The 121,896-nt window shown below is 53.8% G+C and overlaps 1 protein-coding gene across 1 annotated transcript; it reads right to left on the reverse strand.

Moving 5' to 3' along the window:
* Positions 1-69,387: 69,387 nt before the first annotated feature.
* SRC (SRC proto-oncogene, non-receptor tyrosine kinase) lies at positions 69,388-120,604 on the reverse strand. The gene is made up of 14 exons (XM_047853035.1): positions 120,398-120,604; positions 102,807-102,877; positions 90,486-90,683; positions 89,392-89,649; positions 87,579-87,678; positions 80,214-80,312; positions 79,941-80,044; positions 77,967-78,116; positions 76,369-76,524; positions 74,753-74,932; positions 73,064-73,140; positions 72,192-72,345; positions 71,968-72,099; positions 69,388-71,673 (listed from the first exon to the last, which is right to left on the reverse strand). The coding sequence occupies exons 4-14, from the start codon at positions 89,639-89,641 to the stop codon at positions 71,465-71,467; spliced, it is 1,611 nt and encodes a 536-aa protein (XP_047708991.1). The 5' UTR covers positions 89,642-89,649; positions 90,486-90,683; positions 102,807-102,877; positions 120,398-120,604; the 3' UTR covers positions 69,388-71,464.
* Positions 120,605-121,896: the final 1,292 nt, after the last annotated feature.

Here is a 121,896-nt window from a genome sequence, read left to right on the forward strand (position 1 = left end):
AGGTAGGGCCCTTTTCTTAAAGTCGCTTTCTCTATGTGTTCTTAAAACCCACACCCTCTTCTCTTCAGGCCTAGAAGCAGTGATGGTTTCTAACTGTTGCTCATCCGTGGGCCCTTTGTCATCGTTGGAACCCTTAGCCCTGCCACACTCTGTGAATAGTCTTTCACTACATTGGTTTCACTTAAATCCTTTTGAGTGCACCTACCAAGACCCTGAATGAATGGTGAATTTGGTTTACTGGGACAGACATGTAGGAGGGTACACAATACTGAGTAAAGCCAGACCTGATCCCTGCCACATATGCTTCCCAATAATCCATCGAGGGAGCCAGATATTAATCAAGTAAATAAAGAAATCCATAATTTCAAACTCAGAGGGGTGCCACAGAAAAATCTTTCTAGATCAGAGAAGTAACATTTGATTAGAGGAGTGGAAGTTTACTAGGAATGAGGAAAGCATTGCACATAAGGAAACAGTGTGTGCAAAACTCCATGGTGGGAGGGTGGTGCATTCCAGAAACCAGAGGCCATCATGGCTATAGCACTTATTGGTAAGAATGATTTTGAAACAAGTGACAGAAAACTCAACTCAAGAACATTTAACAATAAGAGATTTATTGCCACGCATAATGAGAAGTTCCAAGGGAGGCAATTCGAATGAAATCAAGGACCCAGGATCTGTCCATCTCTCAGCACATGCACTTCTGTTCCCATGGTCACAAGATGGCTGTGGCTACTCCAGGCATTGTATTCACCATACTAATGTCCACAGATAGATGAAAGAAAGTGGTTCTTCCTTATACTTCTTTTTATTTTTTATTTATTTATTTTTAATATAATTTATTGTCAAACTGGCTAACATACTGTATACAGTGTGCTCTTGGTTTTGGGGGTAGATTCCCATGATTCATCGCTTACATACAACACCCAGTGCTCATCCCAACAAGTGCCCTTCTCCTCAATGCCCATCACCCATTTTCCCCTCTCCCCTGACCCCCTTCAACCCTCAGTTTGTTCTCTGTATTTAAGAGTCTCTTATGGTTTGCCTCCCTCCCTCTCTGTTTGTAACTACTTTTTCCCTTCCCTTCCCCCATGGTCTTTTGTTAAGTTTCTCAAGTTCCCCATATGAGTGAAAACATATGATATCTTTCTCTGACTGACCTATTTCACTTAGCACAATACCCTCCAGTTCCATCCATGTTGCTGCAAATGGCCAGGTTTCATTCTTTCTTATTGCCAAGTAGTATTCCATTGTATATATATAAACCACATCTTCTTTATCCATTCATCAATTGATGAACACTTAGGCTCTTTCCATAATTTGGCTATTATTGAAAGCACTGCTATAAACATTGGGGTACATGTGCCCTATGAATCAACACTCCTGTATCCTTTGGATAAATTCCTAGTAGTGCTATTGCTGGGTCATAGGGTAGTTCTATTTTTAATTTTTTGAGGAACCTCCACACTGTTTTCCAGAGCAGCTGCACCAGTTTGCATTCCCACCAACAGTGCAAGAGGGTTCCCGTTTCTCCACATCCTCGCCAGCATCTGTTGTTTCCTGAGTTGTTAATTTTAGCCACTCTGACTGGTGTGAGCTGGTATCTCAGTGTCATTTTGATTTGTATTTCCCTGCTGATGAGTGACGTTCAGCATCTTTTCATGTGTCTGTTGGCCATCTGGATGTCTTCGTTGGAAAAGTGTCTATTCGTGTGTTTTGCCCATTTCTTCCTTATACTTCTTTTTAAAGACCAAAAAACCTTTTCCAGAAAACCCCACCACCATCACCTCTCATTGGTTAGATTTACAATACCCACTCATAAACCAATCACTGTTGAGAGAAGTAGACCTGACCACTGTGACTGACATACATCACATGGAGAGTGGCTTCTGCTAGCAAGAACCAAGAAGAATGACTTGGGGTGGTGGGTGAGGTGGAGGGCATAATGTGTGATGAAGCTAGGGAAATCAAAGCTGATCTTTCTTTAAAAGCCATTGAATGGTGTCAATAGGAGGTGAGCATAAAGAAAAAGATGTGTATTCTGAAATGCCCACATGGGCTGCTATGGGAGCTGGATGATTGGAAGGAAAAGGAGATTTGGAGAGACCATTCAGCAGGTAACTACAGTGGACCAAGCAAGAGATGGTGACTTGGACTAAGCTGCTGCTGCTGCTGCTGCTGAGGCAAGGAAGCCCCACAATGGGATGTGGTGGGTGAAGAGGAGATTCTAGACTAACTGTTGAGTGTCTCCCACCAGAACAATGGTGTCATTTTCTCAAAATAGAAAACACCAGACAAGGACAAATTTGGGGAAGAAAAATTAAGAATTTTAATAAAGAGAGATAATCAAGTGGAAAAAGAAAGACAGGCCAGGAATTTCATTTGGCTCATGTTGTTGAGATATCAAATATTGGTAGATGGCTGGCCATCGCATTCTGGAGCTTGGAGTAGAGATCAGGACTGCAAATGCAAGAGCAGTCATTAAGGAGAAAGATTGACATGTTGGTCTGGAGCTCAAAGGTGGGTTGGACTGGACTGTCAGTTTGGGAATCAGCCTCAGGAGGCAAAGCTTTAGGGGTACAAGAAATCAAGGGAAAAGGTGCACAGTGAAAGAAAAGTCCAGAGACCCATGGACTTGGGAAGGGGAGTCTGAGAAAGAGAGGAAGACAAGGAAACAGGGGATCTCAGAAAGCCCATGAAGAAGGGTTCCCAGAGGTCAGGGTGGTCACTGATGGGCCAGATGCACAGAGGTCAGGGCAAGGGCGTCCCCCTGGCATGGTCTTTGAGGATCTTTGCCACAGCAACTCTGGGGGAGGGGGCAGTAGCCCACCTGGGTGGGGGATGATCCAGAGTCTGGCTGAGAAATCAAGAGGGAAAAGGGGGAGCTGGGGTGGGGGTGGAGGAGTGGAGAGCAGGGTCTGGAAAGATGCTCTTACCTGCTGACATTTGGTGGGAGAAGGGTTTGGGAGCCATGTTTGAAGAGCAGGGACAGGTCTTAGAGGGGGCCCTAGAGCAGTGGGATTAAGTGTAGAGGTGAAGAGATTAGCCGTGTTGGTGTAAAGGGGCCAAATTAAATCATGTACATTTTACCAGGTAGCCTGATCTCCATGTTCTTCTGGAGGCTTTTTCTCTGCCCTCTGGGTACCAACTACAGCTCTAATTAGCAGTGGTTTCATCCTGCCTCGTGTCTGGGGCCATGTCTTCCTCATTTTTTGTGCCTTTCGGCACCTAGCAACAGGCAGCAAGCTAGATAGAGGCAGAATAATTATTTTCTGCTTGAAATCCAGTGTCTGAGATGGAGATTCAGAAAATGTTCTATTGAGCACAAAAATGTTATGGGAACTCTGAAAGAGCAAGATTACAGGCAAAAGGGGCTATTTGGGTAGGTGGGGATGGAAGACCAGGGGACTAAAGAGTCACCAGGTTAGTTCAATGCCTGGAGACCAGGAGATGAGCTCAGGAGGGCTAGGACTCCTCCCAGCCTGGGCCCAGCCCTTCGTAGGAGGCAGCGCTGCCCACTGGCCTGGCTTCCCCCTGACTGGTTCATGGCCATTCTTTTCTGAAACCCCCATTGCCCTACCCAGCGGACACCCTTCTCTCCTTGAACTCAGCCTCATGGTAACAGCTGACACAGCTGACCACTCCCTCCTGAAAGCGCCTCTCCTTGCCTCCATGACACCACTGTGACACCAGATCTCCCAGTTAATTCCACCCTTGCTGGCCACTCCTCCTCAGCCTCCTCCACCCAGCATCTCAGTGTTGGGTTCCCTCAAGACTCATTTCTGGGCGCTTCCCATCCTCCCCTGTATTCTCGCCCTGAGTAGTCACTCGTGACTCTGCTTTGATGCCCCCACCTGCCCTCTCGGGACTGGCATGCCTAACTACCCAGCTGGCAGCTCTGCTAGGGTGTCTTTCATGGCACCCTCAAACTTGCTGCAGCCAACAGGACTGTTAGCTTCTCCCCAAAACTTCTGTCAAAGGCCCAACCTTCAACCCTGCCTCCCGAATCTGGCCTTCGAGAGTCATCTTTGGCTCTTCCCCGCCCTCCCCTCCCACCCAGTCCCAGCGAATCCTGGCATTTCAGTCCCCAAAATCCTCCCCAGTCTGAGTTCCCTCACCCTCTACTACCACCTGGCTTCCATCTCTCATCGTCTTTCGGCAATGGCCTGGCAGCACTCTTCCCCCTCAGTCCTCCGCTTATCACACAGAAGTAAAAGCAGACTTCTTGAAACCCAAGTAGGATCCTGTCATTATCCTGCCTACCACCAGCCTTCAGTGATTTCCATTGCCCTTAGAACAAAACCATCTTTCTCAAGGCCCACCTCAGCTGCCTGGTGATCTGTCAGCCCCCCTGGGAGAGGCTCCCCTGGGATGTTCCACCTCCCTGTCCTCTGGCCACAAGCGAATTCTTTCAGTTCCTCAAATGTTCCAGCTTGTTCCTCTCCTAGAGCCTTTACTCCTGTTGTTCCTCATTCTGGGAAGGCTTTCCCCTAACTCTCTCCTCTCAGCCTTTTGGGCTTACATGTCCCCTCAGAGAGGCCCTGTCCAGCCCCCCATCCATCCCTTTCTTAGCATTTTGTCCTTTCCCCTTGGGGCCTTCATAACAATTTCTTACTCTTAGTTACTCTTCTGGAAGCTCACCAAAGGTCATTTCTTAAGAGACCATCTCTGCCCACTCTGGTGTTCCCGAACCTCACACACATTTGTTGAGCAGAGAATAAAGCTGTGTTGATGTTCTTTACCTCATTTGGCCATCATAGCCCCATTCTACAGAAAAGAAAACTGAGGCCTCCAGACTTCAGGGCTGTGCCCACCATTCGCCTGTCCCTGTGGTGCACAATGATATAATTTGACTTCCAGGGGGTGGAAACAGCTAGAAAAATGGATATATGTGTGGAAAAAGTGGTGCCATGAGAAACCCACAGTGAGATGCCCAAAAGGAAATTTGATGTGGGCGTCAGACACTTGGGCAACTGAGCTGATGTGAAATAAAGATGTCCAGGGCTCTCACCCCAACAGATATTGCAGTATGATATAAAACAACGTAACATTTTTAAAAAAAAGAAAGACATCTCAGTGGAATAGACTAGAAAGCCCAGATGCTGATCCCTGGAATATCTCCCACTGTGACTTAGGAGAGCAGAGACATCACAAGCTAATGAGGAATGGAAAGATTTCTCATTAAGTGGGGCTAGAAAATAATTTTATCTGTCTGGGAAACAAAAAGTAATTTTTACCTCCCTTTATATTAACACCAAAATCAATGCCAGGTGATTAAGGAGTGCACTTGTCATGATGAGCACTGGATGTTGTATGGAAATGTAAAATCACTCTCTTGTACACCTGAAACTAATATCATACTGTATGTTAACTAGCTGGAATTTAAATAAAACCTTTCAAAAAAATCAATGGCAGGTGATTTAAAGAGTTAAATGCAAAAAAAAAAAAAAAAAGCATGCTGCTAACTAGAAACTAGAAAAAAATTGAAATGATTCATTATTCAAACTGTGATTAAGGCAAGGCATTGCAGCCTTCACAGCAATAGAGAGAATTATAATGGAAAATACAAATATAATTGACTATAGGAAATGTAAAGCTTTTCCGTGTTGAAAATTCTCATAAATAAAACATTTACAGAGGCAGTAAGAATTTTCATAATGAAATGTTGGGGCAATAAAAGGCGGTAAGAGTCCATTTATAAAAGATGAAGTTCAAAAGGCAAATACAGTTGCAAATATTGAACTTAGTCATAATAAAATACATGTAAATTAGGATGGGGAGACACCACTTTGGGCCCATCGAAGGAGTACTACAAAACAAGAGGCTTGCAGTGCTGGCTTGGTCCTGGTGGCCTGGGACCTCTTGTGCACAGCTGGCAGGGCTGTGAAGTAGCAAAACCTTTCTGGAAAGCAATTTGCTTGAGATGTGTGAAGAGCCTCGAAAAAGTTCACACTGTTTGACTCAGGGATTCCATTTGCAGGAAGCTCATTCCAAGAAAATGATCTAAAACATTGCCCCAAGACTGGTGCAGAAAGCTGGGCACTGTGGCTTTATTTGTAATAGCAAAGAAGAGAAAAGGGAAAGAAAGAAAGAAAGAAAGAAAGAAAGAAAGAAAGAAGAGAGAGAGAAAGAGAGAAAGAGAAAGGAAAGGAAGAAAGGAAAGAAAGGAAGAAAGGAAAGGAAAGGGAAAGGAAGGAAGGAAGAAAGGAAGGAAGGAAGAAAGAAAGAAAGAAAGAAAAAGAAATACTCAAGCCTCAGGAGAATGGTTAACCAAATTATGTTTCATTCATTAAGTGGATTATTAGACAGCCATTAAATGTAATAATTACAAAGAATGTTGACTAACAAGGGGAAATGCTTAGCATATAATCAGTGTAAGAGGGTGGTGCAAAATTATATATATAATAATAGTATTTTCTGTAAACAAATGCCTTAAAAAAGCCTATGAAGAAATGTACTCTTCCCATGCATTTTCACATAGCAAGGCTGTGGGTGCTGGGATTCTTGTCAAGATTTTTCTATTCCTCATTCTTTACTCTCCCAATTTTCTGTAATGTTCAGGTATTGCTGTGTTTATGGTAACATATTTCGAAAGTACAAAAGGGAACAAGAATAGTATAATGAGCACAGTATACAATATACTTGCCATCTAAGATCATGTATTACTTTCACAGTAGGAAAACCAAGAAAAAAGAAAAGTAATAGAGCCAGGTCTTAAGGGAACGGCACTTGCTTTGGGCAAGTTTAGAAGGCAGGGTGGAGAGATGGGGCTGGAAAGGAAAGAAAATGGTCCAAATGCTTGGATGGGCCCCTTCAAAGGGCTGAGATACGGAGACCTTCCTGCTCCTGGGGAGCAATGCTTTTCATCTGAGATGTCCTTCCTAGAATATGGCAGGGAAACCATCAGACATGGTTTTGATCCTGAACTCTGAGTTGTGTAGGTCAGTGCGTCTATTCCTGACCATGCTGTTGAATCACTGTTGCTTCCTCAGCTGCTACCTAGCAGGGCAAATACAGTCCTTTTCCTCCTATGGTGCTCTCACCACTTGTTTTTGTTCCTTAAAATGATCTCGGCTGTTCTTCCATCTCCTCTTCCATATGACCTTTAGAATCAGCTTATTAAGTTCCATTTAAAAATCATGGTGGGATTTTGATTAGGAAGACATTGAATTTGTACATTAATTTGGAGAGAATTGACATCTTTACAATATCGAATCTTCAGGACCCTAACATTGCAAGGGTGGTTGAGTCAGAGGCTCTGATTAATGAGACTGGGAAGGAAAAGTCGTCATAGAGACGGGTTAAAAACAAGGAGAGGGTGTTGTCATGGAAACCAAGAGAGCCGAGCGTTTCAAGAAGGCGAGAGTGATCAACAATATCAAACCCTGCAGAGAATTCCAATAAGACAGGGATGGAAAAACACCCACTGAAGTTGGTAATTAGGAGGTTATCGGAGCCCTCAGCGAGAGCGGTTTCTGGGGTGAGACGAAGCAGAACCCCAACTGCAGTGCCTGACGATGATAGATAGTCAGCAAAGACGCCCCTTTTACAGAAGTTTGGATAATTAAGTTTAGATAATTAGAAAAGTTTTGAGAAGGATTGTCTGCAAGCTAGAGAGTGAAGTGCAGAATCAAGAGAAAGTTTTCAACTCAATTCAACAGATAATCTTTGAGCATCTCCTATGTGCCAGCTAATCCTTTCGGGAGATGGTGAGAACAAGACGACACATCCCCTGCCCGCTGGGAGCTGATGGTCTAAACAGGGAAGCAGATATGAATTGGGCAACCACATAAATACATGGATAATTACAATCATAATCACAAAGGAGAGGTGCACGTGGCTAAAAGCAGCCAGGGGGCGGCCGTTGGGAAGGAGAGATCTGTTAGTATTTCCCAGAGGGGATCTGAAAGGTGAGCATCAACCAGGGAAAGAGCATTCCAGGCAGAGGGAGCAGCACAGGCAAAGGCCCTGCAGCGGGGAGGGGCAGGGCATGTTCTGGAAAGGGAAAGAAGGCCAATGAGGCTGGGCCGATGGAGGAGGGGCAGAGTCAGAAATGAGGTGAAGAGTTCAGCAGGGTGGGAAGGTTTGGGGCTGTCTTCCAAGAATGATAGGGGTTTAAATATGGCAGCAGCATGTTCCCATTTGCATGCTGAAAGTATGGCTCTGGCTGCTAGCGAGGACAAGATTGCAGGGATGCTGGAGGGTTGCAGGGAGACTGTCCTTCAGACCAGGGCTAGTGGTGGCTTGGGCTAGGATGCTGGTGGTGGAGTTGAAGACAACCAGAAGGATCCAGGAGCCATTGGGAGGTCAAGTCTCCAAGGCTAGAGGCTAGACTGTGGTTGGGGGTCAGTGCAAGTGAGCTGAGAGGCAAGACCCCAGGTGTCTGGCTGATATCTTTCTAGGACATGTGGGACCCTAGTGAAGGACTGGATTTTGGACAAGAAAAGTTGTCTGTTGAGTGTGTTGAGTGAAATGCCTTTGGACTTCCCGGTTCTGGAGCCCAGAGGAGAGCTCAGGCTGGAAATAGATGTTAGGGTGGCTTCAGGCACAGGCAGGGCTCAAAGAGGGGGTCTTGAAGCAGCTCAGGGGGTGAGTGTTATTAAGGAATAGAGTGTGGAGGGAATGAGCAGAGGGCAGGGGCTGAGTCCAGCAAGTAGGGGGCTGGGGACTATACGAAAAAGAGGCTGAGAAGGAAGGACCAGAGGGGGGAAGGCAAAAGGGGCATTCCCAAGGAGCCTAGGGAGGAGAGTTTCCAAAAAGACAGGGTGTCCACTGGTGGCTGTAGGTAAGGGGCCCAGGATTTTGGGGCGGGGGGGGGGGGAGTGAAGGCTGACTAGCTTCCCTGGACTTGGCCTTTGGGACACATTGCCAGTTTTTTGCAGGGGGGTAAGTCAGGAGTCAGGGTGGTCCAGGGCCTACCTGTGAAGGGAGGAGAGCGAGGAAAGGGTGCAGAATTTTTCATTTGGTTTTGGTCCTAGTAGAAGAGCCATAGTCACACATTAATTTTCCCAGGGGAAGGCACCTGTGGGATATGAGCCATTGCAGAACAAGGGCAATTAGCTAAATGAGGCCTCCAAGGAAATGAGGCCATGTGGGCGAAAGGGATCCATCTTGGGCAATAACATGCATCCAGCCTCCCAGGAGAGAATTCAATGCCGGGCCTTTTACCGAGTAAGCTATGTCCAAGTAACTTTCTTTCAGAAAATTTGTCTGTGACCTTTGTGACTTCACCGGGTCTTACTATAGCAGGAATTTCATCCTGCCCACGGTCAGGACTTTGGCTTGTTCATTTTGGAATCATCCCCAGGCTGGGGCAGCCAACCGGGTCCTGAATAAATATATTCTCTGACTTAAAATAAAATGTCAGAAATGGAAGGTCAAAATTCTTAGCCAAAAAGAGTTTGTAATCAATAGAACAATCAGACAAATACACTCTCTCTCTGTGTGTGTGTATGTGTGTGCGTGCATGCATGCTAAGTCCTGCCCGGGAGAACAAATGAGGACTGGGAGAGCTGGGGATGAGGATAGATTAGATGGTCAGCATTCTTGCCATGCAGGGCTGAAGGGATATGGCTAAAGGAAGTGTGCTGTTGACACGGAACCAGGACAACCCGCCCCAGCGTGAGCTCAGGTCTTTACACTGTGGGGTCACAGCCATTGTCTCATGTGATCATTTCAAAACCTGTGAGGCAGAGAGGGGTGGGCAGCCCATTTTACAGACAAGCAGAAAAGGAAGCTGAGCCCGCGTGGGGCACTGGCTGTGCCCCAGGGAAGACCCTGGAGTGTGTTAATGGCCTGCTCTCCCACCCGTGCCTCCAGTGACCCAGCCCCCCTATGCCCCACGATGAGCCCCCACAGGAGCTCCTGCCCCAGAATTGACAGCTGCAAGAAACCAAGGCCAGAATCAGAAGTAGAAGTTATGAAAGATAACAGCGCTGTGTGGGTCTTCAAGAGAAGACATTCATCAGAGGGCTTCCTGGAGCTCAGTCGAGGTCTGCCCAACCCTCCTGGACATCAAAATATAACTCAAAACCATACTATGAGGCCACAGTAGCCAGGAATGAGTCCAGGCCCCAGGACTCAGAAATGGCACATGGTCACAGGCAGGATATACATACTGCTCATGTGTACCAGAACCTTGCCTCTTCTGGTCCCATCCTCCTGTGCCAACAGCCACAGCCACTGTCCCCACGAGCTCTGCATGCTCCCCACCTTTTCCTGGCTTCTCTGGGCCTGCCAGCTCACTCGGCACCCCGCAGGCCCTCTGTAGGCACCCAGACACCCTCTGATACTCTCCAGCCCCCACAAGACCTCTGCAAGGTGTCAGCCTATGTCCTCTTTTGTGTAAACACCAAGTTGGACTACAGATTTGTGCTCTTGAGATCCCCTAAACTTGCCTGGGACCCCATCATATTGCCCCTTGGGACTCGGCTTAGGGACTGGGGCGTGATATTCTGCTGGGGACCCAGACAATGCCAAAGTTCCAGTCAATGCCCTTGGATTTCTCTTCTACCCACAGGTTGAGCATTTAGCTCCTTCATGAGGCCCAAGTTCTGACAGCACTGTGAATTCTTTCCAACCTATTGTCTTTGCATAAACTCTTTGCCCCTTCCATTAGCTTTGATTCCAAGCTTTGTGGCATCCAGAATCTTTCCTTTCTCAAGCCCCCATTCTTGCCCTGAAAGGCTATGGCTCTTGTTCCGCGGGCTTCCCTGTGGACAGAAGTCTTCATAATGGTTGTCTGTGCTATCGACTTACAGAAGCCCACACAAGGAGCTAAACGCCAGGGTAAGGACTCTATATGATGTCATTACCCAAAGAGCAGTGCATCCAGGAAGCTTGGACAGTGGGGGCAGGGAGGGAGGTGGAGGAAATTTCCACCCACACACAGTGTAAGAGAAAAATAGTACCGTACCCCACACAGTTAAAAAGGGGGCACCCTGAAGCAGTGAGGAAAGAAGGGATTAGTCAATAAAAGGTGCTGGAGGGATCACTAAGCTGTTTGGAAAAGCAAAATCCACTTCATTCTTCACTTCATGCCATACATCAACATCGAGTTCAGATGGATTAAAGATTTAAATTAAAAATCACGCATGAATAAAGTAGAAGTGAATATCCATCAGAAACTCTTGTCTGAATGTTACCTTCTCAGCTTAAAAGCAAGGGAAGTGTTCACAAAGAAAAGGAAAAGAAAATAGGTTTTAAATTTTAGACTTTTTGTGAAAACTGAAAACAACTTTGTGGATGTCACAAGGAGGGTTAATATCCTTGGTGTTTAAGAATCCATACAAATTGAGTTTTAAAAATTCAAATCGCTCCTGGATAAATGTGAAGGTATAGGAACACTCAATTAACAGAAGATTAATTTTTTATGGCTCATAGGTTGAACCTATTTTCCAATATCTAATTATTTTTTAAAAAGTAAATTAAAACAACAATGGGATAACACTTTCTGCCCAGTATAGAGTGAAGAAAAAAATTTTAATGAGAATACCCCATGCTGGTTAGGGTGTGATGAAACAGACAATACCGCTGATGGGAACGTAAATTACTACAGCCTTTGACCCAACAATTACACTTATGGCACTCCATCAAAAGGAAATAATCTCAAAAAGACAAAGATTTATGTACAAAGAGATATAGTGTGGCCTTGTTTATAGCAACAACAACAATAACAAACAACAACACATCGAAGCAACCAAACTAGCCAACTATTGGGAAAAACAGGTTATTTTATATCCACTCAAATGGACTATTATTCAGCAACTAATTGTAATTTTTAGAAAAAGCTCTGAAGAATTCTTATGATAGATATCAAAATGGGAACACAAGTGAGAAACCAGGGTGCAGATGGTATGCTGGATATTATCTCAGCTCTGGAAACAAACAAGAATATATATATATATATATATATATACACACACACATACATACATGTGTATATATATACACATACATACATTCTAAACAAAGAAACAAGAATAGGTATATATATATGTATATATATATATTCTTATTTCTTTGTTTAGATATTCTTGTTTCTAAATATATATTTATTTTGAGAGAGAGAGAGCAAGTGGGGGAGCAGCAGCAGAGAGAGAGAGAATCCCAAGCAGGCTCTGCACTGTCAGTAGCGCTAAGCCCCACGCGAGGCTGAAACCCACCAACTACAAGATCATGACCTGAGTCGAAGTCAGACGCTCAACTGACTGAGCCACCCAGGCACCCCAAGAACATTAAAAAAAGAAAAGGACAGAAGGGATTTGTGCTGGGACCCTGAACCTAAGGGTATGGACAGGGTTCAGGACAAATAAACTTTGATGAGGACAGGGGAGTGAATGGTCAAGTCCCAGAAGAAGCCCAAGTGAGGTCCTGGTTGTTATCTCAAATTCAAAGAATTTTATAGCTGGAGGAGAGAGAGAGGGAGAGGGTCAGACAGCTCTGGAGTTCGAAGAAAGAATTGCCTTGGGCATCGAGCCCGAGAAACTGCCATTTGTTCAGGGCAAAGAATGAAGTCGATAGCACAGACAACCATTATGAAGACTTCTGTCCACAGGGAAGCCCGCGGAACAAGAGCCATAGCCTTTCAGGGCAAGAATGGGGGCTTGAGAAAGGAAAGATTCTGGATGCCACAAAGCTTGGAATCAAAGCTAATGGAAGGGGCAAAGAGTTTATGCAAAGACAATAGATTGAAAAGAATTCACAGTGCTGTCAGAAGGTGGGCCTCTCATTAGGGAAATGCAAATTAAAACCACAGTGACATACCCTTACATACCTATCAGAATGTTTAAAATTAAAAAGACCCGACCAGACCAAGTGTTGGTGAGGCTTCGAAGCAACTGGAACTCTCACACGTGGCGGGTGAGAATATAAGATGGTACAAAACACTTTGCAAAATAATTTGGCAATCTCTTTAAAAAGTTAAATATACACCTATCGCATGATCCAATCATTCTTCTAAGATATTTACCCAAAATAATGAAAGTGTGCGTCCATACAAAGACTGGTACATGAACATTAATAGCAGTGTTACTTGTAATAAAATAAGTTTTGTTTCTACCCACTGGAAACAGCCCAAATATGCATCGAGAGGTGAATGGATAAATAAACTATGGTATACCCATACAATGGAATGCTGCTCGGCTATCAAAACACAACATGGATGAATCTCAAAATAATTATGCTGAATGAAAGAAGCCAGACAAAACTGTGTGGCTCCATTTATATAAAATTCTAGAGATTACAAATCAATGCATAGTGACGGAAAGCAGATCAGTGGTTGCCTGGGGAATGGAGGGAGAGGGGTAGGTAGAAAGGGAAGGGAAGGAAGAGATCACAAAAGGACACAAGAAATCTTTGCAGGTGATGGTATGTTGATTGTCTTGACTGGTGATGATTTCAAGCGTGTATATATATGTCAAAACTACCATATTGACTTTAAACATGTGCTGTTTATTTGTATGTCAAGGACAGCTCAATAAAGCTGTTACATAAGTAATTAACAAAATAGGAATTATATTGGTACAACTGGGTATCAGAGACTTTCCCTCATCTCTCATCTCTAAGTCCAGTTTCCCAGGAACCCAGAGGAGCCCCTGCCCTTCCTGAGACAGCTGTTTTTGCCTACGCTGTTTCAAACTTGGTTTCTGTTGTTTATGACCATAAATGTTCTGGGTTAGCATAGAGATAATACAATGCCTAGAGTGTTATCAGAACACAAGAAGGGGTTTGTAACCTCACCTTGGGGACTCAGAATTGGTCCAGGGGGTGGAAGTGGCACTCAGGAATAAGATGCCCAGAGAAGGTGACACTTCAGTTGATTTCTCAAGGAGTTGGGATCAAGGTAGAAGAGACCACAAAGGTTCCCAGGCAGAAGGAGCAGCATGAACAAAGCCAAGGAGGACAGGAGATAGGACATGAGGTATGTGCTTGGAGGGAGCTAGGTGTTCTGGAATTTGTGTTGAGTTAAGGGCTGGTGAGAAACAGACAGGAAAAGTCAGCAGAAAGCAGCTCATGCCTTGTTAGAGAGCCCACACTTAACCGTGGTGGTAATGGGGAGCCATAGAAAAGTTTTGAGCAGTCAAGTGCCACGGACAGATTTTTGTTTAATGGAGATCTCTCTGGGACTCGGAGAAGCAGGTGGACCAGGGAGGGGTCATTGCCACAGTTGAGAGTTGACTCAGTGTCACCCAGGTGCGGACACCTGGGGGTGATGACCAGCAGGAAGTCAGGGTCAGGAGTCTGGTTCTCAGAACGACATCTCCCTTGGAGACATAGAGCTGGGGTGGTCACCATGTCGATGGCCATGGCTTGGGAAGACCGAGAGGTTGGGAGAGCCCCGCCAAAGTCTGAGGACCTCCAACCCACCATTTCAGGGTCTGGCAGAGCCTGGGGCACCTACAAAAGCAGCAGAGAGAAGAAAATGTCAGTGCCACGCGGCCACGTGAGCAGAGCCCAGAGCAGGTTGTCATGGAAACTGAGCTAGTGAAGCGTTTCTAGGAGAGCAGGATCAGCAGGACCAAATGTAGCAGAAAATTCCAAAGCGACGAAGGCTGAAAATTTTCTTTTGATTTGGCAATTAGTAGAACATTGATGAGCTTAACGAGCAATTTCGGGAGATCGTGGACCAGCGAGGGGGTGGAGTTGGAGAGAGATTTAGGAGGTAAAATGGACCAGAGTTGGTGATGGGGTGCTTCTTGGAGGAGGAGGAAGAAGAGGAGGAGGAGGAGGAGGAGGAGGGCAGTGTTAAGCAAGACCCCCAGTTTTCTGCTGTTCCGGAGAAGGGACTGGATGACAGTGGGGAACGCTACAGAAAGATCGGGTTTGCAAGAGGACGACCAGGAGTTCTGTTTGGGATGTTTTTATCTAACAAACACATTTTTGCTTTGACACTGTGCCAGACATTGTTCTAAGAGCTTTACTTACATAAATTCATTTATATTTATAATTATCCCATAAGGGAGCTACTGCCTCATTTCTTGCCATTTGCACATAAAGAAACAACGAGAAACTTGCCCATAGCAAGGAAGGAGCAGAGTACAGATTTGAAGCCAGGCGAACCGGACAGGTTGGTATGAAGTCCCTGAGATAAACAAATGGGGGTGTCAGGGGGGCAGGTGGACCCAGGCTCCAGGGCTTGGGTGGAAGGTTCTAGCTGGAGGTGTAAGAGCAGTCACTGAGCAGGGAAGGACCCTGACTTACCTCACGCCAGTGAGGGGTTCATGCTGGGGGTCACCGGGTCCAGGTTGGGGCTGAAGTTTCAGGGATGAGTGACCCCATTGGAGTGGGTCCAGGCGAAGGCCCAGCACTCAGGGCCCACTAGGGAGACTGCAAAGACAGGGCCAGAAGGCAGATGTGTCACTCCAGGGGGAGGCCAGTGGCAGGCCTTGTTCAGAGAGGTCAGGGGAGGTGACTGGGCCATGGACGCCTTTGAGAATCTTTGCCAAAGCAGTCTTGGGGAAAGAAATAGGAACCCCAGAAAAGGAGGCATCCACGGGTCTAGCTATGAAGGACAAAGGGAAGAGGGGTGCTCCCAGGGGAGAGAGAATGGTCCAGAAAGGTCTTATTTTTTTAATGGAAACTTTTTTAATTAAAAAATTTTCATTAGAGGGGCACCTGGGTGGCTCAGATGGTTAAGCGTCCGACTTCAGCTCAGGTCATGATCTCACGGTCCATGGGTTTGAGCCCCATGTCCGGCTCTGTGCTAACAGCTGGAGACCTGAAGCCTGTTTCAGATTCTGTGTCTCCCCCTCTCTCTGCCCCTCCCTCCCTCTCCGCCCCTCTCTCGCTTGCACTCTTTCTCTCTCAAAAATAAATAAACAGTAAAAAAAATTTTTTTTCATTAGAAAATGCATTCAAATGGTCCAAAATTCAAAACCACCCAAAGAATGCCCAGTGAAAAGTCTCCCTCCCGCCCTTCTCCCCAGTCCCCTAGGTCCCCTTCTTGAAGGCAACCAGCATAGCCTCCCAGAGACAGAAGATATAAATTCACAATGTGGGATTCGGTAAATACACAGAAACTGAGCTTCAGGACATTGAAGCTCTTTGGGGAAGAACGCCTTGCTGGGCGAGTGATGGAAGAGAGGGACACACAGCTGGAGGTGCAGGGGTCCCGAGTGGCAGTGGGAAAATGAGTTTTGGGCAAGAACCCGTGTTTCATTGCATGGAACAAAATTATATCGTTCTCCTGCTCCCCAGTACCGTGAGCTCGGGGTTCTTCTGGGCCCTCTCGGCCCCAGGTCCCTGGTGGCAGCTTCCGTGCTCGGGACTCTGTGCTGCCCCACAGCTGGAACCAGTGGCCTCTGAGTCACCTTCTGCACCTGGCAAGTGCGTGAATCCCCGTGGCTGCTGAAGAACCCTTTCCCGACTCGAAAGGAAATGTCTGAAAGGCAGCTCAATCTTTTTATTTATTTAGTTATTTTTAATTATTGAAACCAACTGGAGGGTCAAAGAGACATGAGCAGAGCCTCTAGGGCTGAGGGAAGGGCGGCAGAGACTGGGGGCGGGGGGCGGGGGGCAGGGGTGGGGAGTGTGGGGGTAGGGCCAGAAGGTTCCTGAATCCCGGCTGCCTGTGGCATCATCAGGAAGTGAAGCTGCGTGGAGCACGGCCACCATTCCCAGGGCCGCTGGGGCCCCTCTCGCAGTTGGTAAGGGGAGTTCGTCCCTGCTTGCCTCTGAGAGGAAGGCCAAGGGGTTATGGGCCAGGCCCAGGGTCGCTGTGTTCCCCAGTGTCTTTCCCCGACCTCATTCTGTGACTCCAGGCAGATGGCCTTCCTCTCTGGGCCTGGGTCTCTCTGGCTGTAGAAATAGAGGGAGGGGGTCAGGGGAGAGCTTGCATGGGACGACCTATCCTTGCTCCCACCATTTTGCGCCTTGATCACGGTGGACTCTCAGGGTCTGTGGCCCTCCTTCCCTGTCTGTATTGATTCCCCTACAGCCACCCAAGGCCTAGTTCACCATCCGTGGGCCTGAAGGGACCCCACTGTCACACCAGCGTCATGGATCCTGAGCAGGGGGCTCATGAGGTCAGTGGCCACACCTGAAGACAAGCTTCTAGTAAGTTGGAGGAGTCGGGGCTGGGCCTGGGGTCCACCTGAGCCCCGGGTGGTCCATCCTCGGGGAGCCAGGTAGAGGTCACCAGGTCACAAGTCCACAGGTAGGCTATACACAGCCTCCCTCGCAGGGGGAGCTCTGGCCAGTACAGTCCCTACCGCCTTCACGACGCCTGGTCTCTTGTTCCTGCTGCTTTGGAAAGTGGCCTTCGAGAGCCTGGTTAAGTGCTATGGCCCCTGAGAAGGGGACACTTGGAAAACTGCTATGAGGCCCTAACACTCCTTACGTACATTTTAAATTGAAAGTTAATACGTATATGGGGTGAGTGCCTCCGGTTTTCCCCTACCCCCAGAGACCACCCATCACCTGGCTGTTATGAATCCTTGAGGTCTTACTGGGGCTGAGTGGAGGAGAGGGACAAGGGGTGCACAGAAGAATCTACCCATCAGATGTAGAGGTGTGGGATGGGGAGCAATGGGGTGCTTGTGCCCGGGCTCCTGCCTGGAACAGCTGGTGAGTGTTTGTAGCGTCCCTATGGGGGCAATCTGTAAAGAGCATTCTCGATGGGAGACAACTGGTTAGGTTTAGGACACACTGGGTCTGGGGATGCCCAAAGGACAGGGAGGAGGTTGCCTGGCACAGCAGACTGGCCAGGTACGTCTCACCAGCTACAAATGCACCTTCAACCTTCCCTGTCTCTCTAGAAGCTTCCCCCCTGCACGGTCCCAGCAACTATCCTGTACATTCTCCGTTCTCCACAAGACACTGACCTCCTCCCCACCCAGCCCCCTTCCCACCACATGTCCGGCCGCTGCTCCAGGGTGGGCACAATCTTGCCTTAGACCCCAGGGAAGCGGGAAATGTCCCTCCGCCCAATATCAGCAGGCCTGTATTTCCCAAAGCTCCAGCTCTGCCCCCCACCAACCTTCCCTGAGCTCAGCCCTCCCTCCTGGATCTCCAAGCCCTCGCGCCCTTGGCAAAGGACCCCAATCCCATCCAAATCTGCTCGAGACCATGCTCCTGGGCCCCATGCCCCACCAGCTCCTGCCTCTCTCGACATCGTGGCAAATTTCCCATTTGCTCCCCAGGCCCACGCCCACTGGGACCTTGAGACCATCCTCAGCCAGGTCCCCATAAACTCGATGCCACCTCCCAGCTCTGCCTTGTGTGTCTCAGTGCGGTTGGTACCATCGACAACTGCCCCATCTACGACCTCGTCTCCATCCCTGATGTCACCCTGTCCCGTTTCCCCTCCCCACTCCACCTCTCAGTTGCTCCCTCTCCAGGGCCCTGATGGGATTTCTCCTCAATCTGCCCTTAAATGCCCAAGTCCCTCAAGGTGCCCCAGAGGCCCCGCCTCTCCTCACTCACACCCTCTCCACCCTTTGCTGTAACTGCCATCTGTATGCTGTTGCCTCTGTCCCCAAAGGTCCAGCCCAGCACTGGACTCTATACCCATATGACAACACCCACCCGGCAGCTCACCATCTTACTTGAGCTAAAATGTGGAGGTGGTTTTCTCTCACCTCCCCAAGCAATTGGAACCAAGTCAAGAGTGTTCAGTTTTGCTGATACATTTCTGAGACCCACTCTCTCATTTGCATCCCCACTGCCTCCCTGGTCCGGGGGCTATTCTCACTCTGCCCGTGACTGGGATAACTTCTGACCTCTTCTGCCCAGGTCCACTCTTGCTGAAAACAATCTCCACTGCCTAGAACATTCAGTGGTTCCCCAAGCCCTTGGAAAAAAATCCATAATGCATAATTCTGCCCTCTGCCCTCTTTTCTAACCTCATCGCCTACCACTCTGTCCTCTGCTCACTACACTCCAACCACAAAAGTCCATTCGTCCCTCACACATCATGCACTCCCTGCCTCAGGTCCTTTGCACATGCAGTTGCTGCTGTTCAAACATACTTCCCACTTGCACATGACTCCCTCTGCTTCAGCTAGCTAATGCCTAACACAGCTTGGTCTTAGCCCAAACATCACTCCTGAGCGCAGTCTTCCCTGAAGACCATCATACTCTCATAGCAAGCACCTGCTCTGTCTCCCTTGTAACTTACTTTTTGTGAGATTACTTGTTAATATGGGTCTTTCGCCTGCAGAGGGGATGCTCCGTGAGGACAGGAACTGGGGCTGTTCCGTTCCCAGCATGGATTCTCACTAAATATTGGTGGATTGGCTAAAAGTATCCAAGCAGAGATGTTAACTGACAGAACCTGTGCACCAGGCACCAGGGATACGGGAGAAGATGCCGAAAGCCCTTTAGCAGGTAGAGGAGACAGACAACAGACAGGTGCACGGATGATTCCATCCTTGGCCTTCAGTGCTCATCAGTGTGATGGCAGGAATGCAGGGTGAGGGCGAAAGGCTCCAGGGTGACCAGAGCCTCTCTTTGCTGTGGGGTGGGGGCAGGACTAGGCTCCTTAGGTAGGATAGTCAGGGAAGGCCTCTCTGAGGAGGTGACGTCGTCCTACCAGAGACCTGAGTGACTTGAGAGAGCCATGTGAGGAGAGGGAAGGAAGAGAGCCACATGAGGAGGGGGAGGAGGCATGCCAGGCAGAGGGCAGATATTCATTTCCTGCTCTAACTAGCACCACAAATTTAAACAATGGAAATCCATTGGTGCACAGTTCTGGAGGCCAGAGGTCCAAAGTCAAGTGGTCAGCAGGGTTCATTCTTTCTGAAGGCTGTAGGGAGAATCTGTCCCAGGCCCCTCTCCTAATTTCCAGAGATTTGCTGGCAAGCTGTGGTGTTCCTCGGTCTGTAGACGCAATCCCCTGACCTTCACCTTCATCCTCCCGTGTTCTTCCCATGTGAGTGTGTGTCCAAATGTCTCCTTCTTGTGGGAGCACCAGTTATACTGGGTCAGGGGCCCACCCGATGCCAATACGACCTCATCCTAACTCATTACATCTGCAGTGACCCTATTGCCAAATAAGGCCACATTCAGAGCTACTGGGGTTGTGAGTGTAATATATGTATCTAGGGGGACACATTTAACCCATCACCGAGAGCCTCTAGAGGAAGGGCCTGGTAGGAGGAACGGCAGAGAGCGTGGCTGCAACAGAGAGCGAGGGGCAGGGAGCGGCTGGATGGAGGCAGGACAGGCAGGCACCTCACACAAGTCCTTGCTGGAGTTTATTCCAAGTGCAGTGGGGAATGCGGCGGGTCTGAGATATGACTCCCGTTTGCAAACATCCTTCTGGCTGCCATGTGGAGACTCATTGGCACAGAGTGAGTCTGGATGTGGGAGCCCTTTGAACCTGAGAGGTGAGGAGGCCCATCAAGAGTGCAGTGGGAGACCAGACAGTGTTCCAGAAAGGACAGGCTCCACACGTACACTGGATGAGCCAGAGGGCCAGCGGGATTTCTGGAGCCAGCAGCTCCAAGGACCGAGAAAGGCTGAGCCCTCTGTGCGCACCCAGGTCGGGAGGGGACTGAGAAGCGTCTGGTGTGGTCGGTAGCCAGGGGGCTTTGGTGGTCTGGTCTGCGGCTCAGAGACCAAACTGACCCCTGAGCTCCAGGCTGGGAAAGAAGGGACCATCCATGAAGCTGAGGACCTCCGAAGAGAGGAAGCCGGAGGCTAACTGGGCCTGGGGGGCAAGGAGAGAAGCCCCGCAAGGAGACTGGGACGGTCCAGATGGGGGGTGGGGGAGAACAGGAGAGGACAGGGCTGCCACGCGAGGAAGGAGGGCATTCCAGAAGGTGGAAGCTGTCACCCGTGGGCTGTGAGCACTAAGGTTGGATGGAGACGAGGACAGACTGGGCCCCTGGGCTTGGTGACTGGAAAGCTTTGGGGGCCCTCCACCAGAAGAGCTGGTGGAGAGGGAGGCTGGTGCACAGAGGCTGGAAAGCCACCCGAGAGGAGAAAGGAAGGAGAGAGAGGAGGGAGGCATCTGAGTATGTTAGTTCTCTGAGGGGAGGCAGCAGGGACAAGGAACAAGTACAAGGGCGACAACTAGTGACCAGATGAGGCCAAGGGTGCAGACGGACGCGCGGTAGGGTACACAGGGCTTAATTCCACCGCCTGCCTTTCCGGGGTAAACCGATCTCTCCTGTGTCCCCCCACCCCGCCCCGGGCGGGTGACAGCGATGCACGTAGGCACGAGTCTCGTGCTGCCTCCGGGCCGGGAGGGTGTATGGCCCATCTTCTGTTCCCTAGGCCACTTGCAATCGTAAGTAAGCCATACAGCGCACGAGCCTGAAGTGTCCAGCTCGGTGATTGTTTAATTACACCCACACCCAGGTAACCGGCCCCCAGATCAAGATACACAGCGATTTCATCCTCCTGGAAGGCTCTGTGGCACCCCCTCCCAGTTAGCACCCCCACCTGCCAGAAGCGATTACAACCCTGACGTCCGTCACCCACGAGGGGTTGTGCGCGTTCTTGAACGTCGCGTGAACGGAACCCGCGTGTTCCCTGTGTCTGGCTTCTTTCACGGAACGCACGTCGGTGAGATTCAGCCACATCACCGTGTGTACATTTACTGTGTTCTTCTTCATTGCCACGGAGTGTTCCTCTATCTGAATATGCCACCGACGGGTCTGTGTCTCCATTGTCGCATTAGCGGGCCTTTGAGTTGTTCCCGGTTTTCCACGGTGACAAAGCCCCGAACGTCTGCGCGCACGTGTAGGGCAGACCGTCGGACTACCTTCCGCCGAGGGCCTTCCCAGCAGTAACTGGGTCAGAGGGCAGGCGTAAGCTTCACTTTTACAGATGCTGCCAAACGGTTTTCCACACTGATCGTGCCAATTTACACCCAACAAGGTAGGTTTTATTAAAAGTTAGGCGTATTGGGGTGCCTGGGTAACTCAGTCGGTTAAGCGTCTGACTCTTGGTTTCCTGGGTTCAAGCCCCGCCTCGGGCTCTGTGCTGGCAGCATGGAGCCTGCTTGGGATTCTTTCCCTCCCTCTCTCTTTGCCTTTCCCCTGCTCGTGCTTTGTCTCTCTCAAAATAAATAAATAAATAAATAAACTCAAAAAAAATTTTTTTGAAAAGTCAGGTGTATTGAGGTATGATTTACATGCAATGGCATTCACTGTCTTTTGGGTACAGTTTTGACAAATGCATATTATTGCATAGTCCTTCACCATAATTGAGATAAAAAAACATTTCTTTTTTTTTAATGTTTTATTTATTTTTGAGAGAGAGAGAGAGAGAGGAAAGCATGGGGTGGGGCAGGAAGGAGAGGGAGACAGAGGCTCCAAAGCAGGCTCTGCGTGGACAGCAGTGAGCCTGATGTGGGGCTCGAACTCACGGACCGCAAGATCATGACCGGAGCCGAGTTCGGACGCTCAACCGACTGAGCCACCCAGGCGCCCCAAAAAACATTTCTATCCCTGCAGAACATTCACTCACGCACCACCGGCCGCCGGGAATCTGGTCTCTGTCCCTACACTTTTGGCTTTTCCAGAATGTCATAGAAATGGAATCACAGAGTATTTGGGGTCTGGCTTCTTTCACTTATGACAATGCATTTGAGATTCTCCCATGCTATTGTTTCAGTATTTGTCCCTTTTTATTGCCGAGAACTGTCCCACTCTGTGGATGTGCCACATTTTTTTTGTTGTAGCGTTTAATCTCTATTAGTTGAAGGACATGTGGGTTGTTTCCAGTTTGGGGCAATTTGTGGATAAAATTGTTCTAAACACCCAACAAAAGTTTTCGTTTCTCTAGTTAAATGCCCAAGACAGGGATTATATATTCTACAGTTTAACTCGACCCGGAACTGTCCATTTTTTTTTTTAATTTATTTTGAGAGAGAGAAAACACGAGAGCAGGGCAGGGGGAGAAAGAGAGGGAGGGAGGATCCCAAGCAGCCTCTGCACTATCAGCACAGAGCCTGACACGGGGCTTGAACTCATGAACCATGAGACCATGACCTGAGCCGAAACCAAGAATCGGACAGACACTTAACCGACTGAACCACCCAGGCGCCCCGAACTGTCAAACGGTTTTAAAGACTATGCCATTTCACACTCCCACCGGCCACGTGTGAGCATTCCCGTAGCTCTCATCCCTGACAGCACCCCATATTATTTTGTTTTGTTGTCATTATAGCCCCTCTGGTGAGTATGGAGTGGCTCAGGCACTATGCCCATGTTTTATCCGGTCGATGGAGGGTTTTGAGTAGAGGAAGGGCACAGTCAGATGTGTGCGTGGAGGGCTGGCTAGAGGGGACCAGAGTGGATGAGCCTGTGCCCTGGGGTCTGGGAGGAACCCGGTGCCTTGTGACAAGGCCACCCTAGGGGTGGCCCTGAGGTTCCAGAGAGTGAGAGAATATGAATAGGTTCCAAGGGGGTTCAGGAGGAGCTGCAGTCCGTGGTCGTTGTGTTCACTGCTGACTTAGGTCGGGGTCCAGAGAGGCAGTCCATGGGACCAGGATTTGGGTACAAGTGGTTGCTTTATAAAGGAAGTCATTCCAAGACAAACAGGCAAGGGAGTGGGGAAGCAGGACGGGAAAGAGGGAGAAGGCGGAGAGGTCCCACAGAGGGTAGCCCCAGCCTGAGCCCACAGGGAGCTCTGGAGGGTCAGGCGCCGCTGAGTTGTCCCTCCTGGAAGCCAGGAAGCTGGGCTTGCACACCCCTCCACCAGTCAGCATCGGCGAAGGGATCTAGGGGCGCATGGCGGGGTTGGAGGGGGATGCCATGGTTCCCCACGTACTTGTGGCTCTCAAAACCTGTGGGGAAAGAAGGTCCTGGAGCCTAAGGATAGTCCACCATAAAACAACTTCAGGTGCTCGTTGTAGGAAACTAGACAGAGCAAAGATGGGATCCGGGGAGCACAGGAAGCTGGTTAAAAGGGAGCTGACAGGATGCAGACAGAACACCGCATTGGCCACCACCAGGGCCGTATCCCCATGCCTAGAACGGTGCCTGACACCTAGTAGATGTTCAGTAAACCCTTGTTGACCGTGGGACTGGCAGAAGCCACCGAGACACGACGCTCAAGAGCCGTTCGGTAGGAAAGACGGAGTTTGGTTTGGGGCCTGATGCCTCCAGGGTGGTGATGGGTAACGGGTCTGGCACCCAGGAGGGGGGCCCCCGGAAGCGGGAGGAAAGGGAGGAGGGAGGAGGGGGGAGGGCAAGTCTTGGAGGCTCGGGGTCCAGGGAAGAGGAGCCACCGGAGGTGGGAAGAAGGTGCCCAGAGACGGGGAGGGAGCCCGGAGAAACATACTGGAGGAAGAAAGGTGGTCAGCGAGCCCCGACTCTGCCAAGCTGGAGCTACTGGCAGTGACCCTGATGTCTTTGGCCGGGGAGGCTGCGGTTGCCCAGAGGGCCTGGAATAAGACCAGAAGGGGCAGCCAGAGACGGGCCTGGGAAGGAGGGGGACTGTGGGCAGAAGGGGCCAGAGGAGAAAGGGAGGGTGTTTTAAGAAAGAAGAAACAGGCTGGGGAGGAGGGGGGGTGGTACCCACGTTGACAGGATCCAGGCCGAGTGGAAGATTAGATTTAAACAATACCCCAGTGTTGGGCTGAGCTGCCTGAGGTGAATTAATTAAGTCCTCAGCGGGTAACTCTATCCCCGTGTCCTGGGTGAACCTCATGGGGTCCCGAACCGTTCCCGGGGAGGGCGGGGTTGCATCCTGCCCCGGGGTCCCCAGCAGTCGTTCCACTTAACCGTGGCCGGTGTCGTAAGCCCCCAAGAGGGCGAGTGGGCAGGCGAGACTCTGAGAGCCTTTCGGAAGCCAGCTCGGGGGACGGAAAGCGAGGATGGGAGCAGGGATGGAGAGAGCTTGAGGTAGGAGCTTGGCCGGGGAGGAGAAGGGAGGGAGGTGGAGGCAGAGGTGGTGGATTGGGAGCGGTTGAGAATTGTTATGGGCAGAGAAAAAACAGCCAGCAGAGAGGGAGAAATCAGAGGAAGGAGGAGAAGCAGGGGGAGGGGGGTGAGGCCCACGAGGAGACGGGCAAGGGACAGCTGGCTGGCCTTAGACGTGAGAAGGTGCTGGCAGATCTCTCTGGAGCCGGGAGGGGGGCAGTGGCAGGAACCAGTGCCCCACAAAGGCCTCTGTTTTCTCTATTGAGCAGGGCCCAGGTTGCCTGCCTGGCCCAGGGGAACAGGGGGCGCGGGGGGGAGGGGGCTCGGGCAGAACCGCTGCTGCAGGAGGGAAAGGGAAAGGGTTTGGGGACCACTCAAGGGGCCGCCGAGCTGCATTTAAGACCCAGCTGAGGCTGAAGACAATTAGTCTGTGTTGGCGCGAATCAGCGTGGTGATGTGATTTTTGCCTGCCGCACTTGGCCCAGAGGCGGAATGGAGAAAACAGATGGTTTTCTTAGCTCCTGCTCATCTACCATCTCGCTTAGTCTGCCCAGCAAAGCCGGCCTCCTCGGACGTACAGATGAAGAAACTGAGGCCCAGGGAGGGGAGACCACACGCCCAGGTGTTGTAACAAGTAAGCGGCAGCTGGACTTTCTGCCTGGGGAACCCCAGTGGCCCTGCAAACTTCTGCCGGCACACCCTGTGAAAGGCATCATGGCAGCTCCCAGTCCTCCGCCCCAGATCCGTACGGAGCCCGCTGCCTTGTGTTCCCGGAACTGCTCGGTTCACCTACTCACTAAAACCTCACCAAGGGGGACCAGGAGGAAACGGAGGCTCAAATTTGGCACGTGACCGGTCCAGGGTCACACAGCATTGTTAAGATGTCAATTCTCCCCCAAAGTGATGTATAGACTCAACACAATTGCAGTCAAAATCCTAACTGGCTTTTGGTAGACGTCAACTAACTGACTCTAAAGTGGATGTAGAAATGCAAAGAACTAGAACAGCCAAGACAATTTTGAGAAAGAAGAACAAAGTAGGAGGACCTGCGCTATCTAATTTCAGGACTTGCTAAAACCTACAGTCATCAAGACACTGTGATATTGGCCTGTGGATAAATGGAACATAATATAGAGTCCAGAAATAGAACCACATATATATAGTCAATTGATTTTTGACAAGGGGTCTGAGGCAATTCAATAAGGAAAGGATAATTTTCCTCAAATGGTGTTGGAACAATTGGAAACCCATATGAAAAAAGTGAACCTCAGCTGTTACTTACCTCACACCATATCCAGAATATATAAAGAAGAGGTAAATACTGGGTTCAATACTCACACTTGTTTTAAGTGGCAACCATATGAACAGATACTTCACCACAGACGATACATGAAAGACAGATAAGCATATGGAGAGATGCTCAACATCATTAGCTATTTAGGAGATGCTAACTAAAACCATGGTGAGCTACCCCTATATACCCACTAGAACGGCTAAAATTAAAAAGACTGATAATATCAAATGTTGGCAATAATGTAGAGCAACTGGAACACTCAGACGTTGCTAGTGGGAGTATACAATGGTACGACCACTTTGGAAAACGTTTTGGCAGCTTCTTATAAAGTTAGACATTCACTAACCATTCAATCTAGCAATTTCTCTCCTATGTATTCACCCAAGATAAATGAAAGTGTATGTCCACGCAAAGACCAGCTCTCAAACATCATAACAGCTTTCTTCATAGTCGCCTAAAAATGGGGGGAAAAAAAACAAATGTTCACCAACATGCAACAGGGCAAATACACTTTTATGTATTTACACAATGGAATAGTACTGAGTCATAAAAAAGAACAATCTGTTGACACATGCAACAACATGGATAAAACCCCAAAAACATCATGCTGAGCAAAATTAGCGAGAAGCAAAACAATGTGTACTACATGATTTCATTTATATGAAACACAGGGGAATGCAAATGTAACCTATAATGATGGAAAAGAGATTACTGGTTACTTGAGGCAGGGAATATGGAAGATCGGTTGTAAAGAGACATTGAGGGAAGTTTCTGGGGAATGGAACGTTCTATATCTTGATTGTAGTGGTGGATACATTGCTGTAGAGTTTGTCAAAACTCATCGAAATGTACACTTAAAATGTGTGCATTTCACTCTATGTAAGTTGCACCATGATGATTTTAAAATATTATTAAATTTGTCATCATGAGAAAAATTAGAACATTGTGGACTTCCCTTATACTTACTTTATAGTTTATTGGCTGTTTTCATTTATTGTTGAGGTAGAAAAGCCATAATCTTGGAGCCTCTGAAGACCTTAATCCAGCCCTGGAGGGCCAGTCAGGCCAGATACCCAAGGGTCTTGAATGCCAAGTGTAGTGGTTTTAAGATATGTCTATAAATTCTTTTACACTCCTCCCTTCAAGAGGCAGAGCCTAATTCCCCTCTCCTGAATGTGGATTAGACTCAGTGACTTGCTTCTTACAATAGAATAAAGCATGGGGCACCTGGGTGGCTCGGTCGGTTAAGTGTCTGACTCCGGCTCAGGTCATGATCTCACAGTTTGTGAGTTTGAGCCCCACGTGGGGCTCTGTGCTGACAGCTCAGAGCCTGGAGCCTGCTTCAGATTCTGTGTCTCCCTCTCTGCCCCTCCCCTGCTCGCACTCTGTGTCTCTCACAAAAATAAACATTAAAAAAAAATTTAAAAAACCAATAGAATAAAGCAGAAATGATGTACAGGATTTTGAGGACTGGGTCATAAAAAGCATTGCCGCTCTTCTCCCCTCCCCCCCCTCTCTCCTTCTCTCTCCTCATTGCCTCTGGGGGAAACCAGCTGCCATGTCCTGAGACACTTCAGGAGCCCTCTGGAGAGCCCACATGGTGAGGAACTGGGGCCTCCTGCCAATAGTCATGTCAGTGCGCCATCTTGGAAGCAGATTCTCCAGCCCCAGCCAAACCTTCAGTTCACCAGAGTCCCAGCCGTTAGCTTGACCACACCTCCCGGGAGAACCTGAGCCAGAACCACTCAACCAGGCTGCTCCAGGATTTCTGACCCTCAGAAACTGTGTGAGAGAATAAATACTTGTTGTGTTGTGCTGCTCAGTTTGGAGGTAATTTGTTATGTAGTAAAAGATATTACACCAAATTAAGAAGTTTGGGATTTCTCCTTAGAGTCATAGAGAAGTTGGAAGGTGTTAGAGGAAGGGAATGACACGGAGGTGGCTGAACTTAGGAAGAAGTCTCTTGGTCCCAGAGTGGAGAAGGGATTGGAGTCATGGGGTCCAGAGAACATTCGACAGAGGCAGATGTCTGGAGCTGGATCTCTATGCCAGTGGCTGACTCAGGGAATTGCAGTCTGGGCAGAGGGAACAGCATGTGCCAAGGTAAGGAGGTCAAATGTTGCCAAGTGTCAGGGGCAATGGGTACATGTGGCAAATGAGATCGTTAGCCCAAGCGTGGATGGACAGTGAGACACTTAGGGCCTGGTCAGGCCTCCCCACCCCTTCCCACTCTAGCCTTGACCAGCACCAGCTGTGGCTCTAGGATGTGTTAGACACTTACAGAAACCCAGCTCAACTTAAATCCCCCGTGAGCCCCATAGGTGTGCTGGCCCCACCCTCACTGGGGATGCGGTAGTGAACACATAGACACAATTTCCTGCCCTCATCAAGTTTTCATGTTCGTGGAGAGAGACAGGTAATGAGAAGAATTTTTAAATAAATAAATCCTGCAGAGGGTTACGAAGGTAACAAGTTGGGGTGGTTGTGATTCTAAGTAAGGGGCCACCTACTTAGAATTCACTGAGAAGGTAACATGTGAGCAAGCTCGTGTGAAGTAAGCAAGTTAGCCACATGGATATCAGGGAAAACAGTATTCCCAGTAGAGGGAACAGCCAATGCAAAGGCCCTGACGTGAGTTAATCTTTGAGACGGAAATCAAAGTTCAGGTAGGCCGAAGGGGCTGTAAGTTGAGGGGCAGAGTACCTGAATGAAAAAAAAATATGTAGAAAAATTATTCCAGAAATCTAGAGGGGGGTGGTCCCCTTGAGTCATTAGTAAATGCAGAGTTGTGCGTGTATAGGGTGAAACCCACAAGGCCAGGCAAAGAAAGACTGGGGAGTTTTAAGCGGAACTATTCCCAGAGGAATTGTTCACACAGAGTGAGCATGCCTACAAGCATTGACCAGCGAGAGCTTGAGTCCTTGATGACAATCTGGGTCCCTCACTCATCTCTTAGTGTAAGAGATGGGACAAACTATCCCATGAGTGAAGATCACGGTGAACCCATCCTAAGAGAGCTTTAAAAATGAACCTCGGGGTGCCTGGGTGGGCCAGTTGGGTAAGCGTCCAACCTCGGCTCAGGACATGATCTTGCGGTTCATGAGTTTGAGCCTCGGGTCGGGCTCTGTGCTGACAGCTCAGAGCCTGCTTCAGATCCTCCGTCTCCCTGTCTCTCTGCTCCTCCCCCACTTGCGCTCTATCTCTCAAAAATAAATAAATGTTGAAAAAAAAGTTTTTAAATAAAGATGAACCTCAAAACGTTCAAGGTAGTTAGCAAGTAATTTACTTGTATGTCAATTCACCAGCAATAGCATCACATTCACAATATCCAGCACCCAATAAAAAATTCCTAGACAGGACAAAAGAAACAGAAAAATATGACCCATGACTAGAAGAAAATTTCGTAAACAAAAAGAGATCCAAAAGCAAGAGAGATGGCATAAGAAGAAGGCTAGAATGCCAAAGGGGCCTTTATGTCTGTGTATTTAAACGAAAAAGGTGGGGCGCCTGGGTGACTCCATTGGTTGGACGACCAACTTCAGCTCAGGTCATGATCTCACGGTTCGTGAGTTCGAGCCCCGCGTCAGGCTCTGTGCTGACAGCTCGGAGCCTGCAGCCTGCGTCAGATTCTGTGTCTCCCTCTCTCTCTCCCCCTCCCCTGCTCGCCCTGTGTCTCTCTGTCTCTCAATAATGAATAAACGTTTAAAAAAAATTTTTTTAATAAATAAAAGAAAAAGGCAATCTTTCTTCTAAGCAAAAGTAAACTCAGGCCAGAGCTCGTGACAAGAATAAGGGCTGGATTTGGGCCTCTACCACATCCTCAGCGGGGTACCCTCATGCGGGGTGAACCCTAAACAACCACGGGCAATGGCCCTGGAGCACTGTTCAAGGAGCACCAAGAAGTCTGGTGTGGCTGGAGCAGCACAAGCAAGGGGAAAGTCATAGGAGCTGAAGGCAGAGATGTAACAAGGAGATACACTAGGTAAGGCCCACCGGCCGTAGTGACGATATTAGCTTTTACTCTGAGTGCCACGGGAGCCCTGGGAAGGTTTGAGCAGATCCGTGGTCCCCCGGAAGTTAAAGGAGGATGTAGCAGGGCCATTCAGATATGACGCTGGGCCTTGGCCAGAGGCCTGGGCTGAAGGGATTGGGATTAGAGGGGTCTCAGAGCAGCCCCTAGGAGGCAGACTGGGCAGGGAGTAGCACAGATGGTGGTGGGCAACGGGGCAGGAGGAGGCAGGGATGACTGGGGCCCCCGGGGAACAGCCCCAGGCATGCAGTGGCTCTCAGTGGTAGCCATTTCAGGCCACGAGGAGGACGCGGTGGTTTTGAGGCCCCTGTGGACAGGTCCAGCCAACGCTGGCTCGGGGTCTATGGCTTGAGGGAAAGGAAACAAAAGAGGGGGTCTTGGCTGCAGAAGCAGTTGGGGGATGTCAGCACAGAGGGCAGGGGGTGAGCTCGTCTGGGGAGTGTGTGGGCAGTGAGAGGAGAGGAGGGAAAGGAAGAGAGATAGGACAGACAGACGCTGCCCACAGCTAACTCAGCAGGCTGTGGACAGATGGATGGATGGGCAGACAGACGAAGAGTCCAGGAGAGTGGGAGTGGCGGAGAAAGCGGGAGCCAGCCCTGGCCGTGCCTGGGAGAGACCCGGCCCACCTGCACGTGCACATGGGCATACACACCCCGGCACACGCACAGTAGGGCATAGAGAGAGCGAGAGAAAAGTCCACAAGCCCCGGAAGAGAAAAGGAGTGAGGGTTCAGCAGGCACGTGCATGCACGTGCGCACGCCCACACACGCCCACACACGCACACACACACACACACACACACACACAGTGGGAACGACACACAAACAGAAAATTCAATAGCACTCCTCTGGAGAGTGGGAAGAAGCATGGCTGAGCGAGATGCAGACAGAGAAAGCAAGAGGAGGGGAGGAGGGGAAAGGGGGCTCAGAGGGACAGACACCCAGACAGGCAGAGACACCGATACAGCCAGGGGGAGGGGCACACACACTGACTCACACGCATGATCCACCCCGGCCCTGACACCTGGGAGACGCCCAGTGGGCAGTGGTCGGGAGGGAGAGTGGGTGTGGCACCCAGCAGATGAGATAAGAGAAGAGAAAAGAGGAGGAACCACAGGTGTGACCCGTGATGGGACACACAGACAGGTCCCCGGCACGGTGTCAGGATCAGATCCAGAGGGAATATGGAACAACAACTTTACCCGGAGGGCAGCGGGGCGCCGGCCGGCCCGGGCGAGCTGCCTGATGGGAGACTTGGAAAGACGGCCTGGGCGGCTTCACCAGATGTGGATGGGAGGGGGCAAAACTGGAGACTGACATCGGATGAGAGGGTGGTGGTGTGCTGGAGGCAGAGCTGGGTCCCCACTTGTCATGGTGGGGAGCTGACGGCCCTGTGATGGGACTGGGTACGGCTGGAAAGAGTCAAGAAGATGCCTGCAACTCGGTCCACTTACACCAGGCGTGGGGAGCCGGGCGGTGGGAGGGTGATAGAACCATGGCAGAAGGGGTGGAGAAGAGCCCCCGACGGCCCCTCCCCTGCTGCGGTACATGGATGTGCAGGTCCCAGTTCAGGAGGGAGCTCTACGTCCGACAAGGACAATGATGGCAACAAATGTCTTGGAGGGAAGGGAGCCACCCTCGGGCCGCAGGCAGAGTGGGAGTAGTCAGAAACAACTGAGGGTCTCCCGGCTGCGGGCCCCGCACCGGGAAAGTGACAAAGTGACGTTCTGCATTAATGAGAAGAGGAACGGGGCGGGCTGGGGACGTGGAGACAACGAGATGAGTTCCAGGTACCTGCAAAGGGGGCCAGTCAACACTGGCTCCAAGCTGTGGTTTGAGACAGAATGGGGGTGGGTCGTTCTAGGGTGCAGGGGGACACCGGGTGCCCTCGCAGGGGGCAGTAGGTAAGTTTGTGCAGGAAGCAGGTGCGGCGTAAGGGGAGGGGCATCAGGGAAGGAGAGAAGGAGAGACAGACCCTCGTCCAGAGCCCACCAGGCATCCTGCGGACAGAGGAAGCGTCGCCGACAGTGATGGAGAGTGTGTGAACCAGCCCCGCCATGCCTCCGCGGGACACACGCGCGCACACGTGCACACGTGTGCACACGGAGAGACCCAGAGAAAGAGCAAAACCCCACAGGCCCCAGAAAGAGGAGAAGGGAGCCGCCGGAGGGGGAAGGTGGAGGCACACGCGCGCACTCACAGGCACACACATACACCCAGAGCGGGGATGACGCTCAGACTCGAAGCAAAATTCAATAAAGCTCCTCCGGAGAGCGGGAGCAGGATGAAGACCGAGGCGGAGAGGGGGGTGCCTCGATAACAAAGTGGAAAAAGAAAACAAAGCGGGGGAGGAGGCACCCTCGGGGAGACAGAGGCAGGCAGATGCAGAGAGGCAGGCACGTGCGCGCACAGACGCACGGCAGGTGAGCGAGCGCAGGAGGGAGGTGTGGGAGGAAGATAGTCTCTGAGACTGGCCTGCCCCGCGTGTCACCACCCATTGTGACCCTGGGGGCAAGGGCCAACTCTGGAAAGAAGGCGACAGGAGGGAGAAGACGAGGCGGGGTGAAGGGAGGAAGCAGGCCGCACTCACAGCTCTGGAGAGGCGGCCCTGTGAATGCTCAGACCGACCGACGGACGGACAGAAGACAACCCACACGCCATGGACACATTCTGCAGGCCTTCCCAGAATTCAGAAGGGAGGCAGGAAGAAGGGGAGGCCTGGACACGGGTGTTTGAGGCAACTTTATCGGTCGTCGTGAAAAAGAGAGAGCGGTCTGTGTGCCCGACCGCAGGAGGCCCCACAACCGCGTTCTCTGGAAACGTCCTCGGGAGCAGATTTGTAACACAGGGTGCGTCGTGCAGTGTGCCGACAAAAGTGGCTCTCTGCGGGGAAAAAAAAAAAAAAAATCCCAATTTATAGCTTTCGCCTACGTCTGTGGCAGAAATACTACCACCAAGGCCAACTCCAAGCTACCCACGCGCCCTCGCTGGACGGAGTTGGGCAGGGATGTCCGTGCCTGGCAATGGCCACGTGTGGACGCGCTCACGGGAAGAACTCTAACACTCACCGCTGGCGCAAAAAAGCCTGTTGGCAAAACCTGTGCATAGTAAACGGCATTTACATTTTGAAACGTATCCCCCCAGCCCCTCAGAGAGCAACTGTGTTTCTCTAGGTGACAAGGTGTGTGTGGTGTGGACAGGTTCGCACAGAGCTGGTCACAGTCGTTCCCTGGGTGGGGGAGGGGGTGAGAAGAGGATGGGGGAAGGGCAAAGACACGAGTCTTTCCCGTCATGCCGTTAAGTGTTTGCGAAAAGAATGTCCTCGTGTATCACATGTATAATTTTAAACCAGTGTTTTAAATCAGGAGAGGGAGAAAACTGGAGGGGAAAAGGGAGGGAGAGTGAGACTGAGGAGGAGAAGGAAGAGGTCTCCAGTCCTTCCCTCTGTCTGTCGGTCCATCCTCCCCTCAGCCACAAGTGCTCTCCAACCCAACCCTCCGTGCTGGGAAGTAGAGAGAAATCGGGTGCAGACCTTGACCTCACGGAGCCCGCCGCCTGGTGGGGGGTGAGGTGCTCCGGGTGGGGGAACCCTCAGCCCCGTTTGGTGGGGCCCCCAGGGAGAGGCCGGTAAAGACTTCTTTAGGAGGATGGGGGCTTCCCGGAGCACGACCCTGCTCGGCAGAGAGGGAGGCTGGTTACCCAGGCCCTGGAGGGAGACAGAGAGAGCAGCAGGCAGAGAGGATGGAAACAAAGGAGACAGAGAGATGTCCCAAGAAATGGGAGTCGAGGAAGTAAGGGGGGTCCGGTCACCAGGAGAGGCCCCTGGCATCAGAGGCCAGGGATAAGATGGGAGAGGAAGACGGGCCGTGGGGTCTGGAAGCCTCCTCCAGCGGCCCTGGTGGGCACAGAACGGCTGCCACGGCAAGCTGCACAAGATGATGGGTTGGGGAAGGCGTGGGTAGACCCTGCCGGCGCTGAGTCCCTCTCCACGGGATAGCTGGGGAAAGAGACAGGGCAGGAGGGAGACAGGAACTAAAGGTCAAAGGAGAACTCCTCTCTTCAGGTAGGAGGGAAGTGAGCATGTCACCCCCTGCCGACAGAGCCCAGGGGAGAGAGAAAGGAGGGGACCGCTGTTGCCAGGGTAACCACATTGACTGGGAGGATGGAGAAGGTAAGACTTTGGGGGAAGAATCAGCCATAGGTTGGAAATGGGAGGCAGGCGGAGGGAAAGGGGATAACCTACGTTTTCAGCCTTGGATCTGGGAAGTGGGGGAGGGAACACAGAGCCAGTCACGGACTTGGTGAATCTCTGTGGTGGACCCTCAGTGGGGTGCCGAGTGAGATACATGGTGCCTCAGCAGGGGGGGGCCTAGAAAAATAGGGACACCTCTCTCTTTCACGTACACACTGTGAGGCTCAGAGGAAAATAAAAACATGGGATGGACTTACCCTCATCGTCTCTTTCACTGCTTCACTATGGACTCAGCTCCACCAGGATGCGGCCTGAGCTGTGGGGTCTGTGCCTCCGACAGAGAACCCAGTAGGTGCTCAGCGCATGCTTGTTGGATGGACAGACAGATAGACGGATGGGTATGTTTGGCTCCAGCATAAGACTGTTATATCTGAGCTGAGGCAGGGGCTGAAGGAAGGGCCGGAGAGGGTCTTGACCTGTGCCTCGGAGGGAGACTTGGCAGGAAGGGGAGACGGATGGGCCATGCGGGCAGGAGTCGGAGCGGTCAGAGATGACTAGGGGCTCCTGGCTGCAGAGCCCTGGGCGCTGGTGACACCAGAGCTGATGAGAGTGGGGACAGAAAGTCGTGCAGCAGGCATAGAAACGAAGCAAGAGGGTTGAGGAGCTGGGTCAGGGCTGCTTCAAGCTCTAGACCGTGGCTGGGGGAAGGAGAGAGAGGACAGGAGGCACAGCGACAGCAGGGGCATCAGCACAGAGGACAGTGGACAAGCGCATCAGGGAACGTGTGTGTAGTGAGCAGAGAACCCGGGACAGGGCCGTGAGGCCCCTGAGGTCTGAGAACAGAAGGAAGAGAGTTGGGGAAGGAGAGCAGGAGACGTGACAGATACTGAACTAATTAAGCAGTTTATGGACATGCGGACGAGCAGGCAGAGAAACAGGCAAGGAGAGCCATGGGGGTGGGAGCCAACTCTAGTCAAGCCTTAGAGGAAAAGACGTGAATCACATATGTTCACACGGTAGGACGGAACCAAGAAAAGACACGGGTCCTGGCATTCGGGAACTGTGTGTGTTTGTGGATGATGGATGGACGGGTGGATGGATGGATGGCCAGGTGGGTGGATGGGTGGATGGGTGGCGAGTGGATAAAGAATGGATGGAGAACTCAGGGAATAAGAATAAATTCAGTTAACAGAACCAGAAAGAGAAAGACTCGTGTGTGACGACTCTGCTGGTCACCTTTCTGAGCTGTCCCCTGGGGGTAAAAGCTGTGGGAGCCAGGATCAGGGGAATAAAAGAATTTCAGGGCCTTGGAATAAAACTCTGCGAGCCCCCACAAAAGAGAGAGCTACGGGGGAAGGGCAGGCAGCCCAAGCACACACACGCACTCGCGGATACACAGCAGGAATGACGCACAGCCTCAGAGCAAAATTCAATAACTCTCCTCCGGAGAGAGGGAAAGAGCAGAGATGAGCAAGACACCATCAGATACGGGAAGAGAAGGGGGATTATACGTCAATAAGAAAGTTGAAAAGAAGCGGGGGTGGCGGGGCCCACGGGCAGGCAGGTGGGGGGCAGGCAGAGATCCGGGCACAGGCTCACGTGTGTGCCTACGCCACTCAGCAGGGGTCCGGCCCGCACAGGGCACCCGGGGGAGGCTGGCGCCGTTTGCTGGATAGATGGACGATGGATGGACGTGCGGAAGGGTTTCGACGGCTAGACAGATAAAAGTAACACCGAGCTGGAAACAAAACCTGATAGAGGGCCCAGCAAAGAATGTTCTGGATGTCTTCTGCTTGCTCCTCCGGTTCTCCCTCCACCCTTCTCTGCTCCAGGGGGCTGACTGAGCAGATCACCATCCATAGGCTCTCTGCCCTCTGGCTTCCGGTTGGGTTTGGCCAATGGGATGCCCTGGCAGGAGAGGGGCGGAGGAGGGGAGTGACTCCTCGGGGTCCGCTCTGGCTGGATGGTCCCTCAACTGAGGGTCACAGCCCTTCATGGCAGAGCCTCTCAGTGACTCCAGGTTCTGGTAATTACTCCCACCCCTTGTCTCCTAAGTAGCAGAGGTCGTCCCAGCCTCACCACTATTAGCCCCAGGTTTCTGCAAAATCCCACACCTTGCAACATAGTTTTTCTACTCCACACCTTGTAATATAGTACCTTTGTGGAAAAACGCTCTTCAAATGTTCCTCATTTGAATGTTCCAGATCTTTCCTGTTGGGGCTGTGAGTAACACACACACACACACACACACACACACACACAGAAGGAGAACCTACATCTAGAAAGAACAGGGGGCAATGAGAAGCTGAGAGGGAATGAAGAGAGGAAGAGACAGACTAGTTTGGAGCCTGGGGAGGCGGGACGGAGGGTGCACAGGCGAATGGGGCAGGGACACAGACGTCCACCGCAACCTTGTTTGAATGGCAAGAAAGTAGAAACATCTGTCTATTACTGGAAGAAAGTGAAATAAACCGTGACAGCTCCTCAATACCACGCAGCTGATAGACAGGCTGATGTACGTCTTTATGTGTTGAGATGCTAAGAGATCCCGAAAGATTAGTCAAAAATCCCACTGGACAATGTTCACAGCCCCCCCATAGCTCCATATAATCTCCATGGGGAAAACACTGTAAACCGAAACCTTTATATTTCCATAGGAAAGAGTCTATACGCACATGCATGTACTTGATACGTATTTATACGTGTTTGTATGTGTGTGTGGAAGAGAAGCACCTAGCGCAGAACGATCCTGCTAAGGTATTGACCGTGGCTTCCCCCCGAGGAAGCGGCCTGAGAACAGCTGGGAGGGGCGTCCGAGGGAGCCCCTTCATCGTATCTGTGACACTGTACTTTTGACACAAAGACGATGTGTTCGCGTATCACTTACGTGGGCCAGTATTAATTTTAAAAGGAGAGGAGGCAGCAAGGGCAGAAAGAACAAGAGAAGCGAAGGAGGAAAAGACCCCCTCTGGACAGGCCCAGCTTCCATCTGTCTGTCTGGTCCTCCTCTCCTCCGGGTACAGCTGCCAGTCAGCCCCTCTGGCTGAGACCCAGACCTGCAGACCCGGTCCCAAGAAGCTCAAAGAGAGACACCCAGCCTGCGCATGCCTGAGTGCTCCCTGCACCCCTGCAGGTGCTCTCCTCAGGGAAGGATCAGCAGGCGTCTCCGTGGGGAGGACACACGTCTCCTGGGTGGATGATGAGAGAGGAAAAGAGGAGGCCCATGGCGGCCACGCGTGGTGGCCGGGGGTGGGAGCACCCCTGCAGGCCGACGGATGTGGGGATCCCAGCTCAGCAAGAAGAGGCTGGGCCACAGACACAGTCGGATGTGGCCGAGGTGCGAATGGTCCCAGGCCCTGGGAGAGGTAGAGCTGGCCTGCAGGCAGAGGAGGGGAAGAGAAGAGAAGAGAAGAGAAGAGAAGAGAAGAGAAGAGAAGAGGTCCTGGGGAACGCTGAGAGACTGCAGATCACAGAGCAAAGGACCCTCCAAAGGAAACAGGACACACAGCTCCAGAGGTGGGAGGAAAACCAGGACCTCATCACCCCTGGAGCTAAGGGAACAGCTGAGGGCCACATGACCGGACCAGTCCTCTGAGTCAGGTGTTCCTGTGGATGCAAGGAGAGGAGGAGAGGGAAAAAAAAAAAAAAACGGATTCTGTTTTGCAAATAAGGGGTCAGTGGACGTCTCAATTGAGCACCGTGGTGGATTCAAGGTCAACTGCAGGTGGTCACAGAGGAATGGGGAGGAAGGAGGAGAAAGCCAGAGCCTAATGTCCCCTCTCTGAAGGAGAGAGCAGACAGGGGGGAGGCGAAGGTCAGTGGATGGAGGTGAATGTTCATCTCTGAAAAACCCAGGAGAGGGGAACATGGCATTGCCAGGGCAACCACACTGACCAGGGGTGATGGGGACGAGTGAAGAGGAAGACGGAGATCAGAGGGGGCGGGGTTCAGAGGAATAATCGGCAAAAACTAAAGGCGGGGGGGTGGGCAGGACAGAGAAAGGGGAGCATGAGAGGAGATATAGGAAGTCAAGGGTTTCCTCCCAGGCTTAGTGAGCTCGGGGGGTTTGGGCGGGATATCCAGATGGAGAGGAAAGATGTTAGATATGTGGGCCTGTGGCGTAGAAAGGAGGCCTCGGTGGACACAGGCGTGAGTGAAGGGGATCTCGGGAGCCCAGCCTGTGAGCGGCATGGCCCAGGGAACATTCGCCAGGAGAGAGGAGCAGAAAGGGGAGAACAGAGGCTAAGGCACCAATCCTGGAGAGATGAGGAGGGCAACGGTCTAAAGAAGTGGGCAACGTAGAAAGATCACACACGCACGCACGCACGCACACCCTGAGCGTGATGCTCGGAGACCACGACCTGGGGAGACTTCATCACCCTCCTTATCTTCTCATGCTTAGTTTCTTCAGGACACAACTGGGGACTTTGGGCTCCTTGCCCTTAGCAGAGCGCAGAGTAGGTGGTCCGCCTGTGTTTGTTGGGTGTCTACCGGACGGATGGGTGGGTGGACGGATGTCACCCAGGACAAGACTCCGGGTCCTTGCTGAGGCAGGGCTAAGGAGTTAGGCATCCTGAGCAGTCTGAGGGTCGCTTGGCAAGAAGCGGGAACAGATGGGTCACGAGTGGTAGGAGGGGGAGTCAGAGACGACGCAGGGCTCCGAGGAGAGGAGTGACATTGGGCACTAGGGAGAACAGAAAGAGATCCCCATCTGGGGGCCAAAGACGATGTGGCGATGCTCTGAATTCAAGACCCCTGGGGGCGGACCCAGCCAGTGACGGCTCAGAGAGGGTCGCGTCTCCAGGAGCACAGTGGGAGGCCAGGGACGGCAGAGGCAACATGTGGACTGTAAGGGGGGGACACAGGAGAGGACCTGAGGCCCCCCAGGTGTGAAGCGGGTGGAGGAGAAAGCCTAGTGAAGGAAGAACAAGAAGGGAAACAGGTCGGACAGACAGATCCTGGCCCAGACCCCTCCGCATGCGCCATGGAGGGACGTGTGGGTGAAGGGATAGAAGGCTGGAAGGACAATGGACAGACAGACAGAGAGACAGATAAAGCAGGACAGAAAAAGTGGGAGCCGACTTTAATCATGAACACACAAGTTTTCACACACACACACACACACACACACACACACAGCAAGGCACAAAGAAAAACTCCACAAGCCTCAGAAACAAGAGAGAAAGCCGTGGGCAAGGCAGCATGCGCGCGCGCGCGCACACACACACACACACACAGCAAGAATGACGCACAGAGTACAATTCAATAAGGCTCCTCCAGAGAGCAGGAAGAGGCAAGGCTGAGGGAGAGAAGCTAGAGGCAGAGAGAGGAGGGTGATATGTCAAAGGAAAGTTCACGAAGCCCAAGGGGAGCTGGGGGGGAGAGGTGCACACAGCCCCCCACAGATACAGCCCAGCGGGCCCTGGCTCCCAGACACGAGATGCCCCCGTGAGATGCTCAGGTGCATTTGCGGTGGAGAGATGAACAGGGCAACCCAGGGGGTGAGGACAAAGCCTGAGGAAGGCCCCAGGGTGACACAGGGGGCTGCCAACTCAGCTCCACCCTCCCCCTCCCTGCTCTGCGCCCCCAAGAGGCTGAGCTGCAGGCCTGAGCCCTGGCTTCCTGCTGGCCTTTCGGGACCCAGCAGGAGATGGGGGGGTAGAGAGGGGAGAGGTCAGCGCATTAGGTCCCCTGGAGCTCAAGCTGCCGTGTCCCTCTCCTCTCAAGGCAGCCCTCTCCTCGCAGTTCTGGAAACTTCTCCCAGTGGTAATGACTGCTCATTGCCACTATCCCTGGGCTCGCGCACCACCCCTCATGGTTGCCTCCACCCACACCCCAGTACCTCTGTAAACATACACTCCTCAAATCCCCTTCATTTGAGGAGACATCTGCTCCCTGCTGGGACCCGTGAGGCTGGGACGGGAACAGGGGTCAAAGGGGACCAGTCGTGTACTCAAGGCCTTAATCTTTCTTACAAATACAACAATCTTTCTATCACTTGTGGAATTGCAAATTATTTTCAAAATGGAGAGATGGAGCAAAGGGGGGAGAGAAACAAGGGGGTAGAGGAGAAGGGGTCCCCAGACACCTCCTGCCCGGCACCCCTCCAGCACAGACCCCAGGAGAAAGCAGATCCAGGCCCCAAGGAGCCTGGTGGGAAGGGAGACGAAGGCACGTTCGGTGCTTGGTGCTCCCAGGGGCTGCTCACTGGGTCCAATAGGGCTTCAAGGAGGGGTCAACAGGGGCTTCTCTGGGAAGCACGCTGAGCCCAAGCCTTTTTCTCTGCACGTGTTGGGGAGCTGGGAGAAGGAGAGGGGCCCCTGGAAGCCACCCCGAAGTGAGTCTCCCTCATGCAGAGGCAGAGTGGCCCAAGCTGGGGCCAGAGCTGAGCAAGGCAGAGGGAAGCCTGGGAGGGGAGGTGGGAGGGGGATGGGAGCCAGGACCTGCCCCGGGAACTCGGAAGCCCCAGGGGCAGAGAGGGAGTGAAGAGTGAAAGGGGACGGCCACGTTTGTCAACAAAAGGTGGGGGATCTTGCCGAGCTGTAACAGGGGACTTGGGGAGGGGGGGGTTCATTGACCACAGAAGGTGTATTGGAGGGGAAGGGGGAGAAAGGACCCGTGCCTCCTGTTCCCTCTTCAGCTGTCTGGATGGAAGGAGAGAGAACAGGAGGGAGAGAGGAACCTCACTTCTCAGGTGGGAGGGGGTGAAAGAATCCACCTGTCTCAAGGACCCAGGAAGAGGAGAGGGGACAGCCATTGCCAGGGCAATGACACTGGCCTTGAGGATGGGGAAGAGGCGGGGGGACCTGAGAGAAAGCCTGTGGGGAAAGAATCACGAAGAATGGGGGGCGGATTAGAGGTGGGGGCAGTGAGAGGGGCGGCCAGACTTCTGGCTCTGAAGTGAGGGATGGCTCTGGTCAGAGGATGAAGAGTTTGGCCCTCGCTTGGGGAGTCCGTGGTGGTGGGGGGACCACCAAGTGGAGCCAAGGAGGGAGCAGCAGACACGGGGGTCTGGGGCTTGAGTGGAAGAACCTGGGTTTGGCGGACTGAGGTGAGACAGCATCTTGTGGAAGGGACTTTTGAACCCCCAGGAAAGGAGGACAGATCCAGAAACGTAGGAGGGAGAGAAGCGGAAGGAGGGGGTGCAGCTGTGGGAGCATCAATACTGGAAACCAGGAGGGGAAAGGGTCTGGAGAAGTGACCAGGACGGATGGACACACACACGCACACCGTGATGCTCAGAGTGACATAAGGTCTTGGAGTGTCCCTATCACCCATCCTGTAGTGCGGCGATAACTGGTCTGTCCTCCCCCCTGGACTCAGATCCCGTAGGACACGGGCTGGAGTTTAGGGGCTTTTGTTCTCAGTAGAGACCCAGGGGACACTTGGGGCAAGCTTGTTGGGTGGATGGATGGATGGATGGATAAGTAGGTGGATGGATGGGGGGATGGACAGATGGGGGGATGAATGGTCCAGGCATCACAAAGCTGATGATGGAACCGTGGGAGAAGCCCTTCAGAGGGAGAGTCGACAGGACAGATGGGGCAAGTGAGGGGGTGGACAGTGTCGGAGAAGACTGAGACTCCTGGCTGTGAAGCCCCAGGTGGCGGCACTAATGAGAGCCGGGAAGAAACACGTGTGGGCCTGGGAAGAGGATGTGCTGGGTTTGAGGGTCCAACATCCATGGCAGGACGGGAGAGAATGAGCAGTGTCTGGGTGGCAGGGGGACACTGGGGTGTCTGGCAAAGGACTCTGATCTCATCCAGGGAGCAGGTGAGATAGGAGAAGGGTCCAGGACGGGGACCTGGGGGCACCAGAATGCAAGGATGTGTGAAGCCAGAGGAGTCCCAGAAGAAAGAGAGCCAGGACAGACAGACAGACGCTAGTATGCAGCTCAACAAGTATGTTTTGGGTAAACGGACAGGTAGATGGATGAAAAGTCACGGAGAATACAAAGAGGATGGACCCCAATGGCGACCCTGCCTCAGAGACGCACGACCCAAGCATGTGGACACATGTGTGCACACACATACACGGTAAGGCGTGGAGACGGCACGAAGCTTTACAAGCTTGAGAAAAAGAGACAAAGCTGAGGGGGCGAGCAGCGCGCGCGCGCGCGCGCACACACACACACACACACACACACACTGCAGGAATGACATACAAGCTCAGAGCAGAATTGAGTGACGCTTCTCAGGAGAGCGGGAAAGAGCATGGCTGAGAGAGAGAGATGAAAACAAAGGCAACAGGAGCCAGGATGATGTGTCCGCTGAAAAGTTAGAACATAACAAAGAAGGGAGGGGACCTTCGGGGACTGACAGGCAAACAGCCCGTGACACAGGCACGTGCACGGGCACACACTCTAACACACACGTGCTGAGCCTACGCCCTGCTGCCGGAACAGGCTAGGTGTGTCCTTGTGGGCGGGTGCGTGGTGGCCGGGAGAATGTGTGGATGGCGGGGAGGATGTGGGACCCTCACACACACACACACACACACACACACGCGCGCGTGCGCGCGTGCACACACACTCAGGAGCTAGGGCCACATCCGTCAGGAAATCGATGGCACAGTCAAATTAGGATCGTTTGAGGAGCTTTCCTCTCTCGGGGGCCTTTCTCGGGCTACGATTTCCTGACGGGACCCTTACCGATCCCCATTCAGAGTGGGGAAGACGCAGCACACACAGGCACACACAGGCTCAAGAGCTAGAGCCAAGTCCAGACAGACGTGGGGAAGATGAGGCGGGAAAGGAGGGAGCGAGGCAGGGAAGGAGAGAGAGAGCTCTCCGAGGCCCCACGACGCAGATGGACATACAGGCTGGAGGGCCCCTAGATCCTAGAGAAGAGGGAGCCAGAAGGAGATGTGCATGTGTTCAGGACAGCCTTCACTGTAATGGTGAAAAAGCAGAAGGGAGCAGGATGTCCATCCTTGAAGGAAGGGCTAAGTAAACTCCGGTGCGCCCCTTCTCTGAAATCCTGCACGGGAGAGGGGAAGAACTGACTGCAAGATATGTTCTAAGAGGGAAAACAGGGCCCTCGGAGAGCCATTGAGTGTAAAAGCTCACTGGAGAATAATACTCACAGTATGAGGCAATTTCTTTTAAAAACAAGGACAACAGTGTTCTGAATACTCTTCACCAAACCATACTCGGCATTTTCTAGAGGAATATCTTTGCTTCCATATCCAATTATTCATTGACTTTTGTGTATTGATTTTGTGTCTCATGACCTTGTAAACTCACCTAATAGTTTTAGGAGCTTTTTTGGAGATTCTTTTTTGGAGATTCTTCTTAGAAATCTCTCTGTAAACAAAAATATCACCCACCAATAGAGACAGTTTTTTTTCTTCCTTTCCAGTCTGTATGTTCTTTTACTTCTTTTTCCTGCCATATTGCACTGGCGAGGACTCCCAATGTGAAGTTGAATAGGAATGGTGAAAGCAATAACCTTGCCTTGTTCTCAGTCTTGGGGGAAAACACTCTTTCACCACTGAGTATGATTCTAGCTGCTTTTTAGGAGTGTATGTGTATGTGTGTGTGTGTGTGTGTGTGTGTGTGTGCATAAGTGTGCATGTGTTCACATGCACATGAGTGTGTGATTGATTTTTCCCCACTCATTTGATAACTCTAGTTTCCACTTGGGAAAGGGATTGGGGACCAGGATGTAGGATGAGGGGGACAGTGGAAGAGAGTTTAGTTTCATAGGTAATGTTTTAATCTTCCAAGAGGACAATGCACTTGTATATCACTGGTGAGACTGAAAAGTAATTTTTGTTTAAAAAAGAGAATGGGGTGGCAGAAAGGGGGAGAAAATGACCACTGGTAAAGAACAAGGAGGAAGAGGAAACCCAACTTCCATCTGTCTGTGCATCTGTCTGTCCAACCTTCCTTCCCACCCAACCCCAAATATTCCCTAGCTGCCCTCTCCCATCCCATGCTGACCTCCAAACAAGAGATCAGTGCAGAGTTCAGTCTGGTACCTGGTTATTACTGGGGAAGAGCTCCTGTGATATGATGGGGACGTGATAGGATATAGGAAGAGGGGTCATCTGGAGCTTCATCAAAAAGGACACAGTGCCTTATTCTTGAAAGATGGGTTTGGAAGGGGAAGGGAAAGAGGCTATTGTAGCCTTGCTGACAGTAAGGAGGAGCCTAAGGGACATCCATGGAGTTCTCTCCATCGTGATAAGTAAGGGAAAAGAGACGTTGTATCTGGCAAACGAAGGTTGGTAGAGGGCTTTGCTCAAGCATCATGGTGGGTACAGAGGCAGTGGAGGCATCAAAGGTAAAGCCAAGATTTTTCTTCTGAAGATAGAAGAAGACAGTGGACAAAAGTGAGACAGGGAAAGATGGACTGTTTCTCCCCAGGTAAAGAGAAGTAATCATGTTCCCCAGATGAGAGGAGTCTGGAAAGAAGGGAGAGAATAGCCATGGTCAGGGCAACCAAGTTGACCATGAAGATGGGGAGGAACAAGGGGGAAGACTGGAGAGAGATGTTGGAGGAGGAATCAGAAAAAAAAAATAGAGTTAAATTGGAGATGGAGGGCAAAGGAAAAAAGAAGGTGATGTCTGGATTTTTGGTCTTGGAGATGGGGAGTAAGCACAATGGATGAGGGTGCAGATGATGAAGAGTTTGATCCTGTCTTGATAAGTCTGTGATGTTGCTGGGGCATCTGAATGGGGCTGAGGAAGATTTACATGAGGAAACTTCTGCATGGAGGGCGGTCTCTGGAGCCCTGAGCATGGACAACATGGTGTAGGAGAGCTCATGGAAGGACAGCAGACTACAGCCCTGGGAGGCACCAATTCTAGAGATTTGGAAGGAGGAAGAAGGTCTGAAAAGGTGGCCAAAGCAAATAAGACAGATGTCACCCCTCCCCCCAAACACAGGCAGTGTAGTGACCACAGTGACATCAAGTCTTGGGACAGCCCCTATCACACATCTTGTAATGCGGTGATCATTGGTCTGTCTTCTCCCTAAATTCTGAGCTCCTGTAGGACATGGCTTTCGGAAATTTGTCCTCAGCAGAGATGCTGAGGCAAGTTTGCTCGGGGCAAGTTTGTTAGGTGGATGGATGGATGGATGGATGGATGGATAAGTGGATAAGTGGGTGGATGGATGGATGGAAGGATGGATGGATAGATGGATAGATGGGTGGGTGGATAGATGCTTCAGTTCCCTGGGCCCAGGCTGAGACAGCGGCTGATAAGACAGTGGGGGTGGGGGGTGCTGAGAAGCTTTTGGAGAAAGGTTCTACAGGAAAGAGGACAGATGGGCTGTGGGCGGCAGGAGAGTGAGGACTCAGATGACTCGGGGCTCCTGGCTGTGGACCCAGGCAGGCAATGACAGCGCTAATGAGAACAGGGAGAGAAACCCATTAGAGGTGCGGAAATGATGTGACGAGCCTGTCATATGCTGAGTTTGAAGTACCAAGGCCAGCTGGGGATTGGCTTGGAGTTTTCAACTTATGAACAAAAACGTTGTGTGGCCTGCAGGGCTGTCAGCACCGAGGGCAGGATGAGCATGTGCAGAAGGAGAGTGGGGTCCGGTGCACACACTGGGGGCCCCAGGGTGTGAAGGCAGGTGGAGGGAGAGGAGAGGAGACAGGTGGTGGACAGCAGACAGCCGTGCACTGACACAGCACACACATACACTGCGGACTGGCCCGGGTCTTGGCATGAAGCAGGTGTTTAATAAACCTCTTGTGGATGAATCAACAAATAAATGGACAAAGTGTGAATGACAGTGACCCAGAGACTGAGAACCACCTCAGCTTAAGCCCCAGAGGGAAAGACGTGAGAGACTGACAGATGTTCAAACACACACACACACACACACACACGAAGTGAGAGTGTCACAAAGAAAGAACATAACTCCACAAGCCCCAGCGAGAGAGAGAGAGAGAGAGAGAGAGAGCTGAGAGGGAAGGTCAGCCAGCTTGAGTACATGCACACACATGCATAGCACAAATGCTCAGAGACTCAGTGCAAAAATTCACCAAGGATCCTCTGTAGAAATAAAAGAAATGTGGCTTTGCCCAAAGGCAGGGGGGAAGGGAGAATGGGACCTTCAGACAGACAGCAGGGACACAGAAACAGGTACACTGTGCACAAGCACTCGCATTCTTACTCACTGGTACAGAATCTGGCATTTGTCAGACGATGGGTAGATGGGCGGATGGGTGCATGGCTGAATGGATGGAGGACGGATAGGTGGGTGGGTGGGTGGGTGGATGGACGGATGAATGGAGTATTCTAGAGATGAGAACAAAACCTGATAAAGGGTCCAGAATATGAGTGATTCACATATATCCACACGCACACAGCACACACTTGCAGTACCTAACATTGCATCTATCACAAGGTATTTAAAGACAGAATAACTCCATAAAGTAATAGATTAACAAAGGAATGAACGGATGAAGCAGATCAGAAATTTGATAAAACCCATTAAGCGAGAGAAATAGAAACACGGCCAGTGGTGAGACAGACACAGATGCGCACACACACAGGTGTGGGTATGAATTCACATTCACACACACACACACACACACACACACACAGGACGATCCACACACAAGCGGACGACCACATCTGTGAGGGTTCGGAGGGAGAACTCAGAGGCTGGGAGAGAATGAAGAAGGCACAGTCGAGCAAGGTGGGGAGGCAGAGGGCTGGGGTGGAGGGTGCAGAGGTGAGAGCTGTCAAATCAACAGACTTGACGGGACTTGATCGCCAATCAGATTCATACGTATAACCCACAAGTATTTACAGAGCAACTACGATGAGCCAGACACTGTTGAGTGAGCAAATTACAGCACAGAGCAGAACAGACTCGGTGCCTGCTCTCCCAGAATGGACCTTCCAGTACAGAAAGCAGAAAAAAGGCCTTGTAAGTTGAGATCATTTCTGATATTGATAAGAATTAGAAGAAGCGTAAGGCAGGGTGGCCAGATGGAGCCCTGGGGCAGGTGGAGGTACTTCAGAAAGGATGATCAGGAAAAGCCTCCCTGAAGAAGTGGATCTGAGCGGAGGGTCAGGGAGGAAGGAGGCAGCCTTGTGAATTTCTGGGAGGAGGGGCTTCCAGGATAAAAGAGCTACAAAGCTAAGGCCCTGCAACAGGAATGAGCTTGGCATATTGGAGGGCTAGCAGGGAGGCTGTGGAGCTGGAACTGAGTGAATAAGAGGGAGAGGCGGCAGGAGGCGTAGCTGGAGATGTGGTCAAGGCCACACCGTGTCAGACTTTGCAGGGGGTGGCACAAAGCTTAGGTTTTATGCTCAATGCAATGCAAAACCACTGGAGGGTTTCAAGCAGGTGGTGGTCATCTGATCCTTCCGGTTGTGGATGGAGAATGAATTCGACACAGGAGTAGAAGCAGGGAGCCCAGGGAGAAGGCTGGGCTCTTGTCCCAGAGAAGCGATGGGAGCTTGAGTTTGGATGGAGCAAGCTGGGGTGAAGAAAATAGAATGGATCTGGAATCTTTGGGAAGTTTAGTTACCAGGACTTACTAGTGTATTGAGTATGGATAGGTATGAGTGATGAAGGCAACAAGGGACTCCAGGATGACTTTCAGGGAGTTGGCTGATACGGGGAGGGAGCAGGTTTGTGGGGGTAGAGAGAATGGTTGATTTCAGCTTAGAACACAGCAAGTTCGTGAGGCTTCTAGGGCGTCAGGTAGAAATGTTGAATGGGCAGTACAGTCTGGAGGTCAGGGGGGAGCTAGAGATTTTGAGCCATCAGCAAATGGAGAGTGTGTCCAACCGTTGAACCAGATGAGATCCCCTGAGGAGAGTGTGCAGATGAAGAAGAGAAGGGGGCCATTTGCAATTTGGGGAAAATGGGAGGATCCAGCCAAAGAGCCAAGAAGGAAAATCAGAAGAGCATCATATCATGAAAGCCAAGAAAAGTGAATGCTCCGAAACTGAGGGAGTGCTCGACCACATGCCGCGTCGCTGATAGGACCAGGAAGGTGGGGACTGAGAACTGACCATCGGGTCCAACAGGACAGGAGGCACTGGTGATCTTTCCAAGAGCAATGTCAGTAACAAGGTGGGGATGAAAGGCTAATTAGCGGGGCAGGCGTTAAAGAAAGAATGGTTGGAGGCTGACTTCCAAGGTCTTGTTGAGATCAAAGCCATGAAATGAACAATGAGATGGGGTGACAGCGGATGATGGCCAGGGAGTGGGATGGCTTGAAACTGGGCTTCAGATTGGAGCTGTTATCATGTGACAAGGTCAAGGATGTGGTCATGGTTGAGGTCTGGTGGAGGACAAGATGGTCAGCACTTGGGAGGTCAAGACCATGGTGTTGGCTACTCCATCCAGTGGGTGTGAAGTCATCAAGGATGGCCCCAGGACTAGGAATGGAGAGAGGGCAGACCCAGGAAGTACAGTCCTCAGTGATTGAGGGGGCACAGTGGGAGGTTGGCAAATCACCGGCCAATGAAAAGCACTGGCAGAGTGTGCAAAGCAGAGTCAAGAATGGTGTGAGAGGATCACATAGTAGTCTTATTTACCAACCCAGGGCCCCAGCAGGAGGAGCATGTGTAGGGGAAGATGCTGAGTCCACTTTGGGACACATGGAATGGCAGGTGCCGAGGGACACCCAGGTGGAAGCATCTAGGAGATGGCTGACCATACAGATCTGGGGCTCAAGGTCATGGTTAGACAGGAGACAGTCATCAATATTTGAGGGGTCATTGAAACAGAGGGCAGGGAAACAGGTGGAGGGAGAAATGGGGAGGCCTGGGGACACAGTCCTGGGGATGAGGGGCAGTGGCATGTCGAGAGTGGGGCCCCTGTTTTGGGTTTGGGTGGTGGTTGTCCCGGTCACCATAGTGAGGGAGGCAGGGCAGGGGCCAAGCTCAGTGGATGCAAGTCCAGGGCTCCCTGAGAGCATGTCCAAGTTGAGTTGCCCATGCGCTTCCACATGGAGATGTCCAGAGGGCAGCTGGGCGCGAGAGTCTGGTGTCCAGGCCCTGGCTGGGAGTCATCCACATAAAGCTTGCTGGGTGTTCAAATCACAGGACAGGATGAATCTAGATTCCCAAGGAAGTGAGGAGAGACAGAGACAGAGAGATATCCGATGACAGCCATGGGCTCGCCAACATTTCATCCACACTGACAAGGGGTTCTCCAGCTTTTCTTTGGTGGCCAGTCACAGCAGCACAGGAGACATGGAGCTGAGTGTCCTGAGAGCGGAGAACGGTGTTGAAATGCTGCCTGAGAGTTCCAGTAAAACGTACGTGTGCCTTGAATCCACGGTTTGGAGGCCGCACTGATGCCCTTGGGTGGGGGTGCTGACGGCGGCAGGTGGAGGGCCGATGGGGGCAATGCCTTCCCTAAACTGTACTGAGAAGAGAGGACGGAGCCGGAACTGTAGCTGGGGGCAAGATAGGTCCAAGGGAGGAGCCCTTTTCTGGGATGGGAGGGATCTGCACGCTGGCTGAAGGGATCCAAAGTTTTTCAAAGTGTAGCCATCCTTCCAAAACGTTAACAAGTATTGCCTTGCGGCCCAAGTGGCGGAGGAGGCAGCGGGGACTGAGAGGAGGGCCAGGAAGAGAGGAACGGTGCGCCCACCGGGTCATTCGCTCATTCATTCATTCGGAAAATCTTTAATAACAGCTCCGGATCGTGAGCCTGGCCCTGCCGTAACAGCTTTGCAAACTTCGTCTGATCCTCGAGACACCCCGTGAGGAACGCGACGTGGGCGGCTTTGCTTACAGACCGGGGGGGCTTGGGAAGGTGACGGGTGTCGGAGCAAGAAGTGGAGGGGTGGGCGCAGAGGTGGGGGGCCAGGAAAGGCCCCAGAGGGAGAGTCAGCAGGAAGCAGAGACAGATGGCCGTGGGCGGCAGGAGCTGAAGGAGTCAGAGTCGACTCAGGGCTCCTGGCTGCAGCCGGTGGGTGCTAATGAGAACAGGAGAAAAACATGTTTGGGGGCCACGGAATCAAAGCGGGGGGAGGGGGGTGCTGGCATGTGTCTCCATCCTCGCGGACCGCGGGGAGAAACTCAGGGCCCCCGCACAGCGGGCCGGGGATGTACCGCCCAGGAGAAGGTACGGAGTGAGGGCACAAGGTGCTCAGAGCAGAACAGGAGCTGCAGGAAGGAGAAAGACTGCGGGACCCTTTACGCTCTGAGAGAAAAACGCGTACCGCCTATCATCTTAAGTCACTTAGGTGGTGTCTCTGGCACCAGGCGGTCCGGACAAATCCCACCTCCACTACTTACTTGCTGTGTCACCTGGAACAAGTCCCTTAACCTCTCTGAGCCTTGGTTTGTCCATCTGCAAAATGGGGGTAATAACATACCGTGTTGTGACGATTCAATGAAAAGCCACGTGGAAGGCACTTAGGGTGGTTTCTGGCCTGTAGTTAAGTACTGCGTAAAATCAGCTGTTGTCGTTGTCATAGGCTGCCTTGCTCTGCCCTCGAGGACCTGCAGCCTCTGGGGAGGCGGACATACAAAAAGAGAACGAGGATGCGACTTGAGATTTGTTCTGACAGCCGCACGTGTGAGAGAACGCAAGGAGGGGGCCGCTTCCTAACAGGGGGTCAGGAAAGGCTTTAGCGAAGGAGGGTCCTCTGAGCTGGGCCTTGAAGGATGCACACAAGGGGGAGGATGCATTAGCCAGGGGGAGAAAGAAGGTTTATTCATCATTCCAGCTAGTCTCCAGCATCCCCCCCAAGGGTCTGGCCTGTGCCGGACGGATGATGTCAGAGCTCCAGACTGCGTATCAGGCCGGACCCCGGTGTCACCCCCGGTCTGGTGGGGGAGGCAGGCACGGAAGAAACACAGCTGAGCCGTGAACCACTCAGGGATCAAGGGCACTGACCCACACGCAACTGAAAATCACGTATAACTTTTGACTCCCCGCCCAAATTGAGCTACTAATAGCCTACTGTTGACTTGAATCCTTACCAATAACCATCAATTAACCATCCATTAACACATAGTTTGGAGTTCTGTGTATTCTATACTGAATTCTTGCAATGAAGCAAGCTAGAGCGGAGAAAAGTTATTAAGAAAGCCAACCATAAGGAAGAGAAAACACATTCACAGTACTGCAGTATACTTATCCGAAAAAAATCTGCATATAAATGGACCATGCAGTTCAAGGCCAAGTTCTTCAGCTATAGACTGGTGTGAAAGAATAAGGCAGCGACGGGGAGGGGCCTAAGGCTCATGAGAGCCCCGGACAGGATGCCCACGTGGGGCTGACAGGAGGGGCACCATGACGGAGCAGGAAGAGAGAGCCAGGTAAACCGGCTGAGGACGGGAGAAGGCCAGGGGACAGCCATAGCCAACGCCGATAAGGTGGGCACGTGTGCTGCTGAAGGCCACCTGTGTCCCCAGGCTTTCCTCCCCCATTCCCACGACCCACAGGCCTCCATGGTTTCTCTCGCCCACTCATTCCATGAATATCTATTGGGCACCTCAGAAGAGCCCAACCTGGGTGGACCCCCCTCCTTCCTCCCTCCCCAGCTGTTGCCTGGCCCCTCACAGCCCCTCACCATCCTTCCTCTTCACTGCTGCCAGAGGGCATGTTGCCCAACTCCACCACTGTGACAGTTTCACGCCCTTGCTCCACAACCTTCACTAGCTCCCTGTGGCCCACCAGGCAAAACCCAGAATTCCTCCTGACTGCCATCCCCTCTGGGACCAGGGTGGGCTGGGCCATCTCTGGGTCTCCTACTCTGGCACAGGATAGACCCCAGCTCACGTGTGACTGACTGACAGAGTATCTGTCTTTATTTGGGGTCTGGTGCAGTTCTGGCTCCCCCATCCCTTCCACCCACACACTCACCACAAACACACACACACTCCCCTCTGTTTCTGTCTTCTGTGTGTGTGTCTTGCTCTCTCTCTCTCTCTCTCTTGTTTCTTTGTGTATCCTTCCGTCTCTCCCTCTGTCTCTAGATCTCCACATCTCTCCGTGTGTCTCTCCGTTTCTCCCTGGGCCACTGATACCCTTTGGTCCTCTCTTTCTCTTCCTCTGTCTCCCTGTCTCTTTGTCCCTCCTTCCCTCCGCCTCTGTCTCTGCGTGTATGTCTCTCTTTCACTGTGGGTCCAGTTTGCACAGACCTAATGCCCTCTGCACGGCAGATCCCCTTCCAGCCCCCGGTCAGCCTCGGGCTCCTGGGCTACACGCCGGGGTCTTTCTCCCACCCACTCCCCAGCTTTGGTTTTCTCTTCCTCACAACCTTCTCTGGGGTTGAATTCAACGTCCCTCCAACCGGAGGGTCAGCCCCGCCACGTGTCTGGCGTGTGCCCGCTCACGCGTACACATGCGCCTCTGCCCATCCGTCTGTCTGTCTGCCTGCCTGGGTCAGGCCTCCTCCCCAAGTTTCTCTGAGTCACTCATTCAAATGCCAGGCAGGGAGCACCCACTACGTCACGGATCTGGAGCCCCAGTCCCTGAGGAGAGGGACAGCGACGAGAACAACCACAGTGGGACTGCAGCAAATGCCCACTGAGCGCTGGCCACATGCTTTCGTTCTTTTTGTGCTTTTAAATTTTTTTCACACTTATTTATTTTTGAGAGAGAGAGACAGAAAGATAGCGTGAGCGGGAAAGGGGCAGAGAGAGAGGGAGACGCAGAATCCGAAACAGGCTCCAGGCTCCGAGCGGTCAGCACAGAGCCCGACACGGGGCTCGAACTCTGAACTACGAGATCATGACCTGAGCCGAAGTCGGCCGCTCAACCGACTGAGCCACCCAGGCGCCCATCATTCTTCAGTCTTCCTCCTGCCTCTGTCTTGGACTTCAGGGAACTGAGGCAGCAGGGACAAGGTCCCAGCAGGAAGCAGTGACCGCCCACCTGCCAGGCTCTGGAATCCACACTCTAAGCACCCCCTGGATGCCCCCTCCCTAGGGAGGAGGAGGCTCCGAGGCTGTGAGCCCCCTCTCTGCCCCCCGCACCCAGCCTGCCCCATCCCCTGGGGGCCTCAAAGTCACCACAGTCTAGTGGAGGGGACCTGGGAAAGTCCAGGCTGGCCCAGGGCCGGGGGTCAGGGGTGGGGTCCTGACCACCTCAGGGGGAGGTTCTGGGGACAGACTTGGCAGGAAGCCCGACGGCTCGAGAGCGGGTGTTGGAAGGCAAAAGTCAAGCAGGGGCCTCGGCTGGGTGCCGACAGCAGGTGACTGGTGCGGGCTTGCAGAGACCCCGGATGGCTGCACGGAAAGGGAGTGGTGGGGGCCCCGAAGCAGGGACAGGAGAAGGAGCTGGGACTGCTACCCAAGGAAATTTCAGCGGCTGCGCATACCCGTGTGCACATACCCGGGCCCAGCACAGAGTTTGTTGCTGGGAGAGAAGTCGTGTATGGCGGGGGCAGGGGGAGGCAGGGGCATGTGAAACGGACCCACAGAGGGAAGCGGCTGGGACTCGGGCAGAGAGAAGAGGGGAGGGGCAGCTTGGTGGCAGCCAGAACTAACCAGCGTCCTTTACACGATCCATCACCTCTGAGCCTCACGACTCTTATTATCCCCATTTTGCTGGCGAGGACACGCGGGCTCCGCTGAACGTCACCAATCTGAGAACCACAGTGAGACTTGACCCAGGCGTCGGCACCCACGTCCAGAGCTCGTCTGCCGTGTGGCCTGAGAGGCAGAGCCAGAGCGGAATGGAGGTGAGGGCCCTACAGGCGGGCGGACAGAGACCAACAGGGGGACAAGGGACCTGGAGGGAGATAGTTCTGTTCTCAGTGGGAGGCGACCCGGGCCCTGGGGAGAGGCTGGGAGGTTCCAGACTGCCCGCCTCTTGCTCCCACAAACTACGTCCCACTTCCCAGCCTTCACAAGGATGAAACAAAGCACAAGGACAGCTTCCAGAAATACTGCCCAATTTCCGGCTTCCACTTGCCAGTGGAAGCTGTGTCCTCCACCTGCACTCTCCTCCCCCGACCCCCCAAGCTCTAGCTCACGTTCATTCTCAAGGAACCTGAGACCAAAGAGGCAGGAAAGAAAGGCAGGAGAGACACAAGGAAGGGAAAGGAGGGGACCTCGGGTCTCTCTGTCTCTCCCCCACCTCATTTCTTTCTGCTCACTCTCTCTGTCTAGCTTCCTCTCTCCCACCACACACACACACACAACTGATAAAGTCCCAGAGGAAAAGAGGGAGACGGGAGAAGGCAAGCAGACAGGCAGATGGGCATCCAGGGTGAGAGACGCATCCCCAACATGCACCCCCCGGAGCTCACAGAGTGGGGGCAAAGTTCAGTGAGACTGTCGGGACAGACAGACCTTCCCAGACAAAGACATTCCAATTGTTCAGCTGGGCTGACCGAGACACATGGGGGTGTCCCAAGTGGGGACCCCCCCAAACGCTTCTGAAGGAACAAATGAGTGAGAGGAGGACGAAATAGAGTGAAGAGAAAGGGGGAAAGAAAAGGTTCAGAGGCACCAGGAAGAGACTGTAAAAAGACCTCCCCAAATCAGCCGTGGCTTCTTTCTCTCTGGGAAGTGGAATTACAGGGGATTTTTATCTTACACTCTTCTGCACATTCTTTTTGGGATTTTCCACCTTTTCTGCAGTGAACACGTACTACTTCTGAAACCAAAGGAAAGCAATAAATGTCATTTCCAAAAGAAAGAAAACGTCCACGGAGGGGAACAAAGTACACACACACACACACACACACACACGCACACGCACACCATTCTTTCTGCTCCCGGCGTGAACAGCCAGAGTGAGAGCCCAGAAATCTCCAAGGAAGGAAAAGGGGAGAGACGAGAAGAAAGAAGAGGCAGGCAGGGAGGACGGGAGACGGGTGAACAGACACACTCACGCAGACCTAGCACAGGGCGTGACTCAGCGTGGATGCTACGACAATGGGAGTCCAACACCCTCACGGTTCTTACGCTGGTTGTGGTTAGAGCTTACTGCAAAGGTAATCACGCAGTCTGTGTTCCTGGCAGACAATTTTTTTAATGATGCTCTATGTTTTGAATGAGCAAGAGAACTTATGAATGAGAGTGGCCAACAGAGGTAGGAGAGCAAACTGTGAGGAAACCAGAAAGGAAGCCAGCGGGGCAAGAGTGGCTGGAGGGATGCACACACACACACACACACACACGCACGGGGTGGGGCAGAAGAAAGATAGCAATTCAAAAAGGTTGCAGGAGAGGGAGGTGGCAAGCAAGCAGACAGGCAGATGGGCATCCAGGGAGACAGACGCACGGACACCGCCCCCCCAGCATGCACCCCCCCGGAGCTCACAGAGCGTGGGCAAAGTTCAGTGAGACATGGGCAACGGGAGGGGCATGCTACCCCCCAGGCACACACTCCCTAGTCGGCAGAGGGGGTTTTATGAATGAATGAAAGTGACTGTGGATGGGAATCCCCAGGGCCGGGCAGAGGTGATACCCCCAGAGACAGAGGGACAGGCTCCGAGAGGCACAGGGCGGGAGCTCAGATGCACACCAGGGAGTGAGAGCCTCAGGCGGGAACAGCGTGCGAGACAGAGAGGAGGGGAAGTAGAGAGTGTGAGAGGGACACGCACACACAACCCGGTTTAGGATCCGCTCCCCGGTATGCTCCCAGTGTCCCCTCCTCCTGGGAAATGGGACTTCTATTGTTCTCCCAGTGCTTCTCTGTAGTTTCTAAGTGTTGTATCATGAAGAGGGATGCATTACTTCTGCTCAGGAAAGAACGTGTGCCTTGAAAGAAAGAGGGAATGGAGACGAAGCCTCCGGGCAGAAGCAGGAGGAGGTGATCGGGCGTGCACACGCACACACACACACACACACATGCACCTGGAACTGTGGGAAGACATGAGGAGGGGGAACGTGGAGCAGTGGGGAGGAGGGGGAAGTAGGGAAACTGAGGCACTGAACCCCAAACCTCCAAACACATCCCCACTCACACAGGGAGAACAAGCTCCTGGAGGAAGCTGGCGGTGCATTTACGGTTGCCGACTGTGTGCAGGTCCCTAAGATTAGACTGGTCGCCTCAAGCCCACCGCAGTCTTGAGTGGCACATCTGGGGTGACCAAAGGCTCAGGCAGGGGAAGAGTCTCCCCCAAAAGGGTCCCAGGGCCCCAGAGCTCAAACAAAGCAGGGCCCTGGGGAAGGAAGAAGAGTTTGCCAGACAGATGACGGAGAAGGAGTGGGGTGAAGGTGGGCCGGCTGGCCAGGCAGAGCGCAAAGCCTGAGCACAGGGAGCGGTAGTGAGTGGCGAGAGAGACAGAGACAGAGACAGAAACAGAGAGAGAGACACAGAACGTGGGAGGCGGCCGCAGGGCGAGGCCGGGCCTGGAAGGTGGCTTTGTTCTTCCAACAGGGTTTAAGCACTGGAGGCGGGGATTATTTCTGACCCCTGATGGCAGCAGAGGCGGGGAGACCCGCAGAGGCAGCCCAGGGAGAGATGGGGTGGCCCGGTGAGGAAGGGAGAGGAGCCGGCTGAGAGCCGCTCAGGGACAGCGTCTGCAGGAGGGCGTACTGTACAGGAAGCGGAGAGGGGGGTGATGAGGATCCCCGACTCGGAAGCCCCCCGGGGGACCAGGTCTCATATTTGTGGCAAATATGGGGGTGCGAGGGTCCCTCCGCAGGCGCCTCAGGAGGGGTGAGGTGACAGCCGGGGGGTCCAGGTGGGAAGACAAGACGCCAGGCAGTACCCCCTGGGAGCTCCAGCGGGTTGGGAGCGGGTAGAGGGAGGGGAAGGGGGCCCAGGCGTGAAGGCGCACTCACAGACAAGCACGCACGCACACGCACACACACACGCGTGTGCACACGTGCGCCAGAGATCAGGAGGAAGGGGAGAAGACAGAGCCTGAGCGGGGGAGGGCACGAGACACGTGGCGTGAGACAGTCAAACATGGGCACATCTGGAAAAATCCAGGAGGAAGGAGAGGGAGGCCCAGAGAAGGAGGAAGAGGGAGAGAGCAGGGGAGCAGAGAGACGGAGAGAGAGGTGCAGTGGGGAGAGAGGGATGAAGTTAGCGGGGAGGACGAGTGAAGGAGGGACCCAGAGAGTCAGACGGAGCCGCGGAATCACACACGGAGAGAGGCCGAGAGAGACCTCGGTGCCAGGGCAGAGCCGCCTTAGACACAGAGAGAGGGCAGAGGGAGGGGAGGGTCTATCTCTCTCCTCTCCTCTCCCTCTCTCTCTCTCTCTCTCTCTCTCTCTCACACACACACACACACACACACACACACGTGCGTGAGCAAGCGTGAGCAGCCCTGCACCAGAGGGGTGGTGACTGAACTGAGGGATGAAAGCCGGTGACTCACAGACACAGCACAAAAGCGAGAACCCGCAGAGGGGCCATGGGGCGGGGGCTCTCTCTCACTCCCTCTCTCCTTCTGGGGTGTGTGTGTGTGTGTGTGTGCATGCGCGACTCACACACACGGAGGGAATGACAATGACTCCCAGGGCTGGAGCAGAGAGAAAGCAAGAGTGCAGTGTGGTGGGACAGCCAGGTGAATAGTCAGGGTGACCGAGAGCAAGGGGACAGCGAGACACAGACATGCACAGAGAAAAGCATTTGAGGCTTAAAAGGAGCACAAAGCCAGCGGATGCTCCAGAGAAGGAGGCGTGACAGACAACCAGATGGACAAAAGCCACCCGCACACAGGGGGAGATGCAACGGAGACCTGAGGCTCTCAGAGGAAGAGGGGAAGGCAGGGGAGAGGAGAGGCCGAGGGGCCAGGCCACATGGGTCCCTCCGTCTTCCCTGCCTTTCCTCACCCTCCCTCGCAGGAGGGCCCGCACCCGCCTGTGAGGAATGCCATCCTGGGCCTGGGTGACCCAGAGCCTGGAGCAGCACACGGTGGGGCAGAATCTATTCTGGAAGCCCCTTCCTTCCAGAAGCCACAGATGGAAAAGGCATGCAGCCAGCCCGAGGTAGCCCAGATCATTCCAGGAACATGAGGGCCAGAGAAGGGAGAGTCCGGCCTTCGACGGGGGTCCTTTGAGACTCAAAAGACACAGTAGATAAATCGTACCATGCAATACTATTATTCATCCATAGAAAGGGAGCAAAGTCTTGATATGTGCTGCAATGTGGGTAAACCTTGAAAAACTTAACGCTAAGTGAAAGAAGCCAGATTCAAAAGGTCACCTTTCCTGTGACTCCTTTTATAGGAAATATCCAGAACGGATAATCCACAGACCACAAGGCAGGTCCATGGTTGTCAGGGACCGGAAGTGGGGAGAGAGAACAGGGAATAACTCTTTAACTGGTGTGGGATTTTCTTTGGGAGTGCTAAAAAAAAAAAAGGTTTTGGAACTAGACAAAGATCGAATAACATTGTGGATGAACTAAATGCCACTAAGCCCTTCACGAAAATGATTAATTTTGTTATATGAATTCCACCAAGATAAAAAAAAAATGTTTAATTTTTTTAAAGTAGGTGTTCACTAAGCAGACACTTGGGGAAGGGATTTCTGGGTGTAGGGACCAGCACGTACAAAGGTGGAGAGACTTCTCCCTCTCTTTCTGCCCCTCTCCCACTCCCACTCTCTCTCTCTCTCTCAAAAATAAATAAAAACATTTTTTAAGTGGGGGGGGGCACCTGGGTGGCTCAGTCAGTTAAGCGTCCGACTTGGGCTCAGGTCATGATCTTGCGGTTCATGAGTTTGAGCCCCACATCGGGCTCTGTGCCGACAGCTCAGAGCCTGGAGCCGGCTTCAGATTCTGTGTCTCCCCCTCTCTCTGCCCCTCTCCTACTCACACTCTGTCTCTCTCTCTCAAAAATAAATAAAAACATTAAAAAAAAAAACCCAAAGGTGTAGAAGCTTGAAGGCAGGTGAGGGGTGGGGTTATGGCTGAGGCAGGGGAGGGGCTTGAAAGCAGGAGACATTATAGGAGGTGGGGGTGGGCTCCAGCGGGAGTATGTGATCCCTGCTGCTTTGCCAGGAGAATGGGGGAAGACCTGAGACGGGGAGACCAGGAGGAGGCAGGTGTCTGAGCCACCAAGTGAAGGCTGCTGGGGCCAGTTAGCCAAGGGAGAGCGGCAGATCGGGAAGGCCGGGATGGAACTGGGAGATAGGGGGGAACAAGAGGAGGCACTTCCCTGCATCCTGGCCAGACAGGGCTTAGAAACTAGATCATTCACTCAATCATCACACATGAGTGCTTTCTGCATGCTGGAGACCCAGCACCGAACAGACTGTCCCTGCCCTCCTGGGGCACACAGCGCAGTAGCACGAAGGACTGAAGATAAGCCAAACTAACAATATATAGGATGAGAGCCAGGAGTGACAAGTGCTCTGAGGACAAATGCAGCAGGGTAGGGGTAAGGAGGGCAATGGAGGATGCTGCTTGAGACCAAGTGGTCAGGGAAAGCCTCTCTGAAGAGGGGGCTTTGGAGCAGAGAGCTGAAGGGGTGGGCAGGCACACAGATCCCGAGAAAGGGCCCTCCAGGCAGCAGGGACAGAGAGTGCAAAGGCCCTGAGGTGGGAGCAGCATGTCATATTTAGGGAAAGACAAGGTCAAGGTGGCTGGACCAGAGGGAGCGGTGGGAGGTGAGGGGGATGACAGAGGGGACTCAAAGAGCCTTCCCGTGCGTCCATGGATCTAGGTGAGTGTTTTCGAGTTTGGTTCTACAGAGACACGCCCCTTAAGGGAGGTGGACCCTAGTGAGGACAGGGGGACAGAAGGAAAAGAAGAGGCATGTCAGGCCCCCAGCCCCATCCTTCCCCACTGTGGGGTTTATTGACCAAAGACTGAGTAAACCCTGAAGATCCCCCCATAAACTCGCCAGCAGCAGAAAGTTAACAGGAGGTGAGACTAGGGAGCCTCAGACAGTTGCACGAACCCAGATGGAGGCCTGCCGCATGAAGGAAGGAGAAGAAAGATCAGGAAAGGCTCAGACAGAGGGTGGGAGGGAGCCGGGGTGGCTGAGCTGCGAGGCAAGACCCCCACACCGCCAGGGGCTCCAGGATGACGCACAAGGGGACGGCGGTGGCAGCCGGGGCTGGGCACGAGGCGTGACGCACGCAGCCTGCTCGCAGGCTTGCAAGGCGGCCAGACACAGACGGTGACGTGCAACCCCAACAAAGCCCCCAGGAGGGGGAGAGGGGACGCGGAGAAGGAAGAGGAGGGGCGGCACGAGTTGTGAGGTAGGCGGCCAGGCGACGGGATCTGCGGCCAGCCGGATCGACAGGAAGCCCGTGGCGTCTCCACGGCCCCCAGCCGGAGAAGGACACCGGACAAAATCCCCCAGACAGACCCCTACTCGGGAGACATGACCAGAGACTCAGTGATCCTCACAATACATGGAGACGCGGCCAGGAGGGACCCTCCCTGACATACAGACAGACAGACATCCCCGCATACCCTCATCACTGCACACCGACGGGACTGGTCAACACACACACACACAAGACAAAGACAGACACACAGAGACGTTCACCTAGAAACAATCAGACACCCAGGTCAGGATACACAGGCTGTCAGATAAACAACAGAAAGAGAAACACACACGCGCACACACACACACACACGCACAGGAAAACCAGATACGCGCACTGGTGCTCAGGGACAGATGGACAGGCAGATCTCAAACTGCCTGACGTGGACAGAGGTGTAAGGACCCTCACTCTGGAACAGATGGAAAGACGCACCCGACACTGGAGAGAGATGGGCGCGACAGCCACAGGGCAAGACAGAAGGAAGGGAGGCTGGTAAAAGTGAAAAGATGAGGAGGAAGAGTAGCTGAGGCCACGGGCTGCACTCCAGCCCCCACCCCCGCCGGCTCAGGGTCTCCTTCCACGTGACAGCACCAGGCCACGTATGAGGCCTGCCCCACGGTGGCTGCTCAGCCGCTGTTTGTTGACTGAATGCACGACCAAATTTGCCTGATGTCAGAGGGTCACTCTGGGAGGCCAAGGGCAGGCCGGAGCCCTTGGTGGCAGGTGACAGGGAAGCCAGTGGGGACTGTGGCACCCAGCCCAGGGGAGGAAACAAAGCCCGGGCGAAGGCAAGGTGCTAGAATGGAGAGGACAGAATGAGGCGGGGCCCATCTGGGGGACCATGTCGACAGGAAGTGGGCAAGGAGGGGCAGGGGGAGTGAGGACGAGCCCAGGGCCTGGACCCGGGTGCTGAGTGGGTAGTGGTGCCTATGGAATGTCCAGGGCGCAGGTGTACAGGGAGATCTGCAGACTGGGGGTGGGCCACGCAAAGGGAGAGGTGAGGCCCAGAGTGAGGGAGGTCACCAGACTCGGGCAGGAAGGGAGAAGAGGGCAAGACACAGAGGAGGAGGCATCGGAAAGGTAGGGGGAGAGTCAGGAGGCGCAGAGTCACTGAGGTCTGCAGAGTCAGCCCCGGGTTTGCTGGCAGGTGGGAGAGGTCACGGTGCCAGCTGTTTGGGGAGGTTGAGAACAAATGCAGCCGAAGGGGGAGGGAGAGGGAGGTGCTGATGTGAAGACAGCCTGGGACAGGAAGGGGAGGGGAGGGATGGGGCCTGGAGGAGGGGTTTCCGCAGTGGGAGAGGTGGACCTGGTGGGGGTCAGGGGCTTAGCTCCAAGATCCCGGCCAGAGACCGATGGCAGTGGATCCACTGTGGGCAGAGAGAGTTTGCAAAGGGGGCAGGGGAGGTGCGAGGGGCAGCGGGAGGGGGTGAGGCCGGAGCTGCGGCAGAGGTGGACACGCACACACATGCACGGTGCCAGCCAGCTCTCACCCACCCCTCGGGGACAGCGAGGGAAGAAAGGAGGAGAGAGAGAGAGAAACAGAGCCAGACTCACCTGGAAAAATCTAGATGGAGCCCCCAGGAGCGGGAGAGGAGAGAGAGAGGCAGAGGTGGGAGAAGCAGTGAGTGAGGGGGAGGCAGTGGGTGAGCGGGGACACACACACACACACACACACACTCCTGCAGTGACGCACAGAAGTGAAGCAGAATTCAATAATGACTTAGCTACGAAGCGAGGGAGCGAGAGAGAGGGAAGGCAGGGATTTAGACATACAGCCTGTCTTTGGAGGGACTCAATTGTTGACCGAAGGAAGGAACAAAGATGAGGGACTCCCAGAAGGGAAGCAACAGCTAAGAGAGTTCTAAGACAGACAGAACATCACACATACACACAACGACATAAAGCAATGAGGGTAAACAGAAGCGGTCAGAACAGCGGTTCCCCCGGTGGGGGCGGGTGGTCGCGTGAGAAGGAAGCTGCTGGGGGCTGCGAGGTCCGGGTCTGGCTCGGGAAAGTGGGTCCACAGGTGTAGACACGGGTGACATTCACTGAGGTTTTTCCCTTAAGATTTGTGCATTTTATGGTATGGAAGTTACATTTTTTTAAATGAGAGAAAGACGATAAGAGATAGAAGGAAAGAGGTATGTGTCAGATGGGGAGGGAGGAACGGGGACACACACACACACACACACACACACACACACACAACGATGCCCAGGTAAGAACAGAGCCTGACAAAGTCTGATGAAAAGGAACGTAAAAAGGTAATGTGACCAAGAAACACTGATGCCTAGACCCTCCCACGGAAAGAGAGACTCCCGGAGAGACCTGAATTAGGAGGGGGTCCCATGGGGCAGGAAGGAAATCACCAACATTGGCCCCTTGAGCTGGAGACACCCAAGGCTGGGGGCTCCTGGAGCATTCTACCGCCATGGAATGGCCTGGTCAGGGTGACCTGTTGGGGACAGTGAAGCAGGCATGTGGGGGCAGTGGGTGGGGATGGTGCTGAGGCTGGGGTGGGCCTTGAGGGGTGCTGGGGCTGGGGTGGGAGGTGGCGAGGGGCCCAGGAGCTCACACAGAAGGGCAGGGGAGAGAGACAGAGGCCGGCGTAGGTGCTGAGAGGGCCCAGCGGTGTGCAGGGGGAGACACCAGTGGGCCCAGGAAGGGGGGTTAGGAAAAGGGCCTGGAAATCACTCTCAGACACACAGACGGATGGATGGAGACGCAGATCACCATATGCTTGAACTACAGAGTGAAAGCAAATGCCGGACACAGAGCCTCAGAGCTGGAGCTGGAAGGAGAAAAAGAGAGAGTTTGGGGGAAGTTGGAGAGAGACAGATAACCAGAGTGTCTTGAAAAATCCAGATGGAGCCGGAGAGGGGATTTCGAGTAGAGAGCAAAAGGGTGAGAGGGGATCTCTCTCTCTCTCTCAATCTCTCTCTCTCTCTCTCTCTCACACACACACACACACATGACTGTGCAGTCACATCTGAGTGGGAAAACCACCTAATGCTGGGGAACACAAAGAGTTAAGCTAAAGCTCAGAGGCAGAGACGCACAGACAAAGAAAGACAGGAAAACAAAGAGAGAAAAGGAGAAAGTGTGTGGGAGGGAGAGGTGACAGACAGAAACACGTGCAAGCGGGACACATGAGTCTCAAGTCCACCGGAAGCACGACCCCAAGAGAGGAGTTTGGAAAGAGAAAACCCGAGACGGCGCCTGAATGACAAGGCTGAAGAGAAGGCTCGGCTGAGGAAGAGAGGGAGGCACCTTTCCCCCCCCACCCCCCCCCCCCCCCGCCCCGGGGCTGCCTCTTCAGAGCGGCGCAAATGACGGTTTAAGTCAGGAGGAATGAAAGAGGTGTCGTATGCACGGGACGCACGGGACACACAGCCCCTGCTGGACTCAGGCAACAGTGAGGGAGTCAGGACGGGACCGTGTATGCCACACGCACCCCATCCACACGCAACACAGGCCACACACGTGCCACATACACACGCGCACGTAGACAAACGTAGGAAGCCCAGAGAAGAGACAAGACTCGGATAAGCCCCAGAGAGAAGAGGAGAGGAGCGAGATGGGAGATAAACACAGAAAAAGCAGGAGCTTTCCACGCGCCTCTCTCGCTCTCTCCCAGTGTCCGTCCAGATGTCTGTCGGGCTGGCTGCCTCACACACGATCGCAGCCCCAGGAGACAGAGGATGTGGTGACTCGATGGCCAGCCCGGCCCAGCTCGGCCACCTCCCCCCTCCCGGCCTTTGTTCTTTGCCCTCCTCCCCCACCTAGTACTCCTGGCCCCCAGGCCTCCCTCAGCTCTGCCTCCCCGGGGAGCCCTTCGGACCCTCTGTTCACACTCAGGACCCCACCCCTACTCTCCCAGGACCATCTGTTCCGCTCATCTGTCCCACACAGGGTATCCCTCACCCCTGAACCGCCAGCCCGGCCAGGGCCGGACCCATAGCAGGTGCCTCGTGGAAACTGGTCCAATGGGCCAGGGAGGGAGCGGACGCTCACACACCTGAGCGAAGGCAAAGTTAGAGAGCAGTAGGGTGAATGTGGACCAAAGGCAGAGGGTAAAAGAGGAGAGGGGAGGGATGAGGTGGAGAGTAGAGCAGGTGCCCCTGGAATAATGACGACGGAGACTGGGGGGGGGGCAGAGCACTTGGGTGGGAGAGAGAACACTGACCCTCCAGCTCAGGGCCAAGGGCCGGGGTGCAGGAGCACAGCCTGCACCAGAAATTCGACAAGCATACAGAGCCAGGAGGCCAGAAGGCCTTCGGGACAGAGGGGGAGCCAGACACCTGCTCCCTGCCGGACACACAGACAGGCGGGCCACGTGTTGGGAGAATAAGTGAATTAACGGAGGGACCCCAGAGAAACGGACAAACCTGCTAGGGCAAGAGAGAGCTGGACAGAGACAGACAGAGACAGTGGGGGAGGGGCTGACACAGGTCACCTTGCTTTGATGCACTCACACTGAGGTCAAGGGCAAACCACAGGGGGCAGAATGCAGAAGAAAGAACAGAGAAGATAGCAGGTTAAGAGGACACATAATGTGCCAGGAGCAGCATTTACCAGGCCTGGCACAGAGGACGTGCCCAGTAAATCTACAGCCCACAGTACTTTAGGGGCCCACAAAACATTTTAATTTTTCTTAAAATCAGAAGACAAATAGGGGCACCTGGAGGCTCAGTCGGTTAAGGGTCTGACTCTTGATTTCAGCTCAGGTCATGATCTCACGGTTCATGAGTTCAAGCCCCAAGTAGGGCTCTGTGCTCTCTGCTTGGGATTGTCTCTCCCTCTCTCTCTGCCCGTCCTGCTTGCTCTCTCTCTCAAAACAAGTAAATAAAGTGAAAAAAAGAAGAAGGAGAAGACAAATAAACTTTTAGCTCATTTTTTTTTTAAGTAGACTCTACACCCAACATGGGGCTCAAACTCACAGCCCAGAGATGGACAGTTGTATATTCCGTCAACTGAGCCAGCCACACGCCCCTCAAACAACGCTTTAATATATATTCACATATTTGACTTTACACCAATATTGTAATATAATTTTGAATGTTTCTTACGGAGGAAGGGGCTCACGAAGGCAAAGCTAACTGGGGCCCACCGAAGTCCTAACGGGCCCCTCTGCGGGAGCGCACAGGTGAGTTGAGTTTGGGACATTTAAAGATGAGGTGTCCAGGGCGTGGTCGCCAGGGAAACCGTCCAGGTCGGAGGCCTTGAAGCCGAGGCTGGAGGGAGCACGGGACTAAGTCCGGGGCCAGGATGGGGACTGAGCAAAAATTCACCCCAGAGGCCAAGTCCCAGGAGTCACGGGGAAGGAGCTCACTAAGAAAAGTGCAGACACGTGGAGGTGGGAGGCAGAGACAGACCCAGTGGCACAGAGATCCAGCCACGCACATGTGGGCACACGGACGCACCCCACCCGGGGGGATGGGACAAAGACAAAGATGAACATTTAATGAGACCACGGCAAGGGGGAGGCTTCGGGGTACCCAGAAGCAGACAGAAGACAGACAGATGGACAGGCTGGCAGAGCTAGGTGGGGAGACACAGATCCAGGATCCCGTGGGTCACACTGTGAGGGAAGCACAGGTCCGGGCACTGGGTGGGAAAGGCCCTCGGGTGCGGAGGGCTGGGGACGGCGAGGACCGGATGAACAACAGACAGACGGACAGAGCTCCGTCTCCCTCCCCCCACCACGGCACCAACTTGACCCCCAGACCCCTTTGCCTGGCTGTTGCCATCTCTGTCTCTGTGTTTCCGTCTCTGTTAGTGTCTCTTTTTCTCTCTGCAAACCGCAGCTTTTTTGGAGCCCGCAAGAGAAAAGATGAAAGATGAGATAAGAGAAAATGCAGACGATGGACCTCGCGTGCGCGTGCGTCGTGTGTGTGTGTGTGTGTGTGTGTGTGTGTGCGCGCGCGCGCACACACCTTCAGCACAGGGCCTGGTAAGAGTTTCATGGGAGCGAAGGGGGTGACAGGAGCAGAAGATGAAGGAAGAGAATGAAGGCAGCACGGGCCACAGCCTGGGAGGCGCAGGGAGCAGGGACACACACGCGCCCCACCCCCGCACGCCCGTGGTGCACACACCGCACCCCCTGGAAGTGCAGCGGTGTTGAGAAGGCCAGCGAGACCGCGGAGAACAGAGGCAGGGAGGGGCCCAGAAAGACGGACCCGGCACAGAAGGCCTGACGCAGATACACAGACAGGCACGGCTGCTCACACATTACACGGGCCCCGACGGGACTGGGCCCAGGGCGAATCTTCAACACCAGTTTTCCACACAAACGTATGAAAGAGTGACCAGGCCAGCAGCCCACGGGGAGAGCCAGTGAATGTGAGCCAGAGGACAGACAGACTCCCTCTGAGACAGACAGAGACAAGGAGACACAGAGGCCAATGGGCAGAGAACAGATGACGGGTCTGAATGGACCTGGGACACAGACACGTGCCCCACCCTTTCTGGGCGGGAGGGATGGAGTCTGGGGCACAGATCAGGGTCTGTCCGTGTGTGTGCTTTTCTGTATCTTTCCTACTCCGCCATAAGGAATATATACTATTTTCTCCATGAGGGAAGACATCTCATTTTCCTCGGAGAAAAAAAATACATGCAGAATAAGAGAAAAACCACTGAAATCAGGAAGGGAAGGTGGAGAGGACTCGGGGGTCCCAGGGTCTCCAGTCCCCGGAAGTGGGCTAGAATCAGGAGAGGGCTGCAGGAGGAGCGGAGGGGCTACGGGACGGTGGTCGCCCAGACCGCGCATCTCTCACCTCTCCACTCTGTCTCTCTCGCGACGAACAAAAGCGAACTGGACAGAGGCCCAGAGTGAGGGAGTCAAAACCAGAGAAGGAGCCAGAGACAAGAGGTGGGAGAGATGGAACCAGCTTTCTTGCCTCCCTTTCCTGACCAGACACGTGGGCCAGATCTGGGTGCATCAGCTCGACCTTCCCTGGTCCCTCAAGCTCTTGTACCAGCGGGTGAGCTGTGTGGACTGACACAACAACCCTTGCAAGTTTCAGGGGGGTCAGGGAAAGCTCCAAGAGGTGGTCTGTGGCCTCTGAGATGTGTCTTGAAGGATGAATAGGAGTTTTCCAGGTTGCAGAGGGAAAAGCAAGGGTATTCTCCACAGTGGAAAGAGCTTGGGCAAAAGCATGGGGTGTGGGAGGGCCTGAGGAAGAGTCAGAAGTCAGAAGAGATTGACAAGCAAGAAAATCTGTGAGACAGAGAAACTAGGGAAAGAGACAGCAGCCAGGCACAGAGAAAAAGAGAAACCAGCCACAGCCTGAAACATAGAGACACACGTAGAAACAGAGACAGAAAGAAAATCAGAAGCACACAGAAACACACTGGGAACTATGGAGAAGTGTCGGGGGGCGGGGGGAATAGGAAGAAACAAAAAAAGGTGTTGAGACAGAGAGCCAGGGCCAGACAGAGAGCAGGAGGCAGGAGATTGAGAGACAGACAGAGACGGAGAGGCACAGAGGGAGATAAGCACAGAGAAACACGGAGCAAGATAGACAGAGAGGTGCAGAGAAAGGGGGCTCAGAGTCTTTCCCCACGCGGTTCTCGACCGCCCCCCAGCACGGCTCGAGTGTAGTCCCCACCTGCCGGTAGGGGGGATCACTTTGTCCCCATCCTTTTCAGGGATGGGGCACATCCCTGGCCTGCTGGCACATGTTCCTGAGCTCCCCCAACCCACCCAGGCACACCTGGGCACTGCCAGGAGTGGCCAGTGCCCTCTGTGCCCTCCAAGCCCACAGTAAACTGGCCCCAGGAGCCTGAACCTCAGGCACCAACTATGGCACGTGTCCATGTAACACACACAAATCCCGCACACTGATCCGGAGAAAACAGACTCGCTGGCTTCATATCCCATCGATGCCCACATACACACTCACCCCGGGAACTCACAGGCTGGCACACAACCCGGATATGTGTGTATACAGATGCACACAGCCCTGGGCAAACAGATGTCCAACCTCCCGGTCACAGACCCAGGTGAATATGAAGGTTCATACAGCTAGGCACACACTGCCGGGAACCCAGATTCACAGACCACCAGGACGCGTGTCCACACACCAACACAGATGCCCATGAGCAAACTGGCCCAGGCACATACCCACACAAACACAAAGGCACACACTCCTAGGAGCAAACAGAAGGCTCAGCCACAAACACATACATCCCTGCTCCTGTGTGTGCATCTCTGCGTGTCCATTCTGACCTGGATACTATGGTTTTTGGCTTGTGGAAATACTACTGCAGAGAGAAATGTCCTCATCTTGAAATTTGTTTTTAATTAGACTATTACGATGGCCAGAGGTGACACACAGATGCATGTGCCATGTGATGTAAAATAAATTTCTTCGTAAAGACTGTTGCAAATGAACTGCCCGGTTGTGTCCCTTTAGTGGTGGGGAAAAAGGGAGGAGAGGAAAGGTCTTTGGATTTTTCCCTAGAGTGCCCAGGACTTTTGTGGATAGAGCCCCAGCCCAGCCCAGCGCTCCTGGGAAACAACACAGCATACACACGGCCACATCTCCCCTTGAGCACATTTGCAACCACACCCAGGCCCAACAGCCCCACCTGGCCCCCAGACTGTCCACTGCCACCCTCCCCCTGGGGCATCGGCGTCCTGAACTGCTCACACTTCGGGAGTCCTGGCTTCCCCCGGTGCATCTCAGACACAAGCAGAACTCCTGACAAATGTGCCCACTCCCCAAACAGAGGTGCTGGTGCACACACGGCCACATGCCCAAGTGGCTGTCTCCAATCTGATCATGTCTCCCCCTGGCCTGAAGCCCGCTGGCCACCAGTGCGGCCCGAATAAAGGCCCCTCTGACTACAGTCTGCCCTCACAGTTCACCCCTCTCATTCTCCAGCACACAGTGGATGCCCAGTAAACCACAGGCCACACTTTGAGGTCTGTTTGTGTTTAATCAGACAATATGCAAAGTATTTACAACCAATTCTGGACCCCCCCCTCCCCCCAAGCCTGGGCCGTGGAATTCGGGACCCCCAGGCCCTGCCCAGAGCCGGGGGTCCCCTAGGCCTCTGCATAGTCATCTGAAATCTACAAAACACTGTTTATTTAAAAAAAAAAAAAAACAAAACAGAACAGTATTAGGACACCTCATACAAAGGGCCCCAGGCAGCCGTAAGGGGACTTGAGAGTGCGCCGGGGTAAGCAAGCCCAGATTTGACCGGGACGGACGGCAGACTTGCGTAATAAACATGTATGAAAGGAAAAGTTGAAATTTCATAGGCAGGCACCGCTTGGCCTCCTTTCCCGCTGGCAGGGCCCGGCTGGCTCGAGAGCCCCTGGCAGCGGGAATGTTATTGCTGTGATGGGGGGCTGTGAGTGAAATGTACAACATGTCTGGGGAACAGAGCGGGGGAGCATTTTTACATGTTAAATATGGACACACACGTGCACACACATAACACACACACACACACACACACACACACACACACACATAGGGGCCCTGGCAAGATGCCCACAAACTGTCGGCCACCCCTTTTAAGATGGGGTACCTGAGGCCCAGGGAGGAGTCGCCACATACCCTAAGGCCAAACATTAGAGTGAGGGCCAGAGTCTCCTGACGCCCCAGGCTGGGCTCACCAAGGTTACGCCAGGCCACAGGGTCTGGAGCAGAGAAGTCGCAGAGGCCACGGCCACACATGGAGGCAGACGCTGCAGCCCAGACAGGAAGGAGGGGGCCACCCGAGGTCACAAAGCCAGGCCTGGTGCATGGCAGTGGACACTTGAACTCGACACCCACCACCCCCCAGCATAGGAACTCCTCTCCTACTCATGGGTTAAGGGGTGCTAACTGGGGGAGGGGAGCAGGGGCCAGGCATTGAAATGACACAGGACAAACGGGGGAAGGAGAAACTGGGGTTCCCTCCTGAGGCCAGGACCACCCAACCACGTGGATCTTGTACTTCGGTTTGATTGCCTCCGGAGCCTGGGAGCTCACTCTTTCACGGCTGGCTAGCTCCAAGGATGAAAAAAACACTCCCACTCTGATCGACATCTACTCCCCGACACTGGCATGGTCACCCCTCATTCAGCTGCGCCCTACGCCCGTCTCCACTCCCTCCCTCCACCAACAGTCCTGCCAGTCAGGCAGCGGCAGCAAGGCTCTGTTATCTCTAACTCAGCCTCAGGCCCCTGGTCCCCTGGGCTGCCCCAGTCTGTCCATGGTGCCTCCAAGGACAATCTTGTTGGTTCCTGAGGAAGACAGAGGGAGCACCGGGTTCCAAACCCACCTCAACCCTGAACTGTTCTGTGGTCGTGGGCAAGTCACATCCCCTCTCTGGACTGTCTCCCCACGGGTGCTACGAGGGCATGAAACTGGTGATCTCGAAGGGTCCCTTGGGTCTAAGAACAGGATTGGAGGGGGGTGCCCACCCCACCCACCATCATCAAGTCAAGCTCAGCCTCAGCTGCCCAGCCTGGGAGCCACGGCAGAGGGGTCTGGACCCAGCAGCTTCCACCAACAGGTGTTTCAGAAATGGACGGCAAAGGGCAGGGTGGTGGGCAGGCCGAGGGCCAGGCGCCCATCACTCCTCTTTGGAAAGGCTCTTCGGCCAGCTCTGGAGGCAGACGTGGGGCGACGTGGAAGTGTTAAGGAGTCAACGTGAGGAGCAGACTGAGGCTGACAAAGGGTGCCCTCAGTCCGTCCTTCTTCCCGGCTCCTCCTGCTGAGATACACAGAGCTCCAGGAGGGAAGGCAGGGAGGACGCATATGGCTGGAGCAGGTGCCGGGACGCAGTCACTGTGCCAGCCTTAAACCCTGTCCTCAAGGCTGCCCCAGGCCCCAAGCCCTTCCATGCCACAAAAGAGGGAGGGGCCTCATCACTGGCAATTCAGCCCCACAGAGGGGATCGATGCGGGCAGGCAGAGGGAGGCAAGACCCTCCATCAGGGGCCACCCAGCCCAGGATCCAAGCCAAGAGGCCAGTCTGGCCCTGTAGTGTGCTCGCTCCCTATAGGTTCTCTCCAGGCTGGTACTGGGGCTCGGTGGACGTGAAGTAGTCCTCTAGGAAGGCCTGCAGGTACTCGAAGGTGGGCCGCTCCTCCGGTTCCTTCCGCCAGCACTGGCACATGAGGTCATGCAGGGACTCGGGACACTCAGGCGGGCAGGGCATCCGGTAGCCCCGCTCCACCTGGTCCAGCACCTCACGGTTGACCATCCCTGTGGGTAGAAGGAGGTATGAGGAGGCTGGCTCAGGTGAGGAAAGTGGGGCGGGGGGAAGATGTGAGGAGGACAACCGAGAGTGCCTCCAGCCTAGGACAGAGCGGGTGTGACCATGGGTAGGTCGCCTCCCAGGGACTGAGAGCCCTGACCAGAGAGATTCTAAGATCAGATGCTCAACCTCTTTGTTCTACAGATGAGGAAACTGAGGCCTGGGAAGGGGTATGGCTTGCCCCAGGTCACCAGAGCAGAGGGGTTCAGGGAACAAAGATGGGCCACGAGGAGCCCTCTTACCAGGGTAGGGCACCCGTCCCTTTGTTGTGAGCTCCGTCAGCAGGATCCCAAAGGACCACACATCTGACTTGATGGTGAACCGGCCGTACAGGGCCGCTTCTGGAGCTGTCCACTTGATGGGGAATTTGGCACCTGCGGGAGGGAGAAAGTTCAGGGGAGGCTCAGCAGAACGTCATGACGGTGCCTGCAGAGGGCCCTCTGGCACCGACCCAGGCCCTGCCCACCTTGCCGGGCGGTGTATTCATTGTCTTCGATGAGCCGAGCCAGCCCGAAGTCGGCCACTTTGCACACGAGGTTCTCTCCAACCAGAATGTTGGCGGCGCGGAGGTCCCGGTGCACGTAGTTCATCCGCTCCACGTAGGCCATGCCCGAGGCGATCTGCAGGCAGAACCCAGGGAACCCGGCTCAGGGACCACCCCGTGCCCCCTTCCAGGTCACGAGTCACGTGCCCAGGGTGGGGAGCCAAATGCCCTGCCCTTGCCAGCCCTCAGGCAAGCGAAGTCAGCTTACAACAAACACCGTTGGCACAAAAGCAGGACCAGAGTTCAGCGGGAAGAGGGAACGCGGAACAAAGGGCGAGGGCAAAGGGGAAGCACAAGACAAGACACCGCCCAGGAAGGAGGGTGACGATGAAGAGGCAGGCCCCAGGTGCCCCACAGATACAGATGAGTGCCAGGTCCTGCCTGCTGTCCCGAGTCCCCTCCGAACCTCAGTTTTCTCATGTGTCAAATGGAATAAGGGCCATCCCTACCTCCCCTGATTGTGATAAGGATTAATGAGGAAATGATTGTTGAGCACCACCTACAGCAAGCAAGTACCGATGCAGGTTTGTTGAGTGACCGAACAACCTTTACAGAGAAGAAAACTGAGGTGTGAGGCCCCACAGGCATCACTGACTCCTGACGCCCAGCTAAGGGTTCTTTCAAGCTCTGCCCAGAGCCACCACTCACAGCACATATAAGTGGTCCCCGTATTAAATGTGGTGCGATCAGAGAGTGTGGGCGGCAGTCAAGGCAAGCTGCCTGGAGGGGGCTGAGCTAAGTGGGTCTGAGTGCTCTAGGGCCAAGGCCATGGGAGGTGGGCGGGGCTGACTCACCTGAGCAGCCATGTCCACCAGCTGTGGCAGCCGCAGGTACTTGCCTGTCTCCCCCTTGAGAAAGTCCAGCAAACTCCCTGGACAGAGAGAAAGCAGCCCTGTCTTCCCTGAGCCAGGAAGCAGAGATCCCCACACATCCTGCCCACCTGGGCCGGCCAGCCCTGATTCAAGCGGCACAGCAGATTTCACGTGAACCCATCTCTGAACAAAGCCTCACTCAGCATTTGTCACTCAGAAGGCGAAGCAGGACGGGAAACAGCCAAATGTCCACCTCCAGGAGAACAGAAGCCGTGGCCCATCCCTGTACCGCACTACCACTACCCGGCAATAAAAAAAGGAACAAACTAGTGACACGGGTGATAAGGGAGATGCTTGGATGTAGAAGATAAAATATGTGAACCTCTAGAATAAACACAGCTATGATGACAGAAGGCATATCAGTTATTGCCTGGGTTTAGGGCTGGAGGGTACCGTCTGCAAAGGAAAATAAGGGAGCTTTCCGGGGTGATGGAGATCTCCTGCATCTTGAGTGTGGTAAGGGGTACACCATGTCCATTTGTTAAAACTCACAGAACTGGACACTTAGCATGGTGTATTTTATCGTTTGTAAATTATACCTCCCAAAAGCGGAATTTTGAAACATTTAATTAATTTAAAACTTAGGTAAAGGTCAAGCCAGGGGCTCGACCTAGAAGCGGCTCCGCTTGGAGGGTTGGGGGACTTTTCTTTCAGCCACATAATGGCAAATGGCTTTGGAAAACCAGCAAACTGGGGAGCCAAGATGCATTGTGGGAAATTATTAAAAACAAAATGAGAAAGGCCACCTTTGGTTTGACTTTCCATTGACACGACAAGTTGGTTCTATGCCATTCCACCTTTTAAAATGTGCACTCTAGGGACGCCTGGGTGGCTCAGTCGGTTAAGCGATCGACTTCGGCTCAGGTCACTATCTCATGGTCATGGGTTTGAGCCCCGCGTCAGGCTCTGTGCTGACAGCTAGGAGCCTCGAGCCTGTTTCGGATTCTGTGTCTCCCTCTCTCTCTCCCCCTCCCCCGCTCACACTCGGTCTCTCTCAAAAAATAAACGTTAAAAAAAATTATTTAAATAAAAATAAAATGTACACTCTAGGGGTCACATGGGGGGGCTCAGTCAGTTGAGCATCAGACTCTTGATTTCAGCTCAGGTCATGATCCCAGGGTCGTGGGATCGAGCTCCATGCTGAGCATGGAGCCTAAGATTCTCTCTCTCTCTCTCTCCCTCTGCCTCTTTCCCCAGCTCACACTCTCTAAAAAATAAAAAAAATAAGGGGTGCCTGGGTGGCTCAGTCAGTTGAGCACCCGACTTCGGCTCAGGTCGTGATCTCACAGTTTGTGAGTTCGAGCCCCCCGTCGGGCTCTGTGCTGACAGCTCGGAGCCTGGAGCCTGCTTCGGATTCTGTGTCTCCCTCTCGCTCTGCCCTTTCCCTGCTCACGCGCTCGCTCTCTCTCTCAAAAATAAATACACATTAAAAAAAATTAAAAAATAATAATAAAATAAAATAATAAAATAAAATAAAATAAAATAAAATAAAATAAAATAAAATAAAATAAAATAAAATAAACACCCTACATCTGGGGGGAAGTGAAGTGTGTCCCCTCCTGCCTAGCAAGGGACTGTCACACATCTCCGTGCCGGTCGCTCAGGCCTCACCCTTGCTCATGTACTCCGTGACAATGTAGATGGGCTCCTCAGACACCACGGCATACAGCTGCACCAATTTCTCGTGCCTTAGTTTCTTCATGACCTGGGCCTCCTGCAGAAAGGCCTCTGGAGACATTGTGCCTGGCTTCAGGGTTTTGATGGCCACCCTGGTGGTTCCGTTCCAGGTCCCTGTATGGGTAGGGGTAAAGGCTGCCTCAGTGAAGGCCCCCTATTCCTGTACCACTGGGACCCAGGATCTGCCTGCCCGGGTACCAGTTTCAGCTCTGGCCTCCCCAGCCATATGACAAGCTCCGCCAAGGTCCAGCCCCTTTCTGAGCCTCAGTGTCCCCACCTATAGAATTAAATGAGATCTGAGGCGCTAGGCCAAGCCCACTATGAGGGCTCACTTAGCTGCAGCTGTCATTTTATTATTGTCTGGTTTTCAAACCGTGAGGCCTTGGGGAAGCTGTACTCTAGACCAGTGTGTTGAATCTGAGTTCTTGTCCCAGCTGGACCCAAGGGCCTTTGCTGAGTGGCCCTAGGTCCATTCCTCCCAGTCCCTGGGCCCCCATCTGAGGGCTGGGGCCCAGGCCTTTTCCCGAGGCCCTCGCGGCACAGGTCTGGGGACCTGTACCTGGCACTCCATGAGTCTACCCGGGGCAGCCGCTGCTCGTTACCACACACCCAAGCCAGGAATGAGTTCTGCAGCCACCAGAGCAGCTGATGCCAGGGATTTCTCCAGGCTTTGCTCGTGTGCTCCTTTTGTGGCTGTGCTTAGGAAATGGCTTCTCATCCCTCGCCCCTGTCCCCAGCCCAACACCTTTCCTGACTTGGCCTGACCTCCAGCCTCCAGGCCTTGGTGCCTACAGGGCCTTCCACCCAGGAAGCCTCTCTGCTCTCCCCTGAAGGGAGGAGAGTGGAGACGCTGATGCCAGGTGAATACTCGGCTTACACGACGGCACGCGGCGAGTCCCCTGCAGAAGCCACCAGCTCACAACTGTCATGCCTGCCTCACGCCAACCGCCCTGATTCCTCCGCGTCAGCAGAAGGCGGCCTGGGTTTTTTTCAGGGCTGCTCGGTGTTTGTTTTCAAGGATAGTTTTGCCTTTACTCCAGGGTCAGACGGGAGACTGTTAACAGGCCCAGAACATGCCAGACTGCACTGCCAAGCACCCCCTGTGCGAGTTGAGGCTTCTCTTCCCACGGCGAAGCGCTAATGCGTGGACGCATGCCGGGCCAGCAGTCTCTCACACCCCGCAGGTGGTTCCTATCTTCCCCACCCTCCTTGCACCCCGAGGAAGACCGAGGCTCCGAGCCGAGCCACCTGTCCCAGACTGCGCGGTGGGTCTTCGGGGAATCAGGATGCCCAGCCCTGAGCAGCCCTTGGCCAAACGACGCCAGGGTCTATAGAGGTGTGTGGTGCTGAGGGGGGCTCCACACTGAAAACAGAGCCCACTCTTCAGCAGAGGTGACTGTGACTCGCGGAGGTAAAGGGTGTGGGAGGGGGAGGGCAATGGGGCCTGGAGCTGTCCCAGGGGATGGACATTTGCCCGGCTCTCGAGTGCGGACACCAAAGCCCCACAAGGGACGGTGATTCCCTCTGAGGGGGCAGGGGCGAGGCCTTACCCATCCACACCTCTCCGAAACAGCCCTGGCCCAGCTTGACCTCCAGCCGCAGGGACTCCCGGGGGATCTCCCAGGCGTCTTTGGCCAGGCCCTGAGTCTGTGGCTTGGACGTGGGGCACACGGTGGTGAGGCGGTGGCAGAGGCCGTCGGCATGTTCTGAGGACAGAGGCGGGGAGGTAGGGTTCAGCAGGGTGTCTGCCCTGGGGCCTCCCTGTCCCACGGTGTGTGTGTGTAGACATACACGTGGCATGCACAAGGGACACACGGGATGCCCTCGAGGCCAGGCATCCACACCTGTGCGTTACACAGCCTCATCCCACACAGGCCCACACTGACTCGCGCATCTGCTCGCTGAGTTATTCATTCATACGTTCATCGGACCTGAAAGGGCAGCCACCCAGGTGGGTCCCAAGGATGCAGTGCGGGACAAGTCCAGTGGAATCCTGCCCTCAGGGAGCTCACAGCGCAGGGGGAGCCCAACTTCCCCTAATCACCTCCCAGGACCATGAGCATGACACAGGAGAGCAGTATGTGCAACAGCAGGTGGGCTGGGTGGAGTCTTGGAAGGCTTCTCAGAGGAAGTGGTGCCTGAGCTTGGATCTGCAGGGGAGTGAGTGGTGGACTGAGACCACTTTGCAGGGGCAAAGGGCCCTGAGAGAGGAACAAGCCTCTGGGTTGTAGGAACTGAAAGGAGGCCAGAGGGGCTGCAGGGGAATGAACGGGGAAAGGGGGCCCCGGGTAAGGCAGGGAGGCCGGCAAGGTTTACAGCAGCCAAGGCCTCGGAGGCCACGTGGGGATCTTTATCCTGAGATTCCAAGGTAATCTCTGGAGGGTTTTAATGTGGGGGAGCAGTGTTCAGAATGAACCCTACGATGGTGGCCAAGGGGACAGAGGGGTGGCAGATGGTAGAGGGTGTCGGGGGGCCCAGCTGACAGAGAAGGAGGTGGCACAGGATGGGGAGTTGCTGGCACTCTCACGCTAGGCCACACCTGCACACAGACGCCACGGCCACGGCCACATGCACACAGGCACCCACAGAGACCCGCCCACACGAGTACACACAGACCCCATTGCCCCGGGGGAAGCCCTGAAGTGTCCGGATAATGCACACACGCCCACACCCACAACCTGAGCCCCGGTGTGTACCGGGAGCCCTCGCTCCCTCTGCCTGCCCTGCTGCTCTCTCTCCCTCTGCTGCAGTCGGTCTGGCCGCCCCCTCCTCTCCCAGTAACCGGTTCAGACCGGTCCTAGGGCTGCAGAAACAAACGACACCGGCCTAAGCCCCCTCCCTTCCCTGCTCCCCTCCAGGCAGCCCTCCTCCCTAGCCAGCTGCGGAGAAGGAGAAAGAGGAGGGTGGGCATGGTGGGGGGAGGGGATGGGGAGGAAAGAGGAGGAAAAAGAGGGGGAGGGAGAGAGGAGGGGGAAGGGAGAGAGAAGAAAGGAAGGAGGGGCAGGAGGAAGAAGGAGGGAGGGGAGCAAGACCCCACACTCTCAGGATAACATAAGCCCCAGCCCTTGTTGGCCCCAAAGCCCCCTCCAAAGGGTCCTCGGAGGAGGGCTGAGCCCCAGGCCCAGCGCCCACTCTGCCCCGCCCTCACTGGAGTAGTAGGCCACCAGCTGCTGCAGACTGTTGAACTGGGTGCGGGAGGTGATGTAGAAGCCACCGCTGTCCAGCTTGCGGATCTTGTAATGCTTCACATTGAGGCCCTTGGCGTTGTCGAAATCGGACACGGAGAGGCAGTAGGCGCCTGCAAGGCAGGGTCAGAGAGGAGCCATGAGCCCCTGGCCCAGCCCACCCCGCCCCCAGGCCACAGCGCTAAGTGCAGTTCTGTGCCTGCCCAACACAGGTAGACAGGGAGGCCAGAGGCGCAGGCGCAGCCCCAGCCCGGGGCACAGACAGGTCCAGTCCGCCCTGTCTCTGAGCACCCAGCCCTCAGGCAGCCACCAAGGCAGGGCCAAGTGAGCAAAGGAAAACCTGATCAGAGAACCTCCCCAGGCACCCTCAGCCGGGGCAAGATCTCCCAGGCCTGAGTGTATATCCCAACTGTGTGACCTGGACAAGTAAGTCGCTTGGGCCAGTCTCTGGGCCTCAGTTTCGTCCTCTGCACAATGGGGCTACTCCCAGAGATGCTGGGAAGATTGGAGACCACATATAAGAGGGCCTGGCACATAGTAGGTGCTCAGCGAATGTTTGCTAGGAGCCAGGAATGGTCTCGTGGCTGTGTGTCCCTGGCTTAACTGCTTCCTCTCTCACAAGGGCACTCTCTATGCCCCACACCTTCCTGAAGACTCCACGATCAGGCAGGAGCGGGTGGCTGGCTAAGGTTGCAGCAGTCATGGGAAGGAGGCCATGTGCTGGGTGTGGCCTACAGGCTGACAAGGCAAAGATGGGCCAGCCCTGGTGGCCTCCTCCCTGCCTCTCTTAAGCCTGGAAAAGTTTTTGGCTGGAAAAGTTTCCTCCTGCCTAGCAGGCCTGGCTAGGAGCCTTTGTTAACCTGAGCCCAAGAGAGGCCTGGGGTAGAGGCTCCAATAGCCAGAGAAAGCCCTTTTCAGAAGGTAGGAGCCATCATGCTAGAACCCCAGCCCCCACAGCCCATGGGCTCTCTGGATAGTCCTCAGGTGGGGGTTACAATCTCCAGTGTCAAGAAGGGGAAAAGGAGACCCAGAGAGGGAAAGCAGCTGGCCTCAGGTCACCCAGCAAGTCAGGCACAGAGGACTGTAACCAGGTCTCTAAAGCCTGCAATAGGCAACCATGACTAACAGATGGCCCAGGCCACGTACACATGGATGCCAGCGGCCCGAGTCTGAAGCCAGCCCTGACCACATGTGCGCACATGCAGGCATGCCCATGCCAGGTGGCCTCCTGCTCACGCAGGGACACACGGCCCAGGCCCCCCAGGCACAAAGACAATCCTACAACTACCCACTCCCACCCAGGAGGACCCAGACAATTGCACCCCCACATGCACACACATGCCTAGACCCACGCATGGCGTGCCCGGCCACACAACTGCTCATAAATGCACACACATGACACGGATGCTCTGCTTCCCATCTCTCGCTGAGCCCCAGGCCCACGGGACGTGGCCCGGCTTCATTTCCATGGTGATGGGTTGCCTGCCACCCACTGGCAGAGGGGCTAGAGAGAAAAGGGGTGATCTGTGTTCTCTGGCTGGGGGAGGGACAGAAGAGGCCCAGGGGCCTGGACTGCTGGGGAGGGACATCTCTAGAAGCCCCTGGAGATGGAGAAGAGGGGCCTACTTCATTAGCACCCATCCTGGGAACAAGTCTTTTACTGTGTGACCCTCGGGCCTCCTGACAGCCTGTGCCCATACCTCATCCGAGGAACCTGAGGCCAGAGAGGCTAGGTGAAACCTTCTGCTGCACCTCTGGCCACCCCAGATAACTCAGCTGTCCTCAGATGTACCTCCCTGCCTTTGATCTTACCACTTCCTCCACCTGGAGGGCCCTTCCCACCCGACACCGGGTACCAAACTCCTATTCGCTCTACGATACGCAGCTCAAACAACGCACAAAAGACAGTTCCCATCGGCCAGCGGGAGTGGTCCTACCTTTCGTGGTCTCGCTTTCTCGCACTAGGAAGGTCCCTCTTGGGTTTTCCGCATTGAGCAGTAACCTCTCTGACTCCCGTCTGGTGATCTTGCCAAAGTACCACCTGGGACAGGAGGAAGGAGGGTGGGGTCAGTGAGCCAGGCTTCCGGCCACCCATAGTGCCTCTCTCTAGGATGCGGCCGGGGCCGTTGGCAGCCAGACCACCCACTCCAGCCCAGGAGAGAAGCTCCCAACCAGCTCCTGGCAGGCAGGAGGCCAGAGTCCATACTCACTCTTCGGCCTGGATAGAGTCAGAGGGCGCCACATAGTTGCTGGGGATGTAGCCCGTCTGTCCTGTGCTGAGTGAGTGGGCCAGCCACCAGTCACCCTCTCTAAGGAGGGGGAGAGGGAAGGAGCAAAAGAGAAGGAGCCATCAGTGGTGGGCCCCAAGGCTGCAGTCTTCACAGGTGCTGTGCTGGGGTCCCCAAGGCCAAGTGAGGCACCGGCAGCCATGGGACCAGCCTGAGTTTCCGTGCTGCCAGGCCAAGCCGGCCTGGACTTCTCTCTCCCCGGCCCAGATGCCTCTTGGCCCAAGCTGACTCAGACGCACTTTGTCCAGGACTGTGACAGGACTGACCTTGGTCAGCCTGAGGCCCAAATTCACAGGGGCAGAGTCCTGGAATAGGGAGTAATCTGCTTCCCTTCATAGAGACAAAGCCATCTCAAGATGCCAAGAGCTGTCTTGGGAACGAGGGAGGGAGCTCCCTGTCTCTGGGGAGCAAGCAAGTTGTACCAGGAGAGATGATTCCTGCCTAAGATAGATGTCAGGTCAGATCATCAAAGCCATCCCAAAGCCCTGAGATTTGGAAGCTGGTGAGGCCAGGCTGGAGGTAGGGGGTGGCCCCCTTTGGGGGCTTGGTGACCATCCAGGCACTAACCCTGCAAACTAGAGCAATGCTTGCCTTTGTCACATATCACCGGTCATACCTAAGGGGCTCCTTGGCTGAAAACGACGGGTTTCCTCCTGTAGCCTACCCACATACGGGGGAAACTGAGGCCAGAGGGAGCTGGGACTTGCCCAGAGTCACACAGAGTCATGTCAGAGGGGCTGAGGCGGCAGAGCCCCAATGCCCAGGGCACTTCTACACTAACTGCCCCGTGAGGAGGAGATGGGGACGGGGACAGAGGAGCTCCCTGCACGGTCGGGTCCCCTGGGCCTGGGTGGGAGTGGGGAGGGGGCGAAGTACCTTTGCAGCCATCTGAATGTGAACCAGGTCTGGCTGGAGCGGGGGTCCAGAGACACAGAGAAGAGAGGAGAAAGCGAGAGCTCAACAGGAAAGAAGAGGCAGAGATGGGGGTGGTGAGAGAGAGAGGCAGAAAGAGCGAGGAGGAGAGCAGGACAGCAGGCGGTGCGGGGGACCAGGGACAAGGCGGGGCAGCCACAGAGGCCTCACATCCAAAGCAACCAAAGGAGATGGGGAGGGGTCCAGGGGGAGTGAGGGGAGGCCGATGGGAAAGGCTGCCTGAGAAATAGGGTCCAGCCCCCTTCCATTCCCACCGTGCAGATGGAAAGACAGGCCAGAGAAGCGAAGGCCTCTGCTCAAGGTCACACAGCCAGGCCCAGGCTCCTGACTCCCAGACCAGAAGGAATCTTCCCCTACGGGGTATGGTGGGGCTCGAGACCTTGCTGAGCTTCTCTCTCCAAGGCTGCCTTTGGACCTCACCATGACCATGACCCTTAGAAGACACACAGCAAGCAGGATGGGCTCCCCCTTCCTCATTGCCAGGGCCCAGAGAAAAAAGCCTTGCCCACAGTTGCACAGTATGGACTTGAACCCAGATCGCTGGCTCCTGCTTCTGAGCTGCCTCTGACCCATACTTTTCAGCCCATTTTGAAGATAGAGAAGTTGAGGTAAGGAGAAAGTAGGTTGCGAGAGCTCTCCAAAGACTGGTCAGAATACAGGTGAGCACCCAGACCTGGGAGCTCAGTGGGGTGGGTTGAGGCTGAACCAGAGGGTACAGGGTGCCCTCTGGACAGCAAAGGGAGCATGACTGGGGCTGAGGGACCCACTCAGCCGTGCAACTGCTGCACCAACACTCAGGCAGAGGCACGAGCTCACATGGGGGTCTCTGCTCGAGAGGGAGGGCTCGGGAGTAAGGGGGCAAAGGCAAAACTCAAGGAAGGGCCTTGGAAGCGTAGGGCCACCATCCAACCCCCTGTTGTGCTAACACCCAGGGGTGTCCACATTTGTCTGTCCCATTTGATCCTCAAGGCCACCCTGTAGGGAAGGCAGGCCTCAGCCCCCAGATGAGGAATCTGTGGCTCAGAGATGTCAAGGGAGCAGCCCAAGGCCACACAGCACCCAGGCTGGAGTAACCTAGCACTTTCTGAGGCATAGAGATGGGCAGAGACTTGCCCAAAGCTGCAGAGCAAGAGCTCCAGTCACAAGAAACAGCTGAAATCTTCCAGTCAAAGCCTTCATTTCACCAATGGGAAAATAAGGTACAGAGAGGGGCAGTTATTTGCCAAAAGACACACAGCAAATCGATGGCAGGGCAAGGCTGAGAACCAGGGTCCACATGTCCACAGCCAGACACAGAAGGCCCTCCTGGACCCCTCCTGGAGTCCAGAGACTCAGAGGCCCTCAGGAAAGCCAGGGGAAGACAGAGGAGGAGGCAGTAGGACAGGGGGCAGGGAACTGAGCCAAGGTCTGGGTCAGAGGCTACAAAACGAGACAGATTGACAAAGCCAAAGTCTGCAAACTGGCCGGCCTCTAGGGAGCCCCTATCCATGCACTCAGAGTGGAAGGCTGGCAAGGAGCATGTGCCCAGAGGCCAGCCGAGCAGGACCCAGAATCAAGTGGGGGGGTCAGCCTAGCTGACATTACCCAGACTTCAGCCAGCAGATCTCCCAGCTTCCTGACATCAGCCCGTATGTGAGTTCGGGGTTTCCAGTCCAGGTTTGGGGTTTCATTTAGTTCACAAGGCAGGGATGAGGGTCACCGCCATCTCACAACAGACCCAAGGCCCAACTCTGACCTGGTCCCAGCTTGAGGGGCATCTCAGAGCTGGAGCTCCAGAGTCAGACCACTCTGGGCACCATCCAGCTCACCACTTGCAGGCTCTGTGACCTTGGCCTTGCCTCAGTTTCCTCATCTGTAGGATGGGGATACTCATGCCTCCACCCAAGGATGTAAAATACCAGCACAGGGCCTGGCACACAATAGGGGCTCAATGTGCATGAGCTGTTAGCTTCTCGATTTGGCTTAAAAAGGAAAAACAACTAAATCTGCATCTCTGTGGCACCCCTCCCCACTATCCAAAATGTTTTTAAAAACCAAAGCAGCTAAATAAATTAATTGAATAAAATGAAAACAAAAACCGAAGGAGCTCAGTCTCAGTCTGCAATAACGATTTGCTGTGTGACTTTGGGCAAGCACCCTACCTTCTCTGGGTCTTAATTTCCTCACATAAGCAAACAAACAAATAAATAAATACATGAAAATTGCCTCATCTATTACAGTCACAGACTCTCCCTTGCAGGCAAAGTGTATAAAGCAGTCAGCAACAAGCCGGGCTTAGGGTCAACGGAGATGATTACTGTGATCACCATCCAGGTCCACCTGAGAAATGTTGATATCAAGCCCCATTTTCCTATGTCAGTGGTCTGGGAGGCTCAAACCTGCCTTGGGTAGCTGCCTGGGTTGGGGGCTGGCCCCACGAAAGTCCCCACAGCTTCGGACACCAGCCTCCGCCCAGACTTGGAAGTCATCTATCTGGCTGAGTAGATTTACTACATCTAGCACCTTCCCTGGGGGCCTGGTCCTTATCAGATGGATAGGAAGAAGGAAAGGAAGCGAGGGAATTACACACGTCCCCTGCCCCACCCCTCATCTTCCCACGTGCGGCCAGAGGAAAAGCATTGAACCAGGAAGGGGTCCTCCAGCTGCAGTGTTACATCCCATTCACTAGCTGTGTGACATCAGACAACTGACCTCGCTTCTCTGAGCCTCAGGATCCTCTTCTTGGGACCCTAAGCCTTGAGCTGGCCAAGCCGGCATGTGATCAGGAGTAAGGCAGCCTCAACCTGGGAAGAATTCTGGTTTGGACACTTATATTTAACTCACTGGGACCATCGAGACTGGTCAGATAGGCACTTTGGGGACTGCAGACAAGCCAGGGCACCCTGAGGCCTGGGCACACGCCCAGTGGGGAGAGGGCAGGGTGAGGCCAGGACAGGGCCCACCCAGAAGGGCCCCGACACCTAGAGACTCAGACACCAGGGCTGAGGGCTTGGGCCAGTCAGACCTCAGACCCCACTGGGCTTCCTCGGACCCAGGGCCACACAGCACACAGGGTTCTGGGCCCCGGGGGCCACGTGGTCTGAAGGTCCAGGAGCAGCATCTCCAGACCCTGCTGCTGTGAGGCCCCTGACCCGGCAAGCCCCGGCCAAACCCCGTCAAGAGCCAGGCTTGCTCTAAAGCTCTCCCCATCCTGACACCCAGCCCAGCAAGTCCCTCATTCTTACAGGCCCAGGGGGGCAGGGCCGGAGGAGTGAACAATCGTGGGCACTGAGCGATAACGGGAGAAGACACGCGAGGTTGTCCCTGGGCGGCTATGAGACCTGAACACCTCCAATTTAGGTGGCCCATCTGTCACCAACCCCCTTATCCCTCCCCTTCCTCTAGTACCAGCCCCGACTCCACCGCCACCCGACTTCTCAGGCAAAGGGGTGGCCGAGCGTCGCGATGCGGGAAGGGTTCCTGGTGCCCCGCCTCCAGTCACAGCGCCTCACTGCCATCCAAGGACAGGCCTGGCCCGACACCCCCAAGCCTATGTTGGAAGGCAGGAGGAAGGGAGGGGAGGGGCCAGACAAAGGAAAGGGTGAGGGCCGCCCTCTGGCTGGAGGTGAAAGAGGCAGAACCAAAGTTTCCAGAGCCTTCCTTGCCACCACACCTCGGCTCAAGCTGTGGCCCCAGCCTGAGGTGCCCTTCCCATCACTGGTTGAGATTCTCCCTGGTACTTCAAAGCCACCAACCTGATGCGTCCTCCCCTGCGCGGGCCCTTCCCTCCTCCTGGCTCGCCTGCACCCTACTGAGTCCTCCTGCAAGGGCCGTGGGTGGGAGGGCCTGCCCCCCCACCCCCACCCCTCTGCCACCACTAGCTGTGTGACCTGGGGCAACTCACTCTGCCTCTCGGGGCCTCAGGTTCCTCAAGTGCAAAATAAAGCCAAGAAGAGTTTCTACTTCCCAGGGCTGCGGTTGACGGTGACGTGTAAATAAAACGACGCCACTTAAAGCGCTCCCACGAGACCAGGCTCGCACACAGAGCACGGTGAACCATGGCTGTTTGATTACTGCTGGTTCAGCTTGCTCAGTGACACCAGCAAGGCACCCCCGCCATGCCGAGCAACAGGTGATGTGGGGACCCACGAAGGCGGCAGACCTGCGAGCAGGTCTGGTCTGGGGGAGGCAGAGGCAAACAGCTGGAGCCACACGGGGACTGGGGCGCACTAGGACTCTGACACGCAAGGGGGGGAAAGGTTGGGAGAGGCCCCTCCACCCCCAGGGAGAGCGGCGCGAGGAGGGGAGAGTGCCGCTGCCCGAGCTCTGATCCTGGTTTTGCTACCCGGTAGCTGTGTGACCTTGGTCAAGAGCCTTCACGTCTCTGAGCCTCAGTTTCCTCATTTGCAAAAGGGAGACAGCCCCTCCCCCGTCACTACGGCCCCGGCAGGATTGCATGGAGGAGTAAATACAAGGACATGGGTAAGAACGCCTGGCACAGCACCTGGCCCCTCTTTTCCCTCGTGCCTCACAGAGAAGGCAGTCCTGAGCTGGATCTTGAAGGGCAAATAGGAGTTTGCCAGGCAGAGACGGGAGAAAGGTGTTTCAGGCAGAGGGAACAGCATGCACAAGGGTAGGGAGGCATGAACAGGCACGACACCCCTGGAGATGGTGATGTCCAACCTCCCTAGCCGGGCCTTTGAGGCCTCTCAGGGACCAATTCTACTCTATCTTCCAGCACCTTCTTGCCTTCCCACAGCCCTGAGGGCGTCCAGCCCCGCACCCTCCTGTCAGCCGCCCCTCTGAGAGGGATTGCCTCCCGGCCACTTCCAACTGCTACACAGTATCACTGTTCTTCCTCGGAGGACCTGCCTGAAGCTTCCAGTCCCCGTGGTCACCACCAGAGGGGAGCACACTGCAGGGACCAAATGCCTGAGCGGACCCTGGCCCTGCCCTCTGCCTGTCACTTGGCCAGGACTGGAGTTGCGCCCCGCCCCCTGCCCCGCCCCTGGCTCCAGGAAGGCCCCTTCTCCACCCAGGCCTCACCGGGCGGCACTGGACCCTGCATGCAGCTGGCACTCAGTGTGGGCTAACCGGTCAGGATGGAGGGCGGGCAGGTTAGCAAGAAGGTGGGTGGGGAGGAGGCAGGACGGTGAGTGAGAGCGGGATGGTAGGACCCTCCCCAGTCTCGGCCCAGGGTTAAGGTCAGGACCTGGTCACACCGGTTGGGGGTAGGGCATAAGCTGGGAAAGCTGGACGGGGACAGCCAAGGGAGCCAGAGACCACAGGCAGGGACATGCAGAGGAAGCACATGCAGACAGCAGCCCCGCCCCCCTCCACCAGCGAAGCGCCCCCCACCCAGCCCGCCACCTACGAAGTGAGTACACACCTGACGTCCACCTTCCTCCTAAGGGCCAGCGAGAGAGAAGCAGAGAGAGGGAGAGCTGAGGGAGGGCTGGAGGGAGCAAGCATGAGCCGGGAATCGGGGTGGGGGGTTCCACTGAGGATGGGGGCACAGCAGGCCCCGTCGAGGGCAGGAGTGCAGCAGGTGCTGAGCTCTGCCCCGCCCTTTGTCGGCAGTGCCTGAAGGAGCAACCTCCTGCCCCCCTGTGAAGCTCCCCACCCCTCACCCCTGGGCATATGGCCCAAAACCTGCGCCCACCCCCGGTGTACTCCTGACGGGGAAAGGAGAGCAGGAAAGAGGAGAAGAACCCCACCCCCCCACCTCATGGTTACAGCCCCTCCGACCCCTCACTAGTTCATTCCCCACCTGCTCCTGCTCCTGTTCCCCTGCCCACAGGGGCCCCAGAGCCAGCTTGGCCCTAGGATGCCCCCCTCCAAGGCTGGGACCTCTGGAGGTGAAACAGACATCCATACCCCACTCCACCGTCTCATCCCATGCCCAGTCATAACCCTCTCACACTGAGTGCCCGGTACGGGTCCCCTGCCTCTCCCTATTTGGGCCTCTCCCCGTGCAGCTAGACATTCTGGCTCAGCCGGCTGCCCCAGGCCCTCCAGCCCCAGGTCCCTCAAGAGGGCACCTCTGTGGGTCCAGCCTCCAGCTTTAGGCCCTGTTTTCTGCAGTCCTGGGTCGTGCCCTGATCATATGCTCTCTGTGAGGTCTGGGACGCTGTGCTCTATGGAGTTACTGAGCCCAGATCCCTGCCCTGGGAGCCCTCCCAGAGCCCTGACCACTACCTGTCTCCTCTCCCATAGCTCCAGGACAGTTCCCTGGACCTCGTCTGGCCTTGACACTAGCCATGCCTGCTGCCCATCGCACTGCCCCTGGCTCTGGGGCGCTCAGAAGTGGCTCTGGCCCAAGACCAGGTCCCAGGGACAGGGCCCCAAGGGATGATGGGGAAGGGGGTCACTCACGTGTTGTTGACAATCTGGAGCCGCTCCCCTTTCTTGAAGGACAGGTCAGTCTCTGTCCGAGACTCATAGTCATAGAGGGCCACAAAGGTGGTCACTCCACCTGCAGAGAGGGGTGGGACGTGTCAGAATGGCCAGGGCCACAGCCTGAAAGAGGGGTGAACAGGAGGGCCCTGGGCGGGATGGAGGTTGGTTTCCCACAACCATCTGGGCCCAGCCCGGAGACGCGGTCACCTTTAGAGGGGGGTGGGCCTGCAGCGTGTCCACTGCGTGCGTGCGTCTGGGAGCCCCTGCGAGGGCGTGTAGGAGGCACGTGCGTCTCTCCACATATGAATGTGCCCACCGGTCTCTAGGTGATTCTGAGGGCTGGCTTCTGTCCAGTGCCCATCTTCCCTGTAGCCCCAGAGGCCCCCAAAGCAGACATCTTTGTGTTGTTCCCAGAGCCTGGCACACAGTAGGTGCTCAGGAAGCAACCGTGGGTAAATGAACCAGTGAATGAGGGAAACTGCACCCGGCTGGGCTGCTCGGCTTCTCTCTGTGTGATTCTTGGTGCTTCTATGTGTCTGGGGAGATCTCGGCTCCAGGTGGTGTCCCCTCATTAGAGGTCCTCTCTGTCCCCCGTTTGAACCACTACCTTCACCCCGCACATCCCCCCAAGAGCCCCTGTCTACCCTTTTTGTTCCTTCAGAGCGGCACCACCTTCTAACACCCTACCCAGTTTACATGCCTTGTTCTGTTCTCCTCCATCGGGTTTGTCTCTTCTACATACCATTGTGTCCCCAGCCCCAGAAGAGCCCAGCACACAGGAGGGACACCAAAAATGAACGGGCCCTTTTGTGGGTCTGTCTCACTTGGGCAGGTGTCCACGGCATCCATGAGTGTCCCTGCATGTCCTCACTGCGTGTCTGTGCATTTGTGCATCTGTGAGCCTGTGGGTATCTGTGATGACACTCCTAGCCCAGCATGTGTGTGTTTCCCGTGTGTGTCTTTGAGGGGCTTCGGACTGCATGTGTGTGTGTGTCTTAATCCGGGATGCTGAGGTTATTTGTGTATGTGTGTTTCCATTTGTGTGCATCTATGTTAGGTGTGTGTCTGCGCACGTCCACGTGTCCCTGCGTGTGTCTTTATGTGCACAGTATCTTCAAGTATCTCTGATGGTGTCTCTAACTCAGCCTGTTTAAGTGTCTGCACAGATATCCTGGAGTGAGTTGCTGGCTGTGTGTGGCTCTGAGTATGTCAAGGTAAGAATGCAAGTATTTATGTGAATGTCTTGTGTGTGTGTGTGTGTGTGTGTGTGTGTGTGTGTGTGTGTGTGTGTCTGGGACCATACAGGCATCTCTCTCTTAAGCATCGCTTGCCTGGAGCTGCCATACCCCAAAAAGGCCAGCAGAGGGCGCAGGGGTGCATCTTGGCATTGGGCTGGGCGCCTGAGGACCAGAGCTCCCTTTGTCCCTCCTAACCTGCCCTTGCCCCCTCTGCCACCCAAGACCTCCTGTCCTGACCCATCTCTGGGCCCACCAGAGTCAAAAACAAAGCCTCAGACCTGGTCCCTGTACTGTCCTGGGCAAACAGCCCCCTGGCTCTCTGGCCTCCGTTCCCGCCTACAGTCCCACATCTCTAGACCCCTTTATACTCTGCATTGGATTCACCCTCAAAGGCAATGGGATGTGCACCACACTTTCCGGTTTATAAAGCCCTTCCCCACCCACAGCCTCCAGGAAACTCCCTACAGTCCCCAAACCCGAGAAACCCACAGCCTCTGCCCCGACGGTGAGAGGCCCGGCCAGCAGGCACCCACACTCCCAGGCCCACTGACCCGCCAGCGGCCCCGCCCTCTGCGGGGAGGTGACTGTGTCCGAGGAGTTGAAGCCCCCGAACAGCTTGGGCTCAGCAGCGGCAGAGGGGAAGGCCGTACTGGGGCCTCGGTGGCCATCAGCGGAGGCTGGCTTGCTGGGTGTCTGTGAGGTGGGGAAGGCACCCCCACCACCACCGTGGGTGTTCTCAGCAGGCTCCAGGCTGCGGCGCCGTTGGCTGGCATCCTTGGGCTTGCTCTTGTTGCTGCCCATGGTCCTGGCTGGGGATGAGAAAGCACCCTGGAGGTGAAGGGCTCTGGGGGCAGGCAGGGCTGCTGGGCCTAGGCCCTTTAGACAGCATCTACCCTCACCCATGATGAGGAAACTGAGGCCCAAAGAAGGGTACTAGCCTCTTTGGGTAAGTTAGACTTTCAGAGCCTCAGTTTCTAAATCTGTAAAATGGGAATGATGACGAAACCCATAAACGGCTTCCTTGGTATGAGGCCAAGCAGCGAAGAAATGACTTATAATCAGAAGCCCTAACCTCCCCACCTTCCCCTGAGTCAGTTTCTGTCTGTCATGGGCAGGGACAATCTGAGTCATGTCTATATCCGAGGCACACAGCACATAGGAGAGGGCTCACCGAGGGTCTGCTGAGCAAATACATGACTGACTAAAATTGTCTAACAGCAGACAGGAAGGTGCTAAGATATACAACCAAGGCAGAGATATAGCAGGAGGCTGGAAGGAGAGATGTCTGGGAGCTCAACCCAGCCACAGGGCCTTTGCACACATGCTGTTTCCTCTGCCTGGATGCTCTTCCCTGACCACTTCACCAGAATAACTCAGGCCTCCTTCAGTCCTCAGCTTAAAAGTCACCCCCCTTGGGAAGTTTTCTCTAAATCCTTTCTGGCCTAAGTCCTCCTGGCTTTTGTACCTCTCCTTGATAACATGGTATCCAGAAAAAAAAAAACAAGTTGAAAACTTCCCAATGATGCCCACAGCCCCGCCACCCTCTTTTGCCTCCTACCTCCCAACACACAGATCCTGGCCGGCCTCAGCTCCCAGTGAGCCTGGTCTTCCCACCCATCGTGCCCACGCCCCCCTCCTCCCTCACCTTGGCAGCCCTGGTGGGTCACCGCCTCACCCGGTGGAAGGCAGGGGCTGTCCCAGAGGATCTGGGAGGCAGCCTGAGGTCTCAGCACGAACACCAGGTGTGGAGTCAGGGGGCTCGGACGAGAGGCTCTGCTCCACTTCTCCCCGCTATGTGACCCTAAGCAACTCACTTCCCCTCTTTGGGCCTCAGCGTCTTCATCTGCAAAACAGGGATAAAGCAGACTTTTCAGGGCTGTTGGGAGGACACGATTAGAAAGAGAAATCACCACGGCTCTGGCTCTTGGGTCTTAATTTATCAGGCTCTGACTGAAAGTTCCAACGTTAAGGACTTCCCAGACCTGAAACAGCCTTCGGCCTTCCCAAAGCATCTTATGAGCATGAGAAGGGCAGGGTTTGGCACGGTGGTTAAGGATGGGCTCTGGAGCCAGACTGCCCAGACTCAGATCCCACCTTTGCCCCTAATCCGCCGTGTGACCTCAGGCAAGTGACTTAACCTCTCTGGGCCCTGTTTCTTCATCTGGAAACAATGGGGTCATCCAGCTCCGTGGCAACCGAATGCTCCTGCCGGGGACATAGCAGGTCACCCTGCCACATCAGCTCTTACCGACATCGTGCGATTCTGGACACACCGACAAGGTGGGTTCTGAATATTCTCCAGGGAATGCGGCAGTCCCTGCAATCAGTCCAGAATTTCCTCTGGGAACCCATGGATGGGGAAAAGTGCTCTCCTTGACTGGCCGAGGCCTTAGGCAAGACGGCTGGCCCTGAACAAGCCCAGCTCTGAACGCTCTCCTCCCTGTGTGAACCTCAGCCAGCTCCTGCACCCCCTGGGCCTTGGGCTGACTGGCCACACGAGGTGGGCGTGGCCACCAGATCAGAGGGGGACATCCAGATCAGAGAATGTGAGGCTGGGGAGGCCCTGAGGAGATCTGCTCAATAGCCCAAGGGATCACCTGGGCCTCCTGAGGGACAGGCCAACAGGCCTGGGGACAAAGAAGACCAATTTCTATGGCAACCCAGTCCACTTCGGTCACATCAGCACTCATAGAGCTGGTGTCCCGTGGGCCCCACTGACCCAGTTACCCACAGCCCGGGCTTGCTGGAGGCCGGGCCCCGCCCACTGCACTCCCTACCCAATGGCTCCCTGATATAGCATTCACAGCGCTGACTGAGCAGCAGGGGCTATGCTAGTCTACAGAGGGACACAGAGATGACCTGGCCAGGCCTGTGTCAGAGGACATTTGTTTGTGGGACTTTCAGGGGATATAAAAATTATAAAAATATATTTTTTAAAAATATTTTTTTTGGGGGGCGCCTGGGTGGCGCAGTCGGTTAAGTGTCTGACTTCAGCCAGGTCACGATCTCGCGGTCCGTGAGTTTGAGCCCCGCGTCAGGCTCTGGGCTGATGGCTCAGAGCCTGGAGCCTGTTTCCGATTCTGTGTCTCCCTCTCTCTCTGCCCCTCCCCCGTTCATGCTCTGACTCTCTCTGTCCCAAAAATAAATAAACGTTGAAAAAAAAAAATTTTTTTTTAATATTTTTTTTTTTTAAATAGAGCACTTTCTAGGAGGCTGAACTTTCTTCAGAATGAACTAAATGGTGAAGGGTGAGCCCCCTGTCCCTGGAGGTAATCAAGGACAGGAGAAAGAGTGGTCAATGTGCTGTGGAGGAAGAGGGAGAGCCAGGCCTAGACCAGGGCCAGCACTCTCCTGGCACCAAGAAAATGCACGTGCCCTCTTGGGAGGGTACAAGGAGAAGAAAAGACAGCTCCTGGTCCCAATCTCTTATACTGACCAAGACCACTCCTCCCAGGGCAGGAGAAAAAGTACAAGAGGGCCTCAAAACCAGCTACGGTGGCCTGGCCTCTGCTTGCAATGTTTGTTGGTTTGTGGAGTTTCTGTTCTATTTGTTTTGTTGGTCTTTGTGGTTAAATCTGATTATACAAGTAACACGTGTTTGTGGACAGGCAGGCGTGTGGAGGTTAAGAGCTAGAGTACTAGAGTGTTTGAATCCCAGCCCTACCATCCCAGCATGGGACCGGGGCCTCAGTCTCCTCCTCTGGCAGTCAGGCAGTAAAACGGTGCCCACATGACAGGGCTCTTGAGAGAGTCAGTGAGGAAAGCACATAGCACATGCTCAGGACAGAGCGGCACTTTGCCAGCCTTGCCCCTAGAACACAATCGCCTGGGCGTGACACTGTGTTTCCTTCAGGCATCATGGGAATGTATGACTGTAAACAAAATTGGGCTCCATCTAGTGCCCTTGTCTAAGCTCCCTGCGGGCAGGACTGGGTCATATCCATCTGCACCTGCCCCGTGGCCAGGACAGACCTGGTACCTACTAATTGTTCTGGAAATATGTGCAGAATAGACAAAAGACTAAATGAGCATAGACATGGTTTGCATCCTGCTTTGTTCCTGTCACGTCATGTTGTGGAGACCAAGTGTTGTTCCCGGATATTCAAACACTCCCAGGGCCTGGACCTTAGACAGACCCTGCTCCAAGCAGTTTGCAAATATTCATTCATGAAATCCTCATAATCTAGAAGGCAGATACTAATAGTTTTCCTATTTTACCGAGGAAGAAACTGAGGCACAGAGAAATTGAGGAACGTATCTGAGGTCACACGGCGAGGGGGAAAGGGGACAGGGAACCACACTGGACAGGCAGGGATCAGGGGCTTGCTCATGGGGTCTACTGGGGGATCTCGTGGCCCTACCTCCTTGCCCTCGGGACCTCTCTCACGTGGAATAGTCAGATGCCCTTGGTGGATGGGGCACGAGCAGATAAGGCAGCTCCATTCCCAGAGAAAGCCAGAGGTTTCTGGCTTCAACAAAGCAGAATGTGCTCAAGGAAGGACAGGCACATTTAGGGTGGGGTCTAGTCCCCTGCAGGGCTGCTGCCGGGGGCTATGTGACCTCAGGAGACACCACCCTCCCAGACCCCCGGGGCTCCTTTCTTGAGGCAGGATGCTGTCTCAGGGCCTTTTGGTTCTGGGGCCCAAACGCCAAGTCACCATGAGTTGCCCATTCGAGAGGAGCCAACCCCACATCTCTTCCGCCACTTGGACACTCTGAGATACAGATAGACCCTTGTGGGGCCAAGGGGAAGTGGCGAGGCCTCTGTACTGGGGGGTGCCTGAGGTTCCCAGAGGAAGGAGGCCCCTTTCCTCTGGGGAGCCGCTCCTAACCTCAGCCTCCTGACCACAGTCTCCAGACTGAGGGCTTATGCACGGGAGGTGCCGGGAAGCAGGCCTGCAATGCTTGCCCCTCTCCGCCCCAGCCCTTCATGCCCCAGGGGCCCCAGGCTGACTTGGCGTCTCCCCTCAAGGCTGTAGCCCCAGCCCCGTGTCACCTGTCACCGTCTCCGCTCTGGCTCTCCCACCTCCCCAAATCTTCCTCACATGTATGCCTCCCCCAACCCTCTCTCCATTCCCTCAGCCAGGCACCCGTCTGCCTGGGCCCGGATGCAGGAGTCTGGCCCTCCGTGCACCCTCCTCCCTGTAGCCAGAGGCGTCCCTGTAAACCGCACAGAGAGCGGGGGCCTCCTCTGCTTAGCACTCTCCGTGGAAAACCGGAAATGACCTGCGTGCTCGGGAGAGAGGGGCTGGATAAAGAAACGATGGTCTGTTCATGGAGTGGACAGCCGTGCAGCTGATCAAACAGAACGAGAGCTCAGTGTGGCCTGAGGAGATGCGCTGTGAAGAGAGGAAGCTGCCAGCGCAGAACGTCCTCTGGGCCTCTCGCGACCTCAGTTTCCACAATTGGAAAATGAGGACAATAACGCTACCAAAGTCGTGGGGTCAGTGGGAAGAGTAAATGAGCCTGTGCTCACCACGCACACATAGCACACGTATGTGCAATGATTTCTGTGAAGGAAACTAGCATGTGCGTAAGTGTGTCTATGAGAGCACGTGCTATAGAGCTGTAGAGAAAGTTCTGGAAGGATTCCAAATTCTTCACAGTGTTTCGTCCAAAAGATGTGGGATGGGGAGGGGAAAATCCCTTTTTTACTGTACGTATCTGCTGTATCACTTGACATTTAGAAATTACCTTGTCAAAAACTGTCTTTTAATGAGACTTAAAAAAAACAACAACACTGAAGAGTTTCCCACCACTCCCCTCTGGATGAAGCCGAATCCCCTCTCCCATGGCCCCCCTGCTGGAGGGCACCACACTCTCCCCCCTCGCCCCTCCCCAGGCACACAGATGTTTACAACATCCAGAAGAGGCTGGGGAGTAAACTGTGGTCCGGTCACGGCATACCCACCCCTTCATTCCCTACTCTGAAGAGAGTCACCTCCACTATTGTCAGGGCAAAAGGAGGCCAGGGGATTAGGAGTTGAGAGTGAGGAATCCAGTCAGGCCTGGGTTCAAATCCTGCCTCTACTACTTACTAGCTACATCTTCTTGGGCAAGTCACATCGCCCCTCAGTTTCTTTAAAATGGGGATAATAATAAGCCTAACATCTGAGAATTAAAGAGAGAGCCCATGTGCCAGGCGCAGAATAAATGCTCAACAAACAGCACCCAATGTTGTTCGCTGTCGTTGTTATCATTACCGGGGATGAGAGGAACACGAGAGGAGGCGGCAGTCAGGTGGCCAGGCCTTGAATGCCACACACAGCGCTGGGAACTTTACAGGCAGCGGATGCCCCGTTGTCCTGACAGAACAATGAAGTAGGGGCTCCAACGGTGCCCACTTGACAGGCAGAACCAAGGTTCAAAGAAGCTAAACCTTGCCCGAGGCCGTGCAGCAAGTGAGGGCAATGGGGTTGACGTGCTCGAAGTCCAGGAGAGTGACATACGGCGTGCTGTGCGGGCAGCCCTCACCGCCCCAGGCGCACCTACCCCTCCACCACCTCCGCCTCCCTGACACAGAGGCAACACAGGGGTCAGAGGCCAACCTCTGGTATCATCGTCCATAACTCTGGACGCTCCTGGGAAGCGGAAGCATCACAAAAATATAAGCCTGGAGCCAGAGCGCCAGGTTCAGATGCCGCCTTGCCGCGTCCTAGTCATGCAGCCTCAAGGGAGCCTCAGTCTACCCCTTCTCAAAAATGGGAATCCGCACAACTGTTCCCACACAGCTAGCCTCGTTGTGAGAAAACATGAGGTAATGCTTAATAGTGCCTCGCAGATAGGAAATGCTCAATAAACACCAGCTATCATCATCATTACTACGGAAAACCTTTTTTAGATCCTTGCTATCTTTTGTAATCACTCCTCCAATGAGGCAAAGGCTTCCCAGATTCCTACTACGTGCCAAGCTCTGTGCACGGCCCTAGAGGGATTGTCTGGCGGAGTTCCTCAGGAGCCCAGGCCTAGAAAAGCCACTTCACGGGGAAAGAGTCCAGAAAAGACAAGTGTGTCCACGAGTTAACCTTGCTCTGAGATCCTTGCCAATCCAATGAGCTAAGAACAAGAAATGGAAGTAATAAAGGGGAATTAGAAAAGAGAAGACAAGTATCATCATTTGCAGATGTTACCCGTGTAGATCTGGGAAATCCAAGAGAATCTGCTGCAAAACCACTAAACAAAAAGCAAATTCAGTGGAAGGAAATTAAAAGCTAATACCTCCAAATCCACAATGTATCTATATACCAATGGCGATCAGAAAATAAAATCAGGGTGCCTGGGTGGCTCAGTTGGTAGGCATCCAACTCTTGATCTCGGCTCAGGTCATGAACTCACAGTTGATCGAGCCCCACATCGGGCTGTGTGCTGACAGCTCAGAGGCTGGAGCCTGCTTCGGATTCTGTGTCTCCCTCTCTCTCTGCCCCTCCCTAGCTTGCACTCTCTCTCTGTCTCTCTCAAAAATAAATAAACACTAAAAAAAAAATTTTTTTTAAACTGTATGATATCAGCACAAAAACAAACAAATCAATGGAACAGAATAGAGGGTCCAAAAATTGTTTCCAAACATACAGGGATTTAACACATAACAAAGGTGGCATTTCATGCCCGTATAAAAAAAGGTACATTATTTTTAAGATAGAGCTGAGATCAATGACCTGCCGTCAGGAAACGAATTAAAGTCAGATTTCGAACCTACTCCATATGCCTATAAATCCCAGATCGATCAGATTTAAACCACTCAAAATAAAACCATGAATCTCTCAAACGGAAAGCAGAGAATAAATTTTCTAATCTCAGAACGAGAAAAACATTTCTTAACATGGCACAAAACCTAAAAATCATTTTTTTAAGTTTATTTATTTATTTTGAGAGAGAGAGAGACAGCACAAGTCGGAGACAGGCAGAGAGAGACAGAAGGAGGGAGGGAGGGAGGGAGGGAGGGAGGGAGGGAGGGGGAGGGAGAGAGAGAGAGAGAGAGAGAGAGAGAGAGAGAATTCCAAGCAGGCTCTGCACCACTGACACAAAGCCTGATACGGGGCTTTAACTCACAAACCATGAGATCATGACCTGAGCCAAGATCAAGAGTCGGCCGCTCAACAAACTGAGCGACCCAGAGACCCCAAACCTAAAAGTCATTTTTAAAATGATAAATCTATCAGGGCACCTGGGTGGCTCAGTAGGTTAAGCATCTGACTTCACCTCAGGTCAGGACGTCACAAGTTCATGGGTTCGAGCCCTATGTCGGGTTCTGTGCTGACAGCTCAGAGCCTGGAGCCTGCTTCGGATTCAGTGTCTCCCTCTCTCTCTGCCCCTCCCCCGCTTACGTGTGCTCTCACTCTCTCTCAAAAACAAGTAAACATTAAAAAAAATGATAAATCTATCTACATAAAAACCTACAATGTCTGCATGGCTCAATAAATATCATAAACAAATTCAAAAGGCAAATAACACACTAAGGAAAATATTTGTAACTCATATGATAGACAAGGGTTTACCCCTCAATACATAATGAGCTCCCACAAAATAAGAAAAATAACCACAGATGGTTTACGGCAAGCCAAACAGCTCTTCAACATATGACAAGATGTTCAGCCTCATTTATAAGAGAAATGTAAATCAGGGACGCCTGTGTGGCTCAGTCAGTTGAGCATCTGACTCTTGATTTCAGCTCAGGTCATGATCTCATGCTTTGTGGGTTTGAGCCCCATGTCAGGCTCCACACTGTCAGCACAGAGCCTGCCTGGGATTCTCTGTCTTCCTCTCTCTCTGCTCCTCCCCTGCTCACACTCTAAATTTCTTTCTCTCTCTCTCTCTCTCAAAATAAACAAATAAACTTTTTAAAAAATATATATTAATGCAAATTAAAACTACACAAGCTCCCTGACCACAGCAGAATATACATTCTTCTCAAGTGCACAGAACATTCTCTGGGACAGACCATGTTCTAAGCCTCAATAAATTTAAACGGAGTGAAGTCATACAAACTACGTTTCCATTCACAATAGAATGAATTAAGAAATCAGTAACAGAAATTACAAATATGTAAAAATTAATACCTTCCTCAGTAACCAATGAGTCAAAGAAATCATCAAAACAATAGAAAATACTTTGAGGTGAATAAACATGATGACACCACATATCAAAATGCATGGGATGCAATAAAGTAGAACTTGAAGGGAGATTTGTAAGTATAAATACCTATATTAAAAAAGAAGAAAAAAAAATAAATTAAAAAGAGGAAAGGGATGTCTGGGTGGCTCAGAGAGTTGAGCATCCAATTCTTGATTTTGGCTCAGGTCATGATCCCAGGGTCATGGGATCAAGCCCCACATCAGCATGGAGCCTGTTTAAGACTCACTCTCTCTCTCTCTCTCTCTCTCTCTCTCTCAAATTAAAAAAAAAAAAAAGACAGAAAATCTCAAGCCAATAACCTAACCTTCCACCTTAACACAACAGAAAAGAAAAGCAAACCCTAAAGCAAGTAAAAGAAAGGAAATAAAGATTAGGACAGAAATTAATGGCACAGAAAATAAAAACAACAGAGAAAACCAACAAAACCAAAAGTTGGTTCTTTGAAAAGATTGACAAAATTGACAAACCTTTAGCTAGACTGAACAAGAAAATCAGAGAGAAGACTCAAATGACTAAAAACAGGAATGAAAGAGAGGATAATACCACAGACCTTATAGAAATAAAGCAAGGTTATAACGGGAAGCTATGAATGCTATTCCAACAAATAACATAACTTGGATGAAACTGACAAACTCCTTAAAAAAAACTAAAACTAATAAATAGAAAATTGGAATAAAGCTAAAACTAGGAAAAAGAGATTAAATTAGTAATTTAAAAACTTCTCACAAATACAGACCCAGACCCAGTTGGCTTCACTGGTGAATTCTATCAAACATTTAAAGAAGAATTAATACCAAGGATTCACTAGGAACACCACCCAACTCATTCTATGAAGCCAATATTACCCTAATACCAAAACCAGACAAAGACATCATTAAAAACCAAAAAAGGAGAAATCTACAGACTGCTATATCTTATGAATATAAGATACAAAAATCTTTAATAAAATACTAGCAAACTGGATTCGACAACATATAAAAAGAATTATACATCATGACCAAGTGAGATTTACTCCAAGAATACGAGACTGGTTTAACTTCCTGAAAATCGACTAATACCATACCAATAGAATAAAGGACAAAAACCACACCATAACCTCAATAGATGCAGAAAAGGCATTTGACAAAATCCAATACCCTTTCATGACAAAAACCTCAACAAATTCCCTGGAAGGGAATCTGATAAAGGGCACCTATGAAAAATTCATATTCAACATCATACTTAATGGTGTTGAGTACTGCTCCGGAATGAGATAAGGATGCCCACTCTTACAACTTCTCTTTAACACTGCACTGGAAGTTCCAGCCAGGGCAGTCGAGAAGAAGATGAAATAAAAGGCATCCAGATTGGACAGGAAAAAGTAAAGCTCACCCTGTTTGCAGATGATATGATCTTGTATACAGAAATTCCTAAGGATTCCACTAAAAAATGATCAGAATTAATAAACAAATTCACCGAGGTTACAAAGTACAAGATCAATATATAAAAAATAAATTCTATTTCTATACGCTAATGAACAGTCCAAAAAGAAAATTAAGAAAACAATTTACAATATCAAAAGAATATTTAGGAATAAGAATAGCCAAAGAAGTGCAAAATTCAAAAATTATTGAAAGAAATTAAAGAAAATCTAAATAAATGGAAAGACATCCCATGTTCATGGATTGGAAGACTAAACATTGCTAAAATGGTAATATTCCCCAAATTGATCTACAGAGTCAACACAATCCCTATCAAAATCCCTGCTATCTTCTTTGCAAAAATTGACAAATTGGTCCCAAAATTCATATGGAAAGTCAAGGGACCCAGAATAGCCAAAACAATCTTGAAAAAGAAAAACAAAGCTTGAGGGCTCATTCATTTCAATTTCAGAGCTTGTAGAAAAGCTCCAGTAATCAAGACACCATGGGGCCCCTGGCTGGCTTACTCAGTACAACATGGGACTCTTGATCTCAGGATGGTGAGTTCAAGCCCCACAGTGGAGGTAGAGATTACTTAAAAAAAAAAACAAACTTTTTTTTTTTTTTTCTAAAAAGACACCATGGTACTGGCATAAGGACAGATGTATACATCAATGGGACTGAATTGAGGGACAGAAATAAACCCTCACATTTACAGTCAAAGGAGTTTGGACAAGCATATGCCAACACCACACAATGGAGATAAAACAGTCTTTTCAACAAATGTTACAGGAAAAACTGGATAGACACATGCAAAAGAAGGAAACTGGACACCTTCCTCAGACCCTACACTAAAAATTCAATTCAAATGGATTGAATTGAAAAATTCAATTCAAAATGGATCACGAGGGGAGCCTGGGTGGCTCAGTTAGTTAAATGCCAGACTTCAGCTTAGGTGATAATCTCATGGTTCATGGGTTCGAGCCCTGTGTTGGGCTCTTGCAAGCTCAGAGCCTGGAGCCTGCTTCAGATTCTTTGTTTCCCTCTCTCTCTGCCCCTACCCACCCCCCCACCCACCATCTCAAAAATAAATAAACATTAAAAATTTTTTTTAATTAAAAAAATTAAAAATGGATTGCAGGGGCGCCTGGGTGGCGCAGTCGGTTAAGCGTCCGACTTCGGCCAGGTCACAATCTCGCGGTCCGGGAGTTCGAGCCCCGCGTCAGGCTCTGGGCAGATGGCTCAGAGCCTGGAGCCTGTTTCTGATTCTGTGTCGCCCTCTCTCTCTGCCCCTCCCCCGTTCATGCTCTGTCTCTCTCTGTCCCAAAAATAAATAAACGTTGAAAAAAAAATTAAAATAAAAATGGATTGCAAACCTAAATATGAAAGGTAAAACTGAAAAAATTCTTATAAGAAAATATAGGTATAAATTTTATGACCTTGGTTTCTTAGATATGACACCCAGGGCAGAAGCAACAAAAGAAAAAATGGATAAACTGGACATCATCAAAATTTAAAACCTTTGTGTCCAAAAGACACCATCAAGGAGATAAAAAGAATTCACAGAATGGGAAAAAATATTTGCAAACCATATAGATGATAAGAGATCTGCATCTAGAATATATAGAGAACTTCTATAACTCAACAACAAAAAGACAAACAACCCAATTAAAAAATGGGCAAAGGATTTGAACGGATATTTCTCCAAAGAAGATCTACAAATGGCCAATAACTGCATGAAAAGATGCTCAATATCATTAATCATTAAGGACATGCAAATCAAAACTACAATGGGCCACCACTTCAAACCCATTAGGAAGGCCATAATTAAAAAGACAGACAACAGCCAGCTTTTGGCAAGGATGTGAAGAAATTGGAAACCTCACACACTGCTGCTAAGACTGTGCAATGGTGTCGCTGTTTTGGAAGACAGCCTGGCATTTCCTCAAAAGGTTAAACACAGAGTTACCATATGATCCAGAAGGTCTGCTCTTAGGTATATACCCAAAGAAGAGAAAACATTCACATGAAAACGTGTACATGAATATTCATAACAGCATTATTCATAATAGCCAAAAAGTGGGAACAACCGTATGTCCATCGGTTGATGAATGGACCAAAAAAAAAAAAAAAACGTGGTACTGTATCCAGACAATGGAGTATTATTTGGCAAGAAAAAGGAATGAAGTTCTGATAACATGTTATAACATGGAGGAATCTTGAAGACATGATGCTAAGTGAAAGAAGCCAGACATGAAAGACCATGTATTGTATGATTCCATTTATATAAAAGGTCTAGACTAGGCAAATCTATAGAAACAGGAAGATTTGTTGTTGTCTGGGGCTAGGGGAGAAACGTTTGAGGAGAGTGGGGAGTGACTAATGGGCACACAGTTTCTTTCTGGGGTAATAAAAATGTTCTAGGGGCACCTGGGTGACTCAGTCAGTTAAGGGTCTAATTCTTGGTTTCAGTTCAGATCATGATCTCACACTTCATGAGTTTGAGCCCTGCGTCGGGCCCTGCACTGCCAGTGCAGAGCCTGCTTGGGATCCTCTCTGTCTCTGTCTCTCTCTCTCTCTCTCTCTCTCTCTCTCTCTCTCAAAAATGAATAAATAAACTTTAAAACAAGAAAAAAGAAAAAAGTTCTAAAATTCATTGTGGTAATAGTTACACAACTCTGTGAATATACTAAAAGCCATTACATTGTACGTTTTAAATGGGTGAATTGTTTGGTCTGTGAATCATATCTCAATAAAGCTGTGATATTAAAAAAAAAAAAAAAAAGCAAACAAACACTAGCAGAGGCCACTGTTCAACTGTCGGATTGGCCAAGACCCTGAAATTCTATAGCAACCCGCACTGGTGGGGGGGTCAGAGGGTGTGGTGTGAGGGTGCATGATCATAACCTCTGGCAATCTCCATCAAAATTGCAACCCCACATGCTCCCCGACCCTGCAGTTTGGGATTAATCCTAGAGGAACCCTCGCACATGAATATGAAGTGTATGATGGAGGATATTCATTGCAGAACTGTCTATAATAAGCAAAAGGCTGGAAACAACCAAAATACTCTTCGCCAATGAAATAAAGCACGGTCTCCATCCACACAGTGAATGCTGGAACACTATTCAACCATGAAAAAGAGAGCAGTACCACAAATGATCCTCAAGGTACACGTGAAGAAAAAACAGGTGTGGAACAGGATATACCACATGTTACAATGTGTTTGTGTTTGTTTTCTAACATACATGCTTGTATACGTCTGCCTCTCCCTAAAAGGACACGCCAGAAACCCCTCCCAGTGCCTGCCTTGGGCAAGGAAATGTGGCTGCAGAGAGGCTTTACCCTGTCTTCCTTTGTACTGTTTGAATTATTTTTTGCTGTGTGTGTGTTAATGGTTTTCCTTTTGTTTTTAAGAAAAAACACAGTCTTACCTGGTTTCAAATCCTGGTGCGCTCTCTCTCATAGCTGGGAAAGTCACTTCACTTCTCTGAGCTTCTGTGATCTGCAAGGGGAGGGATAATAATAATGTCTACCTTCAAGGTTGTTGTGGAGGATGAAATAAGACAACCCTTGCGCAAGGCTCCCCCCTGTGCCTGGTGCCTCGTCCTCGTTGTTTATGAATACGTTACTATGTACACGAGTTGGATGATAACGGGTCTCCATCCACATCTCTGAGCAGAGAGCCTCAGACCAAGTGTGCAGAGCACCAGCAACCCTCTCTGACTGGGAGAAGCCGGGAGAGGCAGCATCTGAGAAGGGACTTCAAGGATGAGGAATTCTACAAGCAGAGATGACTAGGGCCGGTGTTCCTGCCAAAGGGAGCCATTCACACAAAGACCTGGAAATAGGAGAGCCCTGGGTATTCACTCAATCGTCGTGCATTGGTCGGCTTCTTCAACAAAGCTTAGCTGAGCACCTGCTATGCGCCAGGCACTGAAGAGTGAAAGACAAAAGCCAAGTAGCTAGACCAGCCAAAGGAGGAATTATAGAGAGTACAGTGATGGGGACAAGAAGGGGCTGAGGCAGAGCCTCACCCACATCCAACTGCTCAAGAGAACGGACCAAGAAAAGGAGGCTCAGAGAGGGATAGGGGCTGCCCAAGATCACACAGCACATTCTCAACTTCTGAAAAGAGCCTCTCAGCTCTGCCCTCTCACTCGTCCCATGGGCCCAAAGAAGAAAATGCCCGCGGGGCCCTCCTGACGTGCACTCATCAGAAGGGAGACACAGTGCCATCCAAACTGGGGGCCCCACAAAAAAGGAGGGACAACTGATTCTCCAATGCTAACAACAGCTTGTTAATGGGCAGAGAGACTCCTGTACGGCTCGGGCACCTGGCCAAGTAGGACACCACATGCATGAGTCCAGATGAACCTACTGCGGCCCTGTATGGTCAGCTCCGTTTTGCAGATGAGAAAACTGAGGCACAGAGAGGTCAAGTTGCTTGCCTAAGGTCACAGCGCTCATAAGAGACAGCATCAGCAAGTAGACTTGAACTGTCTAGGCTCTGCAGCCTCCTGTCCCAGGGCCCACCCCCCAAGGGAGCCACCAGCAGGGCCTAGATCAGCAGTCACAACCCCCCTCGGAAGGGCAAGGTGAGAGCTCTTCTCAGCCAGTCCAGGAGTGTCTCCTGATAACAGTGGCCCAATCAGGGGCAGGATGAATGGGTGGGTGGTGGAGGCTGTGTCAGGAACGTGTTGGCAGAGAGGAGGGAGGAGGGTGGAAGTGGGGGGGGAGGGAAACAGCCCGCTGGCAGCCATCAGTCCTGCCTCTGGAAAAAGGGGACCAGAAAGTCCCCAGCAGGCACCTGCCTGACCCAAGTGGGCTACAGCATCGTGGTTAGGGGGGGCCCTGCTGCAGCCCATGGGAGGACTCTGGGTAAATTGACCGAAGACTCCCTCAGTACCATGGAGATGCCACGGTCACCCCCAGGTAGTCGCACAGGCAAGTGAGCTAACCACTCAGAGCCCTGAGCACACAGGCCATGCTTAATAAACGGGGCCCTTCCTATTAGGAACATGACTGTTTCCATTATTGCTTAGCTCTCTGGTTCTCACCAGGCCCCATCTATGCAGGGACAGTCAGTCCCCTCTTTTAGAGGAGGGGACAGAGGAAGGCTCAGAGAAGCCAAGTCAGGGCCCAGGACACCATCCAAGACAAAAGAGGGTCAGCTGGGGATCCTGGCTCTCCTGGCCCTGGGCTGTTGTCAGCCCCTCTCTCCAAGGCCACTGGTCCCAGCTGGACTCTTGTAGGTAAGTCCACATAACGGGGACGAAGCAGGGCTCCCTGGCCAGTCATTTTCCATAAGGGGAAATGGAAGCCAGGACAGGGAGAGTGGCTGATCTAAGGCCACACAGCCCAAGGACCACTTACAGAGGGAACAACTGACCCCTCTGAGCCTCCAAGGCTGGGTCCCCAACTGATGCCCCCTCCCTCCTCACAACAGCCCCATAGGGCAAGTGCCACAAGCACTGGCCTGTCCCCAGAGGAGGAAGCTGAGGCCGGGGCAGCACGGCGAGGATGCCAGTCCAACGCTCCCATTTCACAGATGGGGGCTGAATTCCTCTCCTGTCTCCCCTACGCACCACCCCCCCTCCACTAGAACAGAAGCTCCCTCCTACCCCCAGGCTGGGATCTTCACCTGATTCCTTTTTTCCTTCACACTCTCAAAGCAATTACCTGTCATACTGGGGTGTTTTCCTACAAGTGGTTTCAGAACATGGAAAGGACCCTGGCTTCAGAGTGGGGGAATATGAACAATGACAGTAGTAACAGCTAGTATTTACTTAGGACCTACTGTGTGTCATTCTTAACTGAAGCACAGACAGATTAAATGATGTGACTAAAATCTCACCTCTTAGCAGCCGATTGGCAAGTCCCTTCCTCTCTGAGCTTCTCCCTAAAGGGAAGGACCCAAGGAAGGAGCCTATGGTGGGGGTCTTCTTGGTCGGGTCTAGGGCCACCTCGGCTCCCTCTCCAGAACTCCATGCCACCAGCTGCTCCACTGCAGGCTGGCAGGGTGGAATGGGGCATGCTGATGGCCACGCGCTTCCCCCTCACATCCTCCCACCTAGGGTTCATGCTACCCCTTCAAATGCTCCCAAGAGCCCTGAAGTGAGCCATGGCCACACTCACGTCACACATGAGAACATAAAGTCTCCAGGAAGTTGCCCAGCCAGGAAATGGAGACCCAGGTGCCAACCCAGATCTGAGTGATACCAAAGCCCATTCTCTCTCCACTGGACCAATAAGGAGGCAGGCAAGGGAAGGGCAGTCTAGGAGGTTGGCACAGCATGTGCAAAGGCTTTGAGGCAGGAAGGTCAGATGTGCAGGGGGTTATTGAGTGAGAGGTCTGAACTGTGTGGGTCCCAGCTTAACCAGGCCACTGCTCGTCTTTGGCCCAGGCCCGAGGAGGTCTGAAGGAGGCCCCGAGAGGATCTATCCAGCAACCTAGATCAGAAGGTCCTGAAACACTGAGAGGCCACGAAGGTTTTCTCAGGCCCCTGAGGGTGTAGAGAAGGGCAAAGTAAGGTTACTGAGCCTTCATCCCACAGTAACCCTGGCAAAGCACAGTCATCTCGAACTCTAGAGGGCTAGAGGGGCAAGAGGGGGCCTAAACCATGGTGGACTTCCCAGAGGAGGGGACATCCCAGCTGAGGTCTGAAGGCTGGGCAGTGTGTGAAAAGAGGGAGGGGAAGTATGATCCAGGCAGAAGGGACTGCTTGGGAAGGCCCAAAGGGAGTGTAAGATCAGTGTAAACCATGTAGCCTCAGTCTCCCCAACAGCAAAATGGGGGGAAAGACAAGCACACAGTGGGTGGCTCCATCTTTCCCACGCCCACTTCCCACCATCCCCCTCCACCAAGGCCTGAGAGGGAGGTCACTGGAAGGGGGCTACTGGTCCTCCTGCCCATTGGAGCCTCCCGGGGCCGGTGAGGGCGGCGGGCTTAGAAGGTCTCACCCACCCTATACCCTACTGTAGCCTCTACCCCAGAGTCGAGGCCAAGCGGCCTTTGCCAGCAGGTGGGCAGGCTCATAGGCCAGGGGGTCACAGCCCTGGTGTCAGGGAGGCTTTGTGAGACATCCCCATTCACAGACCAAGAGCTGAGACTCTGGAGGGGCACCCGGCCCCAGGTCATACGGCGAGGCGGGGCCGGCCCCTGGATGAGGGTGTGGGCACTGGGACTGAAGAGAAGATTCTCAAGGCACCAGGCCCAATACAGGCAGGTCTCAGGGACCCACAGCCAGGTACCACCTGGCTGAGAGCGGAAGGCCTCCATCAGAAGCACCGTGTGACCTCAGGCAAGTCACACCCCCACCTCGGGGCTCAGTATCTGCACCCGAACAGAGACCCTGGCATGCCAAGGATTCCTTAGCAGATACCATTCCCGATCCCAACCTTCCATCCCACCCCACCGCCACCCCATGCCACTGAGATAACAAGCCTCTCCGAGGTCATCTCTCCCTGGGCTCCCAGCTGCCCCACCCCCACTGGCTGATGGGTGATGGCTGATGGGCTTGGGGGGACAACCGCCAGCCAGCAGCCTCTGCCCACTGCCTTCAGGGGCTCACAGTGTTCGCTGTTCCCTGCCAGCAACCCTGCCAGCAACCCTGCCTCTCTGCTCCGGGAACACACAGTGCCCCCCTCCTCCCCACCCACACCCATGCAGGAACTCCCTCCAGGGACACTGGTGGGCAGGAGCACCTGGTGGCCTGGCCCTGCCACACGGTCAGCCCTGAGTTCCACCCCCCTCCTCCAATCTCCAAGCCCACACACAGGTGGCCTGTCCCCGATGTGTGACCTCAGGAAGTCCAGTCCTCCATTTACTTATGCACGACATGATGCCTCTGGCAGACCTCTGAGGGAGGGAGCATCTGAGCCTGAGGCTGGGGACAGTAGTCAGCAAGATGGCTTCAAAGCTCCTACCTGCTGCTCACAGGATCGAGGCCTGCTGCGTTCTCTTTCCTCCCTACCCCCCGACCCTCCCTTTAACTTGTAATCACCCCCTAGCCTTCAGACTCTGCACATGCTGTCACCTCCCCAAAGCTATACCACCTGCCTCCCTTGAGACTTCACAAACTCCAGTGCAAGGAGGGAGGGAGGAAGGGAAGGATGGATGGGTCCTACCCAGGGCCCCATATGATGAAGATGTACAGGCCTCGGCCCTGGGTCTGTGGAGTCCCACAGCCTATACCCCGACCACTGCTCTCTCCTGCCCCTGCCTGGCGTGTCCCTGTGGCAGAGCTTCTGACCCCCCTGACTTACACAGGGCCGTGCGCAAGTCTGAGACAACTCCAGGCCCCAAGCCGCACCCGGCACGGGCCCAGGCACAGAACAGGTAGCAGAGGATGTTTGCTGAGTGAGCAAGAAGTGAGGGAAGAGTGAGCCAGGGGCCATCCATAGGCCAAAGCAGCCACAACATGTCTGGTCCCATGTTCGTGGTGCAAACACGCTCGGGGCGGGCAGGCCTCAAACCGGCTCTGCCAGTGTGGCCAGGGAGGGGCAAGGCGCCGCAGGCTTGTACCGGCACCAGCAGAGAGAGGCGGGTGTGCTGCTGGGGACAGGACCTGCAGCCCGGTGAGGGCAAAGCCTAAGTGGACCACAGAGCCCACTAATCCCAGCCCCAGAGAGACAGAACTATTCCAGCCCCTGTAGCTCTGGGGTTTCTTCCTGGGCAGAAAGGGGACCCCTTTCTAGACCCCAGGCCCTGACCTGCCCTGTAGAGTGCAGGATCCCTTCCCGCTAGGATTTGTCTACACCTGTCCACAGCCTAGAAGCCCTAGAGGGAAGGAGAAGGCCCGGAAGCGGGCGGCGCGGGAGCAGGGCAAGGCGGCAGGCCACCTGGTGTAAAACCCTGCTCTGTCCCAAGCTGTTTCATGGCCAGTTTCCCGGTGTGGCAAGTGGTGTTGGGCATGGATCCCGGGGACTTTCAATCCCCTGGTGCTGAGTTATCTAGAAGACATCACTTGGCAACTCCCGCCCTGCCCCCAAAGCCCCGCTCTGTGGGTGGATGTAGCCAGAGGCCAGACTTACACACATGTCCTTACTCCCCACAGAAACAATAATAAAAATACCTGCTGATTACTGAATGTGTATTGTATGCCAGGCATCAGGCTTGGCACTTGACATGCATTGTTTTATCTGGTCCTCCCAAAGCTGCTGTGAGGGCCAGCCCCCAACAGAGGAAACTGAGGTCCGGCTCACATGGCCAGTGAGAGTCTAGGCTCCTGACCCCACCCCTGACCCTGAGGTCACACTGAGCAGCCTCCATATCTCCAAGACAGTTCAGGGCAGAAAAAAAAAAAATCTCAGGTACACCCAGAAATCTTTAGCTGGAAGTGGTGGGGGGAGGCAAGGTCCATAGACCACAAACCCATAGATCCCCTGAGTCCCGAGAGACCAAACCCCAACCCTGCCCTGCTGTGTACCCTAGGCTATGGAGGTCCCACTCTTGGCCTCAGTTTTCTCGTCTGTAAAACGGGTAGGGTCCTGCCAGTTTCACCTAAGGCGTACAGTTGTTTAGAGCCACGGCAACTGGAGGGCTTAGTCCAGTCCTTAGGACAAGGTGAAGAAGCCACTGGGACTCCGTGCCTCCAGATGGGCTGGGGAGAGGGAACAAACATAAACCAGAAGCCACAGTGCTCTGTGGTGGGGACTCAGCCCCTCATCACCAGCAGCCCAAGAGAGGAAAGATGATTCCTCCCGCCCCCATGTAACTCAGTTCCAAGCCCTGTCAGTCCCACCTCCAAACACATCCTGAATCCAAACACACGGCCACCCCCTAGTTCAGGCCCAGCTTCCTCCTCCAAGCTGGCCACCTGGGGGCAGAGAGCCTTTCTGAAATGTCAGTCTGAACCATCACTCCTACTTAACAGCCTTCACAGCCCCTAACCGACAAAGGACAAAGTCCTCACAGGGGCTTCCAAAACCCTAGAGAGGACTCTAGCAGTCCTACCCCTTTTCATTTATTCTGCCCTTCTCACTCGGTGTGCTGCTCCCCCTCACCCCAAGAACCCAGTAGGCACCTGCCCTGGGCTTTGCACCTGCTGGCCCCCCTACCCAGAGCACACCACCCCTGGACAGCTACACCCCTCACTCCTTCACTTCCTTTGGGCGCTTTACTCACACATCTCCTGCTCAGGGGGCCTTTCCTAACCACCTGTTCAAATGGCAACACACCCAGACAACTCTGCTCTTTCTTTGAGTCTTGTTTCCAAAGCTGTCCCTCCTCGCAGAAGGCCTCTCTGACCTCCCCCAGCTGGATGGAGTGAGGACCTTCAACTTCTCCTTCCTAGCGTGGACCGCAGCTCTGATGACATAGTGAGGGTACACATCTAGCGAGGACAGGGGCCACTTCTGTCTCACTCACGGCTGAATATGCTGCAGTGGGTGTAACATTCAAGAGTTAACAGCTGGGATGCTTGGGCACTCTCCGGCCACTGGCCAAAAGCCTAGGGCCTAGCATGGAGTAGATGCCTGGTAATTACTGAATAGATGGATGGGTGGATGGAAGGATGGACGGATGCATGGATGGATGGGCGGACAGACGACGACGAACGGATAAGTGAACTGGGCCCACACAGTGGGCTTGGGACTTGCCAGGGATGCCCAGGGCCCTGAGAAGATGGCCCAGAGCAGGCGCAGACCCGCCCAAGCTCACCAGCCAGGCTCTGGCCTGAGCAGCTGCAGCCAGCCCAGCCTCTCCTCCTGCACAACCCGACTTTCATTTCCCATCTTCTCTGTCTGAGGAACCTCCTTCCCTCCGGGGAACTGAGTGAGGAGGAGGGGCAGGCGGCGGCCCTCCGGTCCGAAGAGGGGGGCTCCCGGGCTCCATCTGTCCTACCACAAAGGGGCTTTGTCCTCAGTGCCTGTGCTGAGCCTGGGGCAGACCAAAGGCACCCCTCAGCCGCCCAGCAGGTCCCACCACCCCTGGTCAGCTGGGCCAATGGCTCCAAAGCCAGACCCCAGGGGCTGGGGTCCCTGAAACCTCATTAAGCCCTAGGAGGGAGGCTCTAGGGTGACCTCCGTGTTTGCAGATGAGGAAACTGAGGCTCCGAAGGGCAAAGATACTTGGCCAAGATCTCCCAGGCAGCAGAGAACGAAGCTGGGTTTCAAACCCACACCCATCTGGCACCAGAATCTTCAGTCATGGTTCTCAACTCACCTTGCCTGGAGCACAGACCCTCTGGGTTCAAGAGGGTGGAGGGGCCTTTCTGGAGGTACAAATGGGCACCCATGCCTAGCCCTGCACCCAAGTGGGGAGACCCTTACCCTGGCAAGGTTTACCCAACAAGGGAAGGAGGTTGGGCCCTGAACCCAGAGCCCTTGCCCCACACCCAGTCCATGCCCCAGGCACCTTGGGAATTGGCCAGCCAGGCCCCAACACGTCTCCACCACTTCCTGCCAGGCAGGCTTCTGCAGGGAAAGGATGTATGAGGAGGCAGAGAGGGGACAGAGGCCCCCACCCCCTCCTCACTGCTCCCCCATCAATCCCGTTTGTCTGGCTAGCACCCACCTTCTCTCCAGGGCCACTTCACCAAAGCCACGATGCCGACAGAACGCCCACAGTGCCTGACAAGTCAGTCCTGCCCAGGAGTCTCTCCTCATGCCTGAAGACAGCATGTAGACCCCCGAGCAGGCCCTCGGGCTCTCCACTGACGGCCACCAGCCGCCTCTCAAGTCAATACCACTGCTCAGGGCTCCGACAAGAGGAGCTGCTCACATCACACCTTCAGGCCCTGGTTCAAGCTGTCAGTACTACTTCCTCCAGGAAGTCCTTCCTGGCCTGCTCCCTCCAAGGCCCCAACCGGCTCCCACCTTCTGCCCCAGATAGGGGTTCTCGATCCCTATCTGAAACCCCAGCCCCCATGAGCTACCTTCACTCGGCAACAGTAATGGAGCACTGGAGCCCAAGTCTGACCCTTCTCTTTGTCTTCCCTTCACACCTTCAGCAGGAGGCCTCAGCAAAGCCTGGCAAGGGTTTGAGGGCTTGCCTGGTCAACCTTCCAACTGCCTTGTACATGACCTATGCCTGCACATGCCAGGCGAGTTCCCACCACCAGAGCTTCGCCCATGCCCTCCCTCACCATTCTTTTTTCCCTCCTGAGCTCCTGCTCACCCTTTAAGACTCAGACCAGGTATCACCTCCTCTAGGAAGCCCTTCTGGCCTTGTAACGGGCTGCCACAGTTCATATGTGCCTACCCTGTGGTAGGACAATGATCAATGTCTGTGTCCAGCTCCACCAGAGCATTGGCTGCTCCCAGAGCACATCCCTTGGGGTTTCCAGCACCCAGCACAAGCCCTGACACCAGCCGCAGGTAATCAAGAGTCCAGCTGCTAACTCCCTGCCCAGAGAATCCAGGGACAGAGGCCAGGAACAGCCCCCAAAGGCAATAATGAGTCCTGTTTTGCCCACGCTGCCCACAGATCTAAGGTATGGGCGGAGCGGGGGAGGGGGGCGGGGGTGCTTTCTGCAAATGGCCAACTGGTAACCAAACCCACGTCGTTTCTAAAACTAGGGCACAGGAGAGAAACGGGAACAGCAGAATTGTCCCCAAATAGAACTGTGGCTCATCTGGTTCCAGGGCCTTCGGGAACACCTGGCAGGGATGGGGGTGGGGATCACAGGTGGCTGCTCCCAAGCCTCCAAAAGCCACGCTACAGTTTGGAGGGCAGGAAGGTCAACATCACCTCAGTCACTGCTGACACCCTGCCTACTTGCCTCAGGTCAGTCCAAAGCCTGGAAGTTGGTGTTCCTCTCCCACTTACCCCCACCTAACTACCGGATGCTCCCTAAACTGTCCTACCTCTGAGACTTTGCTCACATGGGTCCTCTGCCTGGAATGCTGTACCTCCTTCCTGCCAGTCAGAAACCTGCCCATCCTTATAACCATAACCACTAGCTGGGTACTTCCTATAAGCCTGGTGCAGGCGGGCATTTGGGGGGAAATGAGCTTATCCAGTCCTCCCAACTGCCCAGCGAAGAAAAGACCCCTGCCCCCATCTCATAGATAAGGAAATTGGGGCTCAATAAGAGAAGCCATTTGCCCAGGGCACGCAGCACAGGAGGCAGATGGAACAGGTGATGTGGAGGGACCTGGGTGTCAGCAGCCACGGGGCACCCAGAAGGTCTGGCTGGGCCCGGTTCAGCCTCCTAAACGGGCCGAAGCTTGAGAACTTGGCAAAACTCAGGGACAAAATGCACAGGGCACAGCCCCACCAGCCCAGATAGAAGAGGAGCCCCTCTCCCCTCTCCCTAGGGTGGCTACTGATGGATGAACCACAGTACTTTGATGCGATAGAACTATCTCCCCACAACATGCACAAACCCACCACACGGATGAGAAAACTGAATCCCAGAAGGAAACAGTTGCCCCGTCTGGAAAGTGGGATGTGCCCCAGGAGCTTTCTAGCTGTGACATCCCCCTGTGGCCTGGTGGATGCTACTTCCCTCCTCCGAGTCTCGGTCTTCCTATCTGGAGAATGGGATTGTCAATCCTTTCCTCTTCAAGTTGATCCGAATTATAACAAAATAGCGGCTAACATTTACTGAGGGTGTGCTATGTGCCGGCTTTGCTGAGGACATCAGGCACCTCACTTGATCCTTAGAACAAGCTCGTAACGCGGATACGGTCATTAGGCGCATTTTTTTCAGGTAGGGAAGCTGAAGCACAGAGAGGTGAACTGACTCACCAAAGTCACAGAGCTTGTGGGTGACAGCAGTTGGAGGTGCAGAAGCCCTGGGGTTGGAGGCAGGCGGCTCCCCAGAGAAGTCTCCTGGCCTCTCTGTCCTGAGAGGAATGCCTAGCAGGGGCTGAGGGAGGGTCAGGGGTCAGACAGGAGGCAAAGAAGGGCCCAGCCTGGATGAGGCAGGGTAGACCCATAGTGTTCATGGGGCCCTGAGTCCAAATCCATGTACTGCGTGACCTTGGGCAAGTCTCTGCTTGTCTGAGACTCGGTTTCCTCTCTGGTGAAACAGGGCCAGAACTGATGCCTTGCAAGACACTGTGAGGACTAGGTTTGAGGACGAGGACAAGCACTCGCAACCGAACACGGGCTCAAGCATGTGCTGAGGGAGCCGATGACTTTTGAAGGAACCCCAGGGGCTGGTCACTTTTCCCTCAGGATCACGGTTACATCTGATTCTCCACTCAGAAGCTGTGGGAACGTGGGCACAATCCGCCCCTTCTCAGCTCTGCCGGCCTTCCAGGCCACGTGACTTTAGACAAGTCACTTCGCCTCTCTGAACCTCCAAATCCTTTCTTGGGGCTCTGAGAGAGGGGTCCTGGCCTCAGGAGATTGGGGGTTCTTGGCAGCGGGGGCGGGGTTCAGTCCCGTCAGCTCAAGCGGAGAGAGCAGCTGGGGTGAGCCTGAGCTTGAGGCCTCAGTTTCCCCATCTGCCTAGCCGTGCTGGGGGGTACTCAAAGGTGACTGTGGAAAGTGCTTTGTAAACTGTGAAGTGCGGCACCCTTGGAGTGATGATTACCGCCTTACTGCCTGAGAGGCAAAAAAGAATCCTATGACTTGCTGTCTAAGGCAGAATGTGTCAGAGCCATGAGGGAGGGCAGAGAGTGGCAGCGGGGTGCAGAGGAGGGAAGAACGGAGTCGGGTGGGGGGACAGAGGGTGGTCACTAAGAACTTTCTGGAGGCAGAGGCATCTTAGCCGCCTCGGCAAGTTTCGAGACGGCAGACCACTGGGCAGCGGGCCCACAGAGGCAAGGCACGGAGGCTGGACAGCTCGGGCACACAGGAAGACAGCCAACGGTTCAGAAAGACTAAGGGGTCACCCGAGTGAAAGGAAAATGTAGGAGTGACCGGGGTGGGGCTGGGAAGAGCTCACCTCCAGGAGCCCTTGCTGTGGAGCCCGGGCCCACCTGGCCTCTCTCTGAGCCACAGCTCCTTCCCCACAGAAAGCATTGGGGCAATAACAGCTCCTGCCTCTCAGGCCAAGCAAAGGGGCAAAGCACCCACGGCTCCCTCAGTGGTCACCTTCACAGAGAGAGAGACCCATTCAGTGAGGAGGCCTTCAATGCCAGGGATTAGGACACTGGGAGGCCTTGACATGTCACAGATGGGCAAGTCACAGGTCAGCTGAGGCAGGAGCCGGGCTCGGCATGGCTAGATGGCGCTGGTGGTTTCCAGACTACCCAGTCACAAAACTTGTCTGTTTCTGGTTAACCATCCCCTCAGCCACGTCCCGTAGGACAAGGCTGCCACAGATACAGGTGCCCAGACTCAGCCCCAGGGATTCCCTGATCAATTGGCCCGCAATTCCCGTCCCGAATTCCCACCTCGTCAGGGGATTACCTTCCTAATCGCAGAAATATTAAGCACTTACTGTATGCAGGCTCTGTGCCAGAGCAGACACACATTAGCTCATCTGATCCTCACACCCCCTTATCGGAGCTGGCACCGGCCCTGTCGTCCCGTTTCAAAGACAGGGAAACTAGGGCTCCAAGCGATTGCTGTCCCACAATCCCACACAGCAAACGGCAGAATCAAGATTCGAACCCAGAACCGAGTGGCTCCAAGAGCCTTGCTACTTCTACTCCCTCTATGCCATGAGCATCCATGGAGCACCCATGAGATGCCAATCCGGGCAGCTGGGGGCCCCCTGCAAGATCCGATACTGCAGATCTGAGTAGAGATCCATCAGCCAGAACCAGAAGCCCCGAAAGTCAGGGTCGCCTGCCCCCAGCAACATACCAACCCTAAACCTTGGGAGAGATTTCAGGAAAGCTGGGTGCACACTCCGTGGGAATCAGATGCTACAAGTCACCCAGCCGCCAGAAGCCTGGGCTCACGCTTTACCGTGCTGGGCGACCGTGGCCTCAGCCCTTGGCCCCTCTGAGCCTCAGTTTGCTTTTCTGTGTAACAGGAACAAAAGTTCTGTCCACGCCAGGCTGGGGCAAAGGATAGAATGGGCCACCGTGCTATGACCTGGCTGGAGAGGGCACAACATGAGGACATCCACATCAGATACACTGAAAGACGGGGCAGCAAATCCGGGCAGGCCAGGAGAAGGCAATCAGATCTGCCGAGGCCTAGTTTTCTGACACCATCCGAACTTGATTTCCACTCCTAGCACCAGGAGTCCATCTCTGTTGGCCTCGCAGCCCAGTGGGTCTGAGGACTCGCAGGACTCATTCCCGCAGTCTCAAAAAGCCTACATGCACGCTAAGAAGACTCAGTCATGCCTGCCCTGGAGAACTCCCTGGCCAGGATCCCCATCATAGAGCCTCAGCGAGGGAAAAGTTCTCACTGCACAGAGGAGGAAACTGAGGACCGGGGCAGGAGGGAACTTGGCCAAGATCATCTGCTTCTCCTCTCCTTTAGCTTCTCATTTTATTCTGGAACTCCTCTGGTTAGTCTATGGGGAGGAGAGGAACTGAGGCCCAGGTTAGAGAGGAGTCACTTGTTCAAAGTCCTATAGCAAGGAGGGGGAGAAATGGGGGGTTTTGCTTCCAGCTCTGGGATCCTCCCCAGTCATCTGTCCCTGGACTCCTCCCCACCCAGGCTGTCCTGTGGGAAGGGGCAGGCTGGCTGAGTCGGGAGAGCCCTGGATCAAAAGACAAGAGATGTGCATTTTTCTCCCAGCTTGGATAATATGTCCTGGGTCTTTCTGGCCTCAATTCCCCCATCTGTGAAAAGAGAAGGTCAGAATAGATCAGGAATGACAAACTCATGGCACACGTACAACATGCTCTACTCCTCTGCCAATGGCAGACATTACTAATCTCCCCCAGCACTCATTCCCATGAAGTCAAGACTTGGCCTCAGAATGCTTCTCAGCACAGCAGTGCAGGCCTGGGCCATCCTAAGGGTGGGTAATATCTGAGCCCCCACAAGGGAGGGCAAGGGAGAAAGACGTCCCAGTCACTGAACATCCAGTAGATTCAAGTCACTGGGAGAAATTAGTGGATTTCATTTTCACAAGGGAGGTGTGCGAGGCTGATGCTCAGAGAGGCTAAGCGCCTTGCCTTTGGACACACAGTGGGAACGGGGCCTTGAACACAAGGAAGCATGTACTGGGCCTACCTTTCCAGAACTGTGGTGCAGAGCCAATGGCCAGGTAAAGGCAGGTACAATCTCATCCCAATCTCCCTTTGGCCTTACTAAGTGTAAGCCCCATGCCCATTTCACAGCTTCAGAAACTGATTCGCAGGGAGGGGCTGTTAGCTGCCAGACGAGGACGGACTTGAGTAGCGTCTGGTTCTTCCCCGTCTCTATTTATCTAGTTAATGTGTGCTGAATGCTTTATTTTGGTCCCTGTGGGACATCCTAGGAGCCATGACTCATACTATGCCACTTCACCGATGAGGAAACTGAGGTGTCCCAAAGGAAGTACCCCTCCCCCCCACCAAGTGGCTTGAGTGGAAACCAGAGTGGTTTACCGTGGAGATAAGGCGGTAGTGGAGGGGAAGTAAAGGGCTGTAGAGACCCAAGGGAGATAGAGGTGTGGGGGCCACACGACCTGGGCAGGAAGCGGCTTCTCCCCTCTGGGTCTTGGTATTTACATCTGGAAAATGGGCCAATCTCAGGTAAGGCAGGCTTTCTCAAAGTGGGGCCTCGCTAGACCCAATAAATGCTCTCCCCAGTTCAGCCTCCTCACCCAGCAAGGGCAGAGCAGGACTCAAATCACCCAGCACATGGGTGGCCTTGTCTGTGAATATCCCTTCCCAGGCCATGCCTGCCCAGACCAGCCCCTTCAGACTCTGTGAGCTCGTCCACTTAAGGCCTTCATGACACAGCGGGTATGGCCAGACCCACTGGGCCCACCGACCCACCCAGTGTAACGTCACTCAAGGCAGGTCCCCTTTCCTACGTACCTACTGGCACCAGGCACTGGGGCCATATAGCCCTCCTTTAATTGTCACCTGATAGGGAGATATTTATTGTCCCCATTTTCGAGACAAAGAAGGCATAACTCTCGGAAAGATACAGTAAATGACCCAAAGATGCACAACGAGTGGAGACAGAACATGAACGCAGACCTGACTCCTGAGCCCTTATTATACCTTTGGTCTCCAGCTGACCCCTGCCTGCTCCCTGCCCCACTCCCAACCTCCAGCCACCCTCTCGTCTTCCTACCAGTGAACTCCTACTCCACTCTCAAAGCCCAGCCTCAAATGCCTCCTCCTCCTGACTCCTGATCTAGGCCCTCACAGAATACTTGGGAGTCCAGCCCCACAGATCTATTTCTACCAGATGCCTTGGCCAGCTCTGTACCCCTGGCCTCCAACATGGGTCTGTTCACACAGGGGACACGAATTAGCCCCTTGTGTGAAGATGAAGGTCAAACTCCTCCCCAAAGCCTACAAAGCCCCATATGGTCCAGCCCTGCTGATAACACCCACCCCCATTTCACCTCTCACCCACTCTCCTTAACTCTCTGTGCTCCAGACTCAGAGGTTTTCCCACTGTTTCTCCATAACAACACACACTCCCCCACCTCAGGGCCTTTGCACATGCAGTTCCCGCTGCCTGGCAAGCCCTTCTCCTAGCTCCATGCCTGGCCAACTCCTACATGTTTCCTTCAAGATTCCTCTGCACCCCACGCCTCTCTCTCTCTCTCTGGGCCCTTATCACATCTATGATTATATATTAATTTATTTGGCAACTTGTTTGATACTTGGCTCACCCTCTAGACTCAAATATCTGGGAGACCAGGGACCCTGTTTGCAATTCTGCAGCAAGGACTTATCCCGGCTGACTACTCTCCACAACCCCAGGGGCCCTGGGAAGTGTCTGAACAAAGGGAGAAAGGGTGCCATCTCTCCTTAACTTGGAGCAAACTGTTGCTCTCCCTCAGCACCACCTCCTGGACGCCTCCTCGTGCCTCCTACCACTCTCACTACTGATCCCATCCCCACACCGCTCAGCCTGAGTTTGAAACTCCTGGTTATTAGCAGATGCTCATACAGGGTCATGGATGTTTGCATCGAGGCAGGTTTGAGAAAATGAGGTCATTTGAGGACCAGGGGGCTGGGGTGGGGGGGCATTGTCAGCAGGTCACTGAGCCATCCCCTCCCTGGCTCCTGGGGCTTGGCGGAGACAGACATCCCCCCACCCCTCCCAGGTCACAACCAGGGAAGAAGCAAAAGAAGGCACTGTGCGTGAGCTAGGGAGAGTTCATGCTCCAGGAAGAGGTGGGCAGTGGAGGACAGAGCCTGGGAGCCTTCCTGGGAGAGGCGGGCCTGAAGCTAAACCTTGAAGAGCAAGAACAGATAAGCAGCTCATGGAGGAGAGGACAGTCCTGGCAGGGACACCTTCAGGAGGAAAAGCCCAGGGGCCACACAGGAGGGCCTAGGCAGGCAGTCAGCTGAGAGAGGTGACACACTGCAAGTCACTTCCCTGGGTGGAAAGACCACATCACCAAAAGGACCTCGTGGCTTCCACACAGTCACTATCAGTACAGTCTTTTCCGACACTGTTGCGTGCCTGGTCCCGTACTGGCAAACCCCTGCTCCCCCAACAACGGAGGGGTGCAAGGGCGGCCAGGCTGGGGTCTCTGAAGTGTAGACCCAGCTTCAAGATGTGTGGGCTTGGCCAACTCACTTCCCCTCTCCAAGCCTCAGTTTCTCCATTGGGCCGATTTTATACTCAACAAACCTGAGGCCTGAGGAGGCAGTGAGTTGCTTAGGGTCACACAGCTGCCGGATGGCAGGACTGTACGGGACCTGTTTCTTTCTCCAGGGGTTATGAAGTGGCTTTTCGGACACCAATCCATCCTCTTCTGGAGACGAGCCCCACTAGGGCCAGCGCCCTCGGCCCCCACCCATTTTAGGCGACTCATCCAGCGAAGTGCTCATTTAGGGAGCACCAACTACACACCAGGCTCCTGCATGGTGAGGTACATACACGCTGCCCCCCTTCCATGCGGGGACCCAGAGGGGCAGTCCCTTGGCCCGGGTCACCCAGTGAGCCAAGAAGCCTTGGTGTCTCGTCGGCCTAGCCAGGAGGCTGAGAAAAGGGTCAGTGACAGGACCAGCCTGGCCTATTCTCGAAACCAAGCCCGATCTCAGCGGCACTGTGGCTGGGCCTGGACTCACCCCAGGTGACCCAGGGACCACTGCCCCAGTTGTAGAGGTCCTGAAGCTCAGGGAGCCTCATCTGAGGTCACGCACTTGCTCTGCCCACTGTGCCATCAGCCTAAAGGCCCCCGAGGCGGAACTGATACCCCACAGGTGAGCTTCTTCTGTTCACCCCCAACCCTCCAGCAGCCCAGTAGTCCCAGCCAGACCCACCTGCCACTGATCAGGACCCCCAGATCAGAGAAGGTAAGCAGTTGTTTGACCACACAGAGCAGGGCAAGTGGTGGCCCCTTTGGGGACTCAAACCCACCCCTAACCGAAGCCCAGGCAGGCAGATGGACCGGGCCTGGTGGAGAAAACCCAAAACTTTTGCCAACTTCTGAGCAGGCAGGCGGCTGGGTCTGCCAGGGGCGAGGCTGGGGGGCTGGGGGTAGCGGGGACCAACAGCGTGGCCCAGTCCCTTCCAGGCCGGCGGCACCAGGCCCAACCCAAAGCCCCAGGAGTATAGGGAAGTCCTGGTGCCCGGGCCGGCGCCCCTGGCTTGGCGCCCCCAGGCCCACCCTGCCCGCCCCCTCTCCACCTCCCATCCCCGGCCGGGGGCGCCAGGCCCCGCAGCCGCGGCCAGAGGCGGCGCCGACAGGCTCAGATTTCAGATTTGGCCTAGACCCGGCCGGGGGGCTCGGCCCGGCTCCCGCTCTCAGGGGGCTCGTAGGGGAAGGGTGAGTCGGCGGTGGTCCCCGCGCGGACAGGACCCCTGAGCCCCCCGCCCAGCCCCCTCCCCCGCGGCATCACAACAAAAGGCCGCGCCGGGCAGGTCCCCGCGCGCCCGCCCAGCGCTCCGGGATCGCGGCTCGGACCCGGGGGCGGAGGCTGGAGGGGTGGACAGGAGCCCCCGCGGCTCCGCGACCCAACGCCACGGTGGTCCCGCGCGGGGGTTCCCCCATGCCGGCCGGGACTGGGGGCCCGCGGACGGGCGGGGGGCGCTCACCTGGGCCGGTCGGCAGGCGGGCGCACCGGCAGACAGACGCACGGGAGGGCGGACCGCCGGACGGCCAGGGGGTCGGGCAGACGGCGGCCTTGGCCGCTCCGGCTCCCAGGCCGGAATGGATTCCGGGCCGGGAGAGACAGATCGAGAGAGAAAGGGAGGAGGAGAGGAGGAGGCGGCGGCCCGGGGAGGGGAAGAGGAGGGAGGGAGCGCGCGAGCAGGGAGGAGGGGCCCGGCAGGCCGCCGGGAGGAGGAGGAACGAGGAAGCGTGCGGGGACCGATTCCCCGCCGGTGACCTAGGAGAGACCCACACGCGGGTCCCCCACCCACTGGAGCCAGGGGTCCGGGAGGGGCAGGGCAGGGGGCGGAGGCACAGAAACCCTGCCCCCACCCCGCCGGGTGAGAGCGCCCCGCCCTGTGAGACCCCAAAATGCCCTCCCCAACTGCCCCCAGTCGACCCACCCTATTTACCCCAAATCCACCTCTTTTCGCAATTACGGGTAATGATAATAATCATGTTAGCACTGATGGAGCCCTCACTCCTGGCCAGGCACCATGCTAATGGCCAGGTCGACTTTAGGCTCTATTCCTAACAACACCTAGGCTGGGCGGGCTGATGATTATCCCCATTTTACAGATGAAGAAACTGAGTCACAGAGAAAGAAGTCACCTGACAAGAACCAGGCCTTGGACCCTGGCCTTGACCTGTGTTTCCCAAAGTAGGGACGGGGGGCTGGAGGCACCGTGTGGGGAAGAGCAACATTTATTTTAATAGATGTGTGTTCGTTTTAATGTGCATTGAAAAACAAAACAGTAACTAAGGCAGCTCATCAGAAGTCACTGAGTTCTGGATCTTCCTGCTTATGAGGGGGCTGAAGCTGGTATTTAGTGGCAATCACACTTCCAAGTAAATAAAGAGGCAAATTATATCTGGACGCAGGGGGCAAGGAGCTTAGCAGAAAAAGGAGACAATAAGGAAATGCTGCCTCAGGCCACAGAGGCTCCCCCAACCACTGTGCCAACCACTTTACCCCCACCGCCTCCTGGCCCAGGCTCCAGAACTGCCCTATTAGGGGTGGGCACCCCACCCTTGGCTCTTCGCTTGCCCTCCTGGAATCATGGCCTAGGGAAGGGTGGGCCTGAATCCAGTTTTAAATACCACCACCTGCTTCCTCTCTCCTCTGAAAGTTCTCCCATTTCACAGATGGGAAACTAAGGCCCAGCCAGGTCAAATAGCACCAGGCCTAGGCTTCTCCTAAGAGGAGCTGGGAGGGAAAGCCTAGAATACAGGAGGCAAAGGCCTCAGAGTACAATAGAGCCTCCAAGAGATCAGGAATGAGCAAGGCCTAGAGCCAGACTGATTTGGGTTCAAATCTAGACGAGTTGCCCACCTGCTGCACCTGGTACCAATCCACCAGCTTCCCCAGCCCAGTCCCCTCACCTGTAAAACAGAAGTGAACATGGTCACAGAGGACTCCTGAGAAGGTGAGAAGGGACAAGTG

Source organism: Prionailurus viverrinus, chromosome A3 (assembly GCF_022837055.1).
Source record: "Prionailurus viverrinus isolate Anna chromosome A3, UM_Priviv_1.0, whole genome shotgun sequence".
Taxonomy (NCBI): Eukaryota; Metazoa; Chordata; class Mammalia; order Carnivora; family Felidae; genus Prionailurus; species Prionailurus viverrinus.

Bases quoted from the DNA above. Each gene is read 5' to 3' on its own strand.
- SRC (XM_047853035.1), bottom strand. From the start codon at position 89,641: ATGGGCAGCAACAAGAGCAAGCCCAAGGATGCCAGCCAACGGCGCCGC. The intron at 80,313-87,578 runs GTGAGTGACCCC...CCCCCTCCTTAG, and splicing joins CTCCAGATTGTCAACAACAC to AGAGGGTGACTGGTGGCTGG. The intron at 80,045-80,213 runs GTGAGTATGGAC...CTCCTGTCCCAG, and splicing joins GACTCTATCCAGGCCGAAGA to GTGGTACTTTGGCAAGATCA.